The sequence below is a fragment of the Vulpes vulpes genome, chromosome 12 (assembly GCF_048418805.1).
Source record: "Vulpes vulpes isolate BD-2025 chromosome 12, VulVul3, whole genome shotgun sequence".
In the NCBI taxonomy this organism is placed as follows: Eukaryota; Metazoa; Chordata; class Mammalia; order Carnivora; family Canidae; genus Vulpes; species Vulpes vulpes.
Genome location: NC_132791.1, coordinates 152,366,582 through 152,480,824, shown reverse-complemented (window position 1 = coordinate 152,480,824; position 114,243 = coordinate 152,366,582). Strand labels below are relative to the sequence as shown.

The window sequence follows — 114,243 nt, the reverse complement described above, 5'->3', positions numbered from 1 at the left end:
GGATCTTATGAAGAAGCAAATTTTGTCTGGGAGGCTTGGAGCTGGGCCTGAGATCCCCTCTTTTTAAAAAGATGTCCAGGTGAGACGGAAGCTGCTGGTCCTGGCAACACTTTAACACAGGTATGGATGGTTAAAAGAGACCCCGTTAGTGCAAGAGTCAGACCAGCTCAAATCCCAGGCTCTCCTCCACCATCTACCACCCGTGGACCTCGGGCAGGGCCTCCAGCTTTTTACCTTATATGTGGGCACAAGATTACCAACTTTGTGCCCAGACCTCCCACATCCAGAATTCACTGCTCCTCCCCAAGTGGGACAGGAGACTGGGCACTCCTGGTGTGGAACAGGTCCCCTGAGAGGGAGGAAGTGATCCTCTCACCCTCTCTCTGCTCCTTCTCCACCTGCCCCCGATGCCACTCTTTTCCTCCTACTGCTCATTTCTTCTCTTTCATCACCCTCGGTTGACTTTTCTGAGAAACAGAGATAATACTTGCCTCTTGGGTTTGTTGAGAGGATTTAGTGAGCTATCCCGTCTTCTTAGGAGCAATTAATTAGACCCTGCCTCCAGCCGCCCAACTGCCCTGCCCCTCTCCCAGCCTAGGGTTTGTCCTGTGCTATCACAGGATCCCAGAGTCACCCGCTAAAAGAGGGACCTTCTCATTCCTTCCTGTGTTAGAAGTGGGCAGCCTCATGGGATCCAAACAAACACCCGGAGAGGAGACAGTCCTCTGTAGGAGCAAGATACAGCCAGAGCCCGCTTCCTGCCTGCGAAGTGAGTGCTCACGTGACTCAGATCCTTATCTCTGTGCCAGCTGGGTAGCACACTCACCTCTCCAGTGTCTGTCCATCTCTGTGATGAGTGTCATCACTTCCCCTTGGCAGGTGCGGAAGAGGCTGACAAGTGGTGAGATTTAAACCCAGACCCTGGAGATCTTATCTGTTTTAGAGATGAACTTTTTGTCTCAGAGGATGCATCATGTCCTGTGATTTGGGGCTACTTACTGATGTGCTTACATGTTTTGCCTGAGACAGGAACAATGTAAAAGTCTGGAGACAAACTGGGGCTTCGGAGGACAGATTGTGCTTTGAATCTCAGTCCTGAACTGGGGACCTTGGTATAAATGACCTCATCTACAAAAGAGAAAAACACAATTCCTACCTCCTAGGATTGCTGGGAGTATTAAATGTGTCCCTGTACCTATTCCACGGGCTAGCAGATAATAAGCACCTAAACAAATCTCAACCATTATTAATAATACAATTGACTCCACGGTCACTCTACTACTTCCTTGGTTTGTAATCTTGGATAAGTCACTTAGCCATTATGAACCTTGGCTTCCTCTCCTATAAAATGGGCATGATACCTACCTCTGTCTCCCTTTGTGAGGATTGAATTATCTAACCTGGGTGACAGGATCCAGCATGATGTTTGATGCAACGTAGCCGATCCGGGGAAACTTCCTTGCTGATGCCTGGTGCTTCCTTCCTGTGAAGGAAACAAGTGAATGTAGCCTCTAGACTCTGGGTCTCTCTCCCTTTTTGCAGTCCATCTGCATCTGGGGAGATGGGTGATTTCTCTCCTGATAAATTTGGGAGAGTAGCAGGGCATGCTCAGTTCAGCTCCGCCGGTCCTGGGGGCAAGTCTGCCCACAGAGAGTACACACTCTGCTGTGACTCTCCTTCCCCGCTCCCGACTGCCCCGATTGCCCCCTCACCTTGGTGGGCATCTGCCTACAGCCACGGTTCCCTGGCTGACTCATCTGGCACTCAAACCGAGCTACATCTTTCAACAGAGCATCTACCACTACTAAAGGTGTTATTTCATCTTAAGACAAAAAACAAATGTCCCCCAGCAGGTATCTTGCAGGCAGTTGGGTTCATTCATTCATTCATTCATTTATACATTCATCTGGTCCAACCACCTGCTCCACATATAAGGTACCTGAAAGCCAAGGAGATGAGAGAATTTTCTTGGATTCATACACCAAGTTGCTTAAATTTGAGAGTTCTTTTTTTTTTTTTTTCCATTTACCTCTGATAGTGGACTCGGTTTTCTGGATTTTGCCGTCACCCCAAATAGTTAAGTTTTCAAAAGATTGAGCATGTGAATGCCAGTTAAGAAACTGCCCAGAAGTCCCCCAATTCCTGGTTGCGGCCTTTCTCTGTGACTTCCCAGAGACTCCACCCTTGTCACGCCTGTGGAAGTCAGGCCAAGCTTTCTTGTCTTGGCTTTGCTGCTGCTGCCAGAGCTTAGTCTCTTTCCCCACAGCAAATGGGCTAGTGCGGTTGTGGGTGTGTTACGATGTGTATCTAAATAATGACAGGCCGGAACTTTGGAAAAGCAAAAGGCTCGGTGAATTATTGTTATTAGCCCTTCTTCAGAAGTCCAAGGAAAGGGATGCTATCTCAACGGAGAAGTGTGGGCTGGGCCAGGAAGATGGTCAGAGATGGGGAGGCAAACCCTGAGGAAGAGTTATTCAACAAGTGCCAACTCTGACCTTTCTCTACTGTGTAGCTTGTGAAGTGATGTAACATCCACTGGGCACTGGACCCCCACAGCTATGCTTTGAAGCACATGAGCATGTGTTTTTATTACTCAACTTTACAGAGCAAGATCCTGAAAATCAGAGATATTAACGACTTCCCCAAATGCCATACCCAACAATTTACAGAGCAGAATTCAAACCTACATCTTCTGATTTTTAATCTTGGGCACTTTTCTCTAGGGCAGTGGGTTCCAAACATCAGACCAAGGCTGTCTCAATAGGAATCTCTTGGGGAGTTTTAGAAATAGTGATTTCTCAAGTCCACCCTGAAAAGGTTCTGAATCAATAGATTTTTGAAGCCCCTGAATCAGTATATTTATCAAATACCTGTCTTAGTCGGATTGAGTCACTGTAACAAAATACCATCGAATGCTTGGCTTAAACAGACATGTGTTTCTTACAGTTCTTGAAGCTGAAAATCCAGGATCAAGGTGCCAGCAGATTCAGTTCCTGGAGTGGGCCTGCTTCCTGGCTTGCAGATATGGCCTTTCCTTGTGCATGGAGGGAGAGGGAGAGAGAGCTCTGTTTTCCTCCTTGTAAAGGGCACTAATCCCATCATGATGATCCCATCCTCATGACTTCATCTAAACCAAATTACCTCCCAAGGGCCTGACCTCCATAGACCACCACATTGCAGGGTAGGGTTTTAATATGAATTTGGGAGTTGGAGCACAAATAACCCGTTACAGTGCTCTATAAAGTCTCCTGTACCATGAGGGTGTTAAGTAAGCCCTTACTGCGAGTACATATGCATATATGCTGCACTTGATCTGAGAACTCTGCAAGGGGCAAAATTATAATGAGCAATTGTCTTGTCTATGTGTGGGGAGGTACCCACCTGTGCCCTTTCCAGAGAAGGTTTGTTGATACCGTTTGTAAAAGGCTTTTCCCATCAGCCACCATGGTTTTGCCTTCCCTTTGTGAGAAGGCAGTTGTTTTCTGGTTCTGGTCCCCTGGGCAGCAGCACATTTGGTCTGCTGCTCCTGCAACACGTGTGTGATACTGAAGGTGCAGTCCTTGTGCAAGTCTGTGTCCAGCTGTGGGGAGCAGGAGAGGGTAAGGAGAGCCAGGTCTGGGTGTGGAAGCTAAGCAAGAACCCTGGCTGGCCAAAGAGATGTGTGGGCACAGTGATCAAGCCTGTGTGCACTCCAGCTCCAGTGCCCACTGGCGTGGCTAAAGCTCAGGGTTGGGATAGTACAATCAGAGACCCAGAGAGAGAAACCTTTAAGCCAAAGAAGTGCATGGAGGAGCAGGCAAGGGCAGGAGCCCAGGGTTTATTTCAGAGAAGGCAGTGTGTGTGTATACAGGGTCCAGTGTCAAAGATGCAATGTGCAGGGGGCCTTTGGTAAGTGTGTGACTATGTCTTCCTCCCTTTGGGGATCAGCTCACCTGAGTCCCTGTTCTCTTGAATCTGAGGGAACACACCGGGGATGGTGATCCATAGTGGGGGGAAATTGGGAAGAAGACTCAGCTGGAAGCGGTTTAGGCCTCAGGCCTTCTATGGGAGAAGCTGTCAAGGGGCCAGGCTGTCTGTCACCATCCTCAGAGCTGCTAGAGTGACAGTCCGTTTTTTTTTTTTTTTAAGATTTTATTTATTTATTCATGAGATACACACAGAGAGAGGCGGAGACACAGGCAGAGGAAGAAGCAGGCTCTCTGTGGGGAGGCCAATGTAGGACTCAATCCTGGGACTCCAGGTTCACGCCCTGAGCTGAAGGCAGACGTTTAACGGCTGAGCCACCCAGGCATCTCATAGAGTGACAGTCCTTTAGGGGCAGAGACAGTTGAGTCCTCCAGGAGAGAGCGTGGCCTGCAGGCCCAGAGGTGGGATCAGTCCTGCCAGATCCAGGATCAGGAAGCCGTGACTGAGTGCCACCCCCAAGCCTGCCATCCTCCTCCATCAGTACAGTAGGGAACAAAATTGCCAATTTCTACACTTTTAGTCTTTTAGGTAAGATAAACACATAATAATCATAAAAATAAATAAGATACTTTAAAATTTGATAAACGTAAGAAGGAATAAAAAATAGATTATTAGAAATTTAAGCTACTTGATCTAGATAAGGTCAACAGAGAAATTTCCCGCAATAAATGACACTTAAGGAGAAACCCAAAAGAATGAAATGGGTTAGCCAGGTCGAGAGGGAGGTGAGGCTGATCAAGGCAGAGAGAAGAGCACATGCCCATAGCCTGAGGTAGAAAGAATTTAATGTGTTACAGAAATTGAAAGAAGACCAGTGTGGCTGAAGGCTGATGAGCAAAGGGAATGAGACAGAGGTAATCACAGTGGATGAAGGTGGGGTAATCCAAGGGACTTGTGGACCGTTGGGAGAGATTTATAGTTTTAAGCACAATAGAAAGCTGACTGAGGATTTCATGCAGGAAAACAATAAAATTTGCATTTTCAACAGATTTGGGTCAAGAATGAGGAAGAGGAGAAGGCCCATTTATGTCATTGCCTGTTTATTTATTTCCCCCAACAAAAATCATCTTGAGAACAGAACCCCCTGTTTTATTGAGTCAAATGCTTGGACAGGGCCTTGCTTCTGGTCCATGTTTGTTAGATAAATGGATTAATATCTAGCACCTTGGATATACCTGTTTAAATTCAGGGCTATGAAGTACTTTACCAGGAAGAAAGCCATCCGGCTATTGGCCAATCACAAAATATGGACTTCAGATGATATGAAGAGAAAACTTACACCCCTCTCTGCCAAGTTCCTTTTTTAAGGATGTGTCCCAGCAAAACTGGGGAGAGAGAAAGACATAAAATCCAGGCAATAGAGGATTCTATCCAGAAAAGCAACAAAGAGCATTCGCCCGAAGGCAGCTATGCAACAAGCCCAGAGAGCAGTCTAGTCTGGAGCTGGAGGACAGAAGCTTCTGGAAAGAGATCTCCAACTTGGAACAAAGAGAGGAGGTAATGAGATCAATGGACTACCCAGTATGAGAATGTTTGAAAACAGTAATCAAAGGGTAGGTAGATGGACGTTCTGATGAGGAGTTTGGAAAAAAAAAATTAAAGAACTGTATTACATAGTCACTATAATGTAGACTCTGATTTTTTTATTTAACTATGGGACAGGTGGGACATGGGAGGCTGGTATAAGGAATACCAGATGTTTAGATCATAACTGACAATACATAATGTTTAAATTTGGTAGAATAGGAGATAGTAAAATAAACGTATTATTTAGAAATATACAGGTAACTGTCTGGTGAGACAGCTCCATGGGATAAATGATGTTGCCTTTGGAATATGGAACCAAGGGATGGTGAAGGGCTTGCTGTGTTTCATTAGAAGCCTACTAAAAAACAAACAAACAAACAAAAAACTATGTGCCTGTATTAGTTTGATGAAATATTTTAAAAACCAAGTGAACCACTGATTTACGAGAAGACTTTCAGGCGAATCAACTTCTCATCTAGCTACCTGGAAGCATACTTGTTCATTTGGAGACCTGGCTTATCTTGGCGTGTTTATTTTGGCCCAGGGAAGTCATTTCTCTGACTCCTTGCTTCTTATTTAGAAGTGAAGGGAATGTCAAGTGACCACTTTTGGCTAATGACAGCAGCCCCTGTGAATGAGTGTCTGATTTACTTGTGTCTAATCTTGACAATAGCTCTTTAAAGTAGGTATTATCATTCCCATTTCACAGATGAAGGAACAGATTCAGAGATATTGCCTTGCCCAAGGTCAATAGGCTAGTTAGAGGTGGAGATGGGACTTGAACTCAGGTTTGCTGACTCCAGAACATAAGCAACTCTGGATAGCAAGCTATGTCTAAGGTCACATCCAGATTTGTCCTCTGCACTGCCGTATGCCCTATGACATCTGCCCCGACCCTTCTATGTCCATCTCCTCACATGAAAGCAAGGCCAATTCCAGCCCTAGCTCTGCTCCAGCGCTATCATGCCTACTGACTTCTGCCTTCACAGTCAACACTTGGATGTATATCCTTCTACTTACCTTCTCTTTAGATGCAAACACATGTCTTTTAAAATAGATGATATTACATGATACATATTATCATACCCTTTGCTATTTTTTCTCATATGTCTTGTCTCTCCACATCAGTTCAGGTTGGTCCAGATCATTTCTTTTCACAACCTATACTATTCCACAGTATAGATAACCTTCATTCATTTAATCTCCCTTTACATTTCACTTGCCACCATTTTATTGTTTTGATCCTTATAGCAACCTTTTGGCAGAGATATTACTATCCTGGCTTGTAAAGATGAAGAACACAGGCTTAGGCAGTTAATTCTTTGGCATCAGCCACTGACATGACAAGAGAAGCTTGACAGGAAATACCACTATCCAGAAACAAACCCAACTCCAAAAAGTGCCCCTCACTGGGCATTGCCCTTGGCCACTGGGAGCTGCTTTACTCCTTCCCAGCAGTAGCCAAGGGCCAATGCCTGGCTGAGGTAGGGAACAAGGGTCCAGTCCTCTTTGCCTCCATTTGGACAACCCTGAAGAGTTGGCTCGAGTGCAAGCTCACTGTAGTATCTGCTGAGGGCTCAGATGTAATCACCCTCTGGTTCCGCCTCCTCTCTGCCCAATCCCACTGTCCTCATTTTCTTACAGTTGTATTTCCTGAGAGCACCTCCCAATCAACCTTGTGCATACAAACTCCTGCACGGAGGGTCTCTCCAGGGCTCTGAGACTAAGACACTACTGTTTTGGGAGTTAGGTGCCTCCTTTATTTTTTTTCCCTCCTTTCTTTAAATAGTCCTTTCTACACACTCTCTTTACATTTGTTCATACCATTTACCAATATCTGATATAATAGTCTGTATTTATTCATTATTTGCTTTTTTCTGTCCCCAGAGCATATGCTCCACGCAGGCAGAGGCTTTGTTTTGTTTTCTGTTGTATTTCTGGCACCTAAAAGAGTCCTGGCACTCCTTAACAATAAAGGACTTCTGGGACACCTGGGTGGCTCAGTTGGTTAAGCAACCAACTCTTGATTTCAGCTCAGGTCAGGATCTCAGGGTCATAAGATGGAGCCCCATGCTGGGCTTCACGCCAAGCATGGAACTTGCTTCAGATTCTCTTCACTCCCTTTCTCTCTCTGTGCCTTGCCCAGCTCACATGTGTGCATGCCCCCCTAAAAAAATTAAAATAAAAAAATAAAGGATTTCTAAATTCCCTGAATAATTGATTCCTTTGGGAGTTTTTGAGACATCATAGAGAAGTGGGTGAGATCATGCTCTTCAGTATTATACAGACTGCTCTATTTCAACCCTGTTACCAAAGGTAACTTTGGACAGGATTCTTAACCCATCTTAGGTTCAGTTTCCTCATCTATAAAATATGGTAAATAGGACCTACATCCCAGTGTTTTTGAGATAACCAAAGGAGATAATGTACACAAAGCCGATGGTGTCTAACTCGAAGAAAGCTCTGAAACATGTGAAGTGATAATTATAATTCTGAACAGATTTCTGAAGAAAAAGGGTAATTATAAAAAAATCACAATTCTAAATTATTTTTCTAGACCATTGTGTTAAAATACTGGGAGAAAATACAATTAGGCAGTAATTATCTCTCCAACCTGCTGCAGGAATATTTTCCCTAATTACAATGTAGATTTCATTAGCTGGTTCTGCAACATTCAGTCCAGGACACAAAAAGCTCATTGGACAAATTACCACCTTGTGCTCACTGGGCACAGGGCCCTTCATCTGAGCAACAAGAGCTCTCCAGCCGTATCATCATCATTTGTAGCAGCCTGCAATGATAGATGTAATTTGGGAAATCTGGAAGTTGGAGAACTGGTTTCAAAGCTGGGTAATAGAGAATTAAGAACATAGAAAGAAGGTTTGACTTTGAGTCCATGTTACTTCATCTGCTGGCCATGCCAACTTGAACAGGAGACCTATCCACCCATCCATCATCCACCCTCCCATCCATCCATCCATTCAACCTTTGCTCAGCACTTCTATGTAACAATCACTGTACTAGACCCAGGAGATAGGAATGAACAATTCCAGCCCCCAAGGAGCACACCCTCTAGTGGGAAAGAGAGAAAACAACTTCATGTCCAAGTAGGAAGCATTGGAGTTGTGTGGAAATGTGCCTAGATGGGGCCTAGTCCTGTGTTGGGACCAGCGAAACCAGGTGAGGCTTGCTGGAGAAATTGATTAAGTCAGTCAAAATTCCAGGCAGAGAGAATGACGCATGAGTAGAGATGGAGAAATGAGGCACATTAGCGAACTCTGAATAGTTGAATAAGACCAGGATAGGAATGCCGGGCAGAGAATGAGGGCCATTAAATGCCTTCTTAACCTATGCTAGGTATTATATACTAGCATTGGGGATACACAGTTTAAAAAAGGCAGGATCCATACCATTTAGAAGCTCACAGTCCACTGAAGGCAGCAGAAAAGTAAAGAGGCAAGGAAAAACCAGTTCTACTGGGGCTTTGACAGAGGGCTCAGCTGAAGGGCTTTAATCCAGTCTAGAGTAGAGAGTCAAGGCAGGCTTCTAGGTAGAAGGGATGTTTAAATTTTGAGTCACACAGAAGACATGGTTGGAACAGGGGACGTGTTCCATATGAAAGTAGAGGAGTATATAGGCCTGCTGGGTGGAGCTCTGTGTGTTAGGATTCACCAAATAGTTCAATATGATTAGAACAAAGAGTGCACGTGTGTGTGCATGTGCATATGTGTCTGTGTGTTGGGGGGGGGGGGGCGGAGAACTGGCAAGACATGAGACTAGAGAAGGGATAGGGGCACATCCTGAGTCTTCCAAGCATCTGTGTTGGACCTGGTGCAGAAAGCTTGGTGAGCCTTTGGAAAATCTTAAGCAAAGTACTTACATGCTCAGATTTGTGCTCCATCAAAACAAAACAAAAACAGAACAAAATGCATCTGGCTGTAGTGTAGAGGGTAGAGGGATACCTACGGGAAGCAGAGAGATTACTTTTGAAAATACAAGCTGTTCTTCTTATGAATTCACTTCTCCCAGGTTCAGCCATAATGGGGAAGACAGAGAACCATGTTGAAGCAAAATTTTTAACTGTAAGGTCCATTTCTTCTGTCGAGGTAATAGACTAATACTCCAATGGCTTTATCTACTGCTTTGGGGTGTATCATGGTGCAGGATCTATGAGCATGGGATTTTCTTAGTTTCCCAGAGAAGGCAGGGTTGCCCATGAGGTGTGATCCAGGAGCACTGGCAATGGGAAGCTCATCATCTCCCATCCTGGCCTTGACTGAGTCTGTGACTTGGACAAGTCACTTGTCATCTCTGGGTATCAGTTCTCTCACCCAAAAATTAGGAGATGGAACTAAATTTCTCCTTCGGTTCCTTCCAGGTCTGAAACCAATACCATGATAGTTTGGCAAGCTGATTTTAGAATCCTATGGATCTCGGTCTGAATTCTGTGTCTGCCACTTCTGGCTGCACGACCTCGGATAAGCTCCTTGAGCACTCGAAGGCTAAGTTTAAAGTGGGGATAATAGAACTTCCTGCATGGCCATGGTGGGGAATTAATGTGATATTGTACAAAAAGCGTTTAGCCCTACATCTATAAATGGATGGATGCTATTATTATAAAATGCCTTGATGAATGAAAATGGCTGACCTGGAGAGACCATAAAAAACAACGAAATTCACCCCTAGATCACACAATGTCAAGGAACTGGACAACGAAATGTGTCACAGTGTTTATAAATGCATTGATCTGGGCAGTGTTTTCTGAGGATTGGGCTGGCGAACCTTGCAGGGCTGGGATCATCGTGCCCATCCACCGTGACAGAGCGCCCTCTGGCGGTCCTGGAGTCAACATTTTCATTAAGATGATTGAAGAGCAGATGTGGCTTTGTGGATTTATAAAGCAAACAGCAAGGATTTGTGTGTTCGTTAATCTTAGATCAAGCTAATATAGCTAATCTTAGATAAAGCTAGTAAAGTATCGTTAATTATATCACCTCTAATAGTAATTCTTTAGTCAACTTTTCCATAAAAGTCATGTTCCAGGCATTTATTAGATCTTGCAGTTCTAAAAGACAAAATTACATTTTAAATTAAAACATAAATTATATCGAACGTTTGAATTGCACATAAAATCTTCACAGTAGTTCTTTGTGCTATGAAATTGAAAATAATTTGGCATCACTCAGAAGGACGGTGCAGTAGCAGAACCGGGGTTTTCTCAAGGTGGCCTTGCTGCAGCAATGGGCTGTGTGACTTTAAGCAAAGTGTTTAATTTCTGGGGACCTGTTTCCTCATCTTAGGATAGAGGAGTCTAGGCCCGAACGTTTCCAATGTCTTTTCCAGCTCTCAGGGTCTTTGATTTGAGGGAGAAATGTTTTCCATTATCTTTTATCTTTTTATCTATTAGGACTCTGGCTTCAAAGAAATTTGATGTCCACTTTTCTTTATAAACCGGGGGTCTCAAGCACAGTATTTAAGGCCCATGTGAAGATGAATTTATAACATTTTATAAAATGAACTCCAGCTATCTGTAGCAGAAATCGCTGGTTATTAACAAAGATTCATGTTCTCCTTCCATCGGGTAAAATTTTGTGCAGAAGCAACACCCCAAAAGGACTCCGCTTAGAGTCCCTCTTTGCATCCAGGGGGGACCATATTAGTTCTTGACCAAAAAGTTATTAGCCATAAGTAATGTGTGTCCTCCAAGCCAAGGTAGGTAAGTATCAAGTGTGTTCCCCCATTCCTTCTCATTCCCCTTGTCCTCAAATGGATGACACTTGGGATACGTGGAGTCACAAGATGACAGAGCCACACGGAAAAGTACGTGGGTGCCTGAATTACCTACTGGAGATGTGCTGCCCGGGAGAGCCACCCAATCAGAACACCTGCAACAGACTCTGTGTGAGTGAGAAATAAACTTTCACTGTGTTGAGGTGCTGATAGTTAAGGGTGGCTTTTCACAGGAGCTAACTTTAATTATCTCAACATATTCTCCAACTGCATGATGCTGAGATCTAACTTGAGGCATTGTATCAAAGCAAACTGATCTCATAAAAGCATATTCTCGCACTCTCTCTAGGAGAGAGGTGGAACTAGCTTACTCAATGTTTTCTGGTTAGGAGAGCAGTACTGCTCTGAAAAACGTCTTACCAAGATTTCCTTTGAACTATTCAATTTTGTTACACAAAATGAGTCTGATGTAGACAATCTTCCGGTTATGGGTGGGCACAGGCGCTGCAATTACTGCTGAGTCATATCTGTCAGGTGTTTGGGAAAAAAACAAAGTTCAATCACCGCTGATCTAGAAAAAAATGACTAAGCAGTTAAACGGCATTCTGAAACTTTCCAGTTCTTCTGTATTTTAAAGTGACCTTGTTAATGGGGGATTCGTGGGGGAGGTGGGAAAGGAATCACTGATTACACCTAGTAACAGGTATTGGAGTTACTCGTTGATAAGTCTTGTTTTTGATAACAGGAAAAATATGGGAAGACAAAAGCAAGGGTCTTTCTAAAAAAACATTGTGTAATTTTTAAGTAGGCTCCATGCTCGAAACTACAACTGTGAGATCAGAACTGATCAAGAGTCAGATGTTCAACCGACTGAGCTGCCCAGGAGCCTGAAAAGCAAGTTTTTTACTTAGCTATATCTCTGCAAACACTGACAATATTTTATTTAAGCTAGCCTTCTATGGGAAGATAATTGAGACTCAGTGATGTAGAAACACATCAGCGACACTAAGAAAAACCATTACAGTACAAATAGGATTGCAGGATGATGTTGATGTAGAGTTATTGGCTGAGTATGATGCGGGTCACAATCAGAAAATTACAGCAAATGTTTAATAAGCAAAGCATCCACACAAGCTGCACAAAGGAATGAACTTCTAATGAAGTAAATGTCTTGTAGAATTAAAACTCTTAGGATTTTATTGTACTTTGCCACCTAAATTATATCATTTAGGAGCCTTGAGTTCAAATTGGTTCTGTAAACGAGATGATAAATGTGGCTGTACTACTCTGAGGAAAATTAGCTTATAGAAATGGAAGATTTTTCTGCAGATACTAACAACATTTAAAGGGTACATAGATCTTGATCTGGCATCTAAACTTCTAGGAATCTCTTCAGAGAAATACGAAGTGCGCAAAAAAAAGGAATAATTTTTCATAGAAAAATGGAAACCTCTAAATAACGTTCATCAATAAAAAACTGATTGGATCAATGATGGCAAATCTGTGCTGTAGAATGCTGTGTACCTCTTGCCAAGAATGAATAGATATTTATGTGCTGTTGTAGGAAGAAGTCCTCAATGAGAGGACAGAAACTGAAGATATATAGTATGACCCAGTAGGTCCTTGTTATGTTTTAAATTGATAGTGAAACAGGGGCCCAAGGGTGCAAGAACACCTGACTCCAGGTTCCTCAAATAGATCAGGTTTGATTGGCCACTTGCCACTGAAAAAATCCAAAGGCAGAGAAGTGGGTGGTGGTGAAATAAGAGAGGAATTTATTTCTGTGAGGCCAATACCAGAAAGGTAGGCAGTGGACGAAAGTTACAAAGACTGTCTCCAAAGTGCTGGAAAGACTTCTAGATGTCTATCAGGAAAATATGAGACAAAGGCAGATGGGTACATGCAGCCCGGGGAAGTAAAGGTCAGGTTGATCTCTTCCCTAGGGCCAATCACATGAGGTCTTGCTGGTGTCAGGGCAGTCCCTGTTAGTTGAGGGGGTCGTTTTGGTCCCCATCAGGGGACACTTTGCCGACAGGGTCCTTTGCCTGAGTTAGGAAATGAGCTGGAAAAAAAAAGAACTTCATTAATTAGGAAGTGCAGACTGAGGTCAGAATGGAGGTAGTTGATATCTTCTTTTCAAATCCCTACCGTGAAATCTCCATTCCACTTCTACGGAAAGAGATGGGATGACAACCGTATCTTCTCTAGCTACTTTCTGCTGCCTGGGATGACGTAGGGGTTTAGGAATGGAACACTTTGACAGGTAGAGGAACTTCATTTTAGGAGTTTCTCCAAAATAAGCACTAAGGGCATCTCTAGGCTTGTGTGAATAGCACAGGCTCCCACCTGACAAATACTAAAAGTCAAACAATCATCACAAGAAAAAAGCACAAGAAATATAGCAATGCTTAACAGCATATTTCCATTAGGAAAGAATCTAATTTAGCCAACTGCAAAAAGGATCTAGAGCTAGGGCATCTGTAGTAGTGATGTGTTTGTTTAAATCTTTCAAGGCTTCAGTTACATTTTTTGAGTAATTTGGAATATATATATACAACATTCTGTTTTAATGAGAGCACAGCTTCCTCTTTGGGCCACAATCAAGATATTGAGGGCCATTTGGTGGGGAAGGACTATGGTTTTCGAATTTGTGTGGTTTCATCATTTAGAAGGGTGACTGTGTGCTGGGTTTGGTTAAAGGCGGCTGCTGTATGCTTGGGTAAAGCCTCTACTTGTAATTCTACACTAGTAGAGGTGGCTCCTCCAACAAATATGGTTAAGGGATAAAACCATCAAGAAGCCTTCTTTGCCTCGTGTCTAGCTAGCTTTTAACAATATCCCAGTTACAAGGAATCACTGGCAAGTGGGAGATGACTCATCTCAGGAGACATGTGCATCCCCAAGTACACCATCCAATCCAATCTTCCATCCATTATTTTCATGAGTCCATAGTGAACCCCATAAAGTAGGGGTATGCACTGGCTTTTAAGGAGTGATTTTGCCATCTGAGCCACATAGAATTGGTCAAAGTTATAGCTGAGTTACACAGTCAATTGTTGGGGGAATCCATCCATCGTCCAGCTGTTGAAAAATCATATGCCTGTGGGGTCCTTATATTATCCCCACAGAATAAGGGGATTGTCTATACATGGGCTATTGTGGCAATTTCTCTGAGGTTTATTTACCTCTAGGTATCTAGCTTAAGCAAACAACAAACATTCAAAGACCATCAGAACTAGAATCTAACTTCCGCAAGGGTGTGTGTTACTGAGACATCATTTTTCTCTCTAAAATCACCCTTATTTCCTCAAAGATAGCCAAATTATGACTAATTCATTTGTAAAACAAGTCCAGTTTTACCAAACTTGGCCTAATTTTTTACATAAGCAGAGCAAGAATGATGATTTGTGATACTAGTTCTTTTTAAATCTGCCTTGCTGGAAATATATAGAATTTCTGATTGAACTTTTAACAGCCTCTCAAAGCCAGAAGCCACACCAAATACTTGTCATCAGATTTGCCTGGAATACCTATAGATTTGGGTGAATTCCTCTTCTCAAGGTCCCCCAGAATATCCTTAGGTTCCTGCACCTGCCGGGAAGGGACATTCTTTACTCAGCAGGTAAGGCTGCTAGGAACTCTGTAAGCAAGGTGTCAGGCCAACATTTCAAGAGGGCTCTATTGGCTCCATAAAGTCAACCTTAGTTCCTTAAAGATATCTGGTCATGTCTGCCTATGCACATCTCTGTCAAATATGACTTTCCAGTCAAAGCCTCAGTAATATAAGCAGTGTTTTCAGTGGTGTCCTGCTACAAGGAGAACAGATTCTTTTTTATTTTTTCACCTCATTAATTTTTATTTGTGTGTGTCTTACATAATAAGATGGGTTTTTAAAAAATTTTGCACATTTTTTTATTGGAGTTTGATTTGCCAACATATAGCATATCACCCAGTGCTCATCCCGTCAAGTGCCCCCCTCAGTGCCCGTCACCCAGTCACCCTAACCCCCTGCCCACCTCCCTTTCCACTACCCCTTGTTGGTTTCCCAGAGTTAGGAGTCTCTCATGTTCTGTCTCCCTTTCTGATATTTCCCACTCATTTTCTCTCCTTTCCCCTTTAATCTCTTTCACTATTTTTTATATTCCCCGAAGGAATGAGACCATATAATGTTTGTCCTCCTCTGACTGACTTACTTCACTCACCATAAAACGCTCCAGTTCTACGCATGTTGAAGCAAATGGTGGGTATTCATCGTTTCTAATGGCTGAGGAATATTCCATTGTATACATAAACCACATCTTCTTTATCCATTCATCTTTCGATGGACACCGAGGCTCCTTCCACAGTTTGGCTACTGTGGACATTGCTGCCAGAAACATCGGGGTGCAGGTGTCCTGCCGTTTCACTGCATCTGTATCTTTGGGGTGAATCCCCAGCACTGCAATTGCTGGGTCGTAGGGTAGCTCTATTTCTAACTCTTTGAGGAACCTCCACACAGTTTTCCAGAGAGGCTGTACCAGCTCACATTCCCACCAACAGTGCAAGAGGGTTCCCCTTTCTCCACATCCTCCAAGGAGAACAGATTCTTATTGAACTTAGCAAATAATTATAATTGCCATGAAAGAAAGCATACTCGCTGAGAGTTTCTAAATTCTGAGGGTTGAGGTAGGGAGAAAAGTTAAATGTTTAAATTTGTTTACAAAGGAATATTTTATCATATTTTTTCTGTAAATCATAGATATCTTAAGAGAAAAAGTTTCCTTAAATCTGGAATCTGGGGGAGCAAACATTAGAAAATCAGCAATGTTTCAAGAGTCACAAAAACTATAATCATTTCCTCAATTCATTCAACCCATGTTACTAATTCCTGTTCTGTTTGAATGCAGCTTTCCCTCTAGTTCTCGAAACTCTTACTCAAAGGCAGTTCTCTTAGTTTAAAAGTATCAGAAAACTGTATTTGTCCAAAGTCATTTTTATGCATCTCCTTGATGAAACGCAGTTTGCAAGAGCATCAGAACAAGAGCTATAAATGACAAAAGACTCAACAATGGGCTTGGTTAGAGATCTGATGAGACTTCATTATAATGCAGTTGACAAGGTAATCCTCTTATCTCTATGACACACGTTTCAATAATCAGAATGTCAAGTGACCTTATATCAGGACATATTAAAACTTTAGGGATTTCATATAATTTCTAGACCAGTTACAGCATTTACTCATACAATATAACCCAGGAAGGTTTATCAACATTCGTTTAACATGCTTCCATGTAACTTAACATACCAAATAAACTAGCCTAATTAGTCAAAAAGACTACATTTAGAATTTGAATCTTGTGAAGTTTATTAAAAACCTCAGAAGGTTTTTAAGGACATGCTTAAATAGGATTCAGATAATTATAAAACTCAATATTTAATTATTTATTCAAGGTGGCATTAAGAGATTCTAAAGGCAGATACAGAAGGTCACACAGTTGTTCGCAAAACTTAGCTCTTTCAATGTGGAGAAGTTTTAACTTTAAAGGAATCAACAACGTGGTTTGATAAAGACAATGTGGTTTTCTGGGCAGATAAAGAAAAAAATTTGTTTACAATTTCTTAACAAGTGCAGACCTACAATCTAAGAGGGAACTTTGTCTTTTTAATAGAGAGAAAACCCAAATCCCAATCTTATACTAGAGTGTTTTTAAAAAAAATCACTCATTTCAAATCTTGGTCCTGGCAATACATACAATTCTTTTCCAAAGATTCCCCTTCACAAACCTACAAATTTTTCATTCATGAATTTTTCATGCATTTTGTCCTTAGCTTTCTCTCTCTAAATAATCAGTCTTGTTCTAGGACAAAATTACTTTCTTTTCAACAAAAATATATTCCTGTTCTTCATGCCTTTCTTATCAAAAACATAGCTTATTTTCCTTGCATACAAGGTTGCTTTCTTTATCATTTTTCTGGCAGTCCTGATTACATTTATCAGAATTTTTACTTAGAACCTTAGTTTCCAGTGCAAACTAGCTAGTGAATGAGTGTGTACTATTACACCAGAATTCTTTAACTCAGTTTATGAATATATTTCCTAATTTCTGGAAACATGTGCTTCTCCACAATAGAATCTTTCAATTATGCATAAGGCCTACTGCAGCGTCTGGGTTCTCTGTAACAAGAAGCCAAAGCCGATACAGTGATGTTTAGTAATTAATATTTAAGTATTTTATCTTTTTTTTTAATAGAAGATAGTATTTCTTTTTTTTTTTTTTTTAAGATTTTATTTATTTATTCATGTGAGACACCAAGAGAGAGGCAGAGACACAGGCAGAGGGAGAAGCAGGCTCCATGCAGGGAGCCTGATGCGGGACTTGATTACGGGTCTCCAGGATCACACTCTGGGCCAAAGGCAGACGCTTAACCGCTGAGCAACCCAGGTGTCCCTATTTTGTCTTATTTGGAAATTATTTAGGTGATTAATGAGTTCAAACCCATTTGTTATTTAACCTAGCAAAACTTCAGTTCTTGGTTACCAAAGATGTTGAAAGCTATACACCTTTTTAGTCAACATACTTGCTCTTAACAATTACCCATGAAAGCTTTATGAGAGAGACAAAATTATCCATCATTTTACATCAAATTGCAACAGATTAAACATGAGTTTAATTCAGGTAGAAATTGATAACTGTATTATAATTGATGTTTGATAGCTCTGAAAGGCATGTCTATTTTAGTTAAACCAGCAAACTTAAATTAGCTTTAATGATGATATGTCACACCTGTGTCCAGTGTGCGTCAGTCTCTCTACTCCCCATTGTCAGTTTTACCTGGAGCTCCTGTGAGGAAATCTCACGTGGGCAGTTTGAGCCCGTGGGTCCCTTCATGCTGACTTGGGAGGTGCTCCAGTTTGAACCTCCAAAGGAGATGGCCTGACAGCTTGGGGTGCTTTCACTCAACAGTGATGGTAGGAGGAGCAGGAGGATGGTGTAGGAGGCCACTAAGAAGCACCGGGAGTGGTGCACACACAGAAGGAGAGGCCAGGGTGCCACTGTCGAGGCTGGAAGTGGACTCAAGGTTAGGACTAACACCCCTTCATCTATCTAACACCCCTTCATCTATCTCTTGTCTTCCGTCTGTCTCGCCTTCAGAATAGGCTTTTACTCCAGTTGATTTTCAGGTCTTTGCACCAAATTATTCAAAAATATATCCTAGTGCACTTTCTTGGGAAAACAAAAAGATTCCGTCTTCCTAGGCAAAAGCTCAGAAAGAACACAGAAGAAATACAATTATGGCTAAATGAAGCTCAGAGTACTGATGTTAGCATTCATTCTGCCCCAAAAGTCAGAGCTTCACTGACTGAACCAAACGGCTTTCCAGAACAAATTGGGAGAGCCAAACAACCCTCCCTGCCAGCCCTCACACCACCACCATCATTTGGAGGCAACCAGATGAGAGGAAGGAATACCAGAGAGCCATTCGGTGGCCGTCTTTCCTCTGAGCTTCGCATCCATGGGCCAGGCAGTCCTGGAATAAAAAGTCCTCTTCTTAGTCGTAGGGTTATAACTAAAGGTACACCAGCCAATATTCTCCCCAGAGGCCTTCGGGAGGGGTTAGCATCCCCTATCTTGTACACACACACACACAAATTCCAACAGAGATCTCCCCAAGTGCATACCCCGGCTTCCCGTTTACCTCCCTCCCACCCATTCCTTTCCAAGGGCACCTTCACAAATTAGAACAGCCCCTGCCACAACTCAAGGAACACGAGCCTGAATAAATGGGTTATGAAAACCTGAAATAAATGGTTCCAAAGAACCCAAGAGCAGGGAACCACGGAAGGATGGGTTCCAATGTACACCTGTGGAGGGAACTTACCAGGAGCCAAATTCCTAGGGCCTGCTTATTCTTCAACCTGTTTCTCTGCTTCACCAAATGCAGGTAAGGCAGTTGATGCAGTTCAGGGCAAAGTTGCAAGAAAATCTTTGCAACAAAACAAGTTTCAGCAGCTGCCCAGGACTTCCTGTCCTCTGCACTGGGGGTGGGGGTGGGGGGGGAGGCGGGGCATTCACCACAGGAGCGGACTCTGACAACCACAGCCACCTGCTGGGTCAACAGCTGTGCCCTGGTGCACCGCCCACACCAACCACTCTGCGGGGGGGGAGGGGAGACCCCAAGGAGGCTGGGCAAACTGAAAAGATAGTTCCACGCTGGCTTGCCAATAATTGCCTGGTCCCAAACAGGCCTGGTTCAGCCACTTGCCGACAAAACCCAAAGGCAGAGAGAGGAGTGGGGGTGAAACAAGAAAGGAGTTTATTTCAGCGGCCACCACCGGGAAGAGAGCCAACTAGTGGCTCAAAGTCTGTCTCCAAAGTGAGAAGAGACTTCTCCCAGGTGTATCAGGAAAACGTGGGGCTAAGTGGACGGGTACAAGCAGGTGGGCAGTAAAGGTCAGGTGGATCACTGTGTCGGGGCCAGTCACGCAGGCTCTTGCTGGCTCAAGGCAGGCCGTTAACCAAGGGGTGGTTTTGGTCCCTATTGAAGGATGCTTTGCTCACAGCATCTTTTTGCCCGAGTTGATAAGCTGGGAAGAACTTGGTCAATTAGAAAGTACAGACTGAGGTCAGAATGGAAGTAGGTAAAGTCGTCTTTCAAGAGGTTTTGTATATGATAGGAAAAAAGACTGGGGAGTTAAAGACCGGTGAGTTAATTCTGATCTTAAGATGAGATTTTCTTTCACTTTATAGCTTCTGTATCCTTAGTTGCCTCAATGTGAATTACCTAACGAACACCTCCATATACCCTACCCTCTGGCCAAAGACTCACCATTCTCGATTTCCCACTTATCTCCGAACCTGTGCTAAGGTCACCTCTCTGAAACATCTTTCCCCAAATGTCGCTTACCAAACCCTGCCAGGATGTCTAAAGATGAGGTCTTCCAAGAAATCGATCTCACTGCTCACATTCTAGAGAATTATTTGTCTAAACACCTATTGCCCTTGAAGTCTTTACAGGCATTTATAATCCATTCCAGTTTGTATCTTAGTGTCTTACTTATCCATGTTGGGTTTTATGTGTTTCCCACTTACTAGGTAATAGGCTTCTTGTGGGACAAAAATCAAGATTTACTCATCTTTGTGTCCGCTACAAAGCTCAACATAATAAGACATTCAACCAATGTTTGAATTAATGGGGCATATTTGCAATTCAATGTGTATGCTGCTAAAACTTAGAAAGACATCAAATGATTCACCACCATTTTTTCTCAGAATTTTATTTATATAGAATCTTCAGAATGTTTCCCTTTAATTTTTATCACAAGCTAAAAATCTCAAAGCTTAAAATCAGATATTTTATAACATGTCATTGTTTAGTACAGGGAGAAGAGTCCAACCATTTTGAGAAGCTTTCATAACTGTATAAACAATATTTACAATATTATTTAATATAGATTTAGACAACGTGGCATCATATTTAAATGTACAAAATAGTTTATGTCATATCTTTTAATTATAGAACATTCCAAAATTCAAAGTAATAAAAGAAATCCATCAACACTAATAACATTTAGGGAACAATAGCAATAGGTTCATCGATAATCACAGTAAACTTATATGATACATATACATAATACACAATTTACAATTTACACATCAAATACACAAATTCAAAGATCTATGACCAGTCTATTTAAATCATGCTGGATTCTAAATACTATTTTATAATTCATAGCTTGAAACAAATGTTCTGTGGTAACCTATGAAACAGGAGTACAAACTATGAAATCCTAGTTAAAATTCTTCTTAAATCCTAAGAGACTACTCTAGGAAACCTCAAAGACAGCACATAAGGCATTTTTCCCTGAAATTAAAATTCTTATGAATATATTCATAAATATATTCAAAGGAAGAAAATACAAACAACCCAGATATCATGAGTTAATTTTACCTTCTCAAATTTAGTTCAGTACAGAGCATCTGGTATAATCACAGCTTCTCTGGGAAGTTTTGATTTTCTCCTGATTTAGGGGGCTAACATATTTATTCTCTGCCTTTTTCCACCAAAAATTTAAGGTGGCTAAAAAGATTCAGAAAATGCCAGAAAGCACAAATTACAGGGCAAATGAAAAAAACAGAGAAAACAGAGTTTTGAGGAATAGAATACATAAAACCATTTAAGAAAAGGTCAGAAATTTAATTGAAGTATGTGACATTATTCTCCATAGTGACTTCCTGGAAATATTCCAAATTTTATATTGATTTGTAAGAAAACTATTTAAAATTGCTGGTAAACTAAGAATACTGATCAAATTTTGTATTAATCATGATAGAGATGATGATAAAAATGTGCTTTTTCCTTTGTGCTTGGATGAAGTAAGTTTTCCTAAATGCCATGATGTAGGACTCTAGACTTAAGGCTCTTACTGTTGGTAAAGGAGAGTGTCGATAAAAAAAATATAAAGTTTGGGTGCCCTTATTTAATTTCTACTGAGAAATCCATCCACTGAATGCCTGTTGATGACCTGAGGATGGACAGCTGTATGTCAGGTGGTCAGATGTCCATAAGTCTCTTTATCCACAGGTAAAGCATCAATCCTGAAGCATCCTGCCATTACATCACTTCCTGCAAGTCCTCCAGCTCACCTCGTTAGGACCCAGGAAGAAAAACATGACCAACTGAAGAGCAGGAGGCCTGCACAGATTGGCCTGTTGACACTGCAATCACCCTGTTGCCCAGACAGTTGCAGAGGCTCTGACCCTGCTTACTTAACAGTCTGCACATCACAGACCTCACCTCTACTCCTGTGGGGGAGGAGAGTTTTGGAGAGAAGGCATGGAAGCATTAATCAGCTTCCATGAAATACGAATGGGTCTGTTCAACTCTATCCTTCTAGGCCCCACTTTCAACAAATGTTATATGAACCATTTGTACCTATGTGCCAAGAGGTAAGAAGTAGAGGAAGTGGGTATAAAGTGGGAGTGTGTTTGAAGGAAATGAAGAAATAAAAGGTGGTAGGATATGTGGCATTAGCTTCACAACTACAGATTAAGGATCAGAACAAAAATATCCACTTGAAAGCTAAAACTATTCACTGTGTATCTTTTTTTTTTTTTTTTTTTTTTTAGGAGGATGATTTTTCCCAAGCAACACTCTTAAGTTTTGGTCATGTCAGTGAAGAACAAGGTTCAAGTCTATAGATTTAAAGCCCCAGGAACTGCAATATTCTTGGTGGTGATGGCAAAGCTACCCCAGGGTTTGTGAGATAAGTTTTACAGGCGACAGAATCATGACTGCTGTTTCTCCAGTGATATCCTTGAGAATATAGGAAGGGCCACCTTATCTTTCAGGCACCATGCCTCCAGCCCACAATACTTTTAAGGCCCATAAAAAATGTTTTCATCTTTTAAATTCAGAAGGAAAAAAAACCAATCTTTTAGATTGAGGACATGTTTATATATAGTATTAGACTCATTTTATATAAATAAAATTGTAGTGAATTAATTTTTAATTTTTTATGGAAGACAACATCCAAGAAGGCAAAAGTGTCTAAGTCCTACATAATGTGGGTTTGAAGACAGTTCAAAGATAAAATAATGGAGGGATGAGGAGAGTCTGATCTTGTTGATCTTATTCCACTGATTTTTCTTTTTTGCATGTTACTTTGGGATTAGATTTTTAATAGAGCTCAGTCTAATATTGCGAAGTACTAGTGTCTATTTCTACTAGTCATGCAAGAAAAGAAAAAAAATTAAGTTCATTATTTTATTGCCATTGTGCAGTCTGAAGAATCAAATCAGAATGAAAATATCTGGATGTTTTCAGGTCCTGTCTCCACTCCTGTAAGCATCACATGAGGTAAGTTTCCCTTTGAGTCTCTGCCCCCTGAACTTCCTATGTTAGTTACACTGTCCCTCAGTTACAGACTTCCTCTGTGCTTCTCCAGCACCCTGGCTCTGACTACCCTAAGCAGCCTAAGTTGGCAGTGACAGGAACGTGGGTGGGCAATTGCAATTTCAAAAGTGTTTCAAGAATATGGTAAGAGAAAAAAAGAAACAGGGAGAATGAACAATGAAGGAGAGAAGGAAAATATCACAGATTATAATGTTCTAAAATTACATGGTCCAGGAAAAAAAAAAGGGGTAAGAACTTATACTAAAATGTTAACCTGTGGTTTTTTAGATAATAGGATTTATATATTTTTATTTATGTTTCTGTTTTTTAAAAAATATTTTGAGATAAATGTACTCTATCATCAAGAAAAAAAAAAAAACACTCAGTATATATTATCTTAAAAATTGTGCTCTCCACACTCTAAACTCCAAGGATTACCGTCTTCAAGTTCTTCACAGTATGGCTTAGGTTAGAAAATATGGTTAGCTACTGGCACATAAGGGATCCAGATTTGAGAACAGAATTTTAAACAATTTCCATTATCTTTTATCACCCAAATTAATCAATATTATAGGGAAATGTCAATCAAGAGAGTTAATTCATACCAATTTCTAGGATATGTTCCCAATGTACAATGAGAAAAACTCATTAAAAGGAAGAAATACAAACGAATCAATTACTACGTATCATAGAATCAGACTTTCTGTGCTCGGAAGGAAAAACAAAGTCATAAAACTCAGACCCATGGATTACAGGTGAAGGGCATGAGGGCAAGACAGATTATGTGATGTTATCACTTCCAGAGAGTGAAACCAGTAACAGAATTAGGATGAGGACTCAGGTTTCCTGACGTTGGTCTACAGCTCTTAACACCTCTAGTCCCAAAGGTAATTGCTTTATAAATTATATTTCATTGTTTATCCTAACTACATATAAAGAAATGCATTTTAGACCTGGAAGGATGTTAAGAAGATAAGTTAGCTCTCAGTTATACAAGAACTTAGAATTAGAGAAGGTCAACTTATATCCACCCCTCCCTTTCCCCCAAGTCACAAGGTTGAGCCAAGACCTAGGCCATCTAGATCTAGCTCACTACTCCCTCAGACACTGTCATATTCTTCCATGGCTAATGATTACAACCAAAAAAGGTAAAAATACAGAATCATATCCAGGTAAGATGTAATAAAACTATTATTAATACGAGTGCCTGAAGAACGGGTATAAATCAGTTCTATGGCTAACAAAATAAACTGAAATCCATTTGAATAAATCAGGCAGCATGATTGCTAATTTTACTTGAAAATGTACTTAAATGTAAATCACAATCTTAAGTTTTGTTGTTTGAAGATGACGTAAAAAAGGCCTTTCAGTGTCTCAGATTCATATATCTGAAAGTAAATTACAAGTGTTATAATTCTCTAGAGCAGAGTTGGAAGATAATGGCCAGCAATCCATTTTCTGTGAGGCTCACGAGGTAATAAGAATGTTTTTTACATTTTTAAAGGATTATAAAAAAAGTATAAAGCAGAATATCTGATAGACACGGTATTTGACCTGCAAAGCCTAAGTTTTTGACTAACTGTCCCTTTACATAAAAAGTTTGCTCACTTCTGTTCTAGATTTAGAAAGTATTTGAAACTGGGCTAGATATGTAGTATGTCCTGGAAGGCTTTTTTGTTTTTAAAATTAAATCTCTGATTTAATATTTAAGTGTTACTATAATTTGCCACTTTCTCCTGATAACATTTAGTAGGGGAAAAAAAATCCAATACGAGAGTTATGATTATCTGTGTCCTAATTAAATGAGGTTTCATCACACATACGAATATAAGTGGACATATAGTTGAAGCTAATTATTTTATGTATCTGAAATCCATATAAAATGTTTCAGCTAGCTGAGAAAATGGCATATCCTGTAGTATTACTGCTATAAAATAAAATGGAAACAAATAGCTATTAACTGAAAAACTGGCAATTTGATTTTCTCCTTTGGGTTTCTTCTCTATGTTTAAGATTTTCTCCTTATGCCTCCCCTGGCCTCCTACAGCTTGTTGTTATATTTATTATATCGATAGTTCTCAACCATGTTAATTACCTTGGTGCCATCCATCCATAGCTCATTTGCAACCATAAGCAAATCTCACCAAAGCACATGGAAAAAAATGGAAGTACTCCTAATGAGACAGAGACATGAGGTACCAAAATTTGGGGAGAAATAAATATTAGAGATACATTCCATTTATCAACCTGAATACAACAGTAAAGCAGACAGCCCTTTGGTCTCCTGCACTGCTTCCTGGCCATGGCTGGTCTGCAGCACTGCAGCAGACCCTGCTTCACACAACACTCTGATAATCACTGTATGAAAGCCAGTCCGTATCTCTTTGTCACATCATTTATGTGGCAAAGTTTCGATTTTGTGAGCTAGAGAAAAAATATTAAAGTTGTGCCACTATTAGCAAAATTACAGTAATTTCAAGGATATTACTTTGAAAGCATGATCACTGTATCAAGATTAGAATGTCTTACTTTAAAATAATTACATTAACAGTTCCTTTGTACCCACAGCACAGTTCTCTTCAGCCACTCCATTCTCCTGCTTGCTTTTATAATTGGAAAGGAATAAATTTTCTATTTGAGTTAAGAATTCTTCAGCAATGAAGCAATTAGTCACTTTGCTCAGAGTTTTCCTCAGACACTCCAAAAGCTAGTTGGAAAGAAAAGTTTTATATTTAAAATACACAAAAAGTATAAGAGGGTTTGCATTACTATCATTATTGTATCCCTTTCCAAATCTCAAATTTTCTAATGTGCAAATAAGAAACAGTCTCCTTAAACATGGCTGGAGATGTATTTGTGATGAATAATCATACAGCCAGATGCAGCAAGTCACTGTTGAGAAATGCTTAGGTTAGTTCCTTTATGATCTTATATGAGGAGACAAACCTAAGATTTTAAGTGTAATGTTTTCTACTTTGGATAAGTTTGTGACTTTCCTTCTTTTTTCTAAAGTTACATTTACAGAGCAAAATAGTCCTGCAGAATAAAAATCTGTGTACATATACAGGACTTGACAACTTCAAAATTAGGATGCTAGAGTTTGATTCCTGAAAAATATGCATATTAAGCTTCCAACAGAACAAGGAGAAAGCAGCTTTAACAGAGGGAGTAAAAAAATCTAAAAAGAAACTTAGTATATTTAAATTTTCTATTCTCAAACTGTTACCAAAAAAAAATAAAAAATAAAAAAGATGTTGCCAGTCTCATGGTCTTTAACTCTTTATACTCATAGAAACAAAACAAGAAGTGAAATCAAAGAATTCAGAACTCTTACTTCCTACCAGATAAATAAAATGACCACTCACATGTAATTATTAGATTTATTCTACCATTCTTAAAAATGATCAATTGTTACGCCTAAATGGAAACATGGCACTTGAATTTAACAAAATGAGAAAAGAGTTCTCCACTACATACAATAATCTGCTAAGAAATTTATTGGCCAACACAAATTTATTCTAAAATAATACTATTTCTATATGCAAGTATGGGCAACAAAACATATTACTAATTATCTCTTAGAAATTAAATTTTTGAAAGGAAAAAGCAATAAAAAAAATACACAGAAAATGTATCTACAAAGCATCTGGCATCCTGGGAAAACACATGAATGAACAGCTTTAGAATCCATGAACAATAGAACCAATTAAAATGAAGGCAGCTTACTTTCTGCAAACAAGTCAGGTCAGAATCCCGGTGAAAGATTTTATCCATAGGGACACTGCTGTTGGAAGAAATATGAAGACAAACTGATGAAACAAATACCTTAAACTAATCAGTTTTGTAATAAACTGTCACTGATGTCATATATCATAGTTTTATATTTAACTTGGGTTTTCTCTAAAACATAATTTAATGAGAAACCCTGCAGATGTGCAACCATCTCCAACCATAGTACATACCTATGGGATAGCCGGTATTTTTCTATTATCCATCTTGTCTTTTCAAACACTAATCCCCACTGAGGTTCTTCCAGCATCTGTTGTACTTCAAATTTATAAGGTAAACCTAGAAGAGCATAAAGAGGCAGACAGACTATCACCAACTATTTCTTAAGTCTGCAATCTCCTTTCAATTACCTAAAATCCTCACCCTCTCGACTTGGCAGACCAGCTGAACAGCACTTTAAACATAGTGGGCATTCATTAAATATTTACTGCCTGGCTGAACCAGGTCCATCAAGCACATTAATGCCAAGCAATTAATAATAATAAAGAAAAGTAAAAGTACCATTTGCATGACAATTATACGTAAGGAACTGAGAGGCAGGATGATCACATAATTTATATCCAAACCAAGAGACTTTTTGAGTGAAAGGGGGCACTGTTAAAAATTGTCAGAAACACGGGCTTAAACTGACACTGAGCTAGGCAAAACAAGACAGTCCATTCCAGTGATTTTTATTTTTAAATAGGTTAAGCTTACAGCAATGCTATAAGGTAGGCAGCATTATTCCTATTTTACAAAGAAACAGGCTGAGACCAGTGAAACAACTTGTTTAGGCTGGGGAAACTGAAGAGCCTGGATTTTAAACACCAGCAAGTCTGCCTGGCTTCTGAGCCCACACTCACTTTACCTCCTTATAGGAGTTAACACCTGTCAGGAAATAGGATTAACTCTGGAGAAGCAGCAACTGCACTAGAGTCAAAACTGTCAGGCTAAACTCTGGAGGAAAGGAGCCCAAGGGGTGGATACCATGCACACAGCTAGAAAGGAAAAATACCAAGGATGAGCCTATTGGAAATTTCTCATATATCCTTCAAAATCTCCCTATAATTGTATTTGCAGTGTATTAAAAAGAAAAGCTCAGGTGATTCATTACCAAAGGTCAATACCATAAAAATAATAGTAAAACTTACATAATGCTTACTACATGGCTACCAGTATTATCCTCTATCCCTGCTTTTTGTTGGGGGGGGGGAGGGAGATTAGGACACTGAGTCACAGAGAGGTTAAATAACCTGTTCATCAGCATATATATATAATTATGAAGAGGCAGAACCCAGGCAGTCTGGCTTAAGTTTGCTATTAACTTTACAATATACTGCCTCTCAACTGGGTTTTTGTCAATATAAGGTTTTTTAAGTAAATACAATGCCAGCAAATCAGAAGGCATGAAGAAAATGAAATGAAAAATACCATGACTAACTTCCTTACAAAACAAGCTTATTTTGTCAATATGTTCTAAAAAGCACCCCTATTTTTTTCATGTGGATCTTTTTTTTATTTCTCAATTCTCCTCCATTTCACTTTTTCCCTCCAAAAACTTGAGAAGAGTGTCACATTACAGCACACAAGCTATTAAGCAAACTCCTTTTGGTGATATTGATAATTTACTTGAAATGCTCTGATTACTTACTAATAAGCTCAGACAACAGTATAATCACAACTTCCTATTGAAGATCTATTATTTGCTAAGCACTTGATACACTAACAACAATTTTTACAACTTCCCTGAAAGCAAGGAAATAGTTTTTTTAAAGATTTTATTTTATGTATTTGAGAGAGAGAGAGCTCACACAAAGGTGGGGGGAGGCAGAGGGAGAGGGAGAGGGAGAAGCTGAGTCCCTGCTGAGTGTGGTGTGGTGATGATGAACACAGAGCTTGATCCCAGGACCCTGAGATCATGACCTTAACCAAAGTCAGATGCCTGCCTGAGCCACCCAGGCGCCCCAGCAAGGTAATAAGTTTTTCTCATTTTACAGATGTGGCAAAAGGGAATGAGAGACCAAGTAATCTGCCCAAGGTAAAATAACCAAAATGTCAGAACTGGGATCTGAATCTAGGCAAGCAACTCCTACTCTTAATGAGAACCAAAAATAAGAATAAAGAATGAATTTTCAGTCTGTGCTGGTGAAAAGCCGTAAAAACACACACACACAAACTATACAGCTTTGTTTGGTATTAAGAGTATTTTTCTAAGTTAAAAAAAAAGGCACTAAAATCAGTACAAATTTCTTTTTGTGCTGAATATTTTTAATACATTAAAATATCAGAAAAAACTAATCACTAAGTATATTTTTTGCCTATTCCAAGTACAGAAAATGCTTATCCATTAGAAACATTTAAAAGACAGAACATGGCTATATACCTAACAGGAAAAAAGAGAGAGTACAGGACAGGAAAGGCAAGGAAAAGAGAACCTAAGTTAAAAGTACTGTAACACAAGGTATCCCTTGTGTGGATGGCTTCTTGAAAATTCTTGAACCAGAATGTTTTCAAATAAGAGCAGAGTGAAGAACCTAGGATTAAGACCTAGTAAGCAGTGTTAAGAGGCATTTAAGAGACTTTGCCCAACAGAACTTTCTGCAATGATGAAAATATTGAATACTGTGTGCTGTCTAGTGGTACCTTATGAGAGCATCCAGTACAGTTCCCTCTCATCCTTTCAAGTGATTCCTGCCCCTGCCTGGGTACTTTCTTCCATGCATGCACTGGTCTATATTTTGCTTAATACTAAATCTGTCCCTTCCACAAATCTCTATAGAGTTTGGCTCCCCATGAAGCTTTCTGCTCTCGGGTACTCTGTCCTACAAATTTAGTTGGCTTTGTCTTCCCTCTGTCACCTCAATTCAGTCTGCCATTCCACAGGTAGGTTTCTCCTCATTGTGTCATACTGGGAAACTCTGGTTAGGTTGGTAAGCTAGGATAATTTGGGGCTCCCCTCATTTGTTTCCCATCTCTCAGCAATATCCCTTCACTGCCTGATGTTGTGACCTAAACACCATTGTCTTATACATTTGTCCAGTTTTATGGTTGTTTCAGATAGGTCTTTGTTACTTTCTTTGGGCCAGAAGCAGAATTCTAGGAACTGAATTTTAAATTTCATTTAATTCTTAGACTATTTAGTAAATAGTCTTATGTAGCTGGTAGCTACTGTATTCTCTGTATACTCTGATAGCATCAGAGTACAGGCTCATTTCCTAAATTTAGCAGACTGTAAGATTTTAAAAATGACTTAAATTGAGAATAAGTTAATTGTGATTACTCCTTTTTTTTTTTTTTTTTTTAAATTTATTTATGATAGTCACAGAGAGAGAGAGAGAGGTAGAGACACAGGCAGAGGGAGAAGCAGGCTCCATGCACCGGGAGCCTGACGTGGGATTCGATCCCGGGTCTCCAGGATCGCGCCCTGGGCCAAAGGCAGGCGCCGAACCGCTGCACCACCCAGGGATCCCTGTGATTACTCCTTTTGTAACTTTTTATAAAATTATATTGGGCTAAAAAATGTTATATACATGTTCAAACTGGGCATTTTGGACTGAAGCTAGTGTCAATACTCTTTGTTCAATAAAAACCAGTAGAGTGCTGACCACTCCCTAGGTGCAAGGCAACTATTAATTAGGTGCTGGTGGGGATACACAGACAAAGAAGACAGTTTGGGCTCTCTGAGGTTCAGATTTTAGTGTGAAATGTCAAATGGATAGATTATACTTAAAGGATAAAAGCACCCTGAAGGCAGGAAACAAGTGTTGCACATGCACAAAGAACAGAGCAACGAATTGCAATGACATGGGGGTAAGCACTACTCTGCCAAAGAGATGGCATCATTAAAGTGACATCATTAAAAGCAATGAAGTTAATTTGTTAAACAAACATTCACTCAATACCTACTTTATGCCAGGCCTTGTGCTAGAGACTGAGGACAGAGAGATGAGTCCAATATAACTCTACCTTCAAGGAGCTCATGAGCTAATGGGGAACAGTATAATGTTCAGTCAGTGACAATATCAAAAAAGGACAGTGAAGGAGAGCAGCTGTGGTAAGGATAGAGAAGAGAAAATAAATATTCCAGAAATGTCATTGTTTCTTCAAGTCTTTTCCTTTCTACACACTTGCCTCTTACATTCCCCTCTTTTCCCTAGTCTGCTACACTAATTCCCTGTCCAGCCAGAGTTGACTGGACTACAAGTAACGTAATTCCCAAAGGAATCAAATCATATGACTGGGCTAAGCCCAGCACATACTTTCTTGGGATAGAATGGAAACGAAGACTAGGAAACCAGTCAGGCACTATAAAGCCTAAACTGAGAGGCCATAGAGAACTGGTAACAAGGTGGTAATTTTTCCTTATTATTATTATTTTTTTCCCATTTGAATGCCACTGTAGAGAAAGCCAGTCTATATTCATACAAGATTTCCTGAGAATAGAGACTTTGTCTATTTCACTTACAGCAGTAACTCTAATAACTCTAGGACAGGCATACCTTGGGTTATTCGGCTTCATTTTACTGCACTTCATTTCACAGTTACTGTGTTTTTCACAAATTGAAGGTCTGTGGCAACCCTATAGTCAAGCAAGTCTATCAGCAACATTTTTCCAAAAGTATTTGCTGACTTTGTGTCTGTGTCACGTTTTGGCAATTCTTGGAATATTTTAAAATTTTCATTATTATTATATTTGCTATGGTGATCTGTAATAAGTGATTATGACTCACTGAAAGCTCAGATGATGGTTAGCATTTTTTAGCAAAAGTACTTTTTAACTAAAATATGTATGCCAGGTAGCCTGGATGGCTCAGCGGTTTAGCGCCGCCTTCAGGCCAGGGTGTGATCCTGGAGACCCGGGATTGAGTCCCACGTCAGGTTCCCTGCATGGAGCCTGCTTCTCCCTCTGCCTGTGTCTCTGCTACTCTCTCTCTGAGTCTCTCATGAATAAATAAATAAAATCTTTACTTAAAAAAAAATAAAGTATATATGTCACTTTTTAGATATGATGTTACTGCACACATAATAAACCACAGTAGAGTGTAAACATAACTTTTATATGCACTAGGAAACCAAAAAATTCATTATTGTGGCATTTAATTTATCATGGTGGTCTGGAACCAAACCTGCAGTATCTCTGAGGTATGCCTGTACCTAACATGGACACTGCTTGGCCCAAACTTTTCCCCACATTGTAATCCTCCAGTGGCCATGGTTAACACCGTAGGGACTTCAATCTACAAGGGGATCACCAAAGGGAAGAGGATGGCTGCACTACATGGTATGCAAACAATTATTCCCTAGTTGATGGGACAAACTTCTCAATCACACAGCCTCACATATGTGAGATTTGAAGAAAGGAAGGCTGAGATAGGGTGAAGTTGTTGGGTGAAGCTGTTTTTGTTGAAAACTTACGATAAGAGCCATCTGAGCTAATTTCATCACTTATAACCAGGCAGGTAATCTGGGAATAAGGTAAAGGATTGTTTTGATTATAAGGACTAACAATCATTCCAATGAACTTTGCACCGCCTCTGGAGAAGTAACTCTACAGTGAAAAGAAAAGTATAATTAGTCTTGACTGCATAAATTTAAAAATCAGTATTTACCCATACCAACATCTTAAACAACTAATGGAAGAAAAAGGAATACAAAGGTGTGTTAAAGACTTTATAGCCAAACAGCAACTAATTGAAATATGTATCATTCCGCACTATTATTTTTCAGGCCAAAATGTGCTCAACCCAACCAGAAATGACCTTTAAAAATTAGATCATGTGGCCTCCAAAATCTGTATTTGCCATGAATATGTTTACAGATTATTTTCACTATAGGTATAATCTTTATCAATACGATAATAATTTATTAACAGCTACCTATAACAAAAACATTCACCTATCCAACATAAACTATCAGAATAAAACAAAACTTTGTTTTTACCAGAGATGTAAAATAGACTGGTACTGATTACTTCATTCATACCTAGACCCTGTCCTAGTTGTTCCCATCAATTATTTTTTAAAGATTTTATTTTTATTTACAGAGAGGGAACAGTAAGAGGGGAGTAGTAGGGGAGGGGGGTGGGGAAGGAAGAGGGAAAGAATCCCAAGCAGACTCCACACTGAGTGTGCAACTTGATGCAGGACTTGATCTCATGACCCTGAGATCATGACCTCAGCTGAAATCAAGAGCCAGATGCTTAACCAACTGAGCCACCCAAGTGTCCCATTCCCATCAATTTGGTTTGTCTGTACTAAATAAAATAGCTGACATCCTAAGTGTTTAAACACATATTACTCTTGTGATCAGAAAAAAATGCAGTTATTTCAAAGCTCCAGATGTAAATAGTATTAGAAATGCAATACTTGGCTAGAAATGCTATAAATACATTTATTTCATAGAAAACAACAAAGGAGGAGAAAAGGTGCAATTATTTACACATAAAACCTACAAGCCCACCTGGTATTTGGCTTGAGTGTCAATATCTCGTAAGGAAGGATTTGGATCAAAGGCAGGATGAGAATGATACCATCCAATAACACTATAGCCTCTCACAGCCAAGGTCTCTGAGGCCTGTGTTTGTGAGACAGGATCCATCTCACACTGCAGTCCTGTACTCAGACTATTACATGGCTCTGCTGCACAGACCTATAAAAGATTAATCCTTATATGGTTACACTGAAATCCTGTTAATTCTATTACTTTAATGTTTTAGTTCTTTCATACAGAGATACAGAAACTTTTTTAAGCCAGTGAAAGTATTTGGCAGCATCATAGGCAGCCTTTAACTGGCAAATAAATAACACTCCAAAAGTGTGATTTTATGTAGGAACTCAGAATCCATTTTTCTACTCAAACAAGGCCGTAATAATAATTATTATTTTTCTAAGTTAGCCCTTATCATATCTGTACATAGTCTTTCAATGACTCCTATTATTTATGATAATGATTACAACAGAGTGACGCATGCCAAGTTTCAATTTGGTGCATGCTTCCTGGCCTCTTAAAGTAGTTGTAGCTTTTTATTGGTGAAGGAAATGAGAAGGCAAAGCCTGGCTGGCAGCACTCCCTCTTTCTTGATGGCAAAAGGAACAGTGCTCAATATGTGGAATGTTAGTTTGCTCCTGGGAATATCTAACACATTTGCATAGTCTCATTTATATCACAGGTAAAAGTCTGTATTTTAATTATATCCACTGAAATCTATAAAAATATTTGGTATGGCAGCAGGACTAAATAATTTTTAAAAATTATTTTAAAACAAGAGAGAACTTACTTCAACTACTTTATCAACTTCTGAGTATCTTCCTCCTAATAGACCAATCACTTCTGCCATAGAAACATGAGCATGCTAAAAAGAAATATAAAATAGATTTAGCTCAAACATACAAATCCATCTGACAAAAAATCAGAATAAAACTCACTTATCACAGAAGAGTCATCTATAAGTATGTTAACTATGCTTTTCTAAAATAAAGTAGCATAGTAGAGGAATTAGATGCTAGGCTCAGTGCAAAGAAATTTAGGATTTCAGATTTATCTTCACTGCCAGCTGGGAAGCTTTGAACCAAATATTCAAATACTCCAAGATACTATTTTTAAATTTAAAAAAGGAAGATACCATTTGTTTTCCTTACTCAGGAAAGGTATCAGAAGGATACAAAGTAAACTGTTCTGGGTCCTCCTACAGAAAAACACCCTAAACAAACACAACTATTGGAGGTCTTGGTAATTTAGTGCCAACAAGGAGCCTCCCAATTGTAGGAGTTGTGCTTTGTTGCAATTATCTAAAAGGCAGCAGACAAAGGATATCAGAAAATGAATATAGGGTTAATGATGATAAACAGTCTGCAAAACTCACATTAATTTATTTTCTCTAAAATATGGAAACATGCAATTGTTTGGCTTTTCTCCAAAAGAAAAGACTTATTTTTAGATTCCTTGTAAAAGAGGATAGTTAAGATCCAAAATACACGTCTTCCATACTCCCTCTTAAGCCTGCAATAAAAATACACAAGAATAGAAATCAGAGTAAGTAAACACAATAGATTATCCTTACCAAATCCATTATTAAAAGTGCTTCTGAAGCCACTTTCACCTGAAATGGCTCCTGAAATATAAAAAAAAAAAAAAAAAAAATGGGGGAGCATAAAAATAGAGATTTTGTTTTTCCTCACTGGAACGTCCACCCTTTTCTCCTTCACCTGTCACACCAAGTTCTCATCACCAACCAAAGCTCAGCACAAGCCAGAGAATTTTTAATAAACTATCATTCAAAATCCTAGCATGGAAAAATTCTTTAATTTCCCAACTGTATCACTCATTTGACCCTTAATGTACTTTGCCTTGTCCAATCTTTCACATATATATATGCCTCGCACACACAGAAAAAGAAGAAATACTTCATGCCTGACGGGGGCATTATTTATGGCCATTCACTAATGCATAAATAGTACCTGCTTTTCTTCACTGAAAAAATTACAAGGTATCAGCTGGAAGGGATCAAACGAGCTGGAAAAGAAAACAAAATCATTTCTAATATAATTCAATAAGAAGATCAAGAAAATAACATTCATTTAAATTAGAAAATATGTATCAATAATCTAAACCCAAATTTTCAGAAAGATATTAAACTAGGAGAATTTCTTAGGACATTCTATACAACCCTTTTGAGAGAAGCACTGGTTTTTTGGACTCAATAAAAATATGGGAAATAATAAGACCTTTGGGAGAAAGCAATTCTGTTGTCTTAATACCCAAAGAAAAGAACATTATAATACACACAAGTGTATTTCAAAAAACTGGAAGAAAATGTAAACAACTCTAATATGACATGGGAAAGAAAGTTCAAGAAGGATGGAAGTTTCTCAAAAATACTTGTAAGTACAGTTAACAGCACAGAGTAGGGACTCAATAAATCTTTGCTGAATGAATAAACAACAAGCAGTTCTGTTAAAGAAATTAATATATATATATATAAAGTTATATGATAAACTCTAATTTTACAATGAAAGAGTAAAAAAAGACAAAAAGAGGAGAACACAAGTAAGGGTAGATACAAAAGCATGTGTAAATCTAAGAGAAATGTTACAAAAGCTTTAACTGGTAAAGAGCTGGGGTTTGAGAAAGATATTAGGAACGATTAACAAGGCTTTCTTTAGGCTATGTTCAGAGAAGAAAAAACACAAACAAACAAGGAATATGTTTATATTAACAGGACTGGAAAAGAGCAGGACTATTTAGTTCCCTTTCTACCAGAGATTGTTAGTGCTAGGAAATCAGACACTTTGTAATCCAAGTTCCTAGAACAGTGCCTGATACATAGCAAGCACTCACAAATATTTGTTGAATGAAGGGAAAAGATCCCCAAATAAAAAAATGCTTCATCAACATAAATAAAAAGAATAGACAGTATATACATCCCAGAGAACTGAAGCATGATGTGAAACCCCACTGATCTTGTTGGAGGGACTTTAAGGAATGGAAAAATTATTGGAGGGCTACAAATAGGCAGTTATCGGGCTTGTTTTTATTTTATTTTTTTTAGAGAGAGAAAATGCATGTGTGTGTGAAATGGGAGGGGGAAGGGGGATAAAAATCTCAACCAGGCTCCAAGCCCAACAGTGAGCCCAATGTGGGGTTCCAACATGGGGCTCGCTCTCACAACCTTGAGATCATGACCTGCTATCGGTGCCCCTGGACTTGTTTTCAAAACATGGGAAAAACAGACTTTAGAAGCAGAGAGTTAAATATTGAGAAATTCTGTAAAAGATTATTAAACAGCTGATTTTGAGCCTTTACCAAATGAAGAGGTGACTACTAAGAATAATAATAATGATCTATGAAAATAGAAGTAAATCTAAATTTTATTTTTGATAGGACTGATCTGCTAGAAACTAGCAGACTCATAAAGATTCAAATATATTTTACCTGAATATAAGCAAGACATCTGCTAAAATTTTTCTTCTGCGTAAGATGAAAAGACACGGGTTAACCATGGCAACGTACAGCTGATTGAACAATGAAGTCTGAGCCTTACATTTATCTCAGTTAAACATTTTATTTAATCAGTGGCCAATGACAAGAGGTAAACTTACTGAAATGCTGATGATTCAAAGTTATGAAGGCAAATATGAGAAAAGTGGATCTGGATTCAGAAAGATCCTGACAAACTGGAACGGGGACTTGGGAGTCACAATAAGTAAGTCTCACATTTAGATTCAGAGAATCAAATGTCTAGATACTAGATGAGGAGTCTAGTATTTCATAAATTTATTTTTTATTGGTGTTCAACTCTAAGTTTTAATTTTTATTTTAGAGAGGTGATATATAAATAATATGATGGTCAGCAATGATTCCTTAAACTAACTGCCTAGATGTAAATCACAGCCTCATCACTGACAAGCACGGGCAAGTCACTCAACCTTTTTTGTGTCTCAGTTTCCTCATCTATAATGTGGAATGATATTAACTACTGCATAGGGTACTTATGAGTATTTAAGGAGTTCATATACACGAAGTGCTTAAAGAACAGATAACAGAGTTAGCTATCATAGCTACTATTTTATAAATGAGGACTGAAGGCTTAAAGCTTTATGTAACTTACACCTAGGGACACACTCCTGGTTAAGCATTAGGGCTCTTTCCATTGAAAATGACTTAGTAGCATTCCTAGATAATCTTGTTTTAAAAGGGACACTGACAAAACTATACCCTATTCAATGGGGCATCTGCAAAAAGTGAGCGTCTAGAAAATCAAGACATTTAACTTATTTGGTGACCTTTACTGTTACACGTTACAAATATTAGATTATTTAAGAACCAAAAAACCTTGCTAACAATCAGCACCAACCAAAGAAAGAACTAATCATTTCATGAGGTTACCTGTTTAAAATATCTAAGGAGTTGAATGACCACTTGTCATAATTAAAGCCCCTTTAGAACATATGTTGGATCCTACAGTCACTAAACCCACATAAATTTAAAACTTTTGCTCGAGATCTTCCCAAATTGATAATCAGTGAAAAAAAAATATTTCAAAATGTTAGTATTTTTCAACTTAATATAATGTTATAGGAGACATTTTTTCCCATGCATTTCCTAATCATTTGTGGTAAGTTAAAAAAATTATATAATGGTATACCTTTTTGTTGGTCTTGGTACTTTTGAGGATTTGACAGGTTTACATTTTTCCTCTTTTCTTCTTGCCAATTCCTCAGCAGAAAGATGCTAAAATACAAAACACCAGTTGATCAGAGTCCATCAGCCACTGAGAGATAGAATTAATAAAAAACAAAAACAACTCTTAGACCATATTTAAGGGCATGTGAGAACGAGATTGACCATGTTCAAGTAGATGTTATGTCCTTCTTTCTACTACCAAATTGAAATGCTAGGAAACAGATAAAAAAATTGTTCCCCAATCTACAACCATACCAAACTTAAAACTTATTCCTTCTCTTGTTTTGCTCATTTCAATTAACGGCACCACCCAGGTTCAAAAACCTCAGAAATCACCTGAGTCCCTCCACTTACTTAATCACCAAGTCCTACTGTGTTTTCTTCCCCAAGCAGGAGACATTGTAATATAATGGTAAAGAGCACAGATTCTGGAGATAAAAAGCCTGGCTCTGCTACCCACTGGGTGACCCTGGCCAAGTTACTGAAGTTTTCTGTGCTTTAATTTCCTTACCTTTCACACAGGAACACAAGTAGTAATAACAACAATGTTCTGGTGTTATAGAGATGATTTAATTAATGTTTATAAAATCCTGATAATAATGTGAAGTACAGAACACATCTTTTATCCCACTTCTATTACCACTCTTTACACTCCAGCCCAAATGAACTAGGCATTTTTTCCAGAATATGTCTGATATTTTTTCCCCATCTGTACCTTTATTTAGGCTGCTCCCTTAGCCTGGAATGCCTTCATGCACTAATCCTCCTGCTTATCCTTCATGTCACAGATAAAATGTCACATTTTCTGTGACACCACCTCTGATCACACTCTTTGGGGGAGACCTGATACTTCCCTTATTTTTTTCAAGATCATATTTATTTATTCAGGAGACACAGAGAGAGAGGCAGAGACACAGGCAGAGGGAGAAGGCGGCTCTTCGAGGGGAGCCCGATGTGGGACTTGACCCCAAGACCCTGAGCTGAAGGCAGATGCTCAACAACTAAGCTACCCAGGCATCCCAAGACCTGACCTTTCTTAAGAACAATCTTATGGAACTTATCACAGATCATCTTTCCTACGAGAAATATAAGTTCCTTTTAGGCAGGAACCACGAATTACTAATGAGCCGATACTGGTGCTTAGGCGTGAGGTTGGGGGCAGGGAACAGGAAAGAGAGAAAGAGAACTTTTTTTTTTTTTTTTTGGCACTGAAACCCAGGAGAAGTAACATTTACTGAGTAACTGGTATATGCAAGGCTTATTAAGTGCCGAGTACTAGGACCTCCACACATTTTATCCTACTTCCTTCACTTAATTTTCACAACAGTTCTTTGAGAGATATTATCCACACTTTATAGATAAACCTGAACTTTAGTGGTTAAGAAACTGCTCAAGGTAACAAAGTCAGTAAGTACCCATTCACAAATTTTTTCCATTCTACTGCACTAGATGTTCACAAATAAATTATATAGATTTAGAATACACACACACACACACACACACACACACACATTCATTGCCTGTGTTTCTCTTTAGGATCAGTTTTTATAAGAAATACTTTAATATTTGTAATTTAAATTATGTCTAAAGTGTAGGACAAGATTTTAAATGCCGTATTAAAACATTATCCTACAAATGTTTACTAAAATGAATTAGGCATACTAACTTCCTGGCACCTTGGCAGGTATTTTTGAGCTAGAACTAGAATGCAGAGGTAGATAATTAAAATTCAGGAAATGAATCAAACGCCTAGTCTGTACCAATGCCTTCTATTTTGTTGTTTATTGGTGATTTTTAGACAAACAAATTAACATGGGTAACATGGGAAGGATACATACACATACAAATGAGTATAATATATGTGGCATTAAGATATACAAATGTTAATTGGCAGGTTAACTTTTACTGATGAGCTATTTGCAAAGGTCAAAGTTACCTCAAAGGTTTGTCCTTCTAAGTCTTTTGCATCACACCAATTTCCCCATGGGTCTCGGACCCTACGTCTCCTTGTGCGCTGTGGTAAGATTAAAATAATGCAAAAGGTAACAAGATTAACTTGGAGAAATCACAGCACAGTAATATACAATACCAAAATGACATTTTTCTAAAAATCAGTTAATTTTTTCTTAAAATATTATAATCTCTGATTAGCAATGCATAACTAAATTTTTACTGACTTATTTTTAATAGCACTATGCTCAGAAATAAATCAGTAATGGTCCTCTCAAGTTTACTTAGATTTCTTCTTGAATTTTCATTTTTCTTTACCTTTAGGAGCTAAAATACTAGGACAAAAGATATTTTTAAGACCAAAAGAACCATCAAGAAAATGACTTCCCTCTCAACCACTTGTGGTAGAAAGCTTCCAAGAACCCACAGCAAGAAGTAAAATAATGACAACTAGAAGCAAAATAATTATTTCTCAGGCTTACAACGGGAAAGATTGCCTAATGGATAGAAATAATAAAAAAGCACAAAGTTAACTGACTGGATTACTAATACCCAGTTGTGTAAACCTCAACACTGAAGCCTTTAAAATGCACTGGCTCACAAGCCAACGTACAAATAGCACTCCTTCCAGCAACTATATCTAAAAACATCCTTTCTTACTACAGTAAATCTAAGTAGAAATGGTTTATGGCCTAAATACTCTGAGAAAAATACCCACTTTATTATGGACACTTTTCTTCATTTGCCTCACTTATTACCAATTCAACCTATTTTATTAGTAAAACCAATGAGGTTTTTTAGAGGACTTGTAGGATCATTTATTTTAAAAATCAGATTCATGAATTTTAAGATATTTAAAACTCAATAACCTCAGGAATTAAAAAAGAAAGACTACAATAGTTTGGATAGCTATTCCAAAAAGCTGAAACCTAAAGTTCAAACTTTTAAACAAAGTAACTGGGCAGCTCGGGTGGCTCAGTGGTTTAGCGCCGCCTTCAGCCCAGGGCCTGATCCTGGAGACCTGGGATCGAGTCCCATGTCAGGCTCCCTGCATGGAGCCTGCTTCTCCCTCTGTGTCTCTGCCTCTGTGTGTGTGTGTCTCTCATGAATAAATAAATAAAATCTTAAAAAAAAAAGTAACTGAAAGAGAAAAAAAGAGCTTAACTGTATAGATGTAAAGACATGCTAGATAAAGAAACTAGAACAAAGCAGTCTAAGACCATGTCGCCAGCAAAGCACAAGGGTCTGTCAGTGAACTGAGGGCTTTTTTTGTTTGTTTTTTGCCTTTTAACATGAAACTGAATAGGAACCAAGAAAGTGAATGGCTATGGTGAAATACATGAGAAAACATGTTCTTCTACTAAATGCCTATTTGTTAAATCATTGGTGAGAAGGAAGCACACCTTACTCAACAGGGCAAGGAGCAATTTGAAGAGGTCTCTTACCAAAGGGTGGCTGCTTACCATAGATTGCAGCCGCTGTGCAAGCTGGTATGCTTCGACTGTATCTTTTCGGTCTCTGACTCGTACTTTGTCAACTGGTTGCGGCCTGTTGTATACAGCCTGTTCTATTGGAATTCAGGAAAAACAATCAATTATTTTCTGAAACTCATTGGTTAACTAGGAAGACACATCTACACAGATGTAAGTTGTAAGCCAATTTCTAAGTTTTGTTATACCTGATCTTCTAAGCCTACTCTACAACCGCTTGGAAGTCCTCATGTAAAAGTAATGCTCTTAAGGAAATCTCAATAAAACGGGGTTTTTGTGAGATGGGTAATTTAATTTCTAATTAAATGAGTGCTAAGCCCACTCTTCTGAATTCAGAGGTCTAATGCAGAAAACACAATTTTTCTTGTGTGACTGAGGAAGCTAGGAGATCTTAGTTCTCTTGACCAGCCAGCCAGTCCCATGTACAGTGCTTGGGGAAACAAAGACACTGAAATGAAGGACAGACCACAGGGTAGACTCTTAATTTTCTCTCTTTCTCTCTATGAAATAAAATAATTTCTGATAGGAAACTTTCCGGTTAATGGCTTCTCATAGATATATCATAGAATATACTCTTCTGAAACCATGGGTTACAAAGTTCTAATTACTTTATTACTTTGCAACTATGGTTATTATCTTTCTTCAAAATGTTCTGTGTCACGTTAATTCAATAAAAGTGAAGAATATATTTAAAATCATGCATATTCACTGACTTTAAATTTGAGAAAAACTAGGGTGAAAGAAACTTTCTTCCATGAAAAATATTTTAGCACTTTTATTACATTTAAGTGTAGAGGCTCATAAGTTGTTTTCTTTAAACACTGCTAGACAGTATTTCTAGCATTAATACAGATTTCACAAATTAAATGGGCTATTACTAGAATTTCTTGAAATTACTTTTACTTGACAAAAAGCTGCATTGTTATATTACTTCTACTACTTAAGTAGACTGAGTATTTTTCCTTATATACCAATTTCACTGTAGGTTATAGGAAAATATAGTTTAATCAACAGGAATGTCTTTAAAAAACTCAATAATACATTTACTCCATAATGTTATAGCATCTTTCTGAATTCTCTATCTATACTAAATCTGCTTGAATTCTAATCATGAAAGAAGTTAATGGGTACTCTAACGATAAAAAATGTTGAGTAAAAGATGTTGTTGGGTTTTTATTTTTACCACATCCAAAATTGATTGCTCCTATCAACTCGAGGTATGTATGAATCCGTCCAATACAATTAACATCCCCACAGTTCTTCAGGCCAGGACGTACTGAGGTCTTATTTAAGTATTTCGGTTTGCATATCTCCCTAATTAAGAGATGGAAGTACAGTTATTTTGGATAAATAAAAACATGAAAAAAAGATTTCTGGGGATTACTTTTAATATTTGAAATATCTTAAAAATTTACCCCTTCTCAATTGGTAAATGTGTAGGAAGAACAATGCTAATACATAACACCCAAGTGTACTTTTTCCTGAAATATCTTTAAAAGATAAAATAACATACGAGTATAATGTGACTTTTATTATACGAGTATAATGTGATTTTTATTATTACTTTTTTTCCATATGAAATGTAATAGACTCCAGGTATCCCAGGATTTTAAAATTAGAAGCTTTGTCTATAGATCCAAATTCAAGCCTCAGTCTTTGAATAAAAAGGGCACTCTGATGATATATCTAAAGTATTTAACATCAGGCTTTTCTAATTTTATATATTACTTAGGTTCATCTACTTTTACTTTGCCGGGCAGTATCTTTTAGCTATAAGCTACTTTATAATGCTTAAAAGGTTTATATTGGTTTTTAAACATTAGGCAAATAAATATCAAGTGCTTACTCTCTGTGGAAAACAGAAATACATTTACAGGATTTCCAACGAATCAAGAAATGCCCAAAGACTATGAAAAACTTAAAGTTTACATAATAAAAACAGAGATTTACTGAATATACTTATTGTACCATGGTATATAGAGTTTAAGAGTAACGAAGAACTTACTAACAGTAGCAAACAATTACTGAATGCTGTGTCAGTACTAATAATTATACAACTTTAATCCTCATAACTCTACAAAGTACATTTTACTATTCTTTAGAGATGAGGAAACAAAAAAGCAGAGGGATTAAAGTATTCACTTACAAAAATAAAGTCAAGATTTACGTACAGACATTATAAACCAAGTATTCTGATACATTATATAACAGGTATTTCTTATTTACTATGTTCTACAAAAATTTATTTTGCATCCTACACACCAGCCATTGTTGTAGGCAGTAAAGATACAAATATGAATATAAAGCTCCTAATTTTACATGCTAATAGGACAATATAATGAATAATATGTACTATATATTATATATTACTATATATTAATTATATTAATTATATATATTACTATATAAATTATATATATTACTATATATTATTATATTATTATATATAAATAAAACAATGTCAGGTAGCAATAAGTGCTAGGAAGGAAAAAAAAAGGATAGGGGATAGAGACAACTAGGGACCGACTATCTTAGACAGGATATTCAGTAAGGCCTGTTGAAGCAGAAGCCAAACTTAAAAATCATAAATTCTGGGGATCCCTGGGTGGCTCAGCAGTTTAGCGCCTGCCTTCAGCCCAGGGCGTAATCCTGGAGTCCCAGGATCCAGTCCCACGTCGGGCTCCCTGCATGGAGCCTGCTTTTCCCTGTGTCTTTGCCTCTCTTCTCTCTCTCTCTCTCTCTCTCTGTCTTCATGAATAAATAAAATCTTTAAAAAAAAAACATAAATTCTACAGACATTCAGGGAAGGCAAAGTTATTTGTGATGTGGGAGGGTATCGGAAATTTCATTGAGGGGCACTTGGGTGACTCAGTCAGCTAAGCACCTAACTATTGGTTTCCACTCAGGTCACCATGATCTCAGGATTGTGAGATTGAGTCTCGTGCACTGCCCTGATTCAGTAGGCAGTCTGCTTGGGAGCCTTTCCCTCTGCCTTTGCTCTTTCCCTCACTTACATGCTCGCTGTAAAATAATAAAATCTTAGGGGGGAAAAAAGAAATTCCACTGAAAAGCTGAGGTTTCAGTGTGTTTTCACTTCACTTCAGTGTGAAAGAAAAGGAAACAAACTGCACAAATAAAGGCAAGAAAGCAGGAATGAACATGGTATAACTGGCTACCAGAAGTCTATAGGAATCTAAAAACTATTAATTTAATTAAGGATCACCCAACTCAAAAGTCTTTAAACCGAGCTCAGCACTAGTACAGTGCTGAACAAATGGTAAGGCCTCTAAAGATACCTGTTCATGATTCATTTGGGTCATCGTTTCCCATTTAACAAATAGAGTGCCTCTGTATTTGCTTAGACAAGCATTGCCCTAAGCACTACGGGTGTTAACAATGAAAAAACAGAAAAATCTGCTCCTGTGAAGCCTGTATTATTATGAGGAGGAAAGGGGGAGAAAGGAGATACAATGTACAAATAAAAACATAATATTTTCAGTAGTAATAAGTCCTACGAAGATAAATAAAATACGGAGTAAGAGAGTGAGAGGCAGACATGTGAACTATTTTATTTTACATAGGGTGGGGGTAGTGAAGTTCTCTCATTTCCTTGGAGCAGATCTGAAGGAGACAATGAAGCACAATTCATCAAGATCTTTGGGGCCAGGTTGGGGGAGCATCCAAGGGAGAGTGAAAAGTCTGGGTCAAAGACCTGGATGAAGTGTGAAAATACAGAGTCAAGACTGCAGACCCTGAAATCACCTCCACCTAATGTGACCTTGAACAAGTTCCTTTTCCTCTTTGAACCTCACTTTTCTCATCTGTAAAATGAGGGCAAGGTTGTCAAGAGGACTGGGATTGATTTAAATACATTTACATGCATTCCATAGGCATTCAATAATAATGGTATTGGTTACCTTAATAAAACATACTTCTAAACAGGGAGTCAGTTGCATGTGATTTTATGGAAAGGATCTTTTAGCCACAAACAAATCTAGCAGGCCTTTTTATTTTAAAACTTTAACTCTTCTACTTTTTTTTTTTTAACACCACCTCCAGTCCCCTCTTCTATTTCCGAAAAGAATAGCTTTGAGTTCCTGTTCGAAACATTTTTCTTTCACTGTTCTGCTAAATCACCATACTGAAAACAACATTTAACTGGTTTTATGAACTAAGGCCAGATTAGGAAACTATTAGATTAGATTAGGAAACTACTGCCTTATCATTTATACTATCTATGTAAATTATTCTGCCTTATTGGGAATCCAAAATTCAAATAAATCAAATTGATTAAAGTACTATTAAGTCACTCATTGATGATTCATGTAGATAAAAAATTTCTGAGTTATTATTTTGAAGTTCTTCAACTTTGGCCATTCATCCTTCTATTTCTTTTTTTTTTTTTTTTTTTTCATCCTTCTATTTCTGAAAACAAAATTCGATACCCATAGAGATCTAATTTGACTGATCTTCTTCAACAGTGTGAACAATGTGAAATAATGGAGAGTGACTGACAGAGCTGAGACCTGCACACAGGTCCTTCTGTCAGTAACTGGTTGTATGATCAAAGGCCCCTAAACTTTGCCAGACCACAAAATCGATTAGCCACACAAAAAAACACCACCTGCCTATTTTATAGGATTGTTGTGAGGAATCAAACATGGAAAAGCTTTCTGTAAACTGTAAAGCCTATGCAAATATCAGTTGTTCCTTGTAATTATTCTTTCATTTGATACCCCCTGTACCCAGAAATTTTACTTTAGCCATCCCAAGCATCAGCAAGACAATCACATGTCAAGAACAAGAACAAAAATCTTTCATTTAGAATAGAGCTATCTTTAAAAGCCAAATTAATATTGTGGGAGTAATGAAGAGTACTGATGTAACAAGCCTGGTTACATGTTTTCCTTTGGCAAATCTTCCTAGGTTACAGCACAAGTCCTCTGTAAAAATGGCCCTATGCAACTCAGTATCTCCTGAAGCAATAACAATTATGAATGTTTGATAACATCTTAATTAAACTATGGAAAATTCAAATTATTTGCAAAGCACTTAGGCTAAGAAGGTAGGAAATTCTTTGGTTTATGCCCTATCCAATGCTAAATAATTCAAATTTTGACAATTTAGAAGATAAATGTCCCATATCAGAAAAATTCCTGTATCCTGATGAAGGTGGATGAAGGGATTATTAACACATTATGTTACAAGTTCAAAGCTGAAAGCACCTATGGAGAATGGTTTCTGTAATCTAGCCACATTTAATGACTGAAATATATCTGTCAACAAAATTTTCTTTTTGTTCTTACAAATACGTGATAAACTAGGAAAGATGTTCTCCCCCTTTATCTGGTATAGTAGTGTTTTCTGTTTCTTCCAAATACTGTCCTACGAAACTGCTTCTCAAAGCAAATTATCCCTGTTATCCAGGACCAATACTCTTAATGAACAGACAGATGGGTTGAGATAGCTAGAGATAACAATATTTACCAAAGCTTTCAAAGAAAATTTCACTATGAGAAATTTTAAGTCTTGCCTATTAAAATATATTCACATGTTCAAGCTCTCTGTATCACTAGGAATGTAAAATTCTGCATAGGCCTAATTAAAATATTCTAGAGCATGGTTAAGCTTTAAAACAGTATCTAAAATATAGTTCTTCCTTACCACTGATCCAAAATGTAATTCCTAATTTTCAAATAGCGTTCTGGTGTTTTAGCATGGCGTCCCTCAAAAAACTCAGGAATTGCTTGTTTTTCTTCTTCTTGAATGGTATTTCTATCTATTTCTACTTCTTGTTCTGGTGGCTTAAGCTCTTCTTCCTCATGGCTCTCGTCCTCCATTTGATAGGAAGAATGAAAAAGCAATTCATTATCACTCAAGTCTTTCTGAACTTCACAAGGCTCTGGAGAAGACAATGGCCTGGCATGATCCATTATTCCACTTCCATCATGTTTTTCAGAGTTTTTCATCATTTTATTACATTTCTGATCATTTAATTCAAGGGACTTTTTGTCACTAGTGTTCTGTGTTTCAGTCCAAAATTTACTTCCTGAGCTTGAGAGTGCTTCCATCTCTCCCTGCTTTATATTCTGAAAATATTCCTTGGAAGATTTAGATACAGAATCTTCTTGGTTGTAAGAAGCAATAAATTCCCCTTGGCTGGATTCATGACTTATACTACTAGGAATGTTTAATAAGACATCATTGCTAGAATTCTTTTGGGGAGCTTGAGAAGTCAACTCATCTGCCTCATCTGTGATGTCTATTTCTTCATCATCAGATAACTGCTCAATTTTTATAGCATTCAAGTTGGGATCAGCACGTCCCCTTAGATCTGATGGCGTCCATGCCTTTGTGCCTTCACCTTCATTTTTAATCTGAAGATCACTGCTGCTCTTTTGATTTGGTGTTTCCTTCTCTGGACCATCTAATTTTACCTTATTAAAAATCAAGATAAAAGCCCCATAATATTAATATTTTAAAATTTAACTACTGCCATATATATAATAAATACAGTATTATTAAACTGAGTACATGTCAATGGTATAATTATACCTTTATTGTGCTTTTCTTCTAAGGATTTACAACTGCATTTTGAATGTAAAATATCATTCCAAATTTCCATCAATATATTTTTGACTCATTCATGGCTGGGTGATTTTATTAATTAAATAATCATGACCTATTTACAACTACTATTTTGTTTTTCAATATTAAGTTTAAAACAGGAATCTGGCTCAGAACAACCACAGAGAATGAACAACTGTCATACTAAAGTATTCTTTAAGGTATTAAAATATTTTTAATGGCTAATTTCTTAGAGTATCAGATACCTCAGCTGATTATTTTTTATAATGCTAAACAGCATTATAACATATTAAAGGAATCTGTCACATATCTTTAATTTAGTAAATTAAATTCATCTTTCATTTAAATTCAGATATACAAGAAACAAATATTTTCAAAGGTTCATGTAATGTAGCTGCAGTATTACACAACTAACAATTTAAGGCATGAAATTATCTTCTTTATGTACTTTTATAACATAAATATCTAGTCATGGAAAAGAAAATGATTGTCAATGAATAAAAATGATTTAAAATAAAATCTTTACATACAGTTTTTGAAAAATCTTGTATATGTCTGGCATACCCAAGGGAGGATAGCTCCTAAAAGAGCTTACCTGCAGATCCTATATCACAACAGAATCCCAGAATCTACTACTTAGAAAACAAAAAGGTAGCAGGAAAGAAAAGGAGTTTTGGACACGTGGCCTTGGAACACCCTTTAATGACCTTGCTATTTACTTGAAGTCTCCTGTTTTAACCTTAAAAATTCAGGTAAGATTTGTATTATATTTTGTATGAACGTCTCCTTTAGTATCATGATGTCTCCTTTCCCCAAGTCTTTAAGTAAAACTGACACCCCAATATGTTCTGCATGTTCCAATCTGAGTAGGAATAGGAGTAACAGGAATACGGAATAGGATTAACCAAATTAAGCTTTATTCTCTTCCAGAATACCTTAACTTTGCCCGACTGCCTTGAAAATGCTTTTGCTTGGTTAAAGAGGGAGTAGATGATTAATATTACTTACTTCCTATGCTCAAATGACACTAAATTATCTAAATCTTGTATACAGAGAAAAACTCATTATTTGCATTAAAAGAAAACAGCAAATTTCACTTAAGACCCTTTCAAATTCGGGATCCCTGTGTGGCGCAGCGGTTTGGTGCCTGCCTTTGGCCCAGGGCGCGATCCTGGAGACTCGGGATCGAATCCCACATCAGGCTCCCGGTGCATGGAGCCTGCTTATCCCTCTGCCCGTGTCTCTGCCTCTCTCTCTCTCTCTCTGTGACTATCATAAATAAATAAAAATTTAGGAAAAAAAAAAAAAGACCTTTCAAATTCTATATAATTCTGTTTCCAGAACTCAAGCAGGGAATATATTAAAAATTTCTAAATATCGAAACTACGTGGTTAAACATAGCACAGATTACTTGAAAGATTAAAGAACTAGACCAGGGGATCCCTGGGTGGCGCAGTGGTTTGGCGCCTGCCTTTGGCCCAGGGCGCAATCCTGGAGACCTGGGATCGAATCCCACATCAGGCTCCCGGTGCATGGAGCCTGCTTCTCCCTCTGCCCCTCTCTCTCTCTCTCTGACTATCATAAATAAATTTAAAAAAAATTTTAAAAAAATAATAAAGAACTAGACCAAATATAATTATCCTTTTCTGAATCCTGCAACTTAATGAAGTTTTCAGATAATTCCTCATAAAAATTATAAAAGTTTCATCACCGCTATTAAATAGATTTTAACATCATGTTAGCATTTATGGCTCTAAGCTCTAATCACTCCTAAAAACTACAATGCAAATCTTTGGACAGAAGTTCTGAGGCTAATCGGGGCTCTCTTCCTCTTCGGAGGCGGAGAGCCCGTTTGCGCAAACGTCCAATAAACCCTCTTGCTAATTGCAAAAAAAAAAAAAAAGAAGTTCTGAGGCTACTAGGATGGCCCGGGTGCCAAGAGATCATGGCCCAGCAGAGAAGTGAGCTGAAGCCACAGATCGTGGAGTCCTGAGAATGTAATGGAAGCTGCCGCCATGAAGATGGAGCAGGAACAAAATGTTCAGAGTAGGAGCCAGTCCAAGCTTTTGGAACATTCAGCATCAATTTTGTTTTGGAGCCGTTAACCTCCAAGTAAAGTCCAGAAATTTCCCCAGCCTGTCTTGAAGCCAGAACAGAGGTAAGCTCTGTGCCAACGTGGGGCTTGGACTCATGACTTCGAGAGCAGGAGTAGCACACTCTGCAGACTGAGCCAGCCAGGTGCCCCTAACAACTTGCATTTTCAAACAACATTCTGCAGCTTGTGGGCTTGTTTTTCTGGACTGGGTCTTGCACTCACATATTGAAAAGACTGGTTTTTAAGTCAGACTCTTTTCAGAATTTACAATATGTATCTTGCTAATAAAAGGAACAATAATAAAAACAAAAAAGCTACAAGGTGAATCTTTAAAACGAAAAGATATTTTTCTAGGAAACAATGCCTTCTAATAGCAGTCTATACTCAAAACACTGAAGATATGCTTTGAGATTTTTAAAGATAAACATGCATTGAGTACTTTATGAAAATAAAATTCTTTCACTACAAAAACTCTGAACATTGACTTTAATGCTTGAATTAAAGAACTACTTTTGCTTACTAATTTTATTTATTGCAAATATTATTATTAACTAGGACATTTATATCCTGCTTACCTTATTTTTAAAGTACTGCCTGGCATAACTCTTAACTTGTAAAACTGTGCGACTTCCAATTAGTTTTGCAATTTTGGTCCACCTTCGGCCAAATTTAGCCTATGTTATCAAAATGGAAAAGATATTGATCTTGATTAACGTATTTATTAATATTCCAAGCAACTGCACATTTTAAAAAAGCTTAAAAAAAAAACCCCAAACCCATCTTTATTTATTTTCTAAAGCACACAATGAAGCCTTATAGATAAGCTGAGACTCTTAAATCAAAGTCCATACTCTTTTGGAATCTCAACATCTGAAAAGTGACCAAAATGATTTAGAAATTAGTTTTCTTTTTCCAGCTATCTAAATGAAGATCCACCACTTTTATGTATTCCTAACAGTATATACTCATATTACACATTACAATGCTCCAAATCTGAAAAACTGTCTGAAAAAGAGGCAGGTTATATTTTCTACTTCTAGAATCAACTGATTATATATCTGACACTAATTTCAAAATATCTTTTTTTACCCATATTCCACCTGGTACAATATTCAATACCTGTCCCATAGCAGATACTTTTACTCCACACAGGTATCACAGAAAATAGACTTGGAAGAATGAAGGAATCACAAATGAAGCAACCTGCAACCGACACCTCCCTATACACCTGTACTGTTAAAGGCTGTGTGCCTGCTAACAACGAAGCTGTGGTAGGGAAAAAACTGAGATCCTAAGGGAGCTCTGGTGTTTTCTGAAGCAAAGAAAGGAATGCAATATAATTTTAAAGCTAAAGGGAATTTTTAGGTATCAAGTCTAATATTTGATACCTAAATCTTCACATTATCTCCACAACTCAGGGAAGCGGATCCCAACGGCCAAATTTACAGAACAGATTATGATATCTACAGGTCATGACTTATGCTGGCAAATCATCTTCAAAACCTGACCCAAATGATAAACAAATATATATTTATTTCTGATATTCATGAGAAAATCTGACATGCAAACAATTTCTTAAAATTAAAAGTACTTCTAGGAAAATTCTAAGTATAAATTAATTACTTAAGATTGTTATTAATAAATACGTAGCTAAGATCAACTTACTGAAGAATTAGTTATACATACTGTGGGATAAAGGCAAATCAATCACTTCCTAGGATGGAGCACTTTGAGACATGCCAAAGATCTATAACCAGTTGAGATTGTGGGGGCTTGGGCATTATGGAAATTGGAGAGGATACACCAACAAGAGGAACAAAGCAAACATTCACCAATTTTAAAAGAGAGCAAAGAGAGAGATCTATGCCCAAAAGGGAAGGAAAAAATCTTCCTTTACCATCTGGTACCACGTAATCCCCTTCTCTAAAGCCTGAGAGAACTCACTGTATAAGCAAACTGTATCAAAAGGTTAAAAAGGGTGGGGATACAACCAACAATTCCATGTATTTCTGTGGGAAAACATTCTAGGTTTAAAATATCCATTTATGCATATAAATATCTATCTATATAAATAAATGCCTATTGGCATAAATAGGGACAAAATATCTCTAGAAGGACACGCAAAGAACAGGTGACAATTGTTACCTGAGGCAAAGAGAACTAAAGGCACAGACAGGAGTGACTGGGAAACTTAACACCTCTAACTTCAAATACTTTTTGAAGTTTGATCCATGAAGATGTAGCCCCTATTGTTACCACCACTGTCAACAATAACCAAAAATTCACAATTCATTTTTGTGTGTGTGTATACAAACACACACACACACATATAATAGCCTTCGGTATGGGGCAAAACACCAAAGTAAGCAGCAATCTTAAATAAGTGATTGTTTAATTAAAGTTAGGTTATAAAAATGATAATCATGCAAAAAAATGAAATACCAATATAAAAAATATCAACAGTACAGGAGAAAAACCTCAGGAGAGAAAACCTTAAGATAGTTTATTTATTCATATAAAGACATCACAGAATATATAGATGTCATGGCAAGGTCTATATAAATACAAATACATTTTATTTCCCATAATCTATAGAAATGTTAACAATGATATTTCAATTTGCATTCATAAATCCCACATATTACATAAATATCTTATAAATAATATATAAATATACATAATTTCAAAATTGACTGGTGTTACTGGTAACATGTATCTTAAAGGAAAAGCTATAGCCTACTCTTAATACCATAAAAAATTTTTCTATTTTATTAAAAGTTTCTTCACATTAATAGAATTTTCAGAATTAGAAACCAGTGTACATTTTTTTTCTATTATGTAACTTGTGGATATTTAAATACATGTCAGTGAAACATTCATGCAACAGAAATGTTTCTGGTCTTTAACTACATCCACTAAAAAAATATCCAGACTGTGTGCAGAATGCCAAATATCTGAATAAAAAAGGATTCAGCTGATTATGCAGACAGTTCCAAATATACAAGGTTTTTTTGCCTTTGTAGTTATTTGTTTTTTTTTTTTTCTAAGAGAAAACATTAGATAACTAAGTAATTTTGCCTTTTAATCCAGGTAGTTGATGTATACAGACAGAGCTCAGTATCTTGTGTTTTATTATTACCAAAAAACGGGGGGGGGGGGGGGGGGGGGGAGTGAAAACTATCTAAAATATTGATCCAAATCTATTTTAATAACTTAGGTTTGAGCTAAAGGGAATTCTCTCATACTATACTACAAATATCATCACAATAGAAAAACTAAAGATGTGATCATTAAAAGAAATTTCTAGTCTTCACAAATTAACCTTATAATTCTATCAATATTGGCTTCTAAAATTATTTTTCTATAAATTAAAAATTGCTCTATTTACCAGCCCTTGTTCAAACAGCTCTTTTTCTTCTATCGTCCACTTTACTGAGTAACTGGCTGATTTTGTAGGAGAGTGTGCCCTGAGGGGGAAAAAAAAGGAAATGCAAAAAAAAAAAGTCTGAAATGGAACATTCCATATTTATGCAGCTAAAGGTTATACACAGCCATAGGCTAAATTCAATACTGTCAATCTAAGAGTTAAAAAAGAAGAAAAGGCTGCAGCGTCTACCTGGGGGATGGATTTACCCTGTCTTGTATACTTCTCTAGCTTAGGATGATAGGAGCCCCAAAAGAATAATCCTTGGGTGTGAGTGAAGATAACACTAAAAGACATCAAAGGAAGTCAAAGTGATAACAAACAAATAGGCTTCCTTAGACTGGACAGCAGACATTAAGACATTTCCAAATCCTAAAAGGCCTGTTAAGTGTTTAAGTTGGCTCCAGAAATATTATCTCTTTGATTCTTCAGTGTAAATCTATGTAAATATCAAGCCAAAAAAGAAGAAACTATATCTATTATTTTTGAAATGTAATCCTTAAGAAATTAAAATTAAAAACAGAGATGAAGCTCATCAATTTAATTCAAACCATTAATCTCATTAACTTTGCTGTTATTTATTCAGCAAAATGCAAAATCCAAAGTCTGCTCACTGCTCAAACCCTTTGCAATGGTAAATCTATAAGTCTACCCTTTGAGGGATCATAAACATGAAAGCTTATAAACACTAAATAACATCAAATTTTCTTCAATTATAAGGAAAGGATATTTATAAAATAGTTAATACTTAATTTCTCTAGATAATTTTTGAAAACCACAAATTCAAATTAAATTTTTATTTGAAATGAGTGAAAATTAACTGAATAGAATAATAGAAATCAAGCCAATTCCTAATATATAGTATATGTGCTGCCGAAGTGAGCACAAGCCAATTCCTAATATATTAGATAGCAGTTTTTAAAAATTTCCCCACAAATCCCTAGGAAACCATCTTCCATAATCTAATGGAATTGCTTACATAGACAGGACCTTATATTCTGACATAGGAATAACACCATAAAATTATCTCATGGCATTCCAACATCGGTCTAAGAAATTTTGATTTTATAGTTTTGTACAACCCAAGGTCAAGAGTTTTTCTACAGGCCAACTACAATTTTTGTTTAATTCTCCTATAACTTTACAATATAAAACATAGAAGTACATACATGATTTTTGCTGTTTTCTGCAGGCTGCACCACATGAAAAAGAAAATAAGGAAGCTTTTCAACATGTTTTTAAAAATATAGTTCAGACTTCTAAAAATATTAAAAATTGACTTACCTCTTCATGTATTTTTTATCATCTTCCTTTTGATCAAGCCAGAATTTTTCTGGAAGTGATTTTTTAGATAAGTAATACCTGTGTAATTATTAAAGAAACTTAAAAAATAATAATAAAATCATATCGTTTTTATGTGACTTCTATTAAGCACTCATTCAAGAAAATCATACTTGAATCCTAGCTAAACTAATTTTTCTTAAAACCTTTTCCAGATATGCAAAAAATATGATAAAAATATTTATACCTCACAAGGCTGTTATATGGATTAAATACTACATGTGAAACCACACAAACATAGGACCTGCACAAAATGTGCTACATAAATGTTAGCTTCTCCTATATTCCTTACTAGAAGTGTCTAAGAAATAGTCACAGTGTTTCACTTAAATTTTTCCTAAAATATGGAGAATGTAATAGATGAATTTGATTGGTTATCCAGGATTAACTAGGGAGTATATTTTCATAGTTCTAAAGGTAACAGAGTTTAGGGTATTCTCTACGTTAATAAAAATAATTCAAGTCAAATCTACCATGGACATTCCCCCTTGAACTTCTTAAAACTGGCCTACTGTAATACTCTTCAATTAGTCCGACATATGCTTCCCTTAACAAATATTGACTATATATCTTGTATGTCAGGCAATATGCTAAGTACAAGGAGCTGAGGATGAAGATCTAAGAAAAGATCCCTGTACTGCAAGAGCTCACTTAGTTCTTACTCTCATTTTTTCTGTTTCTAAATCTGGAAGTGAACCTGTGACTACTTAAGTGTTCATTCGTAACAGACTTACACTGTTCAATGTATCAGCCAATAGCTACATTTAAACAAAGGATGTAAAAACTTCAATAAATTTTTTCTGTTGATTAAATGTTGAAATATTATTTTAAATCTACTGGGTTAAATAAAGTATCTTATTAAAAACGGATTTCACCTGTTTTAAATGTGGCTATGAGAAAATTTTAAATGATAAATGAGCCTTGCTCTATTTTTCTACTGAAAAGCAATGATCTAGGCTGTGATGTTTGGGGAAAGAAAGAGAATAAAAAAGCCTAAAAAGTGTAACATATGATAATTAAAGGTGTAGACACTCTGAAATCAATAATAGCAATAACTGGGAATAAAGGGAACAGAGAGATTCTGGCTTAAAAAGGAGGATATCCATAAAATACAGATGAGAGAGTTAAAAATAAACCAGTATTTTATTTATTAGACTATTATTAACAATTAAGAATCAAAATCAGAAATCAGCTCATTCAATCCTTTCATTTTGCATATAAGAAAATGGAGTCCCAAAGAAGTTAACTTTCCATTACCAAATAGATGAGAGAAACAAGGACAAGAAGCTAGTGGCTAAACTGTAGATAAAGATCTACAACTTCTGAAGGAAAAATCATCCTGCAGTATTTGTTTTGTGCTTTTTACTTAGATTCCTCCCACATAACACCTGTAAACTGGTAGAGTAAGAAGTGAGAACTTTTACATATTCTAATTGTGTCCCTGGATAAATTAACATCTCTGCGTTTTAGCTTCTAAAACTGAAGATGGAAGCTTGGACTAAATAAATGATCTTGGACATGGACTAAAGGTTCTAGCTGACTTTAAAATATTCTATAATTTCTACTCAACATTCAGATAGCACAGAGTTAGCTGACAACAGGAAAACATATTGGGTTACATATCAGATTCTGTAGTAAAACAGAGAAATAAACAGAGGAATAAAATGCTTTTTGCATAGGTAGGTACCACACTATGTAATTATAACCTGGGGCCAAATAAGGTTCATCTAGTAACAACAGTAGTCTCTTTTGTAAGTCTTGCATTTATAAACTTTTAATCCTGAAATCTTTATTTTCCTTATAATCATTAAAGGATACTCTTCTTCCAACAACATCTTCTCAATGACAGCTCTGTTCTCTTCACTGATGGTGCTATCCAGAGTCCAAGGCTATTAAAAAAAGAATGTATTTTTCTTTTTACTTAACTGGTTTTTGAAGTTATCTTCTATGTTTAAAATAATAAAGCTACCATTTACTATACAGAAATATCTGACTCCCAGGATAACACTGTGAGATAGGAATTATTACTTCACTGATGCATCCATAGCAAGGCAAGTGTTTCAAGTGAAGGAGTAGAGATACGACACAGGACTGCTGATTCCAAGGCTCAGGCTCCTACTCATGGTAAAGTTGTTTAACAGCTATCAATCAAGTATGAGAAGTATCAGGTAGTGAGCATGTTGCTAGAAATTTCACCCTATCTTCAAAACTCACAATTCTTTTTTTTCCCGTAAGCCACAATCTCTCCTTAAGTGGTCATACATGTTTTCAGCCCTCAAAACTTAAAAATTTTCAGCTCAGGTCTCTTCAAGCTCTATCTAGCTCTTCAAGCACTTCAAGCTCTTCTTTCTATCTAGACTGTTATGTCCAATTGACCATTCACAATGTCCACCTGGATATTTAGTAGGCTTCTCAAAGTTAACATATTCAAACCTCGCTAACACCTACCTTTAACTGTTTCTCCCTATGTCTCCAACTTTGTAAATAGCAGTATTAGTCACCTAGTTATTTCACCTAGAAACCTAGGAATCATCCTGGATTCTTCCCTTTTTTCTCAATCTTATATCCAATCTACCAAGCAGTTCTACCTCCAAAATAGAATTAAAATCTATCTATATCTGAAACAATCTCAGCCAAGCTACCACCAACTCTTGCTTAGATTACCACAGATGTTTCCTAACTGGTCTTTTGATTCTACTCTTGCTTCATACAAGCATGACAGAACTCTGGTCTGCCTCTCCAACCCTGTCACAGCTGCCACTCCCCCCTTTCCTACCATATTCTAGACACTGGCTTTCAAACAGAGCCTTTGTGCTGCTATTCCTTCCGCCTAGAATGTTTCTCCTCAACTCTTCACACATCTACTCCTATTATTTTTCAACTTAACTGTCACCTTCTGTTTCCCTCAATGACAACGTTATCTAAAATAGGTTCCCCACCCTGTTACTCTCAGCCAGCATCTCAGGTTTCTTTATGGTCTGTAATTACTATGTCTACCAGTTTATCACCTAATTCCCTTTTAAGGTATAAGCAACTTGAGAGCAAGACTATGCCTCGATTATAGCTGTATCCCCCAAACCCAGTGTAGTGTCTGGCATATAGTAAGTATTCAATAAATAACTGCTAAATGAAAGAAATGAACCCTGCAATTATTGCCATCTTTTAAATGAAGAAAAGGAGGTTCACAAATCTAGTAAGTCGTAGAACAAGGATTTGTACCTAAATCTAGGTGGCTCCAAAGTTGTTTCCCAACAGGTCATTTCAAAGTCAAAAGAAATAAGACTAAGTTTATTTTTAAAGTAAGAAAAATGTTTTTGGCATATTACCCCTGGAACTGCTGAGAACTAGCACCAAGGAAAAAAGAGGTATTCTTTTTAAAAGCTTAGTGCACCTGTTATTTTCATAAAATACTTACAACAAGACCATTCTCAGTTCTCCACGATGAATCAAGATAGTGATCTTGTAAAACAGACGCTGTATTTCCATCACTTCTGTAATAATTAAGAAAATGGGTAAAAAAGTGCTATTATACCGATTAATAAGTACCATTTAAACAGCATGGTGACTGGCAGGGTACAGATGTTAAACAAATATTTCATTCCCTTCTTCTCCTAACAGACTTAACATTGCAGAAATGCCTCCTCTATTTCTTTAATTTGTGGAATATAAACTGTCTTTAAGCCACCCTATCTCAACTGCTAACCAGCAAAGTCTGTTCTCTTCTCTTGTTTCCTAAGAAATAACTTCATGAAAAAAATACCCCAAAGCAGCAACCACAACATGCTCTACGGCCATGAACCAACACTTCAGAGTTCTTTTGAGGAGCATCCATATGTACATAGGAATTCAAATTTACAATCAATTCTTTTAGTGATAGCTAAAGCATAAAAATCATCAATAACAGCGCTGCCCTCAAAAATGCCAAAAAAAAAAAGATGATCAAAGATCCAAAATATAAAAAAACAGGACAGTAAAAAGAAAATTTGATATTAATAAAAAAAATTAACTTGGGTTATTTGGGGCCTTTTTTATGTTCATGGGGGATTAAACTTTGTTAATAATTCTCACTCCTTTCACTGAACTAATAAAAATTCTCTAAAGTCACCTTGACCTTGTTCACTTCTTACAAAAAAGATGAAGTTTTAGAAGACCCAAACTATGATATAATTAAATTCAATATTTGTTTTTTTATATCTTGGTTATAAAGTTTCCCAGAAAATTACTGACTTTTCCCAGACCTAGTCTATAAGAATTTTGTACCTCTCAGACTGCAAAAAGCTTTATCTTTTTGAATCTTCAATTAATTCTAAAGTGGTTATAATAAGTTGTGGAACTAATGGGCTTTCTACAATAAACTAAAAGCAATAACTTCCCTCAGTTGATGGCAAAAGGTTTTAATTCAGGTGTTAGCTCTGATTTGGTAGAGGCTGCCAGGAATGCTAAAGAAAGGATTCTGAGACATGGATCAGCAGAAGGAAACCTTTGCTTAATGAGGTCTGCCAAGGATAAGGATGCAGAAAGTGGGACTAGTATCACTTCTGGTCTTTTCTTTTTTTAAAGATTTTATTTATTTGAGATAGAGAGCGAGCGAGATTGGAACACAGAAGGAGAGGAAGCAGCAGACTACCTGCTGAGCAGAGAGCCTGATGTGGGGGGCTTGATCCCAGGACCTCAAGATCATGATCTGAGCCAAAGGCAGATGCTTAATTGATGGAGCCACCCAGGCGCCCCTCACTTCAGGAGTGGCGCCCCTCACTTAATGCAGACATCTCTTTACACAGTGCTCCTCAATAAGGATTAGCAACTTCCATACCTCTGGTGTATACATCTGGACACCTACCTGAATCCCCATAGATAGCACAAATTAACAAGTTTAAACCTTCCCTGAGAAATTCCTGTCAAATCTGCTACTCTTCTATTGTTCCCTGTTTCAGACAAAGGCATATCCATTCTGCTAGTTGCCCAAGCCAGAAATCTGAGCCTGTCCATATTTTCCTCACAATGTACATTCAATTGGTTGCTAATTCTATGGCTTCTTCCCTTTTCAAATTCAGCCTACCACTGTATCCATGCTGACCTCTGAAGTCCTATAGTTCCAGAGCCACTTTCCCAGGGTAAGTATACATGATAAAGCTAACACACCAACCACTTTCCTTTCTCTATCTTTTTCCAGTTATCCCCATCTGGCCCACATGTAAGTTTTACTGTGTCTTACCCAATAAGAGTGTTAGTTCTATAAGAGCAAGGAGTTAGTTTTGGAACTGCTAGAGACTCAAGCCTTGGCATAGAAAAGGTGCTCAGTCAACATCTGTTGAATGACTAAATGAACAAGGTAGGTGGGACAGGATCATCCACGTCTGTAGGAGTTAAGGAAGGAAGGAGGATTTTCTCATAAAGCAAATCGAAGTTTGAAGGGAATAATATGATGAGATTTGGATGTAACAAAGACTGCTCTAATTTCAGGCAAGAATAGAAGGGGGTGGGACGCCTGGGTGGCTCAGCAGTTGGGCTCCTGCCTTCAGCTCAGGGAGTGATCCTGGAGTCCGGGGATCGGGATTGAGTTCCGCATCAGGCTCCATGCAGGGAGCCTCCCTCTGCCTGTGTCTCTGCCTCTCTCATGAGTAAATTAATAAAATCTTAAAAAAAAAAAAAAGAATAGAAGGGAGTTAGAGAGACAAGGAGCAGTTAAAAGGAAGTGATTATATAAATACTAAAGAAGTGACAGTAACTTGGACCTACGGAATAAGCAGTGTGAACAGCAAAGTGAATACATTTGAGAGGACACTTTGAATTAACAGACCTTTAGCAACTAATAGAAGGGTGGAAGGAAAGAGGTACAGAAAAGGGATAAAGTGTAGGTCCGTGCCTTGAGTTACTGGGTGAATGGTGCCATTTATTGAACTAGAGAACTTGGAGAAGCAGATGGCAGGTATGGTGGAAAAAGTTTATAAGCTGAGATTGAGATGCTTGTGGAACATCCAAGAACAGACAGATTCAGAGAATTAGATAAATGGATCTAAAGCTCAAGAGAGAGCTTTGGGTTGGTGAGATTTGGGAAACATCAGTATGTAACAGGTGGAACTTTAGGAAATCACCATTTTTTTTAATGGTCAGAAATGGCTGAACAGTGACAAAACTTTATATGATCCAACCTAACGAAATTTAAGTCTTGAGAGATGATATAACCAGGGACTGTGTGGTGAGTGAGAAGTCTTATGACAAAACCCCTTGGAACACTGATTTAAAGGACAAATAGGAGAAAAGGAAGATGAGGAGGAAAGGCAGAAGTGAAAGGGAAATCAAGGTTTCAGTGCCACCTCTTAACTTTGGTACCTAGAATTTTGCAAGTACTTAAAAGCGTGTTTTCAATTAATCCTCAAGGGTTCCACAGATATTATCATTAGCTGTACCAACACATTTCAGAGGGCACCATTCACCAATATATAATGTTCCTTGGAGTTGGGTAAGGCAATGGCTCTCACCGTCAGGGACCAATACCCTTTGTAATCTGGCTTGCATGAGTCTAAGATGATCTTAAACGTCACCAGAAGATTTAAGGCTCAAGCATAATAGAAAGAGAAAGGAAAGAAAAAAGGAAGGCAGAAAAATTAAACATGATCAGAAAAACAAAGAACCCATGGAAAAGGGGCAGAGCCATGGCTCTCAGATGACCTTTTGTGATTCCAAGGCCAATTCACTTTTCTCTGGACTGCAGGTAAGTATCCCTGCCTACTTGTCAGACTTACTGTGAAAAGTAAATTAAATCATGCAAGCAAGAGCACTAAAATTAACCTGATAACTTGATCTACACAAATGTGAAAAATGATTGTTTTTTTTTTTGTATATTTTTTATTGGAGTTCGATTTGCCGACATACAGCATAACACCCAGTGCTCATCCCGTCAAGTGTCCCCCTCAGTACCTGTCACCCAATCACCCCATCCCCCGCCCACTTTCCCTTCCACCACCCCTTGTTCACTTCCCAGAGTTAGATGTCTCTCATGTTCTGTCATCCTCACTGGTATTTTCACTCATTTTCTTTCCTTTCCCCTTTATTCCCTTTCTTTCACTATTTGAAAAATGATTGTTAATAAAAGTTCCCTATTTATCAGTATAGCTTTGGACTGCTTTGCCTAAAGGTTTGGGAGAGAATGACCATATGAATTTAATTACTCCTCACATTTTTATACCGTTTCAGGGTTCAGCAGAACTTTACACCCGCTACTTTAGTCCCCCAGGGGCAGAGCCGGTACTGCTCTCCATAATTTATAGAGGCCCTACTATGAGGTTGGACTGAATGAAACTTTACTTTTTTATTTTAAAGCTAAAAATGGGGATCCCTGGGTGGCGCAGCGGTTTGGCGCCTGCCTTTGGCCCAGGGCGCGATCCTGGAGACCCGGGATCGAATCCCACATCGGGCTCCCGGTGCATGGAGCCTGCTTCTCCTTCCGCCTGTGTCTCTGCCTCTCTCTCTCTCTCTGTGACTATCATAAATAAATAAAAAATTAAAAAAAAAAAAATAAAGCTAAAAATGGTCTAAGACTGGCGATTCCCCATGGTTCAGTCAACCTAACAGACTTCTAACGAGGTTGTTTTTTATTTTATTATTTTATTTATTTTATTTTATTTTATTTTTTTGGTTGCTCATATTTTATAAGCAACATAAACTGGCTGAGTTTAGAACTTGTGATTCCTGACCAGTCCAGGCCTCCTTCCAATCCTAAACGGTGGCTGGGCAAGCACATTTTGAAGACAGTATGCATCGATTTCTTACTTGGAAAGCAAGCAAAGGGCTGGACCTCTCAAGCTGGAGGATGCTGCTTGGAACCACACTGGCCTGTTCGGCAGGAAATCTGCATTAAATAAACCGTGGGCCCTCACTAGGTTCTCACGATACCCTTCACGCGAGGGTAAGGAGGTGGGGAAGAAGGGAAAACATTTACCTACAGGTCACAATGGCCCTGGGAGGCACACACCGGGACTGTCAGCTTCCCCAGGAGCGAGCTGTCTGAAGCTCCGGCAAGTTACCTGTCTGGCCCAAGGTCACGGGGCTAAGGGACGGGCAAGGCCGGCCCACGCTGGAGACCCCAGAGCCGTGCGGCCCTGCCTCCCTGGAAGTTCTTCACAACTAACCCCAGGTCGGGGAGGAAACCTGTCGTCGGGAGGGAAAGGAACGGCACGCCCAAGGTCACCGGGCTTACAAGCGCTGGGAACAGGGATCCCGCGGCTCAGGTGCGGTGCAGAGGCTCCGCCCTAGGGCAGGTCGCCGTCCACGGGTGGGGGGGGCGGGGTGGACTCCGGCGTGGACATCACGGAAGTAGCAATCTAATCGCTGGTCAGAGTGCAATGTGCTGGGCGAGGTCGGCGCGCTCCGAATACCGCCCCAGAGGTGGGAATGGCCGTCCGACGCGAGCCTCGGGTCCCCGCCCGCCGGGCTCGGCGGCAGCTTACGGGCCAGGCCGTATGGGCGCGGCGCCGGTCCCGCCGCCGGGACACCCCGGCCCAGCGGATGGGCTTCCGCTCCCCGGGTCCCTGCCGGACGCCAAGCCTCTCTGGGGTACTCTCCTCGCGCCCGCGCTCCTCCCCATCCCTGCGAGACCCGGTCTCTACGCCTCACCCGGGCTGTGCCGCGGCCGGCACCACGTCCCCTTCGATATCCACATCCGCCTCTTCAGCCGCCATGATGGGACCTAACCCCATCCGTCCTCCCGAGAGATCCCGCGAGAGGTGGAGGCCTGGGGGCGGGGCCGCGTGCGTCATGGGGCGGGGCTTAAGTCTCGTCCAGCCCCCTCCAAGGCGCTGGGCGGGGCCTCCAGAGAAAAGAGCGCAGCCTTCTCTGAGGCTTGGTCCTTTGGACGTTTGTGGGTGTGTATACACACCCTGGGCTTGGAAGAGGTTGTGCTCCGGAGCAAATTCTTGGCTCCTCACTTCTCTCATTGGTAAAATGGGGATAATAGTAAATGTCTACCTGGATTGCTAAAAAGATGAAGCTGGACCTGCTTGGGGTCCAATGAAGATGAAGCTGGACCTGCTTGGGGTCCAATGAAGGACCCTTACCTGTTGGTTTTCTTTCTTTCTTTTTTGTTTTCTTTAAGGAAAAGGATGATTCAGCGATTATGTGAAGTACTAAACAACTTCCATTTTAAAATACAAAAAACAAAACAAAACCATTTAAGAATGTGACTTAGTTTATAGAGGTCTTTACAATTAATTAAAAATTCTCTCTCATGACCAGTGATGTTTACAATAACCCAGGGAGGACTGGTATCAACTGGTATCAACACTTTACAGATGAGGAAACTGAGGCTCAGAAAACTGCAATGACTATCAAAGAATGCATAGCTAGTCAAAGACAGAGCTGGGACCAGAATATGGGTCTTTTGATCCTGTACTGAGTGCTCACCCTCTACAAATCATGTGGCAGGAACTGCAAAAGGTAAACCATTTCTCTCAAAGAATTTATGACTTCTCAAGAAATTAGATACTGGCCTTGAGTATGCACCTACTAGGATTTATCGCTCACATTATTGTAACTGTTCATTCACTTGTCTGGCTCCAGCGTGAGACTGTGAATCCTTAAAGTACAAAAGCTATATCTGCTATTCCTTGTACTAGTCCACATACTGGCAACATTCAGTATGGTGTCTGACATGTCCTAGGTGCTCAATTAATGTTGAACTGATGAATGAATGAATGAAACAATTTAAGTGTGCTCAAGACAGCCTTCTGTCTCAGCCAGCCTTTCCACTGTTATACCTCCCCACATCACTTTTTGCTAACTTTGCACAGAGAACAGAGGACAAAATGATCAGATTTAACTGAGATATCTCTAGGTTTCATAGCATGTTTTCATAGTATGTTTCATAGTATGTTCAAAGGAGTTTTCAAGTGATCGTATAAACATATGATTCTTCCCTTCACAATGAACTTTTATGATTATTCTTGGCCCTTTAAATTTAGTTATTTATAATACCTAACACAAACATTTTCATTCACTATGATGCCCTGCTTTCTGTAAACTGAAACTGAATGAATGTCAGATTAATTTTAGAGCAGAAAGGAAGGAAGATTAATTACAAATAGAGAGGGTGGGTCAGGGCTAATATGATCACTTGTCATATCCCCGATATTGTGTAAGGTATTATCACTTTTGGACCTCCCAAGAATCATGCAAAATAAGTATTATCACCCTACCCCAGCCTCCATTTTAGAAGTGAGGAAACCAAAATTCAGAAAAATTACAGTTCTATAGCTGAGTACTAGAGGTGGGATCCCAACCCAAGTCTTTATCCTTCTATACTTAATCTATTGTATTTTAATTCACAACAAAAAAGAATAAGGTCTTTTGCAATACTACGTAAACTGGTATTTTCTCATCTGGCTTAAGAGTAAATCATAATCAGATAATTTTCAGACTTCTTTGAGGTGCTTAAATCTAGAAATGAGTGGAAACTGTATTTTGAAGGTTGGAAACTTACCTTGAGTTTACAAATTCCTTTTCTGTCCCACATTATTTTCTGTCCCTCTATTTCCCTCATTGATGCTGAAACAGAATTTGTGAGAGGTGCCGTACCTGTAAGTCTTCACAAATGTTTTTAGAGGAACATTTAGTCAAAGTATCTGACTCACATTTTAACTGCGTAGTGTTTGAATCCATTGAAGAGACAGTTTATTCGTTTCATTTCTCCCTATTTCTGGAGAAAAGGGATCACTGCATTTTTATTGCAAAAGCAAAGTATAATTGCAATATTAATCCATAAAAAGCTGGCATGTTAGCGTTCATGCTAATTAGCCCAGATTTGTAAAGTGCTTTAAAAGCAGGAACTGTCACACAACTGCTCACTAATGTTATTGTTACATTATGATCCAAACTGTCAGCTAAATGATTGCCAGGGATTTACGAGTTCCCATTTTAAAAAGAAAATGGCCAGTGAGCGGGCAGGAAAACCACTTTATCTACACAGAGGTGAAATAATAGATGAATGCAGACGTAGACTTAGGAGCTACACTTGGCAGGCATTGGATATGGCTTGAATTGTTCCAGGAAAACAAGCTGCATTTTATTTTATTTTCCCTCCCCAGTTCCCTGAAATCGCATAAGGTAGCTACTGAAAAAGCTGTTCTCAATATGTTGTAAGGAACGTCTGCCAATGCACTTCTTACATTTTAATTACAGTAATGCTACATCCATCTGACATTATTCGGAAGGGAAAGTGAAGATGCCAACATTAATGAGCTCCTACTGTGTGCCAGGCATTTTACGGACATTATTTCTTTGCAGCCCTTTGATGTAAGGAATTATTTTCACTTACAGATGTGGTAACTGAGGTTCAGAATGGTTAAGCAATTTACCCAAGGATCTGGGCTTACCGGTTTTTTGTTTTGTTTTGTTTTGTTTTTTGTTTTTTTTCCTTACATCATGGTTAGGTTCTAATAGCATCATTCAGAATTGCGTTGTTTCTTTCCAGCAGCTGCCATTGGTAGGATGATGCCTCTTTCTCAGTAGCTCCAGGAGGATGCGTGTGGTTGGCTGGGCTTGGGTCACATGCCATCTAAGAAGCCAGGTGGACTCAGTTCCACCAGCAGCACATGGAATGAGGAGTGGTGGCTCCTGGAGCAAAATAAGGGTACTGTTTCCAGAGGGAGGAAGAATGGATGATGGGTAAGTAAAACAACAGATGCCCACTATACTGTTCTATGTTGCAATTCCCCTCTGTTCCCTCAGGCCTTAAGTACAATCTGTTAACAGCTATAGGCTCATGTTAGCACTGCATCGGGCAAATTACTCAACCCCTCTAGACTGCCACTTCTTCATTTGTAAAATGACTTATGAAATAATCTCCAGAGGTAAAATTCTTTGATTGTGTTCATTTCACAGACATTTATGAACGCTGTCATGGACAAGACGAGGATGGAATTGTCAAAGTCTGTGTGGGTTTGTATATGGTTGGATGCTTAGTTAAATATGGACCATAACCAAAATATTCTCTCTGCCTGGAATCTGCCACACTTCCCCAGTTCCCAGCCCATCCACATTCAGGGGCACTCTGCCTTCTGCCCTTAGCTCCCCATCTCTCTCCCTCTGAATGGGCTGGTTCTGACTCAGCTTTAGTTAACTGTTGCCATTTTGGAACTCTGGCTCAGAGTTGCCAAGCCTTCTGATTTCTTCTTGTAAGTCAAGCCAGAAATCAAAATTAATTTGTGAAAAACGATTCAAATTTTTAAAAAACACTATTGGACCAAATGAACACATATGTGGGCTACATCTGACCTGCACATTGTAACTATTGCCCTAAATCGATCTCTCCTACTAAATGTAGGACTTCAGTGTTCTCATTTTTCCACCAGTCTGCCTGTTGCACTACTAAAGTCTTAAGGGCAGGGAACATGTTTCTGTTCCTCTTTGTATCCATAGCACCCAGCACAATGCCTGATACATAATAACCACTTAACAATTCTTTCATTGAGGGGCACCTGGGTAGCTCAGTGGGTTAAGTGGTTGCCTTTGGCTCAGGTCATGATCGAGCCAGGTCCTGGGATCAAACCCGGTGTAGGGCTCCCTGGTCAGCAGGGAGTCTGCTTCTCCCCCTGTCCTTCTCTCTGATGTCTCTTTCTCTCTCTCCCTCTCTCTCAAACAAATAAAATCTTTTAAACAATGTAATAATAATAATAGTTTGTTGAATGAATGAGTGAAACAAGTAGAAAAAAATAAAGCCAGAGGTTTCTTTTAATAGTTGAATACAGAAAACTTCCTTTATAAACACATAATCAATGGATATTTTAAATGAGAACTATATAAATTCATGATACATATATATGTATAAAACAATTGCATTATGATCCTGACAAGAAATACACAATGCAATAGACAAAGGAACAATTATAAACCTACATACACTCTCAAAGTCTCTCCTCATTAGTGAAGGAGAGATGTATGAAGTTTTATTGCCTGTATATTTATTTTATACACTGCCTATACTTTTGGAGGGGAGAGAGGAAAGGCAGAAAGCAAGTAACCAACTCAAGGGGAAAAGTTCATTCTGTAATGATTCTGAAGGGGTGTTTAAGATGAAATGTAAAACTGTTATGACTCTCATTTTTATAACTTGCACATGAGCAAGTATGTGTGCACAAAATCCAGTCCAATGTCCTTCCTTTTACTAAGTCGTTCCCTTTCTATAGGAAGAGTTAGCTTCAGTGTGGTGCTCTTGCATAACATCTTCCTGCCCGACCATACAAACCCCCATCTCTGTGACCCAATAGCCACAGCAAGGCTTGTGTCAGAGGGCCTGTCACTCTGGCCAGTAATTATCTGGCCCTGCCTGTGTCCACACTAGCCTGAGACTTCCTTGATGACAGGAACCATGTCTATGTTATCCACACCTAGCACACAGTAGGTGCCCTACCGGCGTTTGGATGGACAGCATGTCCTCTATATTATGAAGCATATTGTTATTTCAAAGCTTCAAGATATTTCATTCAATTAAGTGTTTATTTTTTTAAAGATTTTATTTATTTATTCATGAGAGACACAGAGAAGCAGAGACAGAGGCAGAGGGAGAAGTAGGCTCCCTGCAAGGAGCCTGATGTGGGACTTGATCCCAGATCCTGGGATCACGCCCTGAGCTGAAGGCAGATGCTCAACTGCTGAGCCACTCAGGCATCCCTTCAGTAAGTGTTTATTGAACACCTATGTGCCAAACACTATTCTGCACACTTCGGATACACCAATAAATAAAAAGGGCAAAGTTTCCTACCCTGATGGAAGTCACATCCTAGCAAAGGGGAAGAGAAAAAATAGACATAATAAATTAATTACATATTTGTTGAGGATGATTAAGTGCTATGGAAAAAGAGAAAAAAAGTAGGGCAGGATATGGACCTCAAGAGTTCAGAGCGGTGGAGGGGTGCAGGTTTTAAAAAGGAGGTTCAGCATAGACCTTGTTGGGAAGGAGGCATTTGAGCAGAGTCTTGCCATGCTGAGGGAGTTGCCAAGCTGATGTCAGGAGAAAATGATCAGATGGAAGAAAGAGCTGGTGCAAACACTCTGGGTGGGAGTGTCCCTGGTGGAGGCCTGCAAGGTGGAGGAAAGTGAACACACAGAAGAGCAGGAGGAGAGGAGGCCAGAAAGGTAACAGGATCACATTTTGTAGAGCTGTAGGTGTCATTGTAAGGACAATAGTTTTCATTCTGAGTGAACTGGGGAGTCATTGTAGGGCTCCAGTGAGATTAAAGATAGATATTAGCAATATAAATTACATACTGAAATGTATTTAGGATTATAAATGGAGTGGTTGGTAACATGACCCACGTAATGTTTCTTTTTTTGTCAGGTTTCCTGAAGAAAAAAATTCCACGAACTGTAACTGATACTTTTGTTAAAATAATTCCTTTTTCCCGGGATCATGGATGAGTACATCTTTGTCTATGCTGTTTTTTGTTTTGAGCCCACCCGACCTATTTCTCCTTTTTTTAAACTGCATCCTGAGTTCTCATTTGAATGGTCATATTGGCTACTTGAGAAATAAACTGGCTGCCATAACACTTCCCATTAATTTAAAATGTGTGTGTGTGTGTGTGTTTTTACCACATTGAGGGGTCCTAAGTCCATATGCTGCTTGCTGTTTACTCTGCTGAGTTCAGTAGGCTCTGAAATGAACAAGATCTTGTCAACACTGATTAGAAATTCATACTCAATATATGAATGGATCATCACAAAGCGACAGAACAAAGGCCATGAAGCAGAGGTCTGTGACTGGCACCATGGAGGTGTGATGGGGCAAGGCTAATTCTGTGCAAGTTAGGAAAATGACCTCTTGTGCACTGCCTGTCATCCTCTTTAGATCACTTTTACTTCAATGATTGCCATGGCAACCAGCTTCACACAGGTGTACCCTGACAGCACCACACATCTACTTTCTGCTCCAGAAAGTACACTCACGCACAATGCAGGAAAGCAAGGGTGTTAACACTGGTGTGTGTGTGTGGTGGAGGGAGTTGACCAATGGGGAGCAAATCCAATAGGATGGAGCCTCTTTATTTACAGAATAGAGCAAAGCAGTAACTTACTCTTGAATTGACTTTCCCTCCTTTACTGTTATGCTCTTTCCTGTCCTTCATAATCCTTGGGACTACTTCCCAAACAAATGAGTGTCTGAAGCCCGGGTCCCAGACCCTTCTTTCCTGGGAAAGCTAAGAGAAGACAGTGATATTAGACTTGGTTTTTGAAAGCTGAGCAACAGCTTTCCAAGTGTAAAGAGAGGGTAAGTGCATTCCAGGCAAAAAAGATTAAAAAAAATTTTTTAAAAAGGCAGGAGCAAAGACAATGAGGCATGGACAGTACAAGGCAGGGCTAGGGATTTGCAGCAACCTGCTGTGGTTGCAGCATAGGGTATCTGGAGGATATGAAGAGGAGAAAACTAGTGAGAAGGTTTGTTCATTGAGAAATACCTATCAGAAATACACTAAGCTGAAAATATTGAAAAAAATGTTCCCCCAAAGTTTTCTTTGTTATTTGTTTCTCATCATAAATATTCACATTGTTCTAGGGGCGCCCAGATAGGTTAGCCTGTAGGGCGTACGACTCTTGGCCTCAGGGTCATAAGCTGAAACCCTACATTGAGCATGGAGCCTACTTAAAAAACAATATAAAATGCTATTAAAAAATAAGCGTTCACATTGTTTTTCATTTCTGGGAGTCAATGACCCATGGACTGAGTAATAACTGTAAGCCATGCACTCAAGAGAAAATTGAATATTTGGGTGAAAGGCCCAATTCTGGAAAATAAAACCTCTCCTAGTGTGCATATTACCAGCAGGTATGTAAAACAAATTTTATTCCGACCAGAAGAGAAGTCCTGAAATCCTGAAAATTTTCAAAGAAGCAAAATAAATAGAAATGAATTTTATAATATCCATTACTGTTGCTTAAAGTTGTGTGAAATACCAGTGCACTTTCATTGTTTTATTATGAACAAAACAATTTATAAGTGCTTTTGTGTAATCATTCCTACTTATTTACCTTGAATTACCCATTAAGGGCTTAAGTTCTTCAACTACAAAAACTCTTCCAGGGAGGGACAGTACATTTCAGTTTGAAAGGAAATTTTGGATCTCTTTGTTTTAGCACTGTCTCTGTTCTGCCTTATGCAATAATTATCATATTTCATTGAATCTAAACTTTATTGTCATGGATGGTAAGTTATTCTGTTATTTTATGTGCCATTAAGAAAGAAAAAGCTCTGCCGATTACATTCTGACATGTTGTTGATTGTAAGATGCATCCTGTTTTCAGAGATTTGAGAAAATACATTACTTGAAATTGATGCCTGCAATTTCATCTCACCCACATTGTGAGCTTCAAGGGGCTGGAAGTGGGATAGGGGGTGCGGTGTGGGGATATGGATTTGACTTGTTCAACTTTCACTCTTTCTAATACTTGATAGAATTCCTGGTACATGTATGTGCTCAGTAAATGTTTGTTGAATTATACTAAATGGATTTCTATGTATCTTCACCCGCTCTGACATAGGGTATTTCATGGGATAAGAGTTTCATCATCCATCACAGAACCCTGCGAAGTATCATGAAATAGACCCAGTTACAATTCAACATTGATGAAAATATCATATTACCGTCTTTTCTTCATACTGACTTGAGAACTTATCACGTGCGATTTTCCACAATGTGTTTCATATATGTTTGTTTCCATGCCATGGATTATATTCTTTCACATTCATAAGAAAACCAAAGACCTCTTTAAAATAATGGTTTAGTGAAATGTGGTAGTAAAAACAATCCTGACAGTACAGATATTGTGTTAATTATTTACATGTGAGGGTGTGTTTGAAAGGCCACATGCTGTCCCTAACTCTTCTAACCCTTTGAAAGGATTTACTTTGATAGAAAAAATTGGACATCAAGGAATTACTCATATACATTTTCTGTGGCTTTCATTTAAGACAGGAAGGGGTTTTTCAAGGTTTTCCACGCTTTTATTTGATTTAATTTCATGCTCACTAGAGCCCATTTCCATCACAGTCACCGACACCTTGAACTTGCTGTGATTTTCCCTCTGTTAAGCAGCCCAGATGATACTCAGTAAGATTCTTGGACTCTAAGCCCCATGTCTTGGAAACAGACCTCACTGAATTAGTGAAGATTCCAGAGCATTCTTCTTACTGAGCTGGTTAAGCCTTTGAAAATATACTATGGCCACTAGGATTTGCAACTTTAGTGGACCTGCCATAAAAGATTCCAGAGGCCTTGGATGGCTCTGGTGCCTGGAGTGCGGTGGTTACGCCTCATTAGCCCCAGAGCAGGGGCTGCCCCCCCTCCCCAATGCACCCTGTGGTCTGTGTCATCCCATTCTGACTTGGGGCCTTGGAAAGCCAGCAGAGTCCCTGAGGCTCTTCCCAGGAGACTACAGACAGGCACACCCACCCTATCCTCCCCTCTACAGGGATTTTGTCTTTATTTCTCCTTTGCTCACTTAGGAGTGTAGGCAGATTCTCTGAATGGCAAAGGTGTTGCTTACTGGAGTAGACGGTGAATAGTGGAGTGGAAAGTGAACAGGAGGGAATTGCAGATTTGCATTTACTAGCAGGGTGCATTTGGAGGGTACGTGTCACTGAGTCCCACTTTCACTGTCTGTAATGCTGGGTCAGGATCCCTACCTCAGAGGGCTGCTGGGAAGATGAAATGATCTGAAACAAAATGAAATAAAGATAAAGGAAGTGGACAGGCCTCACCAGGGACTGGCGAGTGGTAGGTGCTTAACAGATCCTGCAGCCTCGGGCTACAGCCAGTCTAGGTTACCACTGCACTCCCTACACACCAGGGCTGGTTTTGCCCCTCACATCTGCTGTAAGTCTGTGTTCAAAACAGCTCCTCCTTCAAACGGGCACTAGCCTGCCTGGGAGCTGTGGCTAAGACCACCAGGGACCAGCCTTTGCCACCTGCCCTGGAGGAGGGCTCTGTGATTTCTGGTCATCCTGGCTCTGTGCTGTCAGTTACAGCCTGAGATGAATGTCATGGTTTTGTTGCTTACTTGACATCATGTGGCCCTACCCACATCCTCCCCACTAGATGAGTAAGGCAGGCAAACTTTAAAGCTGCAGAACAATTTTTTTTTTTAAATCTGGGGTTTAATAATTCTCTTTCAGGTTGTGCAAGCAGGAAGGTTTAAAAGCACACAAAAAGGATTTAAGGGAAAAGACACACTCGTTTCTGTTCCCGGCAAACATAAGCAGCTAGTGGGTCTGGTTTTCTTAAACGATCTTTATTTACAGAAAGATCCATTACCCGGAGAGAGTATCTGTGTCCCGAATCTGCCAGCGGGAAAGTGACTCAGAGCAGCTCTGAGGTTCAGAGAGCTGAGAGCACTGAGCGTGCTCTGAGGCGTGCTAGCCTCCAGCAAGAGGCAGGATTTTGACGTGCCTGTTCCCTATCGCTGGGCTGGGCACCACCCCAGGATTCCAAGTGAGGATATCCCTAGTTTATTTGTTTCCTTCCCTTTAGGCAGAATGTCCCAGTCAAGGAGTAAGTTCTCTACTTATACCCTGTCTTCTCCCTTTCTCTATTTTCCCTGCAGCTCACTCCTCTTTCTCTTTCTCCTCCCTCCTGTCTTCTTTGGGTAAAATCTGAAGCCAAGTGTCAACTCAGAGGTCATAGCTTTCTGACTTTATCTCTTATGAACTGTGTGACTTGGAGCAAGTCACTTAACATCTTGGTAAGTTCTTGAATATCTTGAAAATGGGGGAACCATATTTTTCATGTATCCAAGCATTTGCAAATGCTTTTATTAATCAGATATCTACTAAACACATTTGCATGCTAGACCATACTCCTGCATACAGGAGATGTGGGTAGAAAGATGATTAAAATACAGTCCCTATCCACTGGGTGATAACAATAGAGTGGAGACCAATACTCTACTCACAGTGTTGTTTCAAGAAGTAAAGAAAGTAATGTAGTTAAAAGTATTTTGTGAAGCTATAGAATTGTCACACCACTATGTTGTAATCCTGAAATGAATATAACACTGTATGCCAATTATTATTCTATTAAAAAAAACATTTTGTGAATAAAATAGTTCATTATGAAAAGTAAAGTATTTGTACTTTCAATTTCCTTTCAGTGACTTCTAAAAGGTGTAATTTCTGCCATCAAATGTTTCCCTTGGGTTGACCTAGACTTTCACATGCAAGATAAAGTCCTACTGGCACATGTGAGATAAAGATCACAAGGCCATTATCTTCAGTATAGTAGACATTTGACCTCTTGTGCAGAGATTTAAAGTAAAAGGGGTCAGGTACTTGGTGTCTTCCTTTCTCATGTAACAACAAGCCATGCATTGGCAGACCAGCGCTGCTGTGACAGCTCCTCCGTGGGTCACCCCGTGGCTCCCTTGGGAGGATCCAAAATGGCAACGTGCAAGAGGGCTACCAATGTTATGGCTAAATGTCAGCCAGCAAGGCAGAGGTAAGAGGCAAAGTAGAGGGCATGCCCCTTCCCTTTGAGAAGTTGTCCACCTCCTTCTGCTTATGTCTCAAGAGCTAAAACTTAGAATTAGGTGATTCCACCTATCATTAGGAGAGGCTGGGAAATGAAGACTTTATCCTGGGCATCTGTCACACCTCACATCCAATCTGTCAAATGTGTCTAGATTCTAGCCCCTTCTCAGCATTTCACTGCTTTCACTATGGTCCAAGTCACCATTAGTCTTTGGAGGACTGTGGTAGCTGCCAAACTGATCCCTCCTTCTATTCTTGCTTTCCCTTGAAATCTTCACTCAACACAGAATGATTCTTTTAGGAGTTAGATTTTTAACTCCTCTACTCAAAACTCTCCAATGGCCCATGAAGCTCTCTAAGATGGGATTCCTGCTACCTGTGACCTCTTTTCCTATCCCTCCTCACTCCAGTCACTCTTGCTTCCCTGTGGTCCTGAGGATGACAGACACACTCTTGTGTGAGTGGCTTTTTTTACTAGCCATTCCCTCTGCCTGGATGGCCCACCAGCTCAGATATTCACATGGTTTGCTTCCTCACCTCCAAATCTTTGCTCAAACAGTGCCTTCTCATAGAAGTCTACCCTGTTTAAAATTGCAAACCCCTTCCCTCTCTCTGCTGTACCAATCTGCCTTATCTCACCCTAAATTTTCTATTATAGAGTATATTTTCCTTGATTACTATCTTCCTTTGCTAGAATGACAACTCTATGAAGGCAGGAATTTTTATCTTTTTTTCTTATCTAATACAACCCAGCACCTAGAACAGTGCCTGGTATCTACTAGATACTCAATAAATATTTTTTGGATGTAAAATTGAATGAAAAGATGGAGTTGAACTTAGTTCTGATGATATCATTTGAATGCTGTATCTATGGTGTCTGAGGCAAGACCAATCCTAAACTTCTCAGTTCCATAGGTCAAAAATTCATTTTTGTTTATTGACCTAAAAAACACTGCTTATTTAATCAAATTGGTTAACGTTCAGTTTTTGTTATTTGCAAGAGAATAGCCCTTGGCTTCCACAGAGAGCTATATAGGTTGGGAAATCACGGAAGACCTCTCTGAGGAAGGGACACTTAAGCTGACATTTGAAGAATGAATAGGAACCAGCCAAACAAAGATCAGGGAAGGAGATGGGCAGTGCAGGGGGAATATTCCAGGATGGTGGGTGATGAGAGCCCCAAGGAAGGCAGGAATTGAAAGCTATCTGTTGACATGGAAATATGACGAATGAGATGGAAAATGATATGAGATGAGGCCAAGAGATGGCTGGGGCCATCATAGGAACCCTGGAAGTATCAAGGAGGATTTTTAATGATATCATGTCATGAGGGCAATGGAAAGCCATTTATAGATTTTAAGCAGGAAAGTGATATGACCTAGCATATTTTTTCTGAAAGATCACTTTGGGTATTGGTTGGTTAATGGATTGTGGTGTGTGTGTGTGTGTGTGTGTGTGTGTGTGTGTGTGTGCGTGCGCTTGGGGGGAGTATTCTGAAAGTGGGGAATATCAGGGGTCCAGATGGGAAATGATAGTTGTTTGGACATGAGTGGATGATAGAATTAGATGAAATTGAGATATATTTTGGAGGTATAATCAACAGGATTTGGTAACAGATTGTCTGTGGGGGTGAGGAAGAAGGAGGCAACAAGAATAACTCCTAGGTTTTTGGCTTGAGCAATGCTAGGATGCAGGTGTCGTTTGCTGAGATGTGGAAGACTAGAGTAGGAGCTGACTGAAGAAAGAAGCCTGCGGACAGAGGCAGCCAGGCCTGATGCTAGATGCATCTTGGCTGAGTATCAGCAATGTTCTCTGCCATAGTTAGACACTAGTATGTCTTGAATATGCTGGACAAGCAGTTTATTGCAGCACATTAAAATTGTTTATCCATGAGAGAAAAGTAAGGACAGCATTGTATTTGCTTTATTTTTCTTTGTAGATAATGAGGTTGTTGTAAATTCCCTCAAAGCAAAAACACAGTCCCTGCAAAGAGCTGGATCATAGTGTCAAGGGCAGCAATTGCCCTGGAGATGTATTCAAGGTACAGTTAGATGTATTCAAGGTACAGGTTAACTTCTTTAACCTGGGGAGGTTGAAGAAGGCCTCCAGCCTCACATGGGACATTTGACCAGATGGTCTCTGTGGTCCTTCCAACTGGGGGGGTTGTAGGGGGGGGTTCTGTGACCCTCAGCCAATGAAAAGGCTAACAGAAAGCAAGAGCTGGAAAGGATGAAGGAGGCCTCAGGGATGAAACAAGTTACTAAGTGGTCTTTAAGAATTCATTCATGTTCTCAAAGTAAGGAATTTACTTCCTCAGGGCTTATTGTCTTCCCTGCATCAAAATGGGAATACACAAATGAAGGTTAAAGTTTTGCAGTAACATAACATTTTTAGAGTCTAAATTTAGGATGAAGCCAAGGAAGACTATAAAGTTTATTGCTTTTGGAACTTCAAAGTGAAAATTAGTTGTAGAGCCATACAGAGTGAAGCTTGAATACCTACTCTGTCATCCACCAGATGTGTGATCTGTAACAAATGATTTAACTTCTCTTGGCCTCACTTTTCCCTTACGTAAAATAGAGGAATTTATAGATCTTGCCCCCTCTGATCGTTGTGAGGACCAACTGAAATTATGGATCTTGGCACGGACTTAAGTGCTCAATAAACATCAGCCTATGAGCAATTGGAGCTCATATGAGCCATTTTATAAGCATTTTAGAAAATATAGAAAAGTTTGGAAAAAGTATTTTTATCACTTAGAACAGTTAACATTCTAAGGCTTTTTTTCCTATTTTTTTCTGTACATTTGTGCTACATAGTTATGATTGTATTGAATTTCATATTCTGCTGTCATGGTCTGCTTGGGCTGTTGTAACAAAATACCATACACTAGTGGCTGAAACAACAGACATTTATTTCTCACAGTTCTAGAGGTGGGAAAGTCTAAGACCAAGGTGCAGCAGATTTAGTGACTGGGAGAGCCACTTCCAGGCTTGTAGACCATCACCTTCTCCATGTGTTCTCATATAGCCCTTCTTTGGTGCATATTCCTGGAGAGATGGATCTCTCTCTCTCTCCCTTATCTCACAAAGATATTAATCCCATTACGAGGGTCCCATCCTCCTGACTTCATATAAACCTAATTGCTCTCTAAAGGCTCCACCTCAAATACCATCATATTGGGGGCTAGGACTTCAACTTGAGAATTTGGGGGGGGGGGGAGACACAAACATTCAGCCCATAACACCTGCTTTATATCTCTTAATATTATTGGACCACTAAAATCCTTCCTACTGCTCTTTGTCATTGTTTCCCCAATAAGGGTTTTATTATTTTTTAATGATGCAGTGTGAGGGGTGGAGTTGCTCTTTCTGTAGATATTTTTCTATTGCACAATACGATAGATGATGGAATTGGACTCATACAAACCTCTTTTCATGGCTTATTTCTGCCATTCACTGGCTGTGTCAGCTTAGGCATGTTCCTTAAGCTCTAGAGGTCTCTATGCAATAGAGATGCTAGGCCTCTTCACAGGGTTGTGGTGGGGCTTCACTAACATAATATATATTGCAGTCACTATGCTAATAATAATCAGTTATTAGAGACTGATTTTCCACCTCTAGCAATTCTGTTGCCTAAGATTTTGCAAATAAGATCCACGAAGGACACAAAAATGCAATGGTGAAATTCATCCATGGGCAGAGTCACAAAAAGTGTTCAAATTTTGTGCTTAAACTTGAATATTAAGAGGACACGGGTATCAGAGGCTGGTGTCCTCAATGCCTCTGCCTTCTTCCCTCAGAAGAATGTGTATGTGTATATGTATTTCCTTGTTGGGACACTCATTAGGCAGCATTGCAATGATCTGCTGAAATGCTCTGTCACTAGAGGTACTCCCTTTGAGGAAAGGGCCTGCAAGTATCTCACTTACACTTAAATGTCCAGGGCTCAGCACAGGCCTCAGTTCAGAGAAGGCTCCCAATAAAGACACGCTGAATGAATGACTGGGTACTTAGATGAATGGACGGATTAGCATTGTCATGGAGAGGGGGCAGAAAAACACCTATATTTGTTACCTTAACAGAATCTTCATTCTCCTTCTGTGTCCTGAATAAGAAGAAATGATTGGAAGCAATACAACAATAAAACTAAAAGAAAAAAACAATGAAGGCCCAACAGAATTTAATATAGCAGATGCACACTGTCGTCTTCCCAGGGACTAAGGAAATTAGAAGTCATGTTTGAGTCATGTACAGGATATGATGGTAGTCTCCAGGGCTCTGTTTATCAGCTTGGCTTTGGTAGAAAGTTTTTGTCGTGATCTTTGTGAGAAGTAATGTAAGCAAACCATCAAAAGTGTCAAGAGAAAACCAGAAACTGACTAACCAAGAGTATAATTGCTTTAGCTTGTTTGTTATTTTGAGGAAATTAAACACGTTATTAGCAATGTGTGCAAGAGTTCCATATCAGCAAGGCAGGTTAGGAACCTGTCTAATATCTAACCATTTGCTTTACACAATGTCAGAATTAGAAGGGACATTGGGGTCTCTCTGAGGTGCCAGTCCCAACATTCCCCACTATTGGTTTTTAACCAGTTCGGTCAAAGAGAAGGAGTTCAAAATATCAGATCTAGACTGGGGAAAGTCACCTCAACATGAAGTACGCTTTCTCCTACTTACCTACCCAGTCGCAGGCAAGATCACTGAGGCAAGTAGCCTCCTCCCCACCTACCCCCAGAAGAGCCACACATGTCACAGAGGAGAAGGAGGAGAATGCTCACAGATCACGAAATGGGAAACTAAGGCAGGCCATGTGGAAACAGCAACCTTGAATACCTTACTCCTGGCCTGTATAGGATTGTGAGCTAATGGAGTTTAAACTATTGGCAAACCATCAATCACTCATAAGTTAGTAAGGGGTGGAAAGACTAGAAATTTTACTCTAGCAGAATGTTCTGGCTGTCTACTGTGGCTTATAAACCACTCCACACTGCAGTGTTTTTTTTCTTACAATTTTGTCTATTGACAGTCTCAGTCAGATGGTTCTGGCTTAGGGTCCTTCACATGGCTATTTTTGGAGTCTGGCATTGGAGTAATCTAAAGGCTTCTTCAGGGGGATCCCTGGGTGGCTCTGCGGTTTAGCACCTGCCTTCGGCCCAGGGCATGATCCTGGAGTCCCGGGCTCGAGTCCCACATCAGGATCCCTGCATGGAGCCTGCTTCTCCCTCTGCCTGTGTCTCTGCCTCTCTCTCTCTCTCTCTCTCTCTCTTCTCTTTCTATGTCTCTCATGAATAAATAAATAAAATCTTAAAAAAAAAAAAAAGGCTTCTTCATTCATGTCTGGCACCTGGGCTGGATGACTGGCCAGCTGGAATATCTCTCCCTCACTGCCCTCTCTACTTTTGTAGCGTGGGCTTCCTCAAAGCATAGACAGAGTAATCAGATCCTTACATTGCAGGTAGCTTCCCCCACGACAAATTTTCCAAGAAGCCTAGGTGAAAACTGCAAGGTTTCCCATGACCTAGCTTTGCAGGTCCTAGAACATGATTTCTGGTACATTTTATGGTTAAACAAGTAACCCAGCCTAGCTCAGATTCAAGGGGTGAGGAACTAGACTCCACCTCTCAGTGAGAATGGCAAGATATATGTGATCATCTTTAATTTTTATTTGTCAGAAGTTCCTTCATGGAAACATGAAAGTAGGGAGATGGCAGCTAACAATGATTTAAATACTCTATGTCAGGGGCACACCAGCAAGTATCTGCTCATTCTCACAAAGATCCTACAAGGCAAGTGTTACTATCTCCATTTTACTAGTGAGGAAACTGAGGCCCAGAGAGATTAAGTGATCTGCTGATCCATAGGCAGCAGAGTGAAAGATCAAACCTAGTTATGCCTGATTCCAAAGTTGTTGCTCCTTCTGCTACACTACACTATCATACACCTATTTTGAACCTCTCATTTTATGGGGGTGAAAATTGAGGGCACCTTAAATGCCCATGAGCTGGTAGATTTTCTCTCTCTCTCTCTCTTTTATGATTTATGTATTTATTTTGAGAGAGACAGAAAGAGAGTGTGAGCATGGAGGGGGGCAGAGGGAGAAAGAGGATCCTCAAGCAGACTCCCTGCTGAGCGCAGAGCCCAACACAAGGCTCCATCTTATAACTCTGAGATCATGACCTGAGCAAAATCAAGAGTCAGCTGCTCAATTGACTGGGCCACCCAGGTGCTCCACATTGGTAGTTTTTAAAATAATCACTTTAATGACAATTTCCCTGGCCTAGTATTTGCTCTTGTCTAAAATTAATGAGTTGATATTGAGCAAAGCCCATATTCTGTCTTACAAAATGTATTATGAAGTGGGAAAGACTACTTTCAACCCAGGCTCATCAAGAGGACTTTTCCAACAGCAGATCCAAGGAGGAGGGCCTACCATGGTATTACATTGCTGAAGGGTGAGATTTCATAGAAGGCCCTTCCTCACTATGTTGCCAGGGTTCCCATTTAGAACCCTAAGTCTCTCACTCTGTCTTGAAATCAAATCCAAAGCCCTTGTGTTTACTAAAATTTTGTATCAGTGGTTCTTAACACTAGGACACCCACTTTTAATAATAAACATTTTAAATAACTTTTTAAAAATCCTAAAATGGAAATCATACTACCGACCCATAAAACCCAATGATAAGCAGAGAGGAGAAGTCAAAGGAAGATATTCATAACAAAATGATATGGATACTGCAACACACCTACATTTTAAGATAGACACCATTAGTAGTTCTCAAACTGTGATGAAGAGACAGTTAAAAAATGTTTCATCTACTACAAACTGATACTTTTGTAAAATATAATAAACTGTTGCTATAATGAGCAATTGGGATAAAATTTCTCAAAAGGTTACTCTTACTTTCCTAACTGGCAAAGGACTGGTAAGTTTGTAGATGAGCTCTGGAGGGTGGATCCCACTTTGAGCAACACTGCTTTAGGTTGATTAATGTTTACAACCTTTTCGGGTAGGTTCCCATATTACAGGTCAGGGAACTGAGGCACTGAGAGGTTCCATAGCTGCTCAGAGCTCTGATTCATCCAAGCACTTTGGCACTGCCAATGCAGCCCTCTTGGCTGTGATAGATACAGAATAAGATTCATAGTACCCCTAGAACATGCACAGTCCTTTGGAAGAAACAAATGATAGGTTAATTGCTTTTTTTAAAATCTTGATAAAATTTTTATCATTGAGTAAAATTTAGGGACAAGACTCTCACCCCACTGGAATTATGCTCAGCTCCAAAATCTCTCTCCAGTCAGCTTTTCAGGAATTCTCTCATTTTACCGCCAAGTGAACAGCACGAGTCTTGAAACCATCCAAACCTCCAGTTCCCCATTCTGTCTTCACTGGCCTTCATTTGGGAGAGGCCTGGGGGATGCAGGCAAGAACACTTCTCATGCCCAAGTTAAGCATCTTTTCGAGCAACATGTGCCCCCCTCCTGAAGGAGTGTGGAGAGGATACAACGAGAACTTAATTGGCTCATCTGTTCCCATATCTGCTCGTGAGCAGCCTGTGATCACAAACAACTCATTTAGGGGCACGTCAGTCTCTCCCCAAGAGGTACCACCCCCACACCATTTGTGGACCACACACTCTGGTGTGTGAATCACCTCCTAGGATGAGTGACTATTGCCTCACTGCTTCAGAGAGCTTCCTATTGAAGCAGCAGTTGCCCTAAAGCCTTGGAAAGAGAGCAAAACAACTTTTGAAGGAAATGAACACTGTCCCTTTGTTAGCTGTGAGGCCATTGCAGCTGGAAATGGGCCTCACTTCCCCTCAGCAACAGCATCCAAGTTTCTGCAGGCTCCTGAGGCCCTGGCCTACCACAGCTCATGGGGTAGCTTCTTGAGTGTCTCCAACAGTGCCACTCAGGGGCTCTGAGACTGATTATTTAAGGGAGACATTTATAGAGCACTTACTCTATGCCAGGCACTGTATGAAACAATCTACATAAACTATTTTGTTTCATCCTCAAAAGAAACAATAAGAGGAGATAGATACTATTATGATTTCTACTTTGCAATTGTTTTAAACTAAGGCACAGAGTGGTTAAGTACCTGTCAAAAGTCAGAGAGCTGGAAAGTGGAAGAACCAAGGCAATTTGGCCCAAGTACTTGCTCTCAAGTGCTGAGCCTTAGTGAACATTCAACCTTGGTGCAGGGGCCTCATCATTCACAGGAACATTATTCCACATTTATTGAATGCCTGCTTTGGTCTCAGTCAGGCTGCAGAGAGATGTGAAGAGCATGGCATCACACCTGGTCTCGGGGCTTGACCTTCATAACATCAGTATTCTCACCTCGTGGTGGGATCCAACATCTCCTTACAGAGACTGAGGAAAGAACCAAGGAGACAGTGTATCAAAAACACCCCATATAGGCCTGGCCTGTGGTAGATACCCAACACGTATTATTCACCCATCCTCCTCCAAGACACACATGGGAAACTCAAAGAATGTGTAGCTGTGTGAACAACATAGACATGTAATGAACACTTACAAAGTGATTAGAACTCTAATGGAAGCACATTAGATTTTAGGATAATGCAAATGGGAATCATGATGAGATTGTAATTTTATGTGTCTTATCTAATTTAGCCCTAATAATTCTATGAATTTGGTATCAATTTGTCCACTTTATAGGTGAGGACATTCTGTATACACGGTACCAAAAAAGAAAGCATACTCTACAAAAGGTAGAATTTTGGGATGCTTAATTATAGACATTGTTTATTGAGCATCTATTGTGTGCCAAGTGTGTTAATATACCCCACTGAGGTCTCACAGTAGGAATTATTACTCACAATTTATAATGAGGAAACTGAAGCTAAGGAAGATTAGGAGGCTTGCCTAAGGACCGAAATCTAGTGTATCTCAAAAGTTGTTTTGTAGTACAGGATGATCTTATTGATGCTAAGTTTGCAATGTGAAAGTCAAATTGTATATAAGCAGGTTTAGTATCATTTTGAAGTTTGTTTCAAGGTGCCCATAGCTTTCTGCCCGTTAAGCACATTTTATTTTATTTAGTCCTTTAGATGTGCCATGACAAAAAAAAATTCAACTATTTCAGGGTTTCTTCTGGAAAACAGGCTTGAGAGTAAAGGTGGCAGCTCAACACATCTGTGAACTCAAAGGCCAAGAGATTGACAAGGAGTGAAATGCACCATGAGCCATATTTGGTGCATCAACCAGATTGACTCTCGCACAAGGAGAAGGTGTGGGTTTGGTGGAATGATGGGAAGTTCCACCCTTTCAACTGGTTTGCCAGTCTTGGTATGAACTCCTCACTGATCTCTGAATAACAGAATGTGAATAATGAGAGTTTTCAAATTTTCTGAGTCTTGCTGCTCAGCTTTGGTCTACTCTAAATACGGACTCCCCCAGCACAGTGATGCACAAGCTTGGTGAACATGTTTGACGTAGACAAAATCCAGAAATTGGATGGAGTTAAAGTTCTGGTAAATCCTGCATATAGCTGAGATTTTGTGCCATTAAATGTATTTTCTATCCAACCTATGACATGTTTCCATGTGGGTGGCAGTTTGAGACATTCAGCAAAGCTAAACATGAAACTTGGTGCTATTACCAGCTTGGACTGCCTGCAGAAAAATGGTTCATAGCCATGGAAAACGATGGCTAGATTTGGTGAAATAATTTTTCTTTTTTGTTTTACTTATCATCTAATAGACCAAATGTTTATGAGAAAAGACTCTTGATATACCCTCCCACTCTATGTAGGAGAGTCTGGATTTGAACCCAGTTCCGTATGACTCTGAATGCCTGTGTTCATCTTATGTAGCTATGCTCTTCTCTGGCGATTAAGCTGAGTAGTGACAAATAAAAAGACATTTTCCCATTTTTCCAGATGGATTAAGAGGCAAGGGACATATAAGCAGAGGGAACAGCACATGCATGAACAAGGCCCTGGACTGTGGGCTGAACTGCCAAGACAATGTAAGGTCACACAAATAATGTAAGGGAATACTTGCTATCAGAAGTGTTTGAATGCACTGACATGTGTCACTTGCCGTATATTCATTCATTTGGTAATTCAACAGATGTGTATTGAGTGCCTCCTATATGACAGGTAACATTAGAATTAGAATCGAATTAGAATTGGAAATTATTAGAAACCTTTGTCAAAATATCACTGCTCCTTATATCTAGAATTTTCTTCTTTAAAACAAATGAGTGTACAGAATTTTGTCTCATTGGCAACCTAGCAGCAAAAGTCTTTTTTGAATGAAGCTGGCCTTTGAGTGAAATAAACCATGAATATTTATGATAGATTAAAGGCAAGCACATAATATAAAGATAAAAGGAAATAAATCACAATACTAGCCCAAAGTATAGGCTCTGCCTCCCCTGACCCTGGCCAGCCCCCTCTCAGCAGCCCCCAAGGGGTAGAGTCAAGGTGTCAGGGGTAGGTGGTACCACCCAAGAGATTTCCCTGTGAGCCTTTGGCACCTCCCTTCCCCCATGCCTCTGTACCTACACTTACATCTTTGGCCTGGGATGGATCTTGGTGGTCTGCTGATTCAACCTGTTTATTCTGCTGAAGCCCAGAGATGAAAATGACCACTCAAGTTCTTTTAGTCACCTGTATTGGCTCCTGTCTTTCTTTCTCACTGCCAGAGTCTTACCTCAATGTCTCATCATCTTTTACCTGGATTATTCCAATAGCCTTCTAGTAGATCTCCCTGCATACATGCTTGTCTCCTTCCACCCTCTGCACAGCAGCTGAGAGATCATTCAGAAAAGCAATTGCCATTTTACTTTGTTTCTCAAAACCATTCAGTGTTTCCATATTGCCTTGGGCTCTGCTTCTCAAACTGTGGTTTGTGATGCGGTCCAGGCAGTGCTCGAAATCGTAGGATAAACAGCATCACTCTAGAATGTTCACTTTACTTGATGGCTAATAATTACAAATGTTACCTTACATGAAAACAAATGAATATATTGTAGATCAAGAAGTTTGGGTGACCTGAGAACACTTCAGAGAATTTTCTTGTAGCAGCTGCTGTCAGAACCCATTAGAGTAAAATTGTATTCTTTTCTGCCATTAGGGATGTTTTAGCAGGAAAAGTCTTTAATGTCTTAGACCATAGGATAAATTCTAAGTGTCCTATCCTTGATTTTTCCAGGATCTTTTCATTTGTGGCTTGCCACCTGTTTTCTACAATGGGTCCTTTGCAACTCTACTCACCAACTGTCCCACACCACTGAAAATAATAGCTACTGTAGTCTTCAGGGTTCGGTCAGAATAAAAAACTACCATAGGTATCTCAAACAGGAAAGCATTTTACACGGAAATTAGATGCTTGCAAAGCTGTTAGAAGATCTGGGAGAAAAAGGTTGGGAAAACCACTGCCAGTGTTCATGGCAGCAGGAAGTACAAGAATTGCAGGAAAATATCCCTAACGATCTAGGTTTTCTGTAGCGGCAAAGTGGGTGATTTTCAAGAGGATGCCTAGAAGCTGCAGGCACTAGAAAAACCTTGTGTCTATCACCTGCCAAAGACTAAGACAATGGCTTTGCTTCTTTTCTGACTTTCAAATATTGCAGCTACGCCTCTAATTCAGAATCTATGTTTCAGGCTAAGCTATGACACCAACATCCATCCAAATCACATGCTGAGGTCCTAACTTCCATTACCTCAGAATGTGGCTGTATTTGGAGATAGGGTCTTTAAAGAAGAATTATAATTAACATAAAATGAGGTCTCACAGGTGCTAATTTAATCCAATGTGATTGGTGTCCTTTTATAAGAAGACATTAGGACACACACACACAGGGAAGGCCATGTGAAGACACAGGGAGAAGGTGGCCATCCACAAGCCAAGAACAGAGGCCTTGGAAGAAGCCAACTCTACTGATACCTTGAGTTCAGTCTTTCAGCTTCCAGGACTTTGAGGAAATAAATTTCTGTTGTTCTTTTTTTTTTTTTTTAAGATTTTATTTATTTATTCATGAGAGACACAGAGAGAGAGGCAGAGACACAGGCAGAGGAGCCTGCGGGGAGCCCAACGTGGGACTCGATCCCAGGACCCCAGGATCATGCCCTAAGCAGAGGCAGATGCTCAACCACTGAGCCACCCAGGTGCCCCTAAATTTCTGTTGTTTAAAGCACCCAGCCTGAGGTACTTTGTTATGGCTGTTTGGACAGCCCTAGTAAACTAACACATTCTGGGAGTAGGAATTTTATAAGACATAGTTGCTAGGCTTCCAACCCCCATGTTATAAGGAGAACTTAGAAGGGCAAAAATGGCCTTGAGTTGCCAAAAGACAATCTGGCACAGCTGGCAGGTTTTGGGAGCATGCTGAGAATCCGGCATGGCATGAAGGACTTTGCACATGTTATCTCAATTTGATCCTCCTCTCTACCAATTTGAAGTAATTCTCTCAGCCACACTGAAACACAGGTAGGAGAATGAGGCTCAGAGAAGTTACTTTTCCATGGTCACCCAGCTAGTCCCTGGAAGTGGGAACCTGGCATTGACCCCAGCAGAGGACCTCTCAGTCACTGAAAATGTGCTTTCCTCACTGGTCTAACCAGGAAACATCTACAGGTCTTTAAGTCTATGTCACTTGCTCTATTCTTTTTCTGATCAGTGACCATACACTCCCCACCCAGTGCTAACCTCTTTCCTCCCCACAGCACACCATTCCCTCCTTTATTCCCCAACACTGGTATCATGTATGGTCTTCTACGTTGTACCGAATAGTATCAAAGATTGGGAATGGCCAATGAATAAGTAAACTATGGTCTATTTACTTAATATAATGTTACATAATAATAATATAATTATATAAGTCAATATATGATTGTAATGAAGAGCTTATCATAATTTTCACGACAGACTTGTTTTGAACAATCCTAAGTGAAAAAGCAGGATTTGGTGTGATCATATGTACTTAAAAAATAAAACAAAATCCTAAACAAGGACAAAATAGAAGGAAATATTCTTAGCCACGATTATCTTTGGGTGATTTTTGTTTCCTCAGCCTTATTGCTTGTTTTGCTTCAGAATCAGCTACAATTGAAATGAATTTTTTTTTATAATGGGCTTTTGAAAAATCTGAATCCTGTTCTAAAATATTTTACTGCTAATTCCCTTATGCTCTGCGGAGGGACACTGTTTAAAAGAATTCTCGGTGGTGGGGAGAGAAAGGGCCATAGTATCACTGAAGCATGGAGAACATGGAGGCTCAAGAAAGGAAACCAAAGACCAAGGAGCTTCAGGTCCTTGTTTTTCTCTCCCACCAGTTAAGTGGCAACTTCTGAGGGCCTTTCCAGAGCAGCCTGGTCAATGTTGGTGCATCCACAGTGCCTTGGTTTGAAAGGAACTAAAGCTGCTAAGCCCTGGCCCAACCTGGCCCCTTCTTGGATCCCCTCTCATAGCTTCCCAGTAGCCTTCTAGATTTAAATACAAGGGGTTCATGCATTTGAGCCAGCCATCCCTGCCCCCTCACCTGCACCTAAAGAGTTCTGCCTAGGTATATTCCTCTTCTGGCCCTGGTCCTGGTTCACTCAACAGAAAGCTAATTCTTCGCATGACACCCTTTATTACTCCATGTGAATCCTCTCTGGATTTGGGTTCATGAGACCAGAAATTCTGTCTGTTTGGCTGCTGGCTGTATCTGCAGCATGTCACATATAGCAAGTACTTAATAAATGTAGAATGAATGAACAAGTGAATGAGTGAATGAATGAATATGGTCCATGAGTCTTGTCTTCTTCAGGCCAAATATCAGCAGTTCCTTCAACAAGTCCTCTCTGATGTGGTTCCTGGATCCCACACCACTTTCTTTTGGATACCATCCAACGTGGCAGTGCTCCTACTTGAATGTAGAGTCAGCGATCTGCACAATAGTCCCAGGAACTGTAACTTCCCTCATTTAGAATAATCTGTCTTTATGATGCAGCTCAAGATCTTAATACCTGTAGACAAAGCCACTTATGTCAAAAAAAAAAACTGGGCTATATTTTTAGGGTTTTGGGCCATGGTTATAAATTCCAGCAGCACTGGGGTCCCTATTTAGACCATTCAAGACCCAAGTAAGATAGTGGAAAAGGCATAGGACCAGGAGTTGAAAGACCTGGACTCTGACCATTTCAGTGGTTCTAGCCAATGCTAGGTACCAGGCTCACTCTGCACCAGGTGTGGTGTTAAGTGCCTCACACATGTATTTGTATTTCATCCTTGTTGAAAACATAGCTGCTATTTTCATCCATGTCTTACAAATAGGGGACTGAGGTTTAGGGAGGCTAAGCAACTTACCTAAGCTTGTCTCCATCATTTCATTGCCAAGGAATCTTGAGCTCTTGAGCTGGTCACTCAGACTCTTTGCTTCATTTTCCTTATCTGCCAAATGAAAATAATACCTGCCTTGGAGTGTTATTGGGAGGATTTATTGAAAGGATGCAGTGAAAATAACTATTAAAACCCACAGATTTGCAATACATTATTATAAAGGCTCTGACTTTCCAGCACGCAGTCTGGAGACCTAGACTCCAATTTCCTCTCCTTGTCTGTGCTTTCCAGATTGCTGTCACTTGATGTAACAAATGTTTTCTTCCTTTCTTGAATCCTGGCCTTTTCGTAGATTAAGAGTAATTACTCCCAAATGGATACATGAAAGTCCAGTTTATGCTTAACATACATCAAGCCATCCATAAATATGCGTTTATATTTTATTTATTATTCTTCATGAAATCTATTTCAAGTGAAAACAAACAAATCCACTCTTTCCAAGTGTTAAAGGATCTCGGCCCCAAAGGCCGCTTTCTGCACTACTCTTCCAGCAGAGGGCACTATTTCTCTATAAAGCAGGGGAATCTTTCAAATAAGATCCTCAGATTTTGGAGGGGGTACAATATATCTGGGACCCCAGAAATAAATGCATAGCAAAGTACCAGGAATAAAATAGGAAAGATGCCATTTGGGTCAACTTCCCTAATTTTCAATTAGTGCGGAAATGCCAATGTGTGGGTCAGTCCCCCTCATTTAGAAATCACAGAATGTGATTAGAGCCTTACAGCCCATTTAGCCCACAGGTCACAAAGAAATAGCCTGTGGGCTACATTCGGTCTAATATTGGGTCAGTCCCCCTCATTTAGAAATCACAGAATGTGATTAGAGCCTTACAGCCCATTTAGCCCACAGGTCACAAAGAAATAGCCAGTGGGCTACATTCGGTCCACATTCACGTTTCTCCCCCTGTATTATTATTATTATTATTATTATTATTATTATATTACTAGATGAACATTAGTTTAAGCAGGAGATTGAACAAAAAAAAAATAAAGATTTCTTAGCATTTCTTTGAAAATGAATCAGAAACTCTCATATCCCTGAGCCCACAGGTCACCATGATGACAATTAGTGGAGTTCAATAAATTCCACCCTTTTGGACAGGGCATAGTTTTGTTCCTTACCTCAACTCCATTCAGCCTGCCCCATGGGTTTACATCATCTATCCAGACACAAAAGTACTTGAGTTTATGACCTGCAGATTTTAGTCCAACCTCTTCATGCTACAGATGAGGAAAATGAAGCCCAGAAACCGGAAGGCCTGTACTCAAGTTCACACCACAAGGAGGTGTCAAGACCAGGTTAGACATCAGGCTTCCATGGGATTTCTTAAAACTGAAGATTGGTCTTGATGCTTGCCCAGGCCTTAGGGAGGAAGCTTCAGCCCTTGACTCCCAGAAGGCTGGTGCTCCCCAGCAGGTGGAAGGGACCAGAAGGAGGTTCCAGACAGTGTCAGATGCAAAGTGGAAGACAACAGAAAGAGAGAGGAGAGTCTCAGTTTTGCTTCTCAGACTCCTGATCTCTTTTGCAGATGGGACAGGACTTGGAGAGCAGAGTTAAAAAGACTTAGTTCCTCAAAATGCCTGGGCCTTTTTTTCCTCATCTGTAAAATGGAAGCACTATTACTTTGCGGAGGTTGCATGAAAATTATTCATTCTATGAGTAAAGCGTCTGTGATCCCTTCAATTACTGCCCTCCTACTAGATGGCAAGTACTGAGGGTGCAGCCATGCCTGAAACAGGGGGAGTCCTCAGTAAATGGAAGCAATTATTGAGGAGAAACAAGAGAGACAGTATCTCTGTTACTTAGTGCAGACTCTATACCTTTGGCCTCTAGCCCTCCTAAGTGCTTTTCCTAAATCAGTGGCTGTCACCTTAGCTGCATATTAAAATGTCCTGGGGTGCTTTTACAAATCTTGATACCTAGACCACCTCCCAGACCAAGCGAGTCAGAATCCCTAGGGCTGGGATCCAGTCGCCAGTGCTGTTTAAAGTGGCCTGTGTCACTCCAGGGTGCAGCACAGGTCAGGACCACTGTCCTAAATCCCTTCCTTACCCTGCCACAGCCCCAACTCTCTTCCTTACCAAAGAACCACCCTAGGTATACACTTCCCTCCCAGCCCTACCCTTGCCCTTGGATAGATTAATTAAACCCCTCTGAGCCTTCTTTTTCTTAACAGAATAACAGGGCTGTAGAGGAGAGAGTTGGTAACCTACCTGCATCCCTTTCCTCTCCAAGAAGAGGCTGATTTTGGACCAGCTCCAGGGGTAGGACTGGTTGGCCTTGGGGTTATTCAATCATCCTTGTTTTCCAATGCTTGGTTTAGGGATGAGACTGTGGACACAAATCTGTTAGATAATATGTGAGAGGAGTTTTCTAGGAAAAGCTTTTCTTTGCTCCTGCAAAAGAACAAGAAGGGTGCTGTGTGGGATCTTGATTTGACACTTGAAGCTCCTGCATCCATTTTGTGACCAGGTGGAGGATTGAGGCAGCATAGGGGCACAACATTTAAAGATGAATTTTAACTAGAATTTTTAGGAGATTAAATCAGAAGGATGATGAGCAGAAAATTAATATTTACTGAGTCCCTATCATGTTCCAGATTGTCTATTAAGTCCGGTATGATATGTGCTCACCCATGTGACAGCAGTGGTCTGGCATTATAAAGTACTCAGCTGAAGGAGTTAGATCTGTTGATTTTAATTTTAGCTCCATCTTTTAGGCAAATGATTTAAACTCTCTAAACCTCAGTTTTCTTATCTGTGAAGTGGGAATAATGGAATCTACACATCATGGGATTATTGGCAGGATGAGTCAATGAATGAAACAAATAATCCATGTAAATAATCTAACACACGATTAAGACTCGAAAAAAGCCAAGTGTTACATTTTTTAAAAAAATTAACTCTGTAAAGCAGGTTATTACTACTTTTACTCTTCTCATCATCCACTCTTTACATATGGATAAAATGAGAATTACAAAGCCCATCGACTTGCCTAAGGTCCCAAGTATGTAAGTGGCAAAGCTGAGGTTTAAATTCTAGAGTTCTTACTCTGAACCTGTCTCTTGTTCCTTTCCTCTGTCTCTGCTTGTCATGCTCGGCTGAGGAAATCCCAACATCCTCTCTCAGGAGCAAGTAGTGGCCTGGCGAACTCTTCCACAAATACAGGTTTGCTGGCAAACCAAGTAAAAAGGAGAAGCTGAGCCCTGAGGTATGCATGTGACTGAGTAACTGAAAGTCAAGGAGCCCTTCAGCTCGACACTTAGTAGGTTTGCAAATAACAAAGGACCATAGGACCATAGACTATCAGGGTTCAAAGAATCCTTTAGCGATCAAATAACCCAAGCCCACCCCACGCTGGAATTCCTAATTGCTAACCCCTTGAAATGGGGGCTTCCTACTTTCCAGAGTGGGGCCGTTTTAATTCTACAGCTTGTTGAGACAATTCTTACCTCCCTGGAGCCTCTATTGATTGTTTTAGAACTCATTCTTTTGCTACGCAGCAGACAGCCCTTTGGAAATGTGGTGATGACAGCTCATTCACCTGAGTCGTCTCCTCACCGCCAAGCTTCCCCACCCCAGCTTTCTCAACTGATCTTCTAACTGTTCCAGTTGTTTCCAGTCCAACTGCCAGTCTGACCCCTCTTTTGATATAGGAAGACAGAAGTGGAATCCATACTCAGGGAATAATTATCTAACAGTCAGAGCTGTTCGGCAATGGATCAGTGGTTGATTTGAACATTATTGCTTGTATGGAAATTATACCTAAAAAGACTCTGGGTGAAGGGGAAACAGTTACTTCATGGGATGGGCATGTTTTTGTTTTTGTTTGTCCAACATCCATACTACCTCCATGGGGCTAGGATTAAAGTTCGCTTGGGTAAATCGTCCTTTGGGTACAGTCTGGCCAGGACACTTAGCAAGGTGCCCTACCCCCCCCCCCGCCCCCTCGTGTGGCAGAAACATGGCCCTCACTGAGTTGTCCAGAACTTCCCTTCCTAATCGAGCATGTGAGTGGTTTGAGCCACTGGTCGTCACAGGGGCTCTTGGACAAGCCGGTGTGTAGTTCCTGCAAAACCCCTGGAGCAGCTCGCTTCCTCTTCCTGTCTTTCTAAATCTATTTCCCCACTTTCCTTTTGAAATTTTGAATTCTCTTGTATTTTCCAAAAAACTCCTTCCTGGCATCTATTAATTAGCCAGATGCAGTTTCTGTTGCTTACAAGTGAAGGCCCCTGGTTCATGCAGTAATGGAATAAGGGGGCAAATAATATTATGGAATACTAATTAAAAAGTCTTAAGACATAGATAAAGAGAAAAATATAGAATTTACTTTACTCTATATTATTGTACTAATTGTACATGCTGTATTTATTCTATATGGTATGTATGTATGACAAATATTTTTATTTTACTTTTTAAAAATTAAGTTTTTATTGTAAGATACCATGTACCCATTGTAGAAAATTGGGAAAACACAGAAAATCACATAGGACATGTCACCTATATAAAATTATTACTTGGCTGCTAAAAGTCTGAGTCTATGCCTGAGGGGAGAACTTATACCATTCCCCACTAGCCCGATTTCTTTGGTTACCTCTTGGTCTGTTTTGATTTCACTGGGGATTGTGGACCAGTGCTTATTTTCACAGCCAAATTAATTAATGAGAAAATCCTCAGACTTTCCATCTATCACTTCCAAACACCCACTTTTGATGAGTCAGTTGCCATTTGAACAATATAGGATAATTTTCAAATTAATTAAAGTGAGACAACAATACAGCCCATTTCTTACTCAAGTTATCTCCAAGGGATTCTGGCTTCATTAATCTTTGGACCACCACTCTCAAACAGGGAAAGGACATTAATCATGTCTCTCCGGTGGGAGACGGACAGGACCCAGAGAGTGAGCGGTTTGTGAGTTTTAGAGAAGTACTAGGGTAATTGGGACTATCTACAGCTTGGGGTTTTCCTCATTTTTTCCCCCCACCAGACAATCAATTAGCTATATCTATATATTTAGTGGACACCTTTTATGTGCTAATTGTTTTTCAAATATGTAAGGGAATGTGAAACACAGACAAGTCTGGGATCTAATTCCCATCCCCTTTCAGCCCAAGGAGCAAGAAGAGACAGATGTGTAAGGAAATAGGCAGGGAGATAGTACTGTGGTGTTTGTTGTAAAGCAGCTGCTGTTTCTTTTCTGAACACAGCATAAAACCAAGTTTCTTAGCATTTTGTACCTATTCTCTATTTCTGCAAGTATTTTTAGGATCTGCTATGCACCAGGCACTCTCACATGTGTCTCTTCTGTCAACTGCTCACAACAACCCAGCGAAGGAGGCTCTCCCATTTTCATACTGCAATGAGGGCATGGAGGTGGCCCAGCCAGTGAGTCCCCTCCCTCTGTCCGTGCTCTTCCTGTGTGCTACCGTGTCCTAACCTCCAGTGGGCTTCAGTGTCCTGTACCTCTCTCTCAGTCCAGCTCTGAACTTGAGAGTCTTACCCAAGTCACAGTGGGCATCTCCACCTAGAGGTCCTGCAGGCATGGGGAACTCAGTCTGCCTCAGAGCAAAGCCATCTCAGTTTTGTTCCTCAAACTTATGCTACCTCTTTCCTTTCCAAGTCCTGGCCAATGGTGTGGTCCACTGACACCCTAGCTGGAATGCTGAGAATCAGCCTGGCTGCCTGTCTCCCCTGCACACCCTTCTCCCATTCAATCAACCATCATTTCTACTTCTTTTTTTTTTTTTTTAAGATTTTATTTATTTATTCATGAGAGACACACACAGAGAGAGGCAGAGACACAGGCAGAGGGAGAAGCAGGCTCCATGCAGGGAGCCCGACGTGGGACTCGATCCCAGGTCTCCAGGGTCACACCCTGGGCCGAAGGTGGCACTAAACCGCTGGGCCACCTGGGCTGCCCCATTTCTACTTCTTTCAACTATTTCAAAATCTTCCCTTCTCTCCATCTCCAATAGTGTGGCTCCCCTCTTTATCTGCTACTTACTGCACCAGCCTGTCTCTTCTCCGAGCTGCACCCCTCTCTCACCCATCTCTCATGCTTCAGCCAACAGGATTTTCATAATTGCACATATGGTCATGCGATTCACCTGCTTAAAAATCATTCAATGACTGACCAGTGCCCAGGTTACAAAAGTCAAACTTCTAAGCCTATCAAAAAGGTCTCTCAGGATTTGTTTTCCATACACCTCCCACCTTCTTGCTTTTGCTCTATTTTTTCTGCCTAGAGACTTTTCCCCTTGCTTCATCAACTAGCAAACTTCCATTCATCTGTCAAGATCTAGCTCAGATACTATCTCCACTACAGGAAGACTTCCTTGACCCCAAGATGGAAAAAATCTTGGGGCAGAGGACAGTGAGATTAGCAATTTATTTCTCTGACACCTTTTGTGTGGTCACCCTGGCTATGATCCTGAGCTATCCATCACTACGCTTTTCAAGGTGATCTTCCCCATACAACTCTTCCCTTCCAGGTTCCTGTAGCCAATGTCCTTCCCTGTTCTTTTGGATCTGGGGTGCTAACAGCACCACTTCTTCTACTCCCGGGTTCTTGCACAGCCTCAGGGGTCCCCTACATCCTGCCCACATCCTTGCACACAAAGGATTCCTTTGTAAGTAAACTCTCCTAATTTGGACATCCACCTGTTTCCTATGGGAATCCTGTCTTATCCACCAATCTTTTGCAAATTTCAGAATCACGTCTCCCTCTGTTATTGTTTCCAACTACATTATCTTTACTCTTTTATTAGACTTGGTTTGTAGCTCTTTGGCTTAAAGCTATGGGCAAAACAGCTTTTCTATCCTATTTGTCAAAACAATGAAAAGACTATAAAAATTCCCAGCTTTTATGTCCAGTCTATAGAACTTACTGCAGGAATTGTAACAAACCGTGTGTCTCACTCTGTTAGACTGTGAGCCCCTTCCCCAAGGCACAGCTCTGTGTCGGAACATAGTAGACACCCGATAAATAGTCAATTAATGAATAAACCACTAGCCAGCACCGAATACATATCTGTGGAATACGTAAATTGGAAAAGAATTGGTGCCCCAAATTTGGAAGGCTTATGGACTGCTGTTGTTAATAAGTGAGACCCCCCTTCCACCAGGATCTGCCAGGATACTGGTGTATTATTTTGCCAGACTTGGGAATTTCCTGAAAGGAGTTAAAAATATCTCTCCTCCCTAGAGCACCTTAGGATTGCATACCTGGAGAAAGCATGCTGCTTGAGTAGAACCACTGGCTAAGCTCTCACCCCACCTTCTCTCCCAGCCCCCTCATTGCACCCTTTCAGATGTGACAACTCTGTAGGAAACCAATTTGCTGTTCATCACAAGGGAGTTTTATTTACTCTGTTGAAAGAATTGAAAAGCAGTCATTTTTATTAGTGCCACAGCTGGTTCTTCCATCATGGAAGAAATACAATTATGCGTCTTCCTATGGCTGAATGCAGACAGCTACAACCTCATTATTCATTCTGGTAGGAAGCAGACCTTTCTAATGAGCAGGGGAAAAAAAAAATGCACTGACCCCTCATTTATAAAGGGAACAAATCTTAGTTTCTGGAAGACATCGCCACTGCCACCATAGAAAGAAAGGCCTTTTATTTATTTATTTTTTATTTTTTTGGTTACATAATAGGGAGCGATAGCTTTAGAGGCCTAGTTGAGGCAGTCATTGTGGTGGAGTGGAAAGAGTGTAGGCTCTGGCCTCGGGCCAGCCTGAGTTCAAACCTTGGATCTGCATCTTATCAGCTCTGGCATGCTAATTCTTATGAGCCTCTGTTTTCTTATCTGTAAATTAGAAATACAGGCATCCCTTGCTTTTCCAAAGTTCGTGTTACACCACCTTGCCTTCATGAAAGACCTTCGTTAGTACTTGTTTCTGCTAACTGAAAGAAACCTGAAGAGGAATTTTTCACTTTTATGAGGGGGAGAAAAAGGCAAAAAGCAAAAATAGCATTCAGCATTGGTTTTGCAGCCCTAACAGCCAGAGGGGCACCAAGCCCCTCTCCTGGGAACTACACTCAGGACCACAGCAGCAAGCCACCAGAGCTTTGAACTATCTGGGAACATTATTGGCTGGGGGAAACCTGCAGTCATAGCACAGCTGCCCAGGGTGGTAGGAAGGATTAGAGATTTATTATTATTACTATTATTATTATTATTTTATTATTTTTCTTTGTTCTTGACTCTTATTTTTTATTTTTATTTTTTATATAAATTTATTTTTTATTGGTGTTCAATTTGCCAACATATAGAATAACACCCAGTGCTCATCCCATCAAGTGCCCCGCTCAGTGCCCGAGGATTAGAGGTTACATTGAGGTGTATGGCGTACAGCACCCATGGCAACAGGATGGTGGCCCCTGCCTACCTCTCCAGCTGCATCACCCACCCACCCCCACAGCTGGCATCTCTGGGGCAGTCATACTGAACAACACTTCCCCAGAATGTGACATATTCTCCATGCTTTTCTGACTTGGCACCTGTGTCCTCTCAGCCTGAGTCACATGCCCTCACTTCCCTTGTTCTTCTGGCAAAATTCTTTCCTTAAAAGTGATGGTTCCTCTGTCAAGCTTATGCCTCAGTTCCTTCCCTGGGCAGACACAGCATCCCCCTTTGTTTCCAACACCCTTTGGACGACATTGCCACACACCGAGAGGGACTTGTCCGCTTAAGATGTTGTTCCAGGGCAGTCCCTGTGGCCCAGCGGTTTAGTGCCACCTTCAGCAGGGGGTGTGATCCTGGAGACCCGGGATTGAGTCCCAAGTCAGGCTCCCTGCATGGAGCCTGCTTCTCCCTCTGTCTGTCTCTGCCTCTCTCTCTGTGTGTCTGTCATGAATAAATAAATAAAATCTTAAAAAAAAAAAAAGAGGTTGTTCCAAGTCCCAGTGTCTAAGCTCCTTAGAGAGCAAGAGCCATGGGCTTTCTCTCCCATGAGCCTCATGCTGGCATGACCACCAGCACTACTGATCCATAAATGACTTCCTGAAGAAATGAAGACTTCTCACTTTGAGTGTATGTGACAGATGCTGTTGATCAGTTAAATTTGTACCATGTTTTAACTTTTCCCCACCTGCTTGCCCCCACTATAGAGACACCTCAGCTGTTAGGGAACTTAGGAGAACCCTGCCACTAGTTTTAGCGAAGGAGAAGGAAGCCTTTTGGGGATACTGATTACTTGTTCTTAGACATCCTAACTAGATCGTGGTACAGAGCATTCAACTCTCAAAGCTGATTTGCCTTTATGCAGCCTCATCCCTTGACATGTGAGCAAAGTATGGCCCTTAGAATCAGACAAATGAGTTTGATCTGCGTCACTTTGTTTCCTACGACCAAAATGACAGAAGTGTTCCAAATACTAACCTGGGAGGCAGACAGTCTGGTATCAAGTGCTTTTTTTTTTTTTTTTTTAAGATTTTATTTATTTATTCGTGAGAGACACTGAGAGATGCCGAGACACAGGCGGAGGGAGAAGCAGGCTCCATGCAGGGAGCCTGATACGGGACTCATCCCAGGACCCCAGGATCACAACCTGAGCCAAAGGCATACGCTCAACCACTGAGCCACCCAAGTGTCCCTGGGTTCAAGTGCTTTTAAAGGTGTTTGTCCTTAGGCAAATAATCTAATCATCCAGTTTCTTAGTTTCTTCATCTGTAAAGTCAGGAGAGTAATAGCACCTACCTCATAGGGTTCAATAGGTTAATGAAGAAAGGTACTCAGAATAAAGACTGACACAGACTAAGGGCTGTATTTGTGTCAGCACTATTTTCATTAATAATATTGGTTGTGCAACCTTCGGTAATTTCACATGCTTTCTGAGATTCAGTGGGGCAATCTATAAAATGGGGGTTTTAGAAATGCCTGCCTTGCAGGTTGTGGTAAGGATGGCAATTCACGGACACAGAGACTGGAGACAGCGCTTGGCGTGAGGCCATAGCTGTGCGCAGAAGGAAAGACAGTACTGACCTCTGGTTGCTGGCATGTCTGCCAGAGTGGGCACACTGGTGCTCTTACCTCTGCTCCTTGGTACCCTCCTCCCTTCCTACCACAATGGAAGAGTGGTCCCTCCTCCTGAGTGAGGCCAATCACTGCCTCTGAGCTCTGGGCCACCTCCCTTCTCACCTTCTCAGAAACCCTGTGCTATTGCCTTGGCCCCTGTCCTTTCAGCCTTTTCTTTTCTATTGGCTTCTTCCCAAAGGCATGTAAATCGGCTTCGGTCTCAACACACGCATACACACATACACGTGCGTGTGACCAGCTTAAACCCAGCTGTCCCCCTAGTACCTTTCTTTCTCTTTCCATCCTCCCCCAGGCAGACTCCTTGCAGTATTTCTCTGCACCACCTGGCTCTACTTCCTTGACCTGCTCCCCCATAACTCACTACTTGGGGTGGTGTCACCTGTAAGAAAGAAGGTGACTATCTGGAGTCTAGAGGAAGCAAGATCAAAGACACGAGGTCAGGATTTGTTTTCATCTTGCAAAGAGGGCCTCGAGAGAGGGTAGAGAGGAAAGAGGAGGTGATAGGAACTCTGGTGAACCAAGAATGGAATCGCCCTGGCCCCTGTTGGCTTTCACTGCCTTGTGTGCAATTCAGGCTCAGGCACATGGGGAGAACCTAACAGTCCTCAAGCCTCATGACATATGTGGTGCCGTTGCCTCCCATGTTCTGAGCCCTCTACCTGGCAGCACCTGACTTCTAAACTAGGCTGGCCTACCCTGCATGAATTCCTCTACGACCTTCTAACCAATGGTCTTCCTTGCCAATGGCTTCAGTGATGTCAAAGCTAGTGCCAAGATGGGAAGAAGGTCGAGAAGGTAAAATAGACATGTGGACAGAAGTTCTAATATTTTTCCTGTCTTTTTTTCTTTCTCCTGGTTCATAATCATCCATAATCATAAGAAGCCCGGGGCAGGGGCTACAACCTTATTCTAATGTTGCCCACCTGGGAAATCATGCAGGAACATGAAAGGCCCTTCCTGAGGGCCCCAAAAGATTAGAGCTCGTGTTTGGAAAGCAAAGACTACAAAGCTCTGCTGCATCTCAGAACTCAGTGGAATTTCTTAACAAAGGTATGAGTGGAGAGCCCTCGCCAACCCAATTTACTGACAAAGAGACTGAGGTTCAAAAGAGGATTTGGGTCAGCAGCAGCTACTTACGTATGTGTAAGGCAAGGCCAGGCAGATACTTTGGGGATAGTATCTCATTTAGGCCTCTGAGCCATGGGCTCACACACAGGTGCTCAGATGCCTCTCACAGATGGAAAGCATAGAATTTATAGCCATAAGGCTGGCTTTGCTACTTACTGCTAAGATGGGTGAACTTGGGTGGCCTTCTTCAACTCTCTGAGTTTCAGTTTCTCATCTATAAACTACCAGGGCTAACCTGAACTTTCTTTGGCCTAATAATTGCTAGGCATCTCCTCCGTAGGCCCTTTTTTAGTCAGCTCTCTATATTGGAGCAACAGAAAACAAGTTATTTCAGTTTTAGGAGTTGAAATAAAGTGGGTGGAGAAAGAACTGGATGGTCTATAACTGCCATTCTGTTCTCTTTTTGCTAGGTCATTCTTGCGGGCCAACATTTTTCAGATTATTCTCAATTTTATAACCCTAGTTTTGAGAATCAGATAGCAGATCCAGATTCAGTGCCACAGCAGCATTTATTCACCAGTTGTGTGACCCTGAGAAGTTCGTCAGCATTTCTGCACTCCAGTTCCCTCATTTGTAAAAGTGGTTGCTCCTTGGACTTTCGAGAAGATAAAGCAGGGAAGAGTGTGTGCAGTTGCTTGACACATAGTAGGTGCTCAATTAATGGTAGTCATTATTGTTTGTTTTAAAATTTTTGTTTGTTTGCTTAATCCATTGTACAACAAAATAACAAATGGAAGACTCTAGAAAAATGTGTATGGGTTTCAGATCTGGGATTTGCAAGTATTGCAAAGTGTTTACCTTGCCTCACTGCGCTCTTGTGCCCCCGCTAAAATACATCGCTCCATCCAGTTTTCTGGTGTCTGAACAATTGAACAAACAAGCTGGGTGAAGGTAGGTGGAATCAGGGTGTGTTTTCAGCAACAAGTGAGGTGAGGCGCTGAGCGGGTGGTTTTGAGCAGGAGGCCCGGGGAGTGACAGCGGAGGGGGAGCAATGCTGAAACGATAATATTAGAGTACACAGAATAATTCACAGCTGCCAGGTCACGCAACTTGAGAAGTGCTTCAGAACAGTCAACCCTTCCATGTTGTTGCTAAGAGACGGGGAGGTGGGGAGGTAACCATGCTTCTAATGAGAGAGAGGGGAAAAAATGAACAGAGACAAACTTTAGATTTTGGAAATGATTTCATGGACTCCTATTCAGTGAATGCTGGTGACTTTGAAGGTATTTTGCTTGTAAAAGAAACATGTGTTGAGTCCCTACTGTGTACATGGCTGTGGGCCCTGGAGAGACCACAGTAGACAGAGTCCTGGATCTCATGGGTTCAGCCATCTTTTCAGCTGAGGGGACACTGGAGGCCGTGAGAGGAGAGTGATCTGCCTGAGGCCCCAAGGCAACCAACTGGCAAAGCTGATCTTGGAAACTGGGCTTCCAACACCCCATGCCAGGATGTTTTCCATCTACTACCTTTCACCAAATACATTCATCTGCACCAAATTCAACCTTGATACTTTGGCTCGAAAAATAAACGTCCTCGCTAGAGAAACTTTTGGAAATGAGTCCAAAAATGGTTTCCCTAATTTCAAATATCCCACTGAGAAATGTTATATTTATTCCGAGTACCTGTCCTGCCTTATTACACCCAGCTGACTGAGACCACAGGGAATGGCGGCAGGTGGGAGGATAAAACGAGGCAGAAGATGGGGATATCTCATCGCTGCTGAAAATTAGCAAGACACAGAAGCCCAGAGGTCTGGGTCCTGAATCAGATTCTGTCCCTTGCTACCCATGCTTTCTGCTTTCCTGGGCTTCAGTTTTCCCCCTTGTAAAATAATCTCAAAATTCCACTCCAGCTCTAAATGTTACAATAAATCACCCAACAGTGCCACGCAAGCCTGGAGGACCCCAAATGGAGCTTCAGAAAGTGGCCATGGCTTGAGGATGGAGCCTTGAGCATTAACTGCCCCTCCTCTGTGCCCCCATAGTCTTGCTGGAAGGGACCACCATGGGGCACATCCCACTGTGTCTACTGAATGGCTGTCAGTGTCCATGCCTCCCAAAATATTTGTGCTCCTAGGGGGACAAGGACTGTCCCACTTGCCTCTGCATCTCCTCCCCTACCCAGTACCTGCCAACTACCTGGCAATGGTAGGCACTTCATATGTTTGTAGAAGGGCCTTCAATTGAGAAGAAGGAGGTTTGGAAAAGGATTTTTTTTTAAAGCTGCCAAAAAAAGAAAAAAGGAGAAGCAGTTCAAAAGTTAGCCATGATAGAGACTTAGACTTAGGGCAGAGCTAGTAAGTGGCAGGGCTCCAGTTCCAACCCAGGACTGCCTGACTCTCCTACCCCTACACCATCCTTCCATGTGTTTGCTTGTTTATTCAAGATGGCAGTGTCCACGTCACCTGGGGTGAAGGCACAGACTGTGCCTAGACAGGACAGGACATGAAGCACATCCATCCTAGCTAATCATGACTCGTTCTTCAAAGCCTGGATCAACTGTCACCTTCTCTGTAATTTCCCCCAGCCCTTTGGGCAGAATTAGTTGTTCTGTTCCTACTGCTGTAACGTTTTCTCCCTGTGACGCCCATCAATCTTACTGCAGGATGACTCCCTTTGGAGGCCTTTCTTCTCCGCCAGACCATGACTACCTTGATGGCAGGGACTGGGCCTTATTTATCCCTTTGCTCCAATGCTTGTTACTGAGTAATCAATGCATGTTTACTGAGTGGTGGAATAAATAAACAAAGGATGAATGAATGAGAAAACCATAATTTTTAAGGGTCTATATGGGAGGTGGCATCATAGAACCTCCCCTGAACAACTTCTCAAGGCAATCACAGAGTTAAACATTAAGGTGACTAAAGTTACTGGTGACAGGGTCACATAGTTAGCAACATATCTAGAACTTCTGCCCTTTTTCTCCTTTTTCTCCCCTTCCATTCAACACCGTGTCATGAGTGTGTCTGGCTCCAAGCTATGGCAGTGCCCACAGGTGGTTTCAAAAAATTTCTATCAGAAGGAAATGAATTCTGAAGAAGCTAAGAGTGCGGAGGTCTGAGAGATGTGGGTTCAAATGCCACTGGACCACTGACTACTGGTGTGGTCTGTGGCAGCTCAACCTCTCTGAAGTTCGGTTTGTGTAAAGGAGAAGAGACAACACCTCCAACACCCCCCTTGCAGGCTGTGTCTGTGGGGATCATTTGAAGGCCTTCTGGTTAATCCAACTTAGAGGTAGGATGGGGGTTTCGGACACACCAACTCTCTCACTGTCCTGCTTGATTTGCCCTCGGAGCAATGGGTTCTTTTCCTATCTTTTCTCTTCGGAAGGTCCACGTTTGACCTAGATAACACATAGCTTTCTGCACGTATGGCACGCGTGTGCACTCTCCACCATACCTACCATGTGTGGTTTCCAGCCTACTGCACAGACGAGCCCATGCGTCACACCCACCCGCTTGTGCTGGTTTGGATTTTTGCTCTTTATGCTGCTGCAGTCCGAGGTAAGGCTGGATCCTTGCTGCTTTCTGGTGCACGCCTGCCGCCTGCCAGTACCACAGACCTGCCTTGGGGCTGGAGCATTTCAGGCAGCAGAGCCTGCACCGGCAGACGGCTTCTGGCGGGAGCTCCCTGTGAGTCACAGACATCACGGATACGCTGGACAGGGAGCTGGCGCAGGCTGTGGGCAGATGCCCCTCAGGAACCCCACTGTCTGGTGGCCTGCGAGCTACGGGGCCCAAGAGGCGGCACCTCTGTTTTCTGAAGAGGAAGTGGCAGCGCCGTGGGCTCCACCTCGTGCACGGTGGCTGCGTCCAGGCCTGAATGCCCCTTTCATTACTCACCGGAAGTGAGTTAGAACACTTCACACAGGAAGATGACTCGCTCCTCCAACGAGATGCGGAAAGCCTTTCTGAGGAAATGATTGGAAGTGTTTAAATATTCTGTTTCTTAGTCTGCCTCTTCCTCTATTGAATCCCTCCATCTGAATGGGAGCCTTTATGTGCCAACTGATCCAGTTGTGGCATCCCTTGAACACCTTGGGGGGATTCTAATTTGTACTTAGGCCGGTTGTAATGCTTCATCTGCAACTCTGGCTCCCTTTATGCTCCCACAGCACTGCTGCGGAGAGGCGGGTTTGTCAGAGCAGTGGGAAATAACACAATGAGCCTGTTGCTTTTACAATTGGAAATGAACAAACACAGTAAAAAGCAGCAGCACACGGTTGTCATGGGTCTTGAGTACAAGGCATTATGGGTTCTTAACATGCCTGCGTGAGGAGTAGGATGAGGAAGTGGGAGAAGGTGGGATGGGGCACTGATGTCTTGGCCTCTTCCAAGTCAGCTTAGGAGCAGGGTAACTTTGAAGACCCAATGTAGCAACCAAGAGGATAGGTTAGTTAGCTTCTCATTCTCAAAAGTAGATGTGGCACCAGCAGTGGGAACTCTCTCTTTGCATTCTCTGGAACCCAGCCGGGATTTATCACCTTTGGGCAAGATCTGTCCATGCACAGCAGGTGTACCATTGACAAGAACAGACTCTAGAAACAGCCCCCAGGGAAAGGAGATGAGAAATGTCAGGCATGGTTCCAGGCCATCAACCAATGAGTTGGGACAAAAGCAGGCTCTAGGCTCAGGGAAGGGACACTTTAGAGGCTGGACCAGGGAGCACAGCATGGTGTCATGGGGAGTGCATGGCTTTGGAATTGGAGAGCTCTAGATTTGAATCCTAGTTTTGGTACCTACTAGCTGTGTGATCTTGGGTGGGTCCCTTCTCTTCTTGGGGACGTTTGCAAAATAATTCCTAGAGAAGCAGCATAATGAGTTCATAGTCAGACAGACTAGGCTTTGAGGCCCTGACCTATAACCCTCAATTAATTAATTTCAGTGCTTAAAACTTCTGTAAACCTCAATTTCCTGATCCGTAGGTAAGATGTGAGAATACTTATCTCCTAGATCTGCGAGGATTCATTGAAACAATGCAGGTAAGACACTTAGCATTAGGCTCAGAACACAGACACCCTTCCATAAATGTCAGCTATTGGTCGGTCCCGGGATGTCAGGTCATGGTCTGGTTGGCAGTGCAGGTGCAGGAAAGAGGGATATGTGGCGTGTGTTTGGGTAATGATGGCCATTAAGGGGATATTCTAGGGTCTCCCAGAATTTTCCAATCAGCTGAATCTTAATGTCCTGGACGAGGCTAGGAACTGCTTGATCTTGGCTAATTAGCAGATTCCTGGTCTGGCAACATCTTCTAAGTCCTGCTGGATGGGCTGATGAGGCTCCTGAAGTGACTTAGAGGTAAACTTTGCTGCATAGACTTGCTTCAAGGACTGACATCCGTGAGCGAGAGAAGGCAGGGCTGAGGCTGACAGCTTTACAGCTCAGAGAGTATGTCCCCAAAGGCCTTCCCCTTTAGTTTGATCTCTCCAGCTTGCACCACCAATGGTCTCTCTGCATGAGGAATCAGAGGTCCTGAGAGGTTCCCCGTCCGTGGGAGTCAACCCTGGCACAGGGCTCTGGATATGAGATAAAGCCACACTCTATCCATGCAGCCACAGTGCTGTGCTGCCCTCCCCAACCCAGCTCATTATAGGGCTCTGCTCTATAGGCTCAGTACTGGGGTGAGGAGAGGGGAGACGCAGCTCCTGTCCCTGTTCCTGCCCTCACATGGGTGATAACAATAATTCTGGGGATGTCATAATAGTTACTATGTATGGAGCACTCACTGAGTGATGCTACATGCTTTACAAAGGAGATCTTATTTTTCCCACAGAAAATCACTGTGGAGAGGATTCCTTGAATCCATTTTACAGATGAGGAAATGAAAATTTAGTGAGGTGCCTGAGGATACACACAGTCAGAGGAAGAGCTGGGATTTAAGCCCCTTTAGCTACACCTTTTCATTCTTGATGCCATGTCACTTCCTTTCCTTCTTTGCTTCATTCTGCAGTTAGCTTAAGCCTAATTGCATGCCAAAAAACCTCCCCAAACTGTGAATTGTGCACACTAGTTTACTGGTATTCATTTCTGATCCCTCTCTCACTAAGCTGCTGCTGAACCTCAGTGGTCAGATGTGACTCATGAGATTGTTCCTGTTCTAGTTTGATTTGAATTTCTACCTTGAGAGTTACATAAAAACTCTGATGATCAGGATGGACCGTGGCAAAAAACAGTGCCCCCTTTCTAAATGTTACCAAAGCTAGGATTCATTCTCTTGCCCGTTAACCCCTGCCCCTTTTTTGAATAGTTGTTTATGTTTTCTGACAATTTTTCTATTGAGTTATAAGAACCCTTTATCTATTAAGAAGACTAGTCCTGATTATTTGTCATATATATTAGAAATATTTCCCCCTACTTTGTCAATGATCTACTGGCTGCACATGTAGCATTTTAGAGGGCCATACAATAGTTTTATATTATTTCTAGAAAAGCCTTCTCATGTAAAGAGAGATAGTAAATTATTTAGGTATCCAAATCTTATATTTTACTTTATTCTCTTCCACTGACTTGTCAGTCTAGTATTTCCCAACCCTAAATTGTTATAATATTTACAGCTTTATAATGTATTTTACTCTCTGGTAATGCATGTCTACGTTCATTGCCCCTTTTGGAAAAACTTTTCCTTAGCTTAACTTGCATATTTATTTACTTTTTTAATTGTACAAATGATTTACCCTTGTTATAGAAAAATAAGAAGTACAGGTAGGTATAGAAAGGAAAGAAAAGAAAATGAAAGGAAAAGCATGAATAATAATACCACCTAAAAGGTTACTCATATTAATTTCTTGGGAACACTTCATTCCAATCTTTTCCTATGTGTGAATACCTACACACACACAAACACACACACACACACACACACAGTCTTTTCTAACACAAGACATATTATGCTATCCTAGCAAATATATTACTGAAATAGGTACTCTCATTGCTTAATTAGTATTTCCATTGCTTAATATACTATGTTTTATTTAACCATTCCTCTATTGTGGAGCATGTAAGTTATTTCTAATTTTTCACTTAAGCTTTTTATGCTTATTTCTGTCTTGGTGTGAATGAATCCTTTGTACATTCCTCTAGCAAGTTGGTCAACATCTGGTCTAAGATATTCACTAGCATTCTGGTGTTAAGTTTGGGATGCCCCCCTCAGTTAGTCAAAGACTCGTTCCCCCTTGAAAGTGCCATTCAGAATCACTGAGTGTAAAGGGGATGCTGGTTGTGGAGGAAGTTGGCATTGTGGTTAAGAGCATGAGTTTTGGAATCAGACAGAACCATGTGAATTTGGAGAAGTTGCCTAAACTCTGAGTTTGTTTCCTCATCTGTAAAGTGTGAACACCAATAGCTACTAGAAGGATTATAGGGAGGATTAAATATGATTGTACAATAAAGTCCTTAGTGTTATGCCAGCACATAGTAAGATGTTCATCAAATGATATCTATACAACATTTTGCTTCCTCCAGCTATTCAAGCATAGCTGCCCTCCCTCACCCCTATAAATTTTGCTTCTTGACAGTCTGGGGATAGGGCTGCTGAAGATCCAGTTACATCTTCAGCAGCCTTGCTACAGAAAATATGGTCCCAAACTAGGAGAATTTGTATTACCTCAGAATCTCAGAATCCAGAGAATTTCAGGCTATACTTAAGACTTATTCAACCAGAATTTGCACTTTTAATAGATCTCCAGGTGATTTGTATGCACCGTAAAGTTTGAGAAGGTATTGGTCTGACTACTCAGGATGCTAGTGGTGGTTGTGTGAGAGGCATGGGGGCCAGGATCATAATGACATCTCTGCTCTGGAATTCTCTAGTCTGGAATTTGCATTCTTTTGGTCTCAAACCCATCACTCAGTAGCAATGTGCTCTTCACAAAGCTCCAGTGACCTTCACCACCCTGGTGTGGTAGGAGAAGCTCCATCTTCAGATTCAGGTGGATATGGGTTTCAACCCCAATTTTGTTATCTGGAAGATTTGGTAGACAGGAGACATTGAAACAAATTATTTCAACTTTCTGAGCTCAGTTTTCTCACTTACAAAATGTGGACAATGCAACTTTTCTGAGGTGTTATTAGAAATAGGAGTGATAAAATATTTTAAAAGCCTGTCATATCCCAGGAGATACAGTAAGTACTTCAACTCTCAAGATTTCTTTAGCTGAGTGTGCATCTCAATTCCATGACCCACTTGGCCAGTCTCTTCTCTTCTGGGACTTAAGTTTCACCATCTGTAAAATGGGCATTTAGGTCAAATAACCTCTGAGATCTCTCTCTGCTCTAAAACTTGGCAACTCGTAGGCATATTTCAGCACACATATATGAATCCTAATGGTAGCTCATGGTCAAATAAAAGTTGAGGCTCCCACCATCCTGACACAATATCTAAACTGTCTTTTAATCAGAAACTAATAAGAGGGATAGATTTTCTATGTATTAATGCTTGTTTTCCATTGGTACAAACAAGGGACTCAATGAAAATGTTGGCAGTTTAATTAAATAGCATGAGAGCACTTGCCTAAATGATTATATGGTGGGTACTGAGATCACCAAAACTGGATTTTGACCTCTGGTGTGCTTGGGGGCACATATGTGGTACTGGAAGGTCTCTGATGTGAATTAGAAAGCTGTCGAGATCATGTAGACTGGAAAATGCTTGACCAGGAGAGAAAACAAAAGCCTGGCTTCCCACAATGGAGCCTTACTAAATGACGGACAATTAATTAATTTAAAGTAGTTGAAGGTATCCCAAGTAGTCCTTTCCTATAGCCTTTTTGAAGATAATGTAGGATCGGGAAAATCAGAAATACATTCAAACTAACAGTTTGTACCCCTGAGAGAGAGCTAAATGAGCATGATTTATCATTTCTTTGTGCCTTCATTCCTTTGCCAAACCTTATTTGAACACTATACAGCAGACATTGTGCTAGATGTTGGGGGATGGAAGATCAGAGCAGGAATCAATTGGACAATTACAATGTGCTCTATTAGATGAGGCATCTACCCACATAACTCTAACACAAGATATAAGCTATCAGCAAAGAGGGAATGATGAAATTCTTTGGACATGTACCGGAAAGAGATTATTTCTGAGTCTTTCTAGTCGATATAGCATCCAATCTGGGCCTTGAATGATTGGGTTTTATTCACTGATTCAACAAATAATTGCCAGGAACCAGTTAACCACAATGCTTCATAGAAGATGCCTTCAGAGTTGGTTACCTATGAAGGGATGGTTTGTCTATTGCTAATTTCTGTGTTTTTTTTTCTTCCTCTTTCTTTTACACCCCCAGTTGGGGGACGTTAAACTAGTAGATGACTTGGGGGGATTATCAGAAGTGGTCATAGCTAAATGTTGGCTTCTCCAAGCCAGACAAGTCTGCATTCATCCAACATATATTTATCAGGTAGATACTGTGTGCCCGACACTATACAGCGATGAGCCCAGGCGCTGTGTGATGCAGTTTACAAGCCAGATGGAGAGAGAGATAGTGTCAGACACTCTCACAAATATGTGTGGAACTCTGATGAGTGCCGCAAAGGGATGAAGGCCCTTGCTTCTGAGGGATAGCATACAGGAGGCTGACCAGTCAGGGGGACCAGGGGAGGCCTTGCTGAGGTATAATGCTTGACCCTTGACACACTAAGAGTGTGAGTAGGAGTTAACAGGCAAAGAAGGAGGATCAGTGCTCTAGCTAGAAAGAAGAATTTTCTCATGGGAGACTTTTCTGAAGAGCTGGGGGTGAAGAGACCTGAAAAGAAAACGATGTCAGGTGAATCTGGAAGGGTAGGGAGGTGACTGATGGTACAGGAGGCCTGGTCAAGAGTTTTGTCTTTAGTTTAAAAGTCATAAGAAGGGATGTCTGGGTGACTCAGTGGTTGAGCATCTGCCTTTGGCTCAGGTCGTGATCCTGGGGTCCTGGGATCAAGTCTTGCATTGGGCTCCCTGCGGGGAGCCTGCTTCTCCCTCTGCCTATGTCTTTTCCTCTCTCTATATCTCTCACAAATAAATAAGTAAAACCTTAAAACAACAACAAACAAGTCATGAGAAGCCACTCAGAAGTTCAAGCAAGGAAGAGGAATGGCCATATTTATATCTTGAAAAGATCCTCCAATTTGCTAGCTCTCAGTGCTAAACTCATTGAGTTCACATACCTTCTGGCTGCAACAATAGGAATAAACACAAGACAGGACAGAGTAGATGGAAGGAAGCCAGTTAGAATGCTAGTGCTGTAGTTCAGAAGAAAGATGTTCTTTTGATCAGGGCAGTGGTGGTGATGGAGAGGACTGGAAAATCTAAGAGGTAAATAGAAGCTAAATCAACAGTATGGTGAGTAGAACATGGGAAATGAAGGTGAGAAAGGGGTCAAGATATTGCTTAGGTCCCTCTCCACCATGCATAATTGGATGAATGGAGTACCACTCACTGAAATGAATCAACAGTTGGCCTCATCCCAGGGCTGCCACATACAGTCGTGTCAGTTGTGTATTGCACAGGGCATCTGGCTGAGCGGGGAAGGCAGGAGCTGAAAGGCAGTCCATACTTCTGCTTGCCAAGCCATACATCCTGATTCGGGACCATGCCTACCCAAGTCTGAGTAGTACCTTCTTAAAATGTGCAAAAAGGAACCATCCAGTTGGCTGGATAAAAAAACAAAAAACAAAAAAACAAAAAACAAAAACAATTAGGCCTTTTAACTCAACACTGCAGGAATCCGGGCAAGCCTGGATGGGGTGCTACAAGTTGAGGCGGGCTGGAGGTGGCAAGGCCAGGAGCAGAGTACCTGACTGATGGAGGCAGGTGCTGGAAAGGTTGATGAGAAAATGGGAGAGTGCAAAGAACACCAAGTTCAGTTTATTTATCCTGCAGTGGCTGTCTCTGGCCTTTCCTGGACTCCTGACCCACAGGGAGGGATCCTGCCTGTGGCTCACCCTTCCTGTTATTTTATGCTTTTGTTGGATGCCTTTGATGGGAGTAGATGTGGAAATCCAGACTGTCAGAGAGCAGAAGCAGTTGAAGAATCACCTAGTTCTACTTTCTTGTTCCATCGGTAAGAGCACAGAATCCCAGGGGGAAATGGAATGTTTTGTCCCATATCCCCATGCTGGGACTAGATCCTCAGTTTCTTGCCTTACCTTCTTGACCTTCCCTCTAATAAGAAATAGATCGAGCTTTTTGCAAGCAGCAAAGCACGCTTGGAAGAGCATACGTATTGAGTCTAGTCTGCCTGGATTTGGGTCCTTACTAGCAATGTTTTGTTGTGTGATCTTGGACAAGTTACTTAATCTCTCTGAACTTGTTGTTTCTACTTGTAAAATGGAGATAAAAGCACTCTCTTTGAAGGGAGGCAGGGCTTTGTGAATTAATGTTAAGACTCTGGGACAGTGTTTTCACAAGCTATGATCCAGACCCCACTCTCCTCTTCTATTAGCTTCTATCAGCCTCTGTTTCTTTGCCTACCTTTTCTCTGTTCCTGAGAGTTTGGCAGAGATCTACAGAAAATGGATTTCTTTGGAAATCTTTCTGTAGTACTACATAAATTCAGCATATTAAATATATACCTTATTGAGATATGACTACATTTCCCTCTAACCTTGATTTAGGGGTTCTTTTTTTAAAAAGATTTATTTATTTATTCATAAAAGAGAGAGAGAGAGAGAAAGAGAGAGAGAGAGAGAGAGAGGCAGAGGGAGAAGCAGTCTCCATGCCAGGAGCCCAATGTGGGACTTGATCCTGGGACTCAAGGATCACACCCTAGGCCAAAGGCAGGCGCTAAACTGCTGAGATACCCAGGGATCCCCTGATTCAGGGGTTCTAATTCCTAAAATGCCAATGGCAATTGAACTCTGGCCCCTATACCAGCCCTCTCCTCCCCTTCCCCCCACATTGACTCTGCATGGACTTCAGGAAGCATCATATGAAAATAAAGCCTTGAAACCAGAAGCAAAAGGAACTGGAAAGGCTTCTGCAGGAAGCAGAATATAAAGAAGGTGGAGAGTGGGAGCTCAAAAAAATAAGCAGTCACGAGGAGGTTTTGTTTTTTCTTTCAAAATGATTTTTGATGGCACACAGTTACTTTTATTTGTTCCCTGACTTTGAGAGGCTGACAAGTAGCAGTCTTATTTTGAATATCTATTGTTATTCCTGAGGTTTTTTGCAGAATAGAAAGGATTGTTTTGAACAGTTTCTCATGGACAAGTGGAAGCTGTACTCTTGCTACAAATGATTCATCCAGGAGAAGTGATATATAAACAAGGCTGCCTGCCTGGAAAGCGGATGGGAGGGCGAGGTATTTCAGAAGGGCTTTTCACTCCCGTGCCAGCTAATGAGAAAAGCTAGCTCTTGTAATAGCAGGGGGCTACGGAATGGAGATGTAAGAAAGTTTTAAAATCTTGCATCTCATAGTTAATATCAAAGAAGGTATTTCTTAAATCTCAGAGTAAGACCAGTTGCTTTCTCATGGTCATGGTATATCGACAGGTTGATTTGATCTTAGGCCTTGTCCTATGAGTGTGATGTCAGAAAGCACAGGCTCTGGGAGCTGATGAAGCTGAGCAGGGTAAGGCAAGAGAAGCACCCAAGGTGCAAAATTATAGGAGGCACCTACTCTTAGAGTCCTACAAGTGCATGGTCAGCACTTGTACCCTGAGAGTGAGTGCCTCCTTAAATTTTGTACCTTCCATGCTTCTCTTGCCTCACCTAGTCTAGGCTCTGGAATCGAGTTAGAATCAGTGCTCTGTCACTTACTGGTGGTGTAACTTCAGAGAAGCAATTGGGATTAGGCTTGATTGAAAAACCTCAAACAGGGGTGGCTTTAACAGGTGGGGTCTTTTTTTTTTTTCTAATACATAAAAATATAAGGCAACACAGAGCAGGGCTAACATAATGTCTCTTTTCCATAAAGTCATCAGAATCTAGGTTTCTTCTGCACACTATCCTCCCTTTCCTGTGTTTTCGTCCTCATGATCCAAAAGGGCAGCCCCTCCAAGTTTCAAGGTGAAGGCATCCATGCTCTAGGTGGCAGGATGGAGGAAGGTGCATGAACCATGTGAACACATTACTAATTTTAAAAATCCATAAAGTTATAATTACAAAAGTCTATACCAGACTTCAAAAAATCCAAGTAATACACAAATAAAATCCTGTATTTTTCAGATTTTAAATCACTCATCAACTGTTATTTCTATTAATACCACTCCAAATTCCCAACATGAGCATTAATTTTATTATATAAATTATATATAATTATTATTATAACTCAGCCATGGTCTTGCTCTCTGCAACTGAAAATGTTTCCCGGAGGACACATTCTTATGCATCTTCATGAAATGCTCCTAAAGCCATAGGCTTGGGAATAGGATAATTACCCAGAGTGGGGAGGTAGACATCTGTGTATTTGCCTACCCAGCATTCATTCTCCATTCTGGTAGTCACACCCGAATGTTGCTTTGGGGACCTACCAGACCCTATTACTTGTAGATTTGGTAGAAACTATTAATTGGACTTTAGTTGAGAAGGGGTAGAAATGTAACTCAGGCCAGAACTATAGCCTCCCTTTCTCTCAGGAATATGTCCTTAAGTAGAGAAAGAAAAAGCACAGAAATACGATTGGGGACCATTCTTTCCAACAGAGGCATGGGTTTCAAATAAAGTCCTTGAGCTGCCCCAGACTCTGGACAGAAGTCTGACTCTTCAGCTATTTTCAATTTTGTTGGTGATATCCCATATCCTTCCAGGAAACCTCTCTTACTTAAGTTAATTGGAGTCTGTTTCTGTTGCTTGCAACCCAAGAACCATAATTGATACAAGCAGTTATTCATTGTTCTACCTGAAGATTTGGAGTTGTATAGGCTGGTCACACTATTGTTAACTCTAGCTCTTTCTTCTGCAGCATCTCCTCATGAGGCCGCTAATGCTGCCAGCCACAGACTTAGCCCTGATCTGATTCTGAGCCAACATTGAAGTGGGCTCTGAAGGTGGGATGTAGATTTAAGTTACACCTCTTATATCTGGGTTTTAGTGACTACTGGGACTGTTAAGACTGTGGCCTACCAGAGAGGATGTCCCAGCGGTGAGGCTGAGGAATTACCTAGAAGGCACCAATCCAAGGAAGGAAAAAGCCAACATGCCATATAGGTTTTACAAACAAAGAGCATTGCCTGTATTATTTCCCACTCTATCCCTAGTACTAAAAGCTATGCCTGGCCATGGCATCCTGAAGAAAAGGGTGAAAAAGCAGTAGCATTAAGAAGGGCTGAGATTTGTGGTGGCAG

General features: G+C 40.2%; 1 protein-coding gene and 1 long non-coding RNA gene across 14 annotated transcripts; both read right to left on the bottom strand.

Moving 5' to 3' along the window:
* Nucleotides 1-12,975: 12,975 nt before the first annotated feature.
* Nucleotides 12,976-19,216, bottom strand: LOC140594754 (uncharacterized). Its single transcript, XR_011995985.1, has 3 exons — nt 19,084-19,216; nt 18,674-18,732; nt 12,976-18,265 (listed from the first exon to the last, which is right to left on the bottom strand). It is a non-coding gene; the product is annotated as an uncharacterized lncRNA (long non-coding RNA).
* Nucleotides 19,217-22,707: 3,491 nt separating this feature from the next.
* Nucleotides 22,708-63,656, bottom strand: MYSM1 (Myb like, SWIRM and MPN domains 1). Of its 13 annotated transcripts, none has more exons than XM_072730790.1 (21): nt 63,551-63,647; nt 58,350-58,425; nt 56,753-56,823; nt 54,878-54,955; nt 54,763-54,786; nt 53,558-53,636; nt 50,745-50,843; nt 47,151-47,923; nt 42,670-42,800; nt 41,460-41,563; nt 39,983-40,060; nt 38,009-38,094; nt 36,796-36,831; nt 35,322-35,376; nt 34,925-34,975; nt 34,142-34,216; nt 33,325-33,513; nt 32,281-32,413; nt 27,060-27,165; nt 26,824-26,881; nt 22,708-25,804 (listed from the first exon to the last, which is right to left on the bottom strand). In XM_072730790.1, exons 1-21 carry the CDS (start codon nt 63,631-63,633, stop codon nt 25,637-25,639), a joined length of 2,553 nt encoding a protein of 850 aa, XP_072586891.1. In that variant the 5' UTR covers nt 63,634-63,647; the 3' UTR covers nt 22,708-25,636. The 13 variants fall into 13 exon arrangements, 10 of the variants coding, with proteins under 10 accessions (XP_072586891.1, XP_072586893.1, XP_072586892.1 ...); XM_072730792.1 differs by having other exon boundaries at nt 26,824-26,878; XM_072730791.1 differs by having other exon boundaries at nt 58,350-58,422; nt 63,551-63,633.
* Between the last annotated feature and the right edge of the window lie 50,587 nt (nt 63,657-114,243).

What these genes read in the sequence shown, in the direction of transcription:
- MYSM1 (XM_072730790.1), bottom strand. Translation starts at nt 63,633, where the DNA reads ATGGGGTTAGGTCCCATCATGGCGGCTGAAGAGGCGGATGTGGATATC. An exon ending in CACTTTTAATAATGGATTTG is followed by an intron (nt 34,217 to 34,924) that starts GTAAGGATAATC and finishes ATTTCTTTTTAG; the next exon opens with CATGCTCATGTTTCTATGGC. An exon ending in ACCTGACTTGTTTGCAGAAA is followed by an intron (nt 25,805 to 26,823) that starts GTAAGCTGCCTT and finishes CTTTCCAACTAG; the next exon opens with CTTTTGGAGTGTCTGAGGAA.